The 144,179-nt window shown below is 39.9% G+C and overlaps 1 protein-coding gene across 1 annotated transcript; it reads left to right on the top strand.

Annotated features, from left to right (window-relative positions):
* Positions 1–15,583: 15,583 nt before the first annotated feature.
* LOC124719836 (zinc finger protein 493-like) lies at positions 15,584–108,146 on the top strand. The gene is made up of 6 exons (XM_047245023.1): positions 15,584–15,636; positions 31,240–31,302; positions 40,759–40,851; positions 41,777–41,857; positions 77,273–77,310; positions 105,821–108,146. The coding sequence occupies exons 2-6, from the start codon at positions 31,261–31,263 to the stop codon at positions 108,144–108,146; spliced, it is 2,580 nt and encodes an 859-aa protein (XP_047100979.1). The 5' UTR covers positions 15,584–15,636; positions 31,240–31,260.
* Positions 108,147–144,179: the final 36,033 nt, after the last annotated feature.

Genomic DNA, 144,179 nt, shown 5'->3' on the forward strand with positions numbered 1-144,179 from the left:
ATTATCACCCCAACTTGACTTTTTACTGTTGTACAGTGTAACATGAAGAAGAAAATATATTATTTCATCAGTTTCAGTGTAACATGAAGAAGAAAATATATTATTTCATCAGTTTCATAGCTGGCATGTTTCTCAATATTCAAGGTCAAAGGTCAAGGTCACTGACGTTAATTGTGTACATTCTTCAACTATGGCAATCTCACATATCATTGAAAAGCTTGTTTCAAGAACTTTCCAAAATTACCTGATTCACTCTTGTGTCTTTATTAGAATGGAAATTTCAGCTGTTTTTGTCAGCAGTACTTGTCGAATTATCAGCACATTTTTAGAGCTTCAAGTAGCCATTACTCCTGTCTTACTTGTGCTAAAATTCTGTAATTTGTTATTTTTCATTCTCTTGTCATAAGCAATGAACACACCAAATTTCATGAATATTGAAATAGATCAGGTTGAAAATTGTACTTTTCTGTGTTTATCTGACATGGAATGACTCGTTTTTATCTTTTTTCCTTTTAATCCTTTCCTTTTCACCTTTTGTATGAAGCAGAAAACTATCACCATAATCATGATACTAAGACCTTATAATAGGAGAGCAGGTTATACAGGGTGTTACAAAAAGGTATGGCCAAACTTTCAGGAAACAATCCTCACACACACATAAAGAAAAGATGTTATGTGGACATGTGTCCGGAAACACTTAATTTCCATGTTAGAGCTCATTTTAGTTTCGTCAGTATGTACTGTACTTCCTCAATTCACCGCCATGATTTCATATGGGACACTCTACCTGTGCTGCTAGAACATGTGCCTTTACAAGTACGACACAACATGTGGTTCATGCACGATGGAGCGCCTGCACATTTCAGTCGAAGTGTTCGTATGCTTCTTAACAACAGATTCGGTGATCGATGCATTGGTAGAGGTGGACCAATTCCATGGCCTCCACGCTCTCCTGACCTCAACCCTCTTGACTCTCATTTATGTGGGCATTTGAAAGGTCTTGTCTACGCAACCCCGGTACCAAATGTAGAGACTCTTCGTGCTTGTATTGTGGATGGCTGTGATGGAATACGCCATTCTCCAGGGCTGCATCAGCGCATCAGGGATTCCATGTGACGGAGGATGGATGCATGTATCCTTGCTAATGGAGGACATTTTGAACATTTCCTGTAACAAAGTGTTTGAAATCATGCTGGTACGTTCTGTTGCTGTGTGTTTCCATTCCATGATTAATGTGATTTGAAGAGAAGTAATACAATGAGCTCTAACATGGAAATTAAGCGTTTCTGGACACATGTCCACATAACATATTTTCTTCCTTTGTGTGTGAGGAATATTTCCTGAAAGTTCGGCCGTACCTTTTTGTAACACCCTGTATAATAACCATTTTGATTTTTCCAGCATAATTATTCATAGTTTTCTTATCAGGTTGCCTACTAGACTGAAAAACCATCATGACAATGTATCTAATTGACTGCCATTTCATATGAGATGCTATTTCTCAATAATGACATGCCTCGCTATTTCATTTTCATCACTGGCACCACAGCACGCACACAATGCATTAGGAACAGCATTGATGTGCCTGGTACATATGTCACTCCATATTTTGATCTACATAATATTGCTATCTCCAAAAACTGTATCAATCAATAGCTCACAGAGTAAATTTTATACATGAGATATTTCATCTACCTTTTTTCAATTACTGTAGAAGTAACATGGGGTCAAATTTCTGACACTACTCTGTTTGTTTTAGTGTAACTCAAACCATGTACACAAAATATGAATCATTCTGTATAGAAAGTGAACATTTCAGAAGTAATTTTCTGTTAATCAGTAATGTAACAAAACAAATCTGTAAGCATGCAAAACTCTGAAACCCTTAACATGGGATTATAAAAGAAAGAAGTTATTTTGAAATAACAAATGAATGGAGAGGTGAAACAATTAGTAATAGGGTAAAAGGAACTACTACTATCAATAAGTAAGATATTATGTAACAGACTACTGCACACAATGAAGTAGAGGAGTATATATGTAAAATAAGTTACAAATGTAAGACAGGACACAAGATAAGATAAAAAATACAACATTATAGCAAGGTTTATGATACATTAATAAATAATATAGAGAAAATTTATAACTGGTAGAAAATAAACTTTTTCTCGCTTGCATTGAAATTTCAATACAAAACTTTCCAAGAAGAGACTTAACTCTGTCAAAATTTTAGGTCTGGCACTAATTTTATATTAACCACAACAGAGCAGAAAGTAAAAAAGAAGTCCATAAATGGAAAAAAAGTCGTTAAGATTTGAGCGTGATGCTATGTCATCACTAAAAGCATGCACAGTATAAGTGCTATCTTACGTCAATTTCGCCTCAACTTTCCAAAGTATCTAAAGAATCAAGAGTTGTACTCTTATACAGAATGGGTAATGCTGAATATATAAACTTGTACTTAGGAAACTCGGGCAATAGCCTCAGACCACAGGGCACATACAGCTACTTCTGCATTTGATCACTTGGGCCTTAGAAACACAAATGTCTCTACAACTTCTTAAACAGTGACAACAAACTGCAGAACTCTGGGATCATGATCTAGGTTAGTGGCGTTGCAAAAGGAGTTAATTAAGACCAAATAATATGTAGAAAGGTTATCAGAAGCGTTGAAAAAATCCAGACCAAATGGAATTAAAATCATGCCGTATGTTTTATTACAGATGAAAAGAGTGGAAGTAAATACAAGTGTAGCCTTTGTAGCAAATAAGAAAATTAAAAATACTACAGGTATTAAAGGAAACACAAATACTATATTAAAACTGGTTTTAAAAATAAGAAAGAGATATACTGTGGCAATCACTTGAACCTATGGACCAACACTCAGATGCTGTTGAGGTATAACACCTCTACAAATATTTACAGTTATTTCAAGCAGAATGACCTCCTCCAAACCAACAAGCACGAATTCTGAAAACCTCCATCACACAACACCCCCTACACTTTTTTGTATTTATTTATTTGTTTTACTCCACATACCATCCTCAAAGACAAAGATTGAGGGAATAAGGTAGATGGAATATTTCCTGATTTATAAAAACAATTCGACTTAATACTGTACCAATGTTTATTATCAAAAGTATGGTGATATGGGTATCAGACAACATTTGTGGCTGGGTTGATGTTTTCTATGTAAACAGGGTACAGCATGTTTTATCTTAGATTGAGACTCTTCAACAAAAGTACTTTCTGGTGCACACAACACAACAGCAACACCAGAAATCCTGGAGCAGGTACATAAATACCACAGCCAACTGTTTTCCTATAGATCTTGCATGTCATTCTGACGGACAAAGACAAATTGAACCTGGAAAGAAGTATGGAAAAAGATGATGTCCATACCACCGTTAAGTCCAGCACAGCTGGAAAATCGCCAGGATACATGGGATTCCCATTTAATTCTACCATATGTACTGGGATATCATCAGGGACATCTTCACCAGTCATAAATGATGTGATTGGTGGTCAGAAAATACCAGAAGATTTCAAAAAGTAACACACTATCTTAATGCTGAAGAAAGCAGCATTGTGAAAAATGGAGGATTACAGACATATCACACTGACTACAATACAGCAGCACAATGCACGGCAGACAAATTAAAAGTGCTGATGAAGAAAATGATACACCCTCACCAGACATGTGCCATGCCCAGAAGGGCCACCTATGAGGCTTTAGCCGAATATAGAGAAGTCATAGGCATTACAGCAGTAAACAAATTCGACGCTGCGATTGTGCTGATGGACTTTGATAAGGCCTTCACTAGAGTGAACAACGGCTATCTTTACAAGATTCTAGAAAAACTATGCCTGGATACTCTTTCATCTGAATAATAACGAATATACTTAAGAGCACCACCTCCAGGCCATAAATAAACGGCCGTAACACAAAACTGATGGAAGTTCAGAGGTTGGTGAGACAAGGCTGCCCACTCTCAGTGGCATTATTTGCAATGGCCCTGGATCCCCTGCAGCGGAAAACCAACACCATCACTGGAATCAAGTTGCCCGGCACTACAGTGAAATGTAAAGCTTACACTGACAACATAGGATCCTTCATAAAGACAAGACAGACTTTTCAAGAATACAAGAACCCACCAAAATGTTGAAAAAGTGGCAAGGCCCAAAATAAATCCACACAAAACTTCACTCGTATTTATCGGAAACCACAAACTTAACAAAGGGAGCACATGGTACTTGAGACACACAAATGCCAGTGAAAATGGCAGCCAAAAGCTGGCAATCAGCTCTACACAAAATAAGAGAAATTGCAAGATCTACATCTACATCTATACTCCGCGAGCCACCTTACGGTGTGTGGCGGAGGGTACTTATTGTACCACTATCTGATCCCCCCTTCCCTGTTCCATTCACGAATTGTGCGTGGGAAGAACGACTGCTTGTAAGTCTCCGTATTTGCTCTAATTTCTCGGATCTTTTCGTTGTGATCATTACGCGAGATATATGTGGGCGGTAGTAATATGTTGCCCATCTCTTCCCGGAATGTGCTCTCTCGTAATTTCGATAATAAACCTCTCCGTATTGCGTAACGCCTTTCTTGAAGTGTCCGCCACTGGAGCTTGTTCAGCATCTCCGTAACGCTCTCGCGCTGACTAAATGTCCCCATGACGAATCGCGCTGCTTTTCGCTGGATCATGTCCATCTCTTCTATTAATCCAACCTGGTAAGGGTCCCATACTGATGAGCAATACTCAAGAATCGGACGAACAAGCGTTTTGTAAGCTACTTCTTTCGTCGATGAGTCACATTTTCTTAGAATTCTTCCTATGAATCTCAACCTGGCGCCTGCTTTTCCCACTATTTGTTTTATGTGATCATTCCACTTCAGATCGCTCCGGATAGTAACTCCTAAGTATTTTACGGTCGTTACCGCTTCCAATGATTTACCACCTATGGCATAATCGTACTGGAATGGATTTCTGCCCCTATGTATGCGCATTATATTACATTTATCTACGTTTAGGGAAAGCTGCCAGCTGTCGCACCATGCATTAATCCTCTGCAGGTCCTCCTGGAGTACGTACGAGTCTTCTGATGTTGCTACTTTCTTGTAGACAACCGTGTCATCTGCAAATAGCCTCACGGAGCTACCGATGTTGTCAACTAAGTCATTTATGTATATTGTAAACAATAAAGGTCCTATCACGCTTCCCTGCGGTACTCCCGAAATTACCTCTACATCTGCAGATTTTGAACCGTTAAGAATGACATGTTGTGTTCTTTCTTCTAGGAAATCCTGAATCCAATCACAAACCTGGTCCGATATTCCGTAAGCTCGTATTTTTTTCACTAAACGTAAGTGCGGAACCGTATCAAATGCCTTCCTGAAGTCCAGGAATACGGCATCAATCTGATCGCCAGTGTCTACGGCACTGTGAATTTCTTGGGCAAATAGGGCGAGCTGAGTTTCACATGATCTCTGTTTGCGGAATCCATGTTGGTTATGATGAAGGAGATTTGTATTATCTAAGAACGTCATAATACGAGAACACAAAACATGTTCCATTATTCTACAACAGATTGACGTAAGCGAAATAGGCCTATAATTATTCGCATCTGATTTATGACCCTTCTTGAAAATGGGAACGACCTGCGCTTTCTTCCAGTCGCTAGGTACTTTACGTTCTTCCAGCGATCTACGATAAATTGCTGATAGAAAGGGGGCAAGTTCTTTAGCATAATCACTGTAGAATCTTAAGGGTATCTCGTCTGGTCCGGATGCTTTTCCGCTACTAAGTGATAGCAGTTGTTTTTCAATTCCGATATCGTTTATTTCAATATTTTCCATTTTGGCGTCCGTGCGACGGCTGAAGTCAGGGACCGTGTTACGATTTTCCGCAGTGAAACAGTTTCGGAACACTGAATTCAGTATTTCTGCCTTTCTTCGGCCGTCCTCTGTTTCGGTGCCATCGTGGTCAACGAGTGACTGAATAGGGGATTTAGATCCGCTTACCGATTTTACATATGACCAAAACTTTTTAGGGTTCTTGTTTAGATTGTTTGCCAATGTTTTATGTTCGAATTCGTTGAATGCTTCTCTCATTGCTCTCTTTACGCTCTTTTTCGCTTCGTTCAGCTTTTCCTTATCAGCTATGATTCGACTACTCTTAAACCTATGATGAAGCTTTCTTTGTTTCCGTAGTACCTTTCGTACATGATTGTTATACCACGGTGGATCCTTCCCCTCGCTTTGGACCTTAGTCGGTACGAACTTATCTAAGGCGTACTGGACGATGTTCCTGAATTTTTTCCATTTTTGTTCCACATCCTCTTCCTCAGAAATGAACGTTTGATGGTGGTCACTCAGATATTCTGCGATTTGTGCCCTATCACTCTTGTTAAGCAAATATATTTTCCTTCCTTTCTTGGCATTTCTTATTACACTTGTAGTCATTGATGCAACCACTGACTTATGATCACTGATACCCTCTTCTACATTCACGGAGTCGAAAAGTTCCGGTCTATTTGTTGCTATGAGGTCTAAAACGTTAGCTTCACGAGTTGGTTCTCTAACTATCTGCTCGAAGTAATTTTCGGACAAGGCAGTCAGGATAATGTCACAAGAGTCTCTGTCCCTGGCTCCAGTTCTGATTGTGTGACTATCCCATTCTATACCTGCTAGATTGAAGTCTCCCCCTATTACAATAGTATGATCACGAAACTTCTTCACGACGTTCTGCAGGTTCTCTCTGAGGCGCTCAACTACTACGGTTGCTGATGCAGGTGGTCTATAGAAGCATCCGACTATCATATCTGACCCACCTTTGATACTTAACTTAACCCAGATTATTTCACATTCGCATTCGCTAATAACTTCACTGGATATTATTGAATTCTTTACTGCTATAAATACTCCTCCACCAATGGCGTTTATCCTATCCTTGCGGTATATATTCCATTCTGTGTCTAGGATTTCGTTACTGTTCACTTCCGGTTTTAACCAACTTTCCGTTCCTAATACTATACGCGCACTATTTCCTTCAATAAGAGATACTAATTCAGGAACCTTGCCCTGGATACTCCTGCAGTTTACCAATATTACGTTGACTTTTCCTGTTTTTGGTCTCTGAGGACGGACGTTCTTTATCAACGATGATAATGTCCTCTCTGGTAAGCCGTCAGGTATTTTATCGTTTCGCCCAAGGGGGGGGTCCCTCTAACCTAAAAAACCCCCGTGTGCACGCCACACGTACTCTGCTACCTTAGTAGCTGCTTCCGGTGTGTAGTGCACACCTGACCTGTCTAGGGGGGCCCTACAGTTCTCCACCCAATAACGGAGGTCGATGAATTTGCAACTATTATAGTCGCAGAGTCGTCTGAGCCTCTGGTTTAGACCCTCCACACGGCTCCAAACCAGAGGACCGCGATCGACTCTGGGCACTATGCTGCAGATATTAAGCACAGCTTGCACTCCGCGTGCGATGCTGGTTGTCTTCACCAAATCAGCCAGCCGCCGGAAGGAACCAAGGATGGCCTCAGAACCCAAGCGGCAGGCGTCATTCATTCCGACATGTGCTACTATCTGCAGCCGGTCACACCCAGTGCGTTCAATAGCTGCCGGAAGGGCCTCCTCCACATTACGGATGAGACCCCCCGGCAAGCACACCGAGTGCACACTGGCATTCTTCCCCGACCTACCCGCTATTTTCCTAAGGGGCTCCATAACCCGCCTAACGTTGGAGCTCCCTATAACTAATAGGCCCACCCTCTGTGACTGTCGGGACCTTGCCAGAGAATCGGCCACTGGCCCAACAGGCGAGGCATCCTGTGCTGGCTCGGAAACGATGTCATCACCACTAGGAAGCACCCCGTACCTGTTGGAAAGGGGTAAGGCAGCTGCCACGCGGCCAGATCCCACCTTCGCCTTTCGGCCAGGCACGCGCGATCCCACCACTGTCCGCCATTCACCCTGGAGTGATGGCTGACCGGTAAGATGCTCACTGCCGGAAGACGCAGCGACATCAGGGGTTCCATGTGATTCCAAGGCCACCGAAGTAGGCATAGGTCTCACCACAGTTGCCCCAACGCCACTACGAGCAGACGCCTGCGCCTCGAGCTCGATGAGCCTAACAGACAAAGCCTCCACCTGCCCCCGAAGAGTGGCCAATTCTCCTTGCGTCCGGTCACAACAACCACAGTCCCTACACATGACTATGTTTACCCTACTCTATACGGTGACAAATTCCCAAGATAATCTTCTGATGAGCTACTCTGATAATCAAGAAACACTCACTGAAATACGAGACGCGAAAACTACGCTAGGTTTTCCCAGAAAAACTATTTAAAAGCTAAGCGCAGCAAATAAGTACAAAAACGCTTTATACAAACAGTACTCGCTGCTGCTGGTGCTCTCGCTCTGGCTGTCACAAGACAACTGCTGATTCAAGTGACTAGTGGCTAACGGCCGCGAAACAAACAAAAGACGGTTTTAGGGCACTTTCTGTTCTAAACGATCAAGAAAACACTAAGAAATCTAACACGAAAACTACGTAAAGTTTTATCAAGAACTGTTAGTTACTACGCAGAGCAGATAAACACAAATAGAATCCCTTCCTTAGTGGAAGGTCGTAAACAAAATGCAAAATAAACGCTTTATACAAACAGTACTCGCTGCTGCTGGTGCTCTCGCTCTGGCTGTCAAACGGAAACAGACTGATGAACGTATTCCTGAACACAAGTCTCATCAGCGAACAACTACTCTCAAAAGTGTGGTTTCTGGCTGTCAAACTTCCTACTGCTACCGATTGGCACTTCCAAGATCAGCAAAACTGTAATGTCCTTCTTCTATGCCAAGGCAGAATTCTTCACTATGTGAAAGCGAGGCGACACAGAACTGTCTGATATAGCAGTCAATATTTGTTGATAATGTCCGCTCTTGGCACTTATGTGCGTCTGTATTTGGGGTTACAAAATTAAGTCACTTTAGCAAGCAAGCTTAAATTCAAATTATTACTATCAGCTAGTTGCATTGTTCAGTGGTTGCCACCAAAGTTGCTCATTAACAGATACTAGGTGGTCAATTCACATTTCAGAATGAATTGATATCATTGATTGGCATAGCACATGTACAATGAATTAATTAATTCCTTCGAATGACACAGGCTTCAGTTAACGCAGCATGATGTTTTGTCTGTTGAAAATTATTTCCTTTAATATTAATGTGGAATACTACATCATTATCATCATCTTTATTGTTATTCTTATTGTCCAGGGATAAGCCATACTTGGTTCACTTCTTGTGATGCTCGGTTCGAAAACGTAGGACACTACAGTTTTTCCTTGACTTGGTTTTTATTGGTGGTGGTCAGTGTGTAACGTCCCGTCGACAACGAGGTCATTAGAGACGGAGCGCAAGCTCGGGTTAGGGAAGGATTGGGAAGGAAATCGGCCGTGCCCTTTCAAAGGAACCATCCCGGCATTTGCCTGAAACGATTTAGGGAAATCATGGAAAACCTAAATCAGGATGGCTGGAGACGGGATCGAACCGTCGTCCTCCCGAATGCGAGTCCAGTGTGCTAACCACTGCGCCACCTCGCTCGGTGGTTTTTATTAACACAGTTTTTTTTTAATATGATTCACTACTATGAATGGACACATTTGTTTTTGGGCATGATGCAGTATGAAACTGACCAACTGAGCTATATACAAAATGACAATTTCAGGGCCTACCCTCCAAATAAATTTCTTGGCCAGCCACTGTCTCATCTGTCCTTAGTCCTTTAACTGTTGTTGTTGAGTGCTGTCTTCATGTTCTGCCGGTCACCAGGTACTTTTGACGAGTTTAAGCACAGCTTGTGGGTTTTCCTTGAGCGCTATTGATGAGTTAACTTATGCCATCCTGCTGCCCCCTGACCACTAATGACGAGTATAAATGTGCAACTTCGCAGGCAGCTGTGTACTGTTCATGTATTTAAGTGCACACTAGAGCTTTGAACCTATTTTTTTTAGCAGTTTCTCACAGTTCTGGCTACTAAGTTGGTAGTAGTACTGTGTCTACTACGATATTATTTCACTGCATTCAATTTTACTTCATCTTACTGTTCATCAAGATTAGAATAAAAATGTTTGGGATTACGGAAATGTCCGATTCCACCCGTATGCTTTGACCAATGACGTCACCAATATGGCGCCTATGCGGTCATTATGTAAACACGATTACAAAATCCATAAATATAATCAAACTAACGGAACCAGCGCGGGAAATTGGGGTTTTTTTGGGTGGGGACAATCTAAACACACACACACACACACACACACAAATAAAAATTTCCCCAATTCCACTACATTCACAATATTCACAGGAATCTGCCACTTCCCTTCATCTACATAGCTCAACCACAATTGCCGATACCACTAAAGAACAATTGACATCTAGAAAAATTCGAACACTGCGACTACACATACCATCAAAAATGGGAATCGGACCTATATAGGTCAACAGCAGCTCACAATACCAAAACACGTAGCTACGATGAGTCATTGGAATCGGACACTTCCCTTGACCTATATAACTCAAATACAACTGACGATACCAAAAAAATTGAAATAAAGTACTTCCCCTAAGATACATAAATCAACCACAAGTGCTGATAACAAAACACCAACCACCAACACATGCAGTAAATAACACTGACCCAACAACACACAAATACCCCACCAATCATCATAACATGCAAACAATAGATCCAAAAAAATGGCTACTTACCACAAAAAAGTTCCAGCGCTACATACTAGGTCAGCAACCCCAATCCCCCCACCTCCGCCAAACAAACAAACAAAAACACATCCAAAACAAACCAGCCCCCCCTCTCCCTCAACCTTAACCCAATTAAACTTGGAAAACATATCCATACCAAACAAAAGAAGCCACAAATTAAATTAAATGACTTACCACTCGACAAACAGCAAATGACACCACAATAACATAAACACAACACAAACTTAATTCTTAACTCACTGAAACCAATTTCTGTTCTTCTATAATAGTCATGACCAATAAATGCACACTTCAAGTAGTGATAACCAAATGAACCCACTACACCACATAATACGCGGACCATACACACGCCACTTGAGGACACCTCCAACTGCAACAAGACGACAGCTACAAACACAACACACTCATAAACTAAACTCCGCACCGTCATGACGTCACACACCACAACATCCTTACGTCACAGATCAAGGCCGACGGGTGGGATCGGACGCCTCTGTTGATCCAAATGTTTTTATCTTCAGCCCTTCTATTGAATATGTTGTTGTTGTTGTTGTTCCATTCCATTGAGGAAGACATTATGAAGATATGAAGCATGACAGTGGGGATGAATTAGTCGATGTTGATACAAGTGGTAGCTCCTCCACAGATTCTGACCATGACAGTCTTGAAGTCATGTACCTCAACAAGTGTAACATGTAGTCTTGTGTCTACAAGATGTAATTGATAGTCTGTCTGAGGAAGAAAGGGTGGTGACAAATTTGACTAGAAAAAAAATCATTTTAGTCAACTTAATCATGCATTTGAAGACTTGTCCTGAGGACACAGCAATCAGCCAGGGAATGATCCAAGCTCTCTGTCATTCTTCATGTTATTTTTCAGGAAGATACTGTACTGACTAATACACAAACAGGAGGTTTGGAGTCCCTTGATGTCTGTTTTACACGTGTGAAGTGCACAGGAGTGAAAGTACCGCATACACTGCATCAGACAGACAAAAATTATAAATGATCCTCTGTTTATGGTATTGAAATATTCATAAATCAATAAAGATATTTCATACACTTGGATTTACATTTCTTTGAAGATTTTATTGCACAATTGGGCATAAAACAGATCATTTTCTTTCATTTCATGAACTGATGGTTTTAAAGTTTCCTTGAGGTGTATGAGTCTCAGCTTTATCTTTAATAATGATAGAAGCTGAAGAAATTAACTAAAATTTGTATCACAGCCATGACTTGAACCTTTTTTCAACTTTATTCAAGTGACTGTATACATACAAATAGAGCACATTAATAAGAAATGACACATTATATTTAGTTTCAGATTTTCTTTTTAAAAATTTATCCTTTATTACATTTTTGTTGACTATCTTTTCAGTGTTGGGAGTTCATTTTGGTTTTACATTTAGGATATTTTTCCATGTGTGTGTTTTTGTAATGCTTTCAGTCTTTTTATGAAGTTTTTGAGTTAGCTTTGTTGACTTCTTTCCTCATTGATGATTAATGGCAGCAAATAAACAGTTTTATGTTACTAGTGTAGGTCGGCTCAGTGACAGAGAGCTGTGACATCTCTCCCCCGCCCCCTCCCCGCACATCTAGTACAGCAAAGGCTGCCCCAGGCACCCCATCCCCACCGCACCTCAAGGTGGCACTCTGGAGCCAGTTGACTGTCGCCAACAAACCTTTCAGCTGCATTTGGACTGTGGCTAACTCCTCCTGCATCCGCACACAACAGACACAGTCCCTATCCATCTAGCTAATATGTGATTTACTATAAGAAACTTAAGGAAACCTACTGCCACACAAGGTTAACAACTACACTCTAGGTGGCAGAAAGGACACTCAACAATGAAAAACAATAAAAATTTATGGTAGAAGCTAGATGTGGTGCTTATTTTGGTGCTAGGGGCTATCAGGTGGATACTACAGGAAAAAACAGTGCCCTACAGTATACTGCTAGAGGCTATATTGTGAATGTTAGTTATAAATGTTAAACAGTAACCAGCGGTAAACTACACCTACTGGTTATCCCTCGCATTTACAGTGTAATGAAACGTTTACGTACACGCGAAAATGACCTAATAAAACTATAAAAACGGCTACATTCAATGTATCGAGTCGAAATGACACAAATAAACGTAAATACTGAGTATTGTACACTGACAGATGCAGGTACAAAACAAAACCTTTAGCTAACAATAAGAGTTCAGAATGAAAAGCACAAATACGAGCTCTACTTTATAGGAACCCATAGGCTCACAGTACACGATCACTAATGCCCACAACAAACTAAGGAAAATAAGCAGACGGCGAGGAGAGTATTAGCTTTCTGCTAACTAAACCGTATGTAAGAAGGGCTCAGAAGTTTTAGTGTAACATTGATTTACTCAGACATTTTAGTGTAACACTAATTTACCACGTATTTTACGTCTACTTAACCGTTAACGCTCGCAGGTTGCGCTAGTCAAACGTATGCAAGTGGCGTTAGAGTTCACCGTCAGTATCACTTTTCCTAATAAAACGTATAAAAACTGCTACCTTCAATGTAACGAGCCTAAATGACACTAATATGCGTGAATACTGAGCATCCAACACTAACTTAAACTGATTAACCCTCGTATTTAGAATGTAAACAAACGTTCACGTACACGCGAAAAATGACCTAATAAAATGTATAAAAACTGCTATCTTCAACGTATCGAGTCTAAATGACACTAATAAACGTAAATACTGAGTATTGTGCACTACTTAATTGATGATCCCGCGCATTTAACAATGTAATTTAAGAATGTAAACAAACGTTTGGGTACACGCGAAGCTGTCCTTCGCTTTTCCTATTCAAACGCAAATAAAAACTGAAACCTTCAATTTATCAAGTCTATTTCACACTAATACACGCAAATACTACAGAAAATACAGAAAAAACTGTTAATTACATATCTCGTAACACTCACTGAAAAAGACGTAAAATTTTGCTGTTGGCCACACGAGCGACAAGATTCACACTGGTTTTGAATGCATCTGCTGGTTCTGCGATACTGTCACCCTTCGTGTACTGTGTTGTCAGCAGTAACCTCGTGGTGTCGTGGAAATTTGTGTGTGACATTCTCCAGGTAATTTATAAGCGTTTATAAACTGCAAACAAGAATAAGTGAAGAAATGTGTTTCGGAAGTAAATTAACATGGTACTTAATTTCTATCACAGTAACAGTTGAGTTTGATGAGCGTAATAGTTCGCGAATATCTTGTGATGACTCTGCTGTTTGAGGCTGCTGTCTTTTTTATGTTTTAATTTTTAATGTGTACATAAGGATGAGATTTTATTCTGTATTTAATTGTGATCACATCACCTATAGTGTCCTTGGTGACGGTGTGTGAACGTTGTAATTTTTCAGGTTATGTTCATAACAACTAAATACCTGAGTTGTTTGTGCTTGTTTTTGGCCTGACCGGTAAAATCGCTACGTGTATCTAAGTAAAAGAAACGGCTGAGTGTGTGACGTGCTGTCAGGAGCAGTTTGTCTACGAAGTAATCTCCTCATATACTTCGTGGCTAACGAGAAAAGGCGGACAGTGAAATTCAAAGGTTGTCCATGTTAGTACGGTTATTTTGACTTACTTAGCAGTAATAATGATTGTGATGATAATTTTCTGTGATGTGATGTAGACATATAGCGGCTCCAGATTTTAGGGCTAACGTAAGCATTTTTTAAAGTGCCCACAGTTACTACATCATTTCATGGTTTGAGGATGTTCGCATGAAAGGAAATGCTGCAATTCTGTTGCATTTTGTTAGTTTTCACTGTGCTTTGATTATTCGTGTCGTTAGTATTCGTGTAATGATATGTAAATACCAGTTTGTTGTAGTGTGTGGGTTTTAATGGAGTTCTGTGTAAGAGTACTGTAACATCATTTACGAACTGGCGAGATACAAGGTACAGATTAACTATAATCTGTCTAACATAAAGCATTACATGTCATCAGCACTCAATAGATCATTCATCATGTTTACAGTTAGTATGAAGTCGTTTAAGTAAATCAGTTTCGTTAGAAAATGCTAACCAATGTTTAATCTTGATGGTAATCAAGAATGAGAACTTCCGCATTGCAATGTGCAGTCTACAGTGCAGGTATTGGTTTCCTTTAATAGCAGGTAAAGATTCTAAAATGATGACGCTTCCTCTAAATTGAGCATACATCCGTGAATGAATACAGATGAAGTAAGTTTCAAGGTAATGCCTATGTTGAAAATGCATATTCACTGATAAACAATCCGTATGTCCGAATTTTCTTCATGTCCCTATCATACTGAAATTAACACAATGAACCAAGTATAGAATGAAATATTTGATGTTATTAAGTAATATCGCTGCAATCAATTGCCTGCTGTGATTGTTTGTAATGCTGAAGTTAATGCATGCACACAAAATTACACATCTTCTGTAATTGTCACAACAGGATGGTATCCATGAGCCAGTGTTACAAAGAAGCAGTAGCAACTTTAAATGCTCAGTTTCCATTGCATGTTATTTTATGATTGTTCTCACTCTTCATGACCTGCAAAATGTGAATGAGTTTATATCACTGAACACACTTTTCCTCAGCCACTTTGAATTTGTTTCCTGTGTAATCACCAGTTTACTGCACGCAATATATGAGTGAAAATACTGCTTTTGAGCTATACCTCATGGTAAAAACGGAAACTGAGTGGGCCAAAAACTTTTCTTATCTGATTGCTTTTTCTTTTCAGACTGTAGACCTGAAGCGATGGACCAGGAGCCAACTAAGTGGATAAAAAAAGATGAAACTCATGAAGTACAAACTGAGTTACACTTCATAGTAAGTGGCTTACTTGTATTTCTTAACAGGGTTTCATTAATTTCTGTGTGCAGTGTGATGCGTGAATACATACAATTGATGTCATATAGCTGGAAACATGAATAATTCGGTTTACTAAACTGATGAACTTACTGTCTTAAACATGACATTTTGCACAGTGCATTGAAATAAGCCTTGTATTAAACCTCACATAGAATTGGGCAAGAGTTTCAATTTAATGTTTAGTAAACATGGAAAACTTTTTTAATGCACAACCCAATTATACTGATAAACTGGTTGCCATAAAGTGGGTGTATTCTGCTCTGATACACCTCTTTTGAATGACAAAATTTTGAAGTGACATTCGGATGGTCACTGATCTGAGAAGTACATTTTATTTACTTTGAATATGTGAACCCTATGTAAGTAGAACTCTCAGCAGTAAAGTTAAATTTCTGACAAATATCACATGGAAGCATAAATTGTTACACAGCAGAATGAATTTGTATGTTGGCAGCAAAGTTTTGATGAAGCCATGGGGCTACACATCAAATATTGACAGGTTTGTTCATAACCACTTTCTGAATTTGCTGCACATTGTTATGCATATTGTTTGTGAAACTGCCACAATGTTACAGTTACTGATGTAAATAATCTTACATATACATGTCACTTGAAATCTGATGTAGTGCAACCGGTTGTAGGGTATTCACCTATCAGCAGCAAACAAATTCACTTGGTGCCACTAGTATTTTTATCCTGCAAATGAGAATTGAGCACACTGACACAATCACGCAAACTACTTGTGAACTATCTGTGCTGAAAAAATCTGTTTCAACATCCATCTTGAGTGCAACTGCAGAAGTACTGGGATAGCATTAATGCAGCATTTGCATTTGAATATATGTGAGTACTTCATTATAGATTATACAGACTATGTGAACAGCTTGCAATTCATTTGACAAGCATTATCACAACAGTAATCCTAAACAATCACTGTAAGGAAATGATAGGAAAATATATATACTAAATTTTATTAAATACAGTAAAAGAGCGGTTAGACCCGACACAGTTCAGGCTTTGGCTTTGACCCCTGATGTAATGATGGTTTGGCATTCAGGATGATGTGTATGCACAACACACATCATGTAAATGAAAAGCAGTTTGAAGATCCATTGACTTTGGACCTAAACTGGAGAACTATTCAAAGGCTACAAGGTTAAAATGTGGTTCTAGACCCACTCCCCCCCCTTGTAACATTAGTTGTAGTGGCAGTCTGATTCATAGTGCATCTCAAGGCTTAGCCTATGTTCAAAAGTGGCAGTGTGGCTGTGAGCTGACAAAGTCTAGAAATGTGAAAGCCAAGTAAAGGATATGGCAACAAATTGATCAGTAGCACAGCCTAATGTTAACCAAAACATCCAAATGGTGCCCATAACGTAACTTTTTACGTACAAGAAGTCTTCTCATACTCTGTGTGCTGTGTTAGTTGATGAACTGAACTTCCCTATGACCTTAACATTTTATCAGTTGAAAGCCACCTTCTTTGCCAAATTAATTAAATGTTAATTTTTAATTGGTGTATATTTTGGGCATGAGCACATGCTGGAAACTAATGACACAAAATTTCTATTCGGAAATTATTGAAGCATTTTAACTAAAACAAAATTAATATTTAACATATTTATTCTTCGTGTTTGTATATTTATTTCAAACATAGTCACCGTGGCACTGAACACCTTTCTCCCAGTGAGACACCAGGTTGTTGGTGTCGTCACTGTAGAATGCTTGATTTCGTTGGCAGACCCACAGCCTCACCTACGCTCGCACTAATTCATCACTATCAAAGTTGAGTCCCTGAAAGTGTTCTTTAAGTTTTGCAAACAGTTGAAAATTCATTGGCTCAAACCTGGTCAGTATTGAGGCTGATCAATAATAATGAATCAAAGGCGTCAGACTGTTGCCGGTGCAAAAAAAAAGTTGTGTATGGTCTGGCATTGTCATGCTGAAGGAGAGGGTGTTCCACATGTGGATGAACTATTTGAATTGATGCTCTGTTGTCTGACGGTTTTCTCACGTGCTGACACAGTTAAATCTCTCTCTCTCTCTCTCTCTCTCTCTCTCACTCACTCACTCACTCACACACACACACACACACACACACACACACACACACACACACACACACACATCCCCTGCAGTTCAGAACTGTTCATCAGGAGGGTGCTGCATACTGTGTCAGCAAAGTGGTAACATCAACAGTGTCATATGCATGACAACTGATATTAAGAACAGAATCAAAATTTTGGAGGCATTATTTTCTGGCACACTCTTGTAATAAATTGATGCATTTTACAATTGCCTCAAATGTTGCAGAATGGTTCCCTTGCCATTGCCCAGCATCCACTTGGAAGTCATAATACTAAATCCATATACACAGCAGCCAAAGCATTATGATCACTGATCTACTATCAGTATAAACTCATCCAGGCAATAGCATCTCACCTTGTCTTCTCGTCAGACACACACACGTTGCATGGAGTATCAGTGAGCATCTTGTCTTGTTGTAAAATAGGAAATGCGCACAATTTGAGTTTGACCAAGAGCAGATTTTGATGGCCTGAAGGCTTGGTATGAGCGTTTTGGAAGCTGCACAGCTTGCCAGGTGTTGAAGTAGTACTGTGGTAGTTGTCTTCAACACATGGTAAAACAAAGGTGAGACCATGGCCAGACATTATGGGGTTGGGCAAGTACTCCTCATCACAGACGGTAGACATCATAGGCTGGGCAGACTGGCAAAACAAGACAGGCAACAAACTGTGGTGTAACTAACATCAGACATTAATGCTGGGCAGAGTACAGTTGTGTCTGAATGCACAATGCTCCAAACACTCCTAATGATGAGTCTGTGCCGCTGATGACCCACGCCATGACATCGACAACAACTGAAATAGGTATGTAACTATTGGCGCTGGATGTTGGCACAATGGCCGAGCACTGCATGGTCTGATGAATCCTGATACCTTCATCGTGCCTTTGGGAGGGTTCATTTCCGTCACCCACAAGGGGAACAGCCTCTTGACTCCTGTACTGTTGGGGCCTCCATTATACTCTGGGAAACAACCACGTGGGCACCCATGGGTCCAGTGGAGCTCGTGTGAGGCACCGTGTCACAAAAGAAGTATTGTAAACTGGTTGCAAAGCACATCCACTCCTTCTGTTGTTGTTGTGCTCTTCAGTGGGAAGACTGGATTGATGCAGCTCTCCATGCTACTCTATCCTGTGCAAGCTTCTTCATCCCCGAGTAACTACTGCAACCCACATCCTCCTGAATCTGTTTAGTGTATTCATGTCTTGTTCTCCCTCTGATTTTCACCCTCCACCCTTCCCTCCAATACTAAATCGATGATCCCTTGATGGCTCAGAACCTGTCCTACCAACCAGTCCCTTCTTCTATAGGGTGGCACACAAAATGTGCTACCATTTGGTTTTTGAATATAAACTTTATTGTCAATACAATCTGAAAGGAACATACACTATAATGAAGAGCCGTCCATGGAGATTTGTTCTAACTCAGTACATGCTCAATATGCCCATCATTTCGTTCCCTAACTTTCTTCAAAGGAACGCTGAAGTTAGTGAGTACCCTACAGCACATGTCTTCCCTAATTTCACTGAAAGCTTAAAGAGTAAGTCTTCTGAGCTCCATTAAATCACGTGGACATTTCAGCAAATTTTTTTCCTTTAGGTACCTCCAAAGAAAAGAGTCACATGGATTGAGGTCTGGACTATTGGGGGGCCAATTTTGTCCATCATTGAAGCAACCTGGAAACCTGAGTGAAATGATCCGCATGTCGAAATGCTCGTGTAAAAACTCCAACACAGTGTTTGCAGTATGTGGCCTTGCTCCATCTTGCATGAATCACTGTGTGTTGAAGGGCAAGGCAGTAGCAAGAAGCTGTGGAATGAATCTATTGCGAAGCATGCTCAAATAATGTTCGCTGTTCAGTTTCTTCAAAGAAAAAGGGTCCAGTAAGTCCGTGACTGGAAATTGCTGCCCACGCTGTAATCCTCGGAGCATATTGTCGTTCATGAAGCACTTGTGGGTTATCAGTGGCCCAAAAGTGTACATTTTGTTTGTTAACCGCACCATCTAAATGAAAATGTGCCTCATCTGAAAAGCGAACGTTGTTGAGTGATTCTTCTCTATCCTCCACCCACTGAGCAAACAGTAGTCTCTGCTGCTTGTGTTCTTCAGTGAGCTTCTGTGCACAGGTCATCTTGTATGGGTACATGTGGAGGCCACTTTTAAGAATGCATTGAATGGAGCGACTGGATATTCCCAGTTGCACTGCTGCCTTTCTACACAATTTCCCGGGACTTCTCTGTACAGCAACTCGTACTGCTTAAATATTTTCCGGCGAACAAACAGGCTTAGGCCGAGGTCGCTTCGGATCCAATACTGTTCCTTCCTGTACAAATTTATCGTACAACCTGTGAATGGTCTTCTTGCAAGGGACCCATCGTGTGTTAAACTGTTGTCGAAAACACCTCTGAGTCACAACAAGGCTTTTCGTTTCATGAAAAAGTAACACAATTGCCGATCGTCGCTGTGTTGTCAGTCTTCTATTGTCAGCCATTGCTGGATACTAGTCTCCTAGTGACAGTATCGTGAATTACATGTCATTTTGTAACTCATTTGTTTTTCCAAGCTCTGCTGGTACTGCTGTAGAGATCCCACCGGAGTATCTAATGTGTGGTGTAAATTGTAAAAGAAACAATTGGTAACACATTTTGTACGCCACCCTATAGTTAAGTTGTGCCACAAATTCCTCTTCTCCCCAATTGTATTCAGTATCTTCTCATTAGTCACACAATCTACCCATCTAATCTTCAGCATTCTTCTGTAGCACCAAATTTCGAAAGCTTCTGTTCTCTTCTTGTCTAAACTATTTATCGTCCATGTTTCACTTCCATACATGGATACACTCAATGCAAATACTTTCTGAAAAGACTTCCTGACACTTAAATGTATGCTCAATGTGAACAAATTTCTCTTCTTCCGAAATGCTGTCCTTGGCACTGCCAGACTACATTTTATATTCTCTCTACTTCAACCTTCGTCAATTATTTTGCTCCCCAAATAGCAAAACTTATCTATTACCTTAATTGTCTTATTTCATAATGTAATTCTGTCATCATCACCCAATTTAATTCGACTACATTCCATTATCCTCGTTTTGCTTTTGTTGATGTTCGTCTTGTATCCCTCTTTGAATGCGCTGTCCATTCCGTTCAACTGATCTTCCAGGCCCTTTACTGTCTCTGACAGAATTACAATGTCATTGGCTAACCTCAAAGTTTTTATTTCTCCTCCCTGGATTTTAACTCCTACTCAAAATTTTTCATTTGTTCCCTATATTGCTTGCTCAATATGCAGACTGAGCGACACCAGGGATAGGCTAAAACCCTGTCTCACTCCCTTCCCAACCACTGCTTCCCTTTCGCTCCTCCATTTTTATAACTGCCATCTGGTTTCTGTACAAATTGCAAATAGCCTTTCACTCTCTGCATTTGACGACTGCCACCTTCAGAATTGAAAGAGAGTATGCCAGTCAACATTGTCGAAAGCGTCTTTAAGTTTACAAATACTAGAAATGTAGGTTTGCCTTTCCTTCATCAATCATCTAAGATAAATCATAAGGTCGGTATTGCCTCACGTGGTCCAACGTTTCTACGGAATCGAAACTAATCTTCCCTGAGGTCAGCACCTACCAGTTTCTCCATTCGACTGTAAAGAATTCATGTTAGTATTCTACAGCCATGACTTATTAAACTGATAGATCGGTAATTTTCACGCCTGTCAACATTTGCTTTCTTTGGGATTGCAATTATTATATTCTTCTTGAAGTCTGGGGGTATTTTGCCTGTCTCATACATTTTTCTGACCAGATGACAGAGTTTTTTCAAGGCTGGCTGTCCCAAGGCTATCAGTAGTTTTAATGGATGTTGTCTCCTCCCAGGGCCTTGTTTCAACTTATGTCTTTCAGCACTGTCAAATTCTTCACGCAGTATCGTATCTCCCATTTCATCCTCATCTACGTTCTCTTCCATTTTCAAAATATTGCCCGCAAGTGCATTGCTCTTGTATAGACCCTCATAGGTCTCTTCAGTATTCCAGTAGGCAGTGTCTGTCTTACCCCTGGTCATATATGCCTCTACATCCTTAAATTTGCCCTGTTACCATCCCTGCTGAGCCATTTTGCACTTCCTGTCGATCTCATTTTTGAGACGTTTGTATTCCTTTCAGCCTGCTTCATTTACTGCATTTTTATATTTTCACCATTCATCTATTAAATTCAGTATCTCCTCTGTTACCCAAGGATATCTACTAGCCTTGTCTTTTTACCTACTTGATCCTCTGCTACTTTCACTAGTAATCTCTCAAAGCTACCCTTCCTCTTCTGCTGTATCTCTTACCCATGTCCTTCGCAATGGTTCCCTAGTGCTTTCTGAAATACTCTACAATCTCTGACCCTTTCACTTTATCCAGATCCCATCTCTTACAATTCCTACCTTTTTGCAGTTCTTTCAGGTCTGGATAGATATCTGCCTATTACACATTACAACCTTCTCCAAATGTCGGCGGTATCTTTCAGTCAGCAGACAAGATTGGCCTGTATGCTTTTGTGCTGCATATGTCCCTTCATGCTTCCACTTCACTATCTCATCAGAAACAGTGGACGAAGGAATGTTCAGGAGTGTGGAAAGCTCGCATACAGACATGTGACACCAATGAAACCCTCTCACCTGACCACATTCAAAGTCAATGAGCTCCACGGAGCGCCCCATTTTGCTCTCTCATGATGTATAATGACTACTGAGGTCTCTGATATGGAGTAGGTGGCAGCACAATGCACCAAATATGAAAACGTAAGTTTTTGGGGGTGGCCTGATGCTTTTCAGCACATAGTGTATGATGAAGTTGTGCTCTGTGCAAACTTCTACCAGACGGCTTCCTCTTTCAGTCCTTACCCACATTCCATATTCACCTCCTACTTTTCCTTCTCTTCCTTTTCCTACTATTGAATTCCAATCCCCTATGTCTATTAAATTTTCATCTCCCTTCGTTATCTGAATAATTTCTTTTATCTCATCATACATTTCTTTAATCTCTTCATCATCTGGGGACCTAGTTGGCATATGAACTTGTACTACTGTGGTAAGTGTGGGCTTTGTGTCTATCTTGGCTACAATACTGCATTCACTATGCTGTTCATAGTAGCTTACCTGCAATCCTGTTTTTTATTCATTTTTAAACCTACTCCTCCATTACCCCTATATGATTTATAATCCTGTATTCATCTGACCAGAAGTCTTATTCCTCATGCCATCAAACTTAACCAATTCCCACCATATTTATCTTTACCCTATCCGTTTCCCTTTTTAAATTTTCTAACCTGCCTGCCTGATTAAAGGGTCTGACATTCCATGTTCCAATTTGTAGAACATAATTTTTCTGCCTCCTGATAACGATGTCATCCTGGAGATCTGAATGGGGGACTATTTGACTTCCGGAATATTTTAACCAAGAGGACACCATCATCATTTAATGAACAGTAAAGTTGCATCCCCTCGTGAAAAATTACAGCTATAGTTTTTTCTTGCTTTCATTCGTTTACAGTACCGGTACAGGAAGGCTGTTTCGGTTAATGTTACAAGACCAGATCATCATTCATCCTGACTGTCGCCCCTGAAACTACTGAAAAGACTGCTGCCCCTCTTAAGGGACCACATGTTTGTCTGGCCCCATAACAGATACCCCTCAGTTGGGGTTGCACCTACAGAACGACTATCTGTACCGCTGAGGCACGCAAGCCTCGCTACCAGTGCCACGGTCCATGGTTCATGTTAGGTCCACTCCTTCGTGACGATCATGTTTCCCATTGAGTATACATTTAAGTGTCAGGAAGTCTTTTCTGAAAGTATTTGCATTGAGTGTGGCATTTTTCATGAAAACAATGCACCATTTCACAAGGCCATGAGTGTGATAGAGTGGTTTCAGGAACACAGTGGTGAGTTCCAATTGATGTGTTGGCCACCCAACTCACGAGCCCTGAACCTGGTCGAACAGATCTGGGATGTGATTTAACATAACATCAGAGATCATCCCCCCTTCCAGAATTTACGGCAATGAGGTGGCCTGATTGTATAAATATGGTTCCAACTTCCTCCAGTGATCTATGAAGGCCTCATTGCTTCCGTGCCACTATGTCTCCCTACTGTTGTGTGTGCCAGAGGTGTACATACCAGCTTTTAGATGAGTGATGATAATCTTGGGCTGATCAGCCTATGGCAGTTACCATTATTGAAAGAAGATTGTTTTATTGTAATGATTGTGATGGTATAATGATACTGCCACATAAAGTTCGGCTAAACAGTACATGCTGCCCACGAGCCCTGCATGGTTCACCCTCCAGTCCAGCTTCAAGACACCGACTGCCTGTGAGATCCACTGCTGTTCCTCTACACCCATTGTTGCTCCACAATGCCCACTGGTGCCACGAGCTCTGAGCTGTGAGAAGTGACATCTGCCAGGCACATGGGGCTCGAATTCGAAGAGGGAGCCCACCGTGGTTCAGCCTCCTCCACCAAACCAAAATCCCCCTTCCCCACCATTAAGGAGCCCTTTACATATGCCTCTCCTTGATATGAATAATGTGCATGTGTGAGGCTTTACTCATCTATAAATTCAGAACCAGGAGGTTTGCTGAGCTGACCACCCTGACAATCTAACAGGGTCCCAACAACTGAGGAGCTATCTTGCTATCGAACCCTGACCACCCCTTTTCAGCAATATTAGGGTTTCGGACTAACACTGTGTCCCCAGCCTTTCCAATGTTCTTGAAGCAAATCATTGATTGCCTACAGGTTGACAAGAGGAAAATTGACTGGATGTGCTAACATAAGGGATACTGGAGCAGCCTCCAGGGACTTGGGTTGTGCAGTGTTAAAGATAAAATTGAGCCACATTGTCTGAGCCTTGTTGTGAAAGGTAAGCACAGCCTTCAACTTGCAGTTCACCTGGTCAGCAAAGTATGCTGGTAAAAGGATTTGTGGTCACATCTTTAATTCCATTGTCAAAGCAGAACCTCACAAATAGCTGGGAAACAGAAGCTATCAAGCATCCTCGGTGGCCTGGAAACAGAAAAAATTCATAACAAATGCTGGCCAGCTGCCAGGATGGTCATTTCTCTGCTCGGAATGTGTCAAAGAAACGAGAAAAGTCATCCATGATAACTAGTAGGTGCCTAACACACACACACTTGATGAAGTGGACCTATATAATCCATACAAAGTTAATCCATCAGGCATTCCTAACAGGTAGACTCTAAAAGCCACTTGAGGGAATTCAAGTTGGGATCAGCTCCCTTATGGCTCTCACACTCCTCCACCAACCTCTGGACAGCCTTATTCAGGGAGGACCAGGTGACATGTTGAGTGATGTTGACCCCACCAACCTCCAGGCTTGCTTATACAGGGAGTACCAGGTGATGTGTCATCTGATCTTGACAACAGTTTTATAAATGCCTAAGAGGGTAGTATGGAAATAATGAGCCAAAGCCTAACTAAGAGCTTGATTGTCAGTCTCTAAACAAAATTCCTTGTGTTCAAAATAAAATCTGAATTTCTTAAGGGCAAGCAGAACCGCCAAGGCTTCCCATTCATACATAGAATATTTCATCTCCACAGGTGAAAGTTCCCAAGGTGCATTGCTATAGGACATCAACATGCAACGCCTCCCCTGCCATTCTGTTCCTCCAGAAGAATTAGGTGTCCATCTGCAAGAAGAACACGAGCTCAAAATTGGGTATGGCTAATACTAGTGGGTTACTAAGTACCACCCTAATGGCTTCAGAAGATTCTGGATGACTTTCATCCCATATGAAATTTCTTAAATCGTTAAGGCACCCCACTAATTTAATAAAATTCGGCACAGACTTTCGAAAAAAAATTGTCATGCCTATGAACTGTGCCACAGCTTTCTTATTTCTAGGAGCTGGAAATTTTCGCAAATCACTAGTATGCTCCTGGTCAATTTCAATCCAATCAGTGAAACTAAGATGTCCCAAGGATGAAACCTATGTGCCAGTGTCATTTTAGATGGTTTTACAGTAAGTCCCACCTCCCTCTGGTAAACCAGAACTGCCTCAAGATGTTGCAGGTTTTCAGACAGACTAGAACTGTAAACAATCATGCCATCTAGGTAATTAGAGACACACTTGAATGTGAAATCACCAAAAACACAATCTAGAAGGCAAGACATAATGGTAACTCCCGTTGAAAAACCAAAGGACACCCTGTTAAAATTGTGGAGGTTCCAATCTGTACAGCAGGCAGTAATATACTTGGAATCCTCTTTTAACATGATCTGATAATATGCGAGATTGAGATCCAGGACAGCAAAATACTGAGCCTGACTGAACCAAGTAAAAGAAATATGCAGATTGGGAAGTGGCACAGATTCCAAAACTATGTTCTCATTAACTGCACAATTACCCACAACAGGATGAAACACCCCACTGCTGCCCATAGATACTGAGAATATGGTAGAAGCATAGGCTGAAGTTGAGGGCCTGATGACGGCATTGAACAACACATTATTAATCAAAGTACATATACATATCATCCTTGATGGAGAAAACCTCTCTGGAATGTCATTTGTAAGGCAAATCTTGTACTGGATTTTATCGGTGATGTCCAATCTGTTAGTTAAGATCTGTGGTAACCGATCAAAAACTTCCAGTACCAGCATCACCTCTACTGGATGAAGGTGACTGAGCTGAAATGGCAAACATTGCGGTAACACACTATGAATTCCTGTGGCAACCTGACAGGAGCACAATGTGAATGTTTCAGCTGGGTTAAATTTAAAATAAACAACCCTGCATTGACAAACTAGCACAAACCCACTACCACTTACAAAAACACACTGCAAAATTAAGTTCACTGAAAGATTTTTAGTTACTATCCACTTCACAGACCAAGAAAATTTTCCAATACTCAGTCTTGCCAACCAGAGGCAACATGTGCCCAGTGAGAGCTCAACATTGGAAGGACGGATGCAAACAAGGCAGTTCACAGGTATGGTGGAACTTCAAATGCCACAGATAATCTAAATGAGAAACTTAACTACCAGAGTTGAGGAGGGCACACATTCGTTCCTGGTTAAGTTGTACCCAAAGACAAGGCAGGGGTTTCCGTACCTCGGACTTGGCACAGATCCAGCCCTTAGGCAGTAGAACACTACCGTGCCTCTTCCATTCTGTGTGATGTCGGCTGTTTGATTCTCCTTCCATGTCACCAGACATCGCCATACAAAATGCCACTCTTTGTTACACTGGAAACACATCCTACACTTTTTCCTTATGGGTGGTCCCCTTTTAAATTGCTTGGAATCTCAATCCCCATCCTGATAATGACACTTAAACCCCCATCACTGCTGGTCTGTGAAACTCGGACTTCAATAGCGGACACCAAAGCCTCTAATTCAGTAAAAGATGTGCATTTATTAGTGAAGGTAATCCAAGAACAGTCCTGTGGCTGCATTTTCTGTAATATATTATTGAGTATTTGTATCTCTGTGACATGCAATTCCAGGGATGGAATGGTCATATGCATTCATCTATGAACCTAGGAAAAAGTTCATGAGGAAACTGCAATAGCCAAAAATGTTTATGCCTGAGTAGCCTCTTAATACGAGGTGACAATTTCAGGCCAATAATTAATAACTCCCTTGATGTTGCACTTTCATGTAAAATTTGATTGAAAACATGGCTTAACACAGGGGGTACAGCGTCTGAATGACAACATTGTCAGTGATGGCCAAAGTGTCAGCATGAAACATAAATTTGACCATGATCCATATGATGGATTTTACCTGTCTTTAAATTCTACATTGAAAGTTCCATTATAGCTTGCAGCAGTAACATTATTTGGTATGGTAATTTCCCAAATGAATTCTCCTGAGGTCCTTAAAGGTGTACGTAGCATTCCTACTACTTCCAGCAGTTATATGTCAGTGGGAGAATCTTGTTCACCACCTATTGCTCCTAATTTGTCTAAATAAAGGCAGCTGTCCCTGTAACTGCAGAACTAATGTACTCTGCTCAGAATAGAGATTACATTGTGCAATACCCCACAAGTGATTATCCCAATGGATCAATTGTGCCTGAATTATATGTATTTGCTTATGATGGGGCTGACTACTTTCTAAACACACTACATTCTGACACAAGATTGTCATGGCCAGAGCTCAGGCAGCTAGTGCAACATATACCTCCACGGTGCAGTTGGTACTAATCACCAAGGGGTCGTCCACAAGTTGGGCACACCGCCCTTACATGGAAGCTGACAAACTTTTAATTCATAGATAAACTGTTGATTTTTCAATGAGGACAAACTGGGACAGTTGTGAGACCCCATGTTCCACAGTGGATACCTGCAAACACACACCTCGTGGTGAGTGACAGTATGACACCTTTCCCCGTTACTTCCAGAAAAATAACCATACTCTGTTACCAACCAAACGTCCAGCAGGAAAAGGGGAAATTAAGTGGAAGGACTGGATGGATTGGGGCTCACATGGGTCTCCATTGTTTATTAAAATGTTTTTATTTAAGAAAAATAACTAAAGTCAGATACATTAGCAGGATTACAAACACCACTCTGAACTTTCAAATTTAAGACATTACACACCTTAGTTTAGTGACAATTTAAATAAGGCAATAGTTAATGACTAAAGCTGTGTCTGACACCAGTTCTTAGATTTTAGATTCAAAATTTCCATCTTCACAAACCGCAAATGAGAAAATGCTTCAACAAATGAACAAATAATTATCTGGAAACAGATGGCACTTTAAGACAACACAGAAGCATAACTCATCTCACAGGTTAAAACTGAATAGCTATACTGGAAGACAGAGCAATTTATAGCTGCCTCGGGACCCCTAGAAAAAGGAAATTCTTAAAATGCACCTCCAAGTGCATCTAGATAATTTAATAAAGTAAACAGGTGCACTGATTTCTAGAGCTACCTTCAGGCAGGCAGACAGAGCAAGTCTCTTGAAATCTTGCACCAGTGAGCAGTTAAGTAATTAACAAGAGAATGAGTGTGCACAGATCGATATAACTGGCTTCAGACACAGTGAAAATACTATTAAGGCATACTGAAGAAAATCCGTAAGTGATTCAGTATGTGAATGTGCATGCATAGCAGCTCAAGAACACCCTTTAAAAAGGAAAACGAGTAATTAGTAGTCAGAACCTACTTGTAGCAGTAAATAAATAACAGGTGAGAAAAGCTCACTTCGTGACAACTTTAAAATAACAAACACTTGAAGAATTAAATCTGGTAAGCAGTAACTCGCCCTGAGACGGAATAAATTTCTTTCACTCTCCACCTCACAAATGGCCAGTGAACGAACACGAAAAACATTCAGAGCTCAGTAACAGGCTATGTTTTCACAAGTCTGGATGACATCTGAATGTGACGTGTGATTCACATAGAGATGATCAGCATGTGACCATTCTAACAGTGCTTGACAGTATGTACAGCAAAGGCACTCGACCCAACAAACCCCCAAAAATCAAAATGTACAAAATTTTAGTACAATTTTCGAATAGTGATTTACATAACTTGAGTGAAGGCAGCCTATCGGTAGCTGGCAGTGGTGAATTCCCTGAGGCTGATATACAGAGGCAATGTTAACAGCCACAGCATGATAAGCATGCCCTGAGTCCAAGTCCAAAACAATCAAAGTGTGCCACAACAGTAGAAAACTGGAGCAGACTAAGGAGCATCTAAATTCCACTGTCATTCTCACTTAATACAATTGCACGGCCACGATAGTTGGATAGATCAATGGACTCGTCAGATGATTCTCATCAAAAACTCGGTCTAAGGCTAAACATGGTCACACTTAAAACAGTATTCAGGATTACCAAATCATCGAATACACTGCTGAACATGGGGAATTGAATAACAATAACAAGCTTGTCTAGTTGCTAGACACTACCCTAACCCCTTCCAAGGCAATGCCACAAGGTATTAAGTCATGCAACACAACTGAAATCGGGCAGTTTTTGAGATGAGAAAGCTTGTTGCATAATGTGACTTCCACAGAGAAGATCAAATAGCAAATACAGATAGCCAGGACCACACCAATGTACTGTCTTTCATTAACACCTGTACCTGCAATTATTAACCTGACAGAATTTTTGAAGGGCTATTAGTCACTCCATCCTGTCAATTGTGGCTGAATGGCAAATACTGTCGATGTACCCTGCATGGTTCTTATCGTGCCCCATGGCACCCCGAGCTCCAAGCCAAAGAAGTGACATCACCAGGTGCAGGATGGGAATTCAAAGAGGTAGCCCATCATGCCTCAGATAGTAATAATAATAAAATCATAATGATCATTATTTGTACTAGTATATTAGTATTATTGTAGGCAGTTAATTAATGCAAAGATCAATTAATAAGATGTTGCTGTATTCTTTCTATCTTTTGCCCAGCATCTCTCTTCAAGGCATCTTCTTTGCGTACACCATTTTGCTTCATTATTTTGTCGATATACTCTTTCTGAAAGTTAAGTGGTCTACTTTGTTTCTATCTGTACGATGATTTCCAATAAAAAATTATTTTTTGGCTGCTAATTATCCAATATCCTCAACAGATCCCAATATCAGTTTAATGATTTTCTTCCTATGCTATCACTGTTTCATTTGTTCTCATTCCAGCACTTCCTTTGACATTATGGGTTTTTCAGTCTTGATATGCTGGTGCTGTTCCATAAATAATCTTTCCAGAACTTTGTCTTCTTTTGAGATCAGCAAGTAAAACCCATAGTTCAGATCCACAGAATAGGACTGGTGTAGCCTTTAGCCTGCTCTCTCTTTTTGTTCTGTTGGAAACGTGCTTGTCCCACCAAAAGGAATTCATGAAGTTAGAATAGTATTAAGTAGTGTGCCAACGTAGGGTGTGTGTGCGTTTAATAATTTTATCATAAATAAGCATTCAGTGCAACAAGGTTTTGATGTAACTGTTCTAGACATTTTATTATTCTGATAATAAAAGTAGTATGAGTGATGTGGCACTTGACAGTCCAGTTTCTGCTCCCCCACACAGTTGGTGTAAACTGTATTGTAATTTGATATGAACAATATTGATTTTATGAACAACATTGAAGTCATTGTTTCAGGTAGTAACTGTGTTATATTACTTCATTACACTACCATTATATGCATATGTAGATAATGAAGCTAGAAAATATGATTGAAAACAATAGCATAGGGAGAAGGCTGAAATGAAAGATCATAATGAATTTTCAAAGGCGTTGTCATTAATCAGTCTTACAATTTTTTGCTGCCTCCCATTGAAGTATACCATAGTGAAATCTTCACTCAGAATTTTGAACTCAAAAGAGAACACTTAACAGTAACTACTATTTAGTTATAAAGTAGTGTGATGGTTGAGGTTTATTTGTGTGATACATTTTATATAATATGGGAGGACTGTGACTGCTTAAAAGTACTTATTACAGTTTGTTATTTTTGCCACAGGCCCAAGATTATGCATGCAGCATGAATGTAAAAGAAGAGTTGGAGGAGGGTGTGAATAAAGAGGTAATTTTAGAATTTATATGACTACATGGAAGTAATCTTGTTGAGCTGTGGTGAAAATAGTGAGATGGTAATCAATTGTGTGTGTATTCACTTTAGCAGTCCTGTTTTTACTTTTGGGTAAAGATAACAAGGGTTACAGTATTACAGTATGCTCCAGGTTGGAAATGAGGAAACCGGTAAAATAGAATATTTTGTTACACTTTACCCATATGGATTTAAACATTATCTTTGAGCAGGTGAAGTAGTTTAGCTTGTGAGTTTGTAGAATTGCTTCTTTACATTATAAGTACAAATAAAAATTAAATGAGATAGCATTGATGGAGTTATATGAAAATTGGTACCAAGTCCCAAGACTCAAGCTATGATTTCCTGTTTTAATGAGTAGTTCCCTTAATGGTTCCATGTATGTGAACTCCAGCATAGGATGTTTTTATTCGCCATGTGATACTGCTGTGACAGTTACAGAATCATTCAAGAAAAATCTACACTAAGTAGTGCAGAAAAAGTAGGTGATCCTAACCTACTGAGTAGAGACTAAGATGTCTGTGCATACATTGCAAGTGGTATGGACAGGCAGTCTTGTGAAGTACTTTAGAACAGTTTTCTGAAAGCTGTCGTAAGCTGCTAGTTTAACAGCCCGCACAAAATTGAAATAGTTGAAATACTGCAACTATAAACAGGCTTGTCCTTACAGATGGTATTAGTACAGAGAGGGGCTAGTGATCATGATGCCAGCACAGCAACAGTGGTAAATGAAACTTCCTGGCAGATTAAAACTGGGTGCCGGACTGAGACTTGAACTCGGGACCTTTGCCTTTCACGGGAAAGTACTCTACCATCTGAGCTACCCAAGCACGACTCATGCCCCATCCTCGCAGCTTTACTTCTGCAAGGTTCGCAGGAGAGCTTCTGTAAAGCTTGGAAGGTAGGAGATGAAGTACTGGCAGAAGTAAAGCTGTGAGGACAGGGCGTGAGTGGTGCTTGGGTAGTTCAGATAGTAGAGCACTTGCCCGCAAAAGGCAAAGGTCCTGAGTTCGAGTCTCGGTCCGGCACACAGTTTTAATTTGCCAGGAAGTTTTATATCAGTGCACACTCCGCTGCAGAGTGAAAATCTCTTTCTGGATGGTAAATGAAGTTAACGAATCCTTTAAGAGGGCTAGGTGAATAGATTTGCTAGAAAGAGCGGGTAAGTAGTTGTTAACATCTAATTTAAACAATGAGAATGTCATTTACTTCCAATATGGTATACATAGAGGAAGATGGACAAACACTAAATGGACTGTAAATCACGTGCTGAATAAGTATGTGGTGAGTAACTGGGTTACAGACAGGAAAGACCCACTGTGGTTTAATGTCAGAATTTGGTAAACACTGAGGAAGCAGACTGTTGTACACTCAGTTCAAAAAAGTATGCACACTGGTGACAGCCAAGTGCTAATGGAAATTCTTCTGTCTGTAAAAAGATCTATGCGTGAAGCATACAACTACCACCATCATACATGAGCAACAGATTTTACAGAGAACGTGAGACATTTCTGGTCAAAGACTTCTATCCAGGCAGTCATTGACCAGTCTGGTGTGACTTTGGAGGAAAGCAGAAGGTGGTCACTAACCCCTCTCTGTATTTAGTTATCAAGTTCGTGCAGGAGGATCATACCAGCATATTGTTGTTTCACTGTCACATAGGCTCCTGTATTAGGAACATGGTAATAGGATCCCTGGAATAGAGAAGCAACTGGAAGAGTTGAAAACATAATAGTTGCCATGTCCAAACAGAAACACAAATCATTTGTCCAGAGAGTACTCTACAGCATTTTCCTCATACTTAGCTTGCATTTATTGCAAATCTCTCACCTAGTGCAAAGACTCAGGCAGCTGGGAAAAAGTTCAGGTGGCTTCTGTATATAAGAGTGGTAAAAGAATGTACCTGCAAAATTACAGAACAATATCATAATGATAATTTGCTCCAGAGTTCCTGAACATATCCTCAGTTCAAATATAATTAATTTCTTTAAGACAGAAAAGTTTTTATCCACAAATCAGCATTGATTTTGTGCAATACTCATCTTGGTCTTCTATCAAATTATGTACTGTGAACCATGGATGATGGGCAACAGGCTAGATTCCACATTCCTATATTTCCAGAAAGCATTTGAACAGTGCACCACTACATACTGTAAATAGAGGTATGAGCATGTGGAATAGGTTCCCTGATATATGAATGGTGCAAAGACCTCTCAAGTAACAGAGGCCAGTACTTTGATCTCAACAGCAACTGTTTTTTCAGAGACAAGAGTATCATCAATAGTGCCACAGAGAATGGTGCCATATTTATATATGAAATGATCTGATGAGCAGCATTCTGTGCCTGTTTGCTAATGGCATTGTGTGTGCGGAAGGATCATCACTAAGTGACTACGAGGATACAAAATGACTTGGACAAACTTTTTATGTGGTGTGATGAATGGCAGATGCAGAAATATTCAAGTAACTGCAGATCAGTAGGAAAAACAATCCCATAATGTTGTATACAACATCAGTACTCTACAGATTGACAGTCTGGTCAATTAAATGTTTAGGTATAACATTGCAGGGGCCGGCCGGAATGGCTGAGCGGTTCTAGGCGCTACAGTCTGGAACCGTGCGACCACTACAGTTGCAGGTTCGAATCCTGCCTTGGGCATGGATGTGTGTGATGTCCTTGGGTTAGTTAGGTTTAAGTAGTTCTAAGTTCTAGGGGACTGATGACCTCAGAAGTTAAGTCCCATAGTGCTCAGAGCCATTTGAACCATAACATTGCAAAGTGATATGAAGTGGAACAAGCACATAAGGATGGTAGTAGGATGGGGAATGATCAACTTTTTTTGTATTTGGAAAACTGTGGTTCATTTGTAAGGGACACTACATATAGAACACCATAGAAGTGCCTAGTAGTAGTAATTGTTGTTGCTGTGGTAATAGATGCCATTCACGATGCACCGTTTGGTGGCTTGCACAGTTTTAATGCAAATGTACATGCACAGCAGCCAGAAAGAAGATAATCAAGCTGCAGATTCCATGTGAAATGCATTCTCAAGCTTTATAAGTTTGGAAAGCCCGTTTGTAAGGCTAATAAGTTGTTAACTGGCGTATGTGACAGAGCCAAGGATCAGTCATTTGCTTGTGTCATGAAGAGAATACATGACAGAAAGGTAAACATAAATATAAACTAGAGTTAAAGTTGTCATCAGCCTGGAGGTTTTAAACACCAGAGTTCTCTACTACACACAGTCCTACTGACTACCATGTGCTGTTACCCGCTTTCCACATCTGAACTGATTTACCCAGCTAGTTACAAAGTTTTGTGGCGGTGTTCGTAGCGACAAACAATTCGCTGTAGAAACGGCTTACGAAGTCACTGCCACACTTTTAATAGCGGGCCGACCGGTCCGCTGGAACAGTGAACAGAAAGATGAAAACCCAAACACTCTGATTAAATAAAAGTCGGTACTTATCTTTATTGATGAAGATATAGAAACACAATAGTGAACTCCGTGTCTACAGAGATCTGTCTAGTTCGAGTCGGAGCGGCTAGGTCAGCGTCGGCTGACGACAAACAACAACTCTGCTGCGATGAACACACAACTGACTAGCAAGTACACAATTCGGTGGCGAGTATACAACTGAGTGGCGAATACAGAACTCCTAGCGCTCGCGACTCCAGCGCTTAAGAAGCCAGAAGCCAGAGGTGGCGCGCGCAGACTAGCGGCGATTTCCTGTCTCGCTGGCGCTGCTTATGCGGACGGCGTCCGGACTTTGATGCTGCCAACCTTTTGGCAGTGGGCTCGGGTGGCATTACTGGCTAGGATATAACACAAAGTACCTGCTGTTCAATGATCAAGGACCTTTGGATTTGTAGTGTCACAATTACCCATTGAGCCACCAAGTACTAGAAAAAGGCAGAAGCATTTAGCAGTAAATTCCAGAGCTATAATCCTTATAATTCCATATGGAATGCACTCCAAAAGTAGATGATGAACACACCAGTGGTCACATGACCATAAAGTGTAGTTAGCAGATTCAGTTACACAAAAAAACGGTGCTGAACTGACACCTTTCTGCCATCTGAATTGTTCATTTATGGAACAGTGGTTTGCACATGTATAGAAACAGACAAAGGTCATTCCAGTTTGTAAGAAAAGTCACAGGAAATACATGCAAAACTACAGACATACCTAGTTGGTGCAAAAATCTTCTTGAATGATTTTGTGATCCTGTATGATGGCTCTTGAAAAAAAATCAATTCATCTGCAAGAATGGAAATGGATCCCATAATTACTGGTCATGTGAAACTGTTTAGTCTGCTTCTCCACAGTGCTGCCACAATGTAGTCAGCCTGTAAAATGAGACCATAGTTCTGAAGCAGTATCTGTGGGAAAGCTAGCAAAGTTGATGTGCCTTTCAATGACTTAGTACTTCTGCTATGCAGTTAGTCATTACTTTATGCCTTAAATTATGTGAAAACAGTAAGATACATTAGAACTGAATGGTACAAATGGATAGGTGTGATGTACCTGTCATTACCACATTGTAAACTATACAAGTACCTTCTCTTGTGATGGTGTCCAACAGTCATAGCTAATCCACAAAACATATGGAATGAAAATGAATGTTTGCATAACTGCCTACTTATTTGTGACAAAAAGTATTTTAAGTATAGTTATACATGTTGGCAATATAAGAATATTATTGAGTCTGAGAATCCTACTTTCACTACTGTTTGGGGGTTACCACCAATAGCATGCGCTTTCATTTATTGCAGAAGTTTCACCCATATTCATTCTTGCCCTTTGTCTCCCCTCCACTCTTCTGATGCTACCATCCCACAGGTGTGTCATCTGTCTCTTCAGTGTACATTCCATGGCTTGCTAAATATTTCAAGGGTTTCTGCTCAATGTTTCAGCCAGCTTTGGTCCAAGCGTATTTTGAACATGACAACTTTCTTGGAGGGCATTACATTCAGGAACTACAAATACATCAAGAATTTACTGTTAACATGTTGATGGTAGTATGGTCTTTACTTTGTATGCAGTCTGACTAGCGTGCATTCATCAGAGGACCTCAAACAACTGCCTAGCCTAAAAAACGCTTGCTTTGTGTAGTGCACCACTGACCCATCAAGTATTTCTACAATTCTCCACCTCATAATGCATTTCCGGCAGTCTGCAGTTTGGGCAGTCAGAGAATCAATGAAGCCTTTGGTTGAGACCCGCCACTCATGCCAAACCAAAGGACTTGAATCAATTCTGGGAATGCTGATACAAACTGTGTGTGCTGCATGCACTCATGTGTGACACAGGGGCTCTTCGCCATTTGTACTACCTCTGAATATAAACTGAAGGTAGCCTCAGAACCCAAACGATGGGTATCATTGGCACCAACATCAGCCACAACTTGTAGACAGCCACACCCTGTGTGTTTCTTAGCCACAGGCAGGATATTTTCCACATCTCAGATGAGGCTCCATGGCAGACATATTCAGTACACATAGGATTCATTTCCAGTCCTGGATGCCATTTCCCTAAGGAGCTCCATAATGCGTTTGACGTTGGAAGTCCTGGTTAACTAGAAAACTTCTCTCCACTTGGGCCTGTCTGGACCCTGTTGAATGAACACCTGCCAGTCCACTCACAGGGTCAATGGGTGAGGCAGCCTCCACATCACTCTCTGCCTCAAACAGTGCTAATTGTTACGACCCATCCCTCACCATTTGGTGAGCGCAACTCAGCCACATTGGGTACACCACAAGGTGTCTTGACAACAGAGCCAGTGGGCAAAATAGGTGGCACCTTAGGCATCCTATGTGATGAGCCAGATTCTCGGCCCCCACTACTACAATAGGCAGCAGCCTGAATGCTGCTGAATATGGCAAAACGCATCTTCAGCTGTTGGTGAACTGAGACCAGCTCCTCCATCTGCACACAGTGTGCACACATTATATCCATTCCAGTACTACTATTCAAGAATTAACAGTAAAACACACAGAGAAAGCCATATATGTAGCTTGCTATTGTTCTGATGTTTCACCAGTGGAGGCTAATGCATTATTGAACTGTGTAGCTTTTCATTCAAAAGAATTAAGATCTGTACAACAGACCATGAATACACTTTAAAGTTACTAAAATATAGGATTGCACCTCTTTACTACAAAAGTATGGAAGGAATGTAATGATAAAACGAGAGAGAGATCGAGAGAGAGAGAGAGAGAGCGAGAGCGAGAGCGAGATACATATGAAGGGCTTATTTCAATAGTGGTACAAGTCCATTACCTCCACTTTTCTGCCTATAATGCTTCTGAAATTAATGATCCAAACTAAGAGAAAGAAAGGTTCGTGTCTAGCAAGAAGTCATATGCTTGAATATATTTGTGGTATCTCAACTGCAGATTTTTCAGCACTCATTTAACTTTAGGACTCTGTATCTCAAGATGAACAAAAATGGACTTGTACCACTATTGAAATAAGCCCTTCATGTGTAACTTGATTCTGAAACAACCCTGATTAAATCAGGGTATTGTTAGCAGTCAAATAATGTACGGGCTTCACCTTTGTTTCAAGTAACGGTAACCTAATGCATACATGCTAATTGATTTTGAGTGCTATGGGTGTTATTTCAGGCAGAATTTGGCTGCTCAATAAAGCTACATTCAAGGAGCAGGGATTGTTGACTAAAGAAGGTCATGTAAGTTAGCCCGAGGTAAAGTTACATATTTTTGGTTAAACATAAATGGAAGGAATCACTATCACTGCAAAATAAATTTTTATTCATATCTAATCTCAACATGTCAAATATGCTTGTGTTGTCTGTTCTTTTGGACATGTCCAAGGGGACAGACAGCATTTTGATCCTGCAGCCACAATGACTCAGGGACAAAGGAAGTAGAGACATTAGTTGTCTGTGGGCATTAATTTACATCAATGAGGTTGGTTGAAAATTTGTGCTGGACCAGGAATTGAACCCAAGTCTCATGTGGACTGGGCAGTTGCAGTGACGACTATGCCATCTGGACACAGTGGTCATCACATCTGCATGGTCTACTCTAGCATGCTTCCTGTCAGACCCAAATTCTGAACTTACTCACCACTGATGCAGTGCTGATGCTCATGATCCTCGTTACACATGGTGTCTCACTGGTTCCTGTAAGAGGTAGTGTGTTGTGCATCTACACTGAAAGGATCATTGGCTGACATCACCTTAATTATATATGTGGTGTCCATTCTTTCGGATATGTTGATGTATCGTCACATCCTGTTCGAACAATCTGAACATGTTTTCCTTACTGCAATCATTTGTCCAGCGTTGTGGACATGAATGTGTGATATCAGCATTCCATGTTTGTGATCATTTCTTGGTAAAAACAATTGTCACAATATGGTATAATTTTGCTTGCTGGGATCAACCCACAACAATGGGGACAAACATTCAGCCAGTGTGATATTCCTCCTCTCACTGTGCCATTATGGTCAACACTCACTCATTGTGCAGCTTCATCAATGCATCTGAAAGGGGCAACAGTGCATACTGGGAGCATTAAGTGATTGACTACCGATACCATGTATTTCCTACTGGTTTGAATGAAATATGCTTACCTTTCAGTAGGTAATTATGCATCCCCTACTGTGCTCTGCTGGTGTCACATACTGCAGTTTGAGCCTCTGAGACAAGCAGTTGCTGGCCATTCAAAACAAACAAAAGACAACTCTGTAATAGACTGCACGAATCCATGCATTACAGTTTTGTAAATGTGAGATTACATCTCTGAAACTTACTCATTGTTGATACATAGGGACCCTACCATTTTCCAGAGAAAATGTAGTGGAGGTCACGAAACTAATGAAAGGTCTTATCTGAGTCTTATACTCTGCTCAAAATTAGGTGATAGTAGTTCATCCGCAGCTTGACTCTATAAATTAAAAGATGTTCTCTTGCCTCACTTACAAATGTTCATTGCTTCTTCAGCCAACAGCCAAAAAGTGAGCCTAGGATGCCCTCTGAGCCCAACCAACAGATTTTGTTGTTGCACGCGAGCCTCAGTTCACAGCTGGCCAATAGAACTTACACCATATCTCATATGAGACAGTGGCAGATGCAGAAAAACCTCAAGGAGGGCTCACTAAAAATATCTTGAGCTACCTTTACTTTTACTGTAATAAAAGCTAATCAAGTCATATGGAAAGTGTAAGAAAGTTTTATTTAAACTGATTATACACATATACATGATATAAAAAAGTTAGAGTTGTGGTTCTGTACTTTAAATGATGAATTCTATGCACCTACTCTTCCTGACAAATTGGTTAATTACATTGTCAGCACGACAAGCAATGTCAGGGTGAGTGTCCAACAGAGCTAAGCCATTAAGTCGATCCTCCTTCACTGTTGACCTCAGCCATGTCTTTGTACACTGCAGTGTTGAGAAACTTCTTTCTACTGCAGCAATAGATTCAGGTAGACAAATATTTTGTACAGCGTGTGCAAAGTAGGATGGTCAGATATAGGATAGAGAGACAATGCTTGCATAACAAAAACACAATCATTAAGGGCATTTATGATCATTGCTTGTATTGAGGAGACTGTCCCATTAGTCTCTTTTTAATCACAAAGTGTGAGTCGTCTTCAAAATACAGTAGTTCAGTTAAGCACTGATTTAGTTTGTGTGCAAGATCATTAGCATCATGTTCCAGTAATTGTGATGGGAAAAGGATGTTGAATTTAAAATGATAAATATTTTCTTCAGCAAAACGCTCTCTCATGCCAGTCGTAACATGGTCCAGTGTTGGAATAAAAAGTTACTTTCTAATATGTCATAGCATCATTATTATGATCGCATTATGATGAACGTCGAATCTAATTTTGCTTTTGCCATTGCCCAATGCCCAAGATACGGTCTTGTAAGATTTTGCTGACTGGATATGTTATGCGCATGTCACTTAGTGTAAATAGATTGATAAGGTACTCCCCTTTTCTCCCCCTTCTCTCCCCCCCACCCTCTCTCCCCCCCACCCTCTCTCCCCCCCACCCTCTCTCCCCCCCACCCTCTCTCCCCCCACCCTCTCTCCCCCCACCCTCTCTCCCCCCACCCTCTCTCCCCCCCACCCTCTCTCCCCCCCACCCTCTCTCCCTGCCCCTGCCCCCGCGCCCTGTCTCCCTGCCCCTGCCCCCGCGCCCTGTCTCCCTGCCCCTGCCCCCGCGCCCTGTCTCCCTGCCCTGCCCCGTCTCCCTGCCCCGCCACCCCGCCCCGTCTCCCTGCCCCGCCCCCGCAACCACGCCCCGTCTCCCTGCCCCGCCCCCATGCCCCGTCTCCCCGGCCCCGCCCCCGCCCCCAACACCCTGTCTCGCCCCCCTCTCTCCCCCTGTATGACAGTGCCATGTAGGAACAAGAGACAGATGCCCTGATACGTCACTTTCTTGGTTTTTCAGTTTCTTGAAGACCCATTAAAGGCTGGCGACCCTAGTGTTTGCGTAAAGCAAGACCCCGAACTGAAACACCGTGCTGCTGTATCTGAGCGTAATGTAAGTTTTCACACAAGCACTGTATTGTGCAGGAAGTGTAGTAAGAAACTCTAGTTATATGTGTTATTTGTAGGGTATTACCAATAGTACTTTAACAGCACTTGTAATAAGCATATCTTTATGAACCATTACTGTTGCATTAATTTTTTATTGTGATTCTATGTAATGAATGCCTTAAGTACATATTTGGTGTAAACGGAGCAAGGAAGACTTCCTCTTGGAAGTAATTGTTAATCTTGTTACATCTCTGTGTCACAGTGCTGTAACATATGTGGAACTATGACATGTGATGGGTGTATATTCTAGAGTTCCCAGTCACTATTCACTATAGTATTTACATCATTACTGAAATTCTGCTGTGGAATTCCTTATGATTTTCCTCCAGTACACATGACATAAATTTGCATTGTTCCCTAAAGAGCAGGCACTGAAATTACATGGTGATATGGCAAGAAGCTGTGTAAATAACATTAAATTTGGGTAATTTTGATGATAATGTGTGGAATGCCACATTCTTTTGATTAATGACCAAAAATTCCTCTTGTTTATGGGTTTACTGTTGGAAGATTATTTGCATCTTTATATTATCTGAGTTTAATTTTGAAATGTTGCCACACATGTATATCAGATTAGTATATGGGAGTACAACCATCCAATAGAGTAGGCCATAGTGCCTCTGAAATCAGAGTGGATTATGTGACAGGAATAGAAAGTGAAAGTATGCCAAATAAGTACTACACAATGGCTGATAGCAAAATCAGGGGCAATAGAACTGATTTGGATGCATTCTGACACACTCTCTTCCCAATTGATAAGAATCTCTGCAAAGTTGGATGATACTAATGAGAAAAGAATATTGAGAGCTGTCATATACGCACAGAAGATTGCAAGCAGTTATAATTCACAGATTGTGTTCTTCTTTCAGTCGGTTGAAGATCCATTGGGAATATCTTTGTCCACTGATTTTATCAAGGAGGATCCTGAATTAAATATAACTGAGAATACTGTAAGTATTTACATCTCTGATGTATTGCATGTATTCAAGTAGTAAGTCTTTTGTTAAGTGTGTAGAGTAAAAGATGCATTGCAGTGGAATTGTCACAGATTGTCAGTTCTCTGGAATTTGTTGCTGTTCGTAATTTTAGAGTATTCTTGTACTCCTGCACTTGACTTTCATATCACCTCTTACATTTTGACTGTTTTAAATAGACGTGGAAGGGGATTAGTGGCTGGTATAATCCTGTTCTCAGTAGCCCTTGTTGTTATCAACTACATTGTATAATGGTTGTCTGTGATGATCGCGAAATTCACATTTAGATGAAGTGTAAGTTCTAATAGTGTAGGTGATTTGAGAAATATTCCTACTTTCAACAACTTCTGATAAATAGAATTCAAAAGAACACTGGCTGTTCTTATCTTTTGTGTGAATCATAGTTATTCTTGAGTATGCCCTAAAATTTTTTTGGGATTTGAAAAACAGAGATGAAATTTGTGGGTTCTAGATCAGCCCCGATATGTTGGCCACAACCTGTACATATTGTGGCAGCTTCTGTGGTACCTGTTGTATTACTTATAAAATTTTCATTAATAGAAAAACTCTTATAGCTTTTAGTGAATGATTGTGCATAGCTGAAGCCATGTATGGCCTCACCATTCGAGTCCTGGCAGATCTGAAGAAGAAAGATTGTTTTTTAAATATGCTTTATGACCTTGCTAAGGGAAGGAGAAGCTCACATTGATAAACACGTCACAAGAATGAAATTAGACAAATATTGGGGAACATTCAACACACATTTGCGAAGGTAAGGTACTGGCTCACTCTTGATCTGATTGTTCATAAACAAACTTTCTGAAGTTATAAAGGATTTTTCAGGCACTGAAATGTTAGCTTCTTCAGACACTGGAATGTGTGGTGATTATACAAGCATACAGGTCTAGGATCCAAACTATCATGCTAGGAACAGCTCAGAGAGTATATAAAGGAGTGTAGGTGATTCACAGCTAACAGGCCAAGACTTAAATGTCACAGGGACTCATGTTATGCCATTTTAAACAAATGAAAGGGATGCATTGGCATCACAAGTAGACAGGACAGTAAGTGAAACAGTAGTAGTGTTGTTCCACAAGAAGGGTTTTACAGAAATGAGAATGCTGCACATAGTAGTCAGGGATGTGCATATGAGGAGTTTGGCTAAAACAGTGATCTGTAGGGTGTCCTAGGGCATAGCTGTAGTTGTCAAAGTGGCTGGATTGTAGTTGGTGACCACTTACCATGAAAATAGAAAAGGCCATACTGCCCTTCATATGCAACCCAAGAGATCACAGGTCAAACAAGATGTCTCCATGGCACCAGGGCCAGAGGTTCAGGGATAGTGTCCACTGCATGGAGTGCTCCTCCCATAGCAAGTGTGAAGAACAGTGTGTTGCTGATTGTGTGGTCTGGAATACCATGTCATGTGGTTGGCACTGAAATCACTGATGTTGTACCCCACTTGTTACTTTGAAAATACGTAACTTAAACAGTGGTAGACACCTGAGAGTTCTACGAATATGATGTGTGACCATAACAGTGATGCTGAGTAGTACATGCAGCTGTACAGTAAATATCTTAGCTGTGTCAGCTAGAGTGGACATGCAACCTTTGTGGTCTTAGGAGCATAAAATGCTAGAGCTTAATAATGATGCAGAAAAATAGGGCTGACCATTTTGATACTGGCACATGGCCAGAAAGATTCTGTAGTAATTGTGGAATTGGGAATTTTATTAGGTAATTGCATGAGAAGCTAGAGCAAGTTAGCAAGATAGCAAATTAATACTTTGTTGGAGAAGCAGTTCAGTGCCAGGCTGCTACATCTGTTACTGGTAGGTTCAAACAACACACAAGTGTAACGGAGATCCTTCAGAAACTCAAATGAGAATTCCCAGAGGGAAGGTGATGTTCTTTCTAGAAACACTATTGAGAAAATTTAGAGAACTGCCATTTGAAGCTGACTGGTGAACGATTTTGTTGTTTCCAACATACACAGCACATAAGGACTATGAAGGTGAAATTTGAGAACTCAGGGCTGATTGAGATACACATATACAGTCATTTTCACTCATATTTGTGAGTGTAATGAGAACGGAAATCACCAGCAGGGTTATGGGGTACCCTTTGCGATGTGCCATTAAGTGGATAGCGGAGTATAGATGTATGTGGATATTCTAGGTAAAATAAGTAGCTGACCAATGTAGTAGGAGCAACAATGATATTTTTCATAGTAGTAAATTTACATATACATACATACAAAATAATCTATTACTGGTTCCCTTAATTAGCCGTGCGAGTAGATTAGCACTAGTCACAAACAGCTGGTTGTCACTACACTTCACACAGATAAATCCCTGTGGGAGCTTCTGCCTTAAGATATGCAGTGTGGCTCACCCCACATGCATCCACGTCTTCATTTATGGAATGCAATGTGTAAATTAAAGAATGAATAAATGAATAACATTCACACCATATCTCTAGCCAGGGCAGAGATTACAGTGTTGAAAGCAAATTTAATTTTCTGAAAAACATCGTGAAACATTCAATAATAGGTGCAACCCATCAAGACAAATTAAGACCATCATATTTCACTGAAAGAAGTTATACCTGTATAAGCAATTCCTCAAGGATGTTTAAAATCATCAGATTTCACAAGACTATAACTTTATTTATTACAAAGGTACAGAATTGGGGTCAGATTTTTATTTCTATATGTGCCTGCAAAGCCTTTATTTCCAAAGGAACCATATGATTTTCATGTTGCTCACATTTTGTGTGTGTGTGCACATAAAACATTAAGGTACTTTTCACAGCTATGTTTAGGACCAAATTCGTCATTTACTGATCACAAATATCAAAATCCTTTTCTACACATTTAAGCATCCAGACAATAGACTTGATCCATGCATTTTCAAGCATGTCAGTTTAGGAAACTCAATGCTGTTCCCACGTAGCATCATAGTTCATCCAGTGTTATTGGTACACATAGGTGGAGCCTCTCACAAACACCCGCCAATAAAAAAGATACCATACTGTGAGATGAAGCAAATTTCACGGTCAGGTCTGCAGACCCTTTAGCTGATCAATGCTGGTTCCAATGCAGTGGTATACCATCCGTATGAACAATTGTATTTCTGGTAATTTCCCATCTCTTCGGTTTTTTGACCATCTATGTGTTTTCTAATATTGTCAACTTTCTTCAATTTGTTAAAGAATTTGCTCCTCTTCAGATTCAGTTCAGTGCTAATCTCATCAAACTGTTCATCACATTACTTACGTTTAGTAATAACCCCTGATCACTACCAACAAACTTCCTGCCCCATATTGCACAGCACTTTACCCTTATTAATGTTGCAGCTACCAGTTCAAGTCATCCCTTGAAGACTCATTTTATAAGATGGAAAAGCAATTAGAAATGGCCTGCTACTAGAAGAAGTAGACACTACTGGTCACACACTAAATGAGACATACTACATCCAATTCCTTGGTGTCTGCTTGGGTTTCAATTGAAATGGGGTCCACAAATTGGTAAAATTGTCAAGTTGATCCCCTCAGCATTACTCACCTAAAGGCAATTTCAATGGCATCTTTTGGAGTTTTCACTTGTTTTTGGAATTATCTTCTGGGAAAGCCAAATAGAAATAAATGAAATATTAATGTTATTTGTGAAAGGCAATAGGGAGTTCCATAGTGACATGTAGATGCAAAGTGTTCACATCACATTCCTACTACAAGCTTGTATAGGATAAATACTAATTTGTTCATTGCTGCCATGTCCTATAAGATTATCCTATAGGCCAGGACTGAGAGAAAGCGTGCTGGGAAGCATTTCTGCATGTAGACACTCTGGATGAACATTTATTAATTGCAGGGCAGAGAGAGATGAGTTTTTTGGTTATCTCATTCTCATGCTGGTGCCTCCTTAATTTATTATTGATCTGAATGCCTAAGAACTTAACTCTTGGAACCTCATCCAGTGTCTGTCATTGATATCTACTTGTATCAGTAAGTCATTTGAATTTGTTTGGAATTGCATGATGTATGTTCTTGTAAGTATAAAGGTTGAATTTTTGTGCTGTTGCCTGTAAACCAGTTGCAAGCATGTTCCATTATTCTCCTGGCTGTTTCTAGTATGAATGTGTTTGGCCATTATCAGTGTACTAATTATCGGCAAGCATTGCAGATTTTGAAGGCATCTCCAATGGCTTTAGCACAACATTTATGTAGGTCAGTCCTGTGGGACATCATATGTATTTTTCCCCGTTCTGTATTCAATTTTCCTCCCAAGGTATCATTTATCACTATGACCCAGTTTATTGTGCTAAGCTAAGATTCAGTTCTTGTAAGTGTAATTCATTTAACATGACAACACTTGTAGTTTCCCCGAGTAAAGGAAGATTAAGGTTTTAATGTGATGCCAATAAGTTTTCTCCACTTCTATGTGACTTGTACAGTTACAGAATGAAAAAGTCATCCCAGCATTGGGGGACTGCTGTAAATAATGAAGGAGTACATTTTGTTGATTATTTAAGACTCTTTATTTGTATCTGTTATATATTACAATTAGGTAAATATGCCGTAAACCATATACCAACCAAATAATTGCTGGAAATGGGTACATATGCCTTACCTTTTTTCATTTTATTGGTAAACTGTGTTTCCTTTCATCTCTGTCTAACCAGTATGTGTAATGTTCAAAACAACACTTGGTCTGTTAAGCCCAGTGTCTGAGTACAGATGTTGCAAACACGTATTGGTATTGTACATATCTTTTGCAACACAGTTAACTCAATGGATGTGTGCTAAGTCTTCAATGATTAATCATATTGTCTTTAGTTGTCAAGTTTATAAAGAATTTAATATTTTCTCAAAACAATTCTGATCTGCAAGTAAGGTTATGGCTGAGTAAATGTCAGAACATTCTTAATTTCTTGTCGTAAAATGATGTGGCTCTGTTGAGAGGTTAATGTAATCTGTCCACTATTGATTCTCATAATATTTGGGGAGTAGTGTTTGGGTCAGCTGTGTTGTGACAGTTAACCAACATAAAAGCTAATTACTCTTGTTGTGAAGTATCGGTTAAAGTAATTTTAATGAACAACCCATAGGGTACATTGAAATATTTTGCAGGTTATCAACTAAATTTGTTTACTTCATTGTAGAAATGACTGAACTACTAAATATCCACCAATTGGTGTTGGAAATAATTTGATTTTGTTGTATGATCAGTAGGCCTGGTAGTTGCAGTGGATAGAGATACAATTATTTCTTAATGGAATACAACAGTATAGTTACTCATTAAATGTTAGTTGAATCGAAAGTACAATTCAGCTGAGGAAAGAGTGATTCCAAGTTTTCTCTTCGGCAATCACATGTTTGAAAAGTGAGTTTCATTCATTGTTATAGTAACAGTTCCTTTTCTAAATGATTGATAATGGGTTCACACAATTGGCCGTGTGGAATTAAACATAGCTTCTGAAGGAATTTCTTAAAATTATGTTTAAATCAGAAATTATTTGAATTGCACCCTTCCTTTAAAATCCAAATACATAAGGAATATGTTAAATTAGGCATGCAATTATTGAATCTAAAACTTGAAATCTTGAAGATAAAAGTCAAAAACTAATTGCATTTGGGACACTATAGATTCTATACATAGCTCACACAAATAGCATTAGTCATAATGCAATTTTTGATACTCAAAAAAACTAAAACTATACATAAATCATATGATTTAAATACACGACTCTTTCGGTTCTTCATTATATTACATTTTTTTCTTAAAAAAAAATTTCATCTTGCAACACAGTCATAGGTCCCAATTCTAAAGACATAAGTAATATCTGATGCATTTTAAATGATCATTGGTTAATTTATTAATGTTCAAATTTGTTCAGTTCTAACAAAAAGTGCTGCCACTTTTGTATTTTGTGAAACAATTGTAGCCTTTGGAATGGGTTTCAAAAACATTACCATAGGTTCTGCATTTTCAGAGATGCTATAGAAATTGTTTTATACCTCTCTCATTTAAAATTTCTACAATGACAAACAGTCCAGGATTTATCAGATCAATATGCGTATTCTTGACAGCATCTGTTGCTATTGTGTCTTCGTCTGCAGCATTTGATCCCCACAAGAATCATTTTCCACCTCTGAATACCAAGCACATCTTTGGTGGGTTGCATCCTTAGTTACGAAAAGATGTTTGGTTTTTTCAAGCTTCAGGGTTGTTGTGACAACAATATTATGATAGCTTAAGGTAAAAAATAATAATAGTTTTGAATATGAGCAAAAACGTTTGACCTGAATGTGAGTTACACTCACTCAGTTGTCCAGAAACCATCTTCCAGTACCATAAAATATGGTTTTTACTTGAATCTGAGTTTGTGCCATTTATAAAAATCTGTAGCTCAGCCAGCATACCATTTTCTGTGTTTCATCTGGTTCCACACTCCTCTCCTCATTGTCCCACAAATAGTATCCATGCCGACTTTACCATGTCACGCAGCAAAGAATAACAGTCCATTTCCACATTAAATACTTTTGAACACAAACTGGATAATGTGTACTTTTTTTTTTCAAATATAGAAGAAGTACAGCCATCTCAACGAATTGTCAAATGTTTTTAGATGTGAGATCTTCTTATTTACATCAGGTATTATTTATATGAGAACACAGCAACAGAAACTGTTTCATGTGTTAGATCTCATTAGTGATGATGGCATGAAAAAAATGTTCCTGCAGCATCCAGGCACAACCTGCAAAGCCTGTACTTATTCGTGTTATGAATGAACACTTTGACTTTGGTCTTCGTTAATCATAGACACACTATCTACAAAGTCAGTCTGTAGATCTCCAGATTTGAGAAATCCATTTTGCACATATCCCCAATTCAGCAGATTGTGAGTTTTCTATGAAGCAGTGAAATATTAAATATAAAATTTCCTTATAAATTTGTGGCACTACGTCAGTGATGCTACCATTAACTTCTGCATATTTTTGTTGCCTGTCAACATCAATCCATTTTTTTCCATTTTACTTGTTTGTCAATCAACTTCATTCTTTAATGTGGAGTGAAGTTTAGGAGTTACAGTTTTTACACTTTATACATGAGTTCGTAGTACACATGAATTATCGATAGACTGCATGTTCCAGTAACTCCTTACCTCATAAAAAAATGCTCTTTTCAGTGCATTCACCAGATAATAAGAGTTGGCATGATACCTTCATACATATATTGAGGTGTATTCAAAACAAACAAAATGTGTAATAAATGAAAGTATTTTTTATTTGTCCTATTTCTGTATCTGCCTAAAATTGCTTATAAGCTCCCTGAGCTGAAAATACCATGTAGTGTTTTTTTGCAAAACTCTGTGCATCATTGTCTTCTGATCTTTCAATAATCTGTCAGGTGCTTGACAGATTGTCATCTCTGTTGTAAAAAAATTAAACTGTTTGCTTCTTTTTTTTCTGAAACCTTGTTATCCAGTTTGTGTTGTTAATGTGTGCTTAAACATTATGGAAGTTGTTCCACTGGAACAATTAATTTGTTTGTTACTGCATATTTCCATGTTGGGCTCTCTGGATGTAGTTATTTCAATCTTTTCACTGCTTTTCCTAAAGTTTATGGGGATTAGTATGAACGTAAATAGGGTTCTGATGGTTACACTCCGGTGACATGAGTGGTTGTGCATTTACATTACTTATACATACTCTTCACAACTCTTTTTCCTCTTTACCTTTATTTTAAATCTAGACATTTTCGAAGTTGTTCTCTTCCCTTTCTTCTGGAGTCTTGTGATATTTGCTTGTCTTTTTCTCTACACTGAACCAATTGTATTGATTTGCTTACAGTTTTGCAAACTTTCTCTCTCTCTCTCTCTCTCTCTCTCTCTCTCTCTCTCTCTCTCTCTCTCAAATTTACTATCCATTATCTTTAACAGAAAGCTAATAATAATAATGTGTAACAATGCACCAGCCTTCATATACAGATGTATTTCTATGTAAATTATTCAGTAAATGAAACTTTTATTGTTTCATCCACAAAATAATTCTGCCATAAATTCTTTGCTTTACAGCACATCTTTTTTAAATTGTTTAGGTTAAAGTTACCTAACAAAAAATTTAAACATTCTTCCTGACCTACCTTCTGTGTAGTAAGAATCCTTGATGTTAAATTCTTCTTTGGATATCACAACTTAATCAGTATTTTTAGTTCCATATCTGGCAGCAAACATGAAGAATTTAAACTTAAAATGCCTCTAACACTGTAGCCAAACAAAATGTATTTTGTTACATGGTCTACGCAGTTCAAATCAGCACACAGGAAGTGTCATACTGATCAGTACATCAGGTATGTAATGTGAAGACAAAGATTCTTCATATCATTGTAACCTCTACTTCTAACTTTCAAAAAATAGATGTGGGGAAATTATTTACATTTTTGCTCTTCAGACAGGAAAATAGATACTACAGATAAACCTTGATGCAAAAACACAGATAAGGTTCAGAAAATTATATTTTACTCTCGTTTTCACATTTTGGATTGGCTCAAAACAACAAATTTGTCAGACAAAATGGCTGGTCTTCACTTACCTTCAGGAGTTGAAATAGCTAGTACTGACAATACATGCACTCAAAGGTACAAGGAACTTCCCTAGCTTTTGGAATTATTATTTCCTTCATCTGGAAAGAGTTAGTAACAGATACAGGACGGTTAGGAAAGAAGGACAGGTCACTGAGACCTAAAGTGTGTCACTCACAAGGAAACATCACCAATTTGACTTTATATTTTATACAGAACAAAACCATACAATGTTTTATGGACAATGACACACTTTTTTCTTAAAAAAAATTCTTACATCATTCAGGTGTGTCTTATACTCAAAATTAATTTTAAAATGTCCAGTGTTTGCTTTAAAATTCCTGCCAGGCTTAAAGAAGGCCATATATTCAATGCTGTGGGAAACCTATAACTATCTGGCAACACGATTCAACTGGCAGCAGCAGTGCACCGATGCAATGAACATGAGCTGTAGAGCTTAACAAGCTTGTTAACACTGTCCCCCTCCTGCCCCGGCATCACAAACCTAGAACACTGTCAAGCCTATGGTGTATCACAGCAGTCTACAGTGCCAGTGAACTTGAACTGAAAGTGATTTGTATTATTGATAACAGAAGAGAATTTTCTTTAGTAGTTTATTAATGAAAAAAATAGGGGTTTCATATAATGTGGGCTATAAATTGAAGATAATAGCATATGCAGACCAATATGGAAACAGAGCAGCTGAGTGGCATTTTGGTCCTCCTCCAACAGAAAGAGCCATTCGTGATTGGCTTGCCAGTAAGGAAGAACTGAAAAAAAAAGAGTAAGACTACATGTGCCAATTGAGGACTGAATGCAAAATGGCCTAAACTAATCTTATATCCAGAATTAAAGCAACAAACTACTACTTCCCCATCTTGTGTTTCATTCACAATACGATCCTACAATCTGTAACCAGATGTCTGTATGATTGTGTTCTTCATGGAAGATGGCATTCCGGTGAACTGACAACTTTGCTAATGATGTCAGGGGACATATGAAACGAGGTAGTGTTTGTTGGGTAACCTCACATTCACAATCACCATGTACACAGCTACAGACAGTGCAGTTTGACACAGAGAAAATGCCTACTAGACTTGGCATTGGAGGGCCATAGAAAGAAAGGAATCAGGACAGTCAAAAATTGATGTGGCCTGATGGCTTAGTGTGAATTGTGCTGTTGTTTCTTGGATGTAACGACAGTTCATAGAGACTGAAACTGCATTCCAAAGTCCAGGGCAGGGTCGACCACATGTGGCCTCTGAAGAGAGGACTGTTATTTGGCTGTAAGGTCACAACAGACTGCCTTTGTACTGCATGGTAGCTGGCATATAAGCCTGCAGCATCTGCTGGATGTATTGTATCAAGGTAAACTGTGTGCAGATGGCTTTGGCAGAGTGGCCTTTATTGTTGGAGACCTGCTGTATGTCTACCTCTGACACATCTTCACAGAAGGCAATGTCAAGAGTGAGCAGGCAGCTTGCTTGTGACTAAGGGCAGCCTGCCCTGTCTTGTGTTTGAATGGTGGACACCATGCTGCATTCCAGGATGTCACTGTGGGTGTCACAGGTGTGTGGTGTTGCCTGTGATAGTGGGACAAGTATCATACGAACTGCTTAGTACTTCTACACTTCAGATTATGTTTGTTTAGTGTTTAAGGCATGTATTGTAAATACTAATCTGGTGGCAAGTGATGAAAAACTTCCGTCTTTCCACTAGCATGTTGCAGCATTGGCTGTTGCTATACTATGCCCAGTTGGCTCTGCTTTGCAAAGCAAGTTGGCCATGTTTTGCTTTTCAATACATAACACCGTCACCCATGTGCAGCTGGCTGTTCTTCTGCTCTAGCATATTTTTTGACCAATTATGGTCAATACGCTACATTGACCTTTTTGTCAAGACTCTGTCTCTCGGATTGACCAAACTATACTACCCATTAAACCAGAGTTACTGGCGACAAGTATTTCCGGCCTTATTTCGCCACTTATGTATCGTTCTAACAATTAGTTACCTTAACCCTTTCACTGAATCTTATAAATTTCCATAGGGCCCCTTGCCCTGCACCTTGACTCAGACGCCATGGTACTAATTTCATTACTGTGCTTCTTGCACAATTTTTTCCAACACTCTACGTCTCACTTAAAAGCGAAAATAAATCGATTATTCTTCATACTATATCACTGTGCATTCTGCTGCTTTTATGCTTGGGTTATCCAACGCAGTGGAACCTGAACTATGGCTGGGTCCGAACTCGGTCGTGTTCTTTGTCTTTTGTGTACCAGAAGAACACCAGGCTCAGCAGAACAAGTGCCGTTGCAGTGGTTGGTATGACAATGGTGAGTGTTGTCTCATTCTGGTGCTGATTTTCACAATATGAATTTACATGTTGCAATAACGTTTCCAGGGAGATTGGTCCCTCCTGCCGGTTCAGAAGTGTGTTTACAGATTACATTAGTTCTGGCCCTAGAGTTTGATTTAAGCTGGGTGGTTTGCGGCAGGTGGCACTTCCATGGGCTCTTCTGGCCAGTACAAATGTGGCTGGGAAATGCTCGGTGAGTTATCCCTGCAATCATGGCGGACAGGCAGAAAGTAGGCCCCATTAATTTGGACGCTGTTCCATTTAATAAGAAAGCATTCACCTTTCATTCTACCCCCGTTGCTGATGTACCCCTCCACTTCTTGTAACAACTAGCTGCTACTACCATCTTGACAAAGCCCATGTTCCTCGACATGCTGAAAGTACAATTCTGACTGGGCCACTTTTTAATAGTATTCTCTTTCCTCCTTTCTCCCATTATCAATTTCACTGCACAGGAATCCTGCCCCGCTCATATTACCATATGCAGACAGACTATGATTTTCTCTCTGTGGCATTTTTGTAACTTTGCTTCCTCCATTTCTACATATCTTCCTTCATCTTTTGCAGTTAATGACAGTCGCTGAGTTTTTACTCTTACAAATTTCTTCAGTGTTCCCCTTGTGGCGAGCTATGCATGAATTATGTAGCACTCATGATGTTCTTATTTCCCTGCTACTGTTACGGAAATGGAAATAGAAACTTTTCTTCCATCAATTCTCAATGATGCTGTGGCTACTCCAAATTAAAGGGCAAGCCTTTGTGCTCAGGTTCTGAAACCAACCTCAACTTCGGCGATAGTTCCTTCTGTACTTTACTTAGACCCTTTAAATACTTCCCTTCTTGCAACAAATTTACCCCTAGCTGGAACACTATCTTCTATGGACTGCAACCATTTTAATAACTACTTCCCTCTCTAAGACTTCTACTTGAATTTGTAGTTCTTCGATATTCTGAGTAATATGTAATACTGCTGGTTTTCTACTTCAGCTATCTGCATTCCCATGCTTCTTCTCAGTTTTATGAATAAGTTCAAAATCAAATTCGCTTAGCCTTGCTGCCCATCATGTCAACCTATTGGGAAGGATTCTTTAACCCCAACAACTATTTTAATGCTGTATGATCTGTTATTACTCTGAATGTTTTACTGTACAGATAAAATTTGAAGTATGAAAGTCCATAAATAAGGTTAACTTCCCATTCTCCATTGTGGAATAATTTCATTCTTCAGAATTCAGTTGCCTTGAGCATAAGCTACTGGATGTTCTACACATTCTACCTCTTCTGATGAGAGACAGGCTGGTGCATGAGTTTACGCATCACATAATAAAACAAATTCTGTATTAAAATCTGGAAATGCTACAGTTGGACTCAATGTTTAAGCTTCTGTTAGCTTCTCAAAAGCATGCTGGCACTGTTCTGACCACACAAATTTAGTACCCTTCTTCTAACAATTGTCAACCTTTTGGCAGTATCCACACATCCTTTTACGAACTGGTGGTAATAGTTCACAAGTCCAGAGTGACTGCAACTCTTTTACATATTGTGGTATGGGAAATTCCCATACAGCTCTAATCTTGGTCTGTGTTACATCCACCTTTTGATATGTCCTAGGTATGCTATCTATTCCATCAAAAAGTCACACTTTTTTGTACTCACTGTTAACTTCACTGCTTTTAACCTTAGGAATACTTCCCTTAAGCACTGCATATGCTGTCTGCTGTCACTTCCATAGACGATTATTCCATCAAGATACACAGCATTTCCATGGTTTCAAACTTCTGAGAATTGTGTCCAACAACCTCTGAAATGTTATACAGGTGCATTTTTTAATGAGGATGGCATCCTTCTGATTTGGTAGTGTCCCCATGGTTCCAGAAATGCTGTTTTGTGTCAGTCCTGTGATACAGGCTCTATCTGGTGATACTCATTCTGCAAATTCATTGTTGAAAAATATTAGGATAGCTCTAAATGATCCATAGTTTCTGTGATGTTTGGGAAACAGTAGGCATCCATTATGATTTTCTCATGTAGGTGTCTGTAATCAAACCAAACCTATATTTTTGGCACAAATATTCCTGCCCACTGTCGACATCACATTCTTCAAGTATTCCATCTTTCAGCTATTGATCGATTTACAACTTCAAAATTGGGTGAAAGTTGGTAGTTCTTCTGTATGGTTTGTGGTAGACTGATGACTCATTTCATATTGGTATGCAGTGTTGTGTAATATGCGTACCTGATAATGGTCCTTTTGGAAAAAATAAACCATTGAATTCCAAAAGTAGTTTTGTCATCTGTTTGCTCTTGCTTCCCTCTAGATGCTTCACTTTTGCTCCTCATACAGTTTCAGTGATGTCTGGCAATTCTCTGTGGCTGACACCCCATATGTTCCATTCGTCTTCCTCCAAGATATTCATATTGGAGATTAACAACTGGTGTGTTAATCATGTGCCCTCTGTGCTGAAATGGTACGTAGAAACAGGTATGGGCATGATATGTCTGTTAAATAAACAACCCACCTGATCTAATACTTAATTCTCTTCTAATGGTTCCATCACACAAAATTCCTGCCGGCAAGTGGGACTCAACACTGACCCAAAGAAATTTCCCAGTACTCTTAGATACATAATCAGGCGAATCGACTCTTAGTATAGTTTTCATGGTTTAATTGGTTCATCTTTCGCAATAGACTCTTCTTGCCACCTCTCTACCATGACCTAACCTAACTGAAGCATTTTTCTGCCATGTTCCACCCTATGTAGCTGGAAGTTGAGTATGGCACAATGCTGATAAGGAAATCTAATCCAGAATCATGTTGTACCCCTCAATTGAATGTGACACAATCTCTAATCATTGTTTAAATTAAGCCATATTCAGGTGGATGCCTGTGTCCACAGTCCTAATGGTGTGATGATGTCTTTATTCCCACTCCATGCAGTCTGTATTGTGGTGGGTCCAATTGCGTACATTTCACCAGATAACTACTGGTGAATGAAACATTCTCCCCTGTGTCCAATGATATCATGGAATCATTTTTGTTCCTATTCTTCTTATCCCATACAGATTTTATGGCATCCACATCTGCATACAATTTTGTATCTAGTCTTACTGGGAAGACCATAGGTGGGCCAGGGGTCCCAGCTAGTGTTCAATACCTTATTTCTACCTGCTCCTCTACTTTTAAAACTGTTACTTCTTCTTTCTTTATTCACATCACCCTGAGGCTGGCAACACTTCGTCCTTACATGGCCTGTTTGTCCAAACTTGAAATGTTTTATATTAGCTGCAAACAGTGTCCATTTGCCCTGTATTCCAGTAGACAAATTGATCTCCTCACACACTGTAGTTACCGCACTGCTGTGTGCAAATCTGTCAGACACCCTGTCCACACACATTCTGACATTTCTGCATGCAGCCCTCTTAAAAAAGCTTTGAAGACCCTCTGCTATGCTTCTTGCAAAATAATGTCATTAACTTCAACATTCTGCCCCGATGCACAGGTATGTCCATTGATTTTCCTTATCCTATCTGCAAATTCTTCCACAGTTTCTTTATTTCTCTTAGTTATCACTGCGAATTCTTCCCTATAGTGGCTGGCACTATTTTGATCCATATATCTTAGAATTAACCCTTCTTTAAATTCTTCGAATATTGTGGCTCCCTTCACAGCTCCTGTATACCCTAAATATGTTTTTACTTCCTTTGTTAGTATCAGTTTTGTAACAGTCAATAATACTTCATTAGACCAACCGTGCATCTGAGCCAGATATTGAACGTGAAGACATGCTCATTGTCGGTTGCTTTACCAGGACAAGGACCAATTAAACTTTTGTCTGACAAATCTACACTGTGTTGAATGATCGTGATCCTGTCAACCCACAAAGTTCCTTATTTTCTGCCGGTAATTCTGTTACCCTCTCGAACAATATGCATACTACTTCTGATTGTGGTACACCTTGTGTCTCTGGTTATATTCAAGCTTTGTCCTTGACAACACTCACTTCGATAACTAACATTCACAAGACAAGAAGACAAAATACATTAACTTAATTCTTACATGTAATTATGAACCATATTGTCTCCCAGCACTGCCTAGCCGTATGGCCCAAATGATTACATGTGTAACTTTTCCTAGAAGTGATTTCATAAATTGCACTTACGACCCTTGAGGTTACACTGTGCACATCTAACAGTCACTAACTAGTCATACCTTCCATTACCTCTAAGAGTAGAAAAATCCACTGGTTCTCTATTCGCAATAAAATCTACGTTATAAAATTCACGACTGTCAGATGGCTTTTCTATGACCAAAATATAAGGATTTTCTTTTTCTTTAATTCACTGTAACATAGGGTGTAGGTTCAAACATTGCTCTAAGAAGTGATGGCAAAGTTCTGACATCAATGTTGCATGACCCTTGGATTGTCACATGTGGAGGGTGAAATGAGGTGTCAGGGCGACTGTAGATATGTTTAATTACTTTCTGTTTTCCAGCCCTCAGCTGTAGTAAATCAGGAACAGCTTGGTAGAGGCTTCCAGTTGCCTCTTAAGTGAAATAGTAGACATCTGTCATTGCTGACAGGTCAAGGAGCAAGGCTGAATATGGGGTCACTCAGTGTTGCTGTCAGCAGTCACTCTGGCTGCGACAGCGATGCAACTGATGATGGCCGTAAACTTCCTCCAGTGAGCAGCCAGCTCCCTCATGCCTCATAGCAGGCTACCCTGTGTAGTGCTCAAACAGCTGACCCCATACTGCATTCTAGGATGTCGCTCTGGGTGTCACAGGCTTGTGGGTGTTGTTCACTCTGATATTGAGACAAGAATCATTTAGTACACAAATAGCTGAATGTTTATTCGTTCCAGACTATGTTCATTTAGGGCTTCAGGCAAATATTTTAAACACGACTGGTGGCAGGTGAGGAAAGGCTCCCGACCTTCTGTTAATGCACTCCAGCGTTGGCTGTTGCTATATCATGCCCAACTGACTCAGCTTCACAACACCAGTTGGTTGTGTATTGCTTTGCAGCATGTAATACTCCCACCCACCTGCAGCTGGCACTAATACTCCCACCCACCTGCAGCTGGCACTGTTGCAGCTCACTTCTGCTCTGGCGTATTTTCTGACCAAATTCAGTTGACATGCTACAGATGAAACCCAACAAGGACTTACACCAGAGAGAGCATTGAAAGGACCTACAATCACACCAGTGTGTCACTGGAAAAAAGTTGTTGTCTACTGTAAGAGAAGACATTTTGGTCAAATCTTTCAAGAAGTACTGCATAGGTAATGCTCTGGTGGGCAGTGAAGACCATCTCTTATATGAAGAAGACAGTCGTTATGAAGGAGAAGTTCAATTTTGATATTCAGGGGACTTTAGGTCAGCTGGGTTCTATACACAGAATTGTTGTTAGCCTGGCTTTGCAATCTAATATTGCAAATTGTAAAAATGTTCCTTTTTAAAAAGTGCTTAAGTATGAATGTGTACCCTATAGCCTGCAGCATCTTATAGTCTGTAAAATATACTGAGGACCCTCACTGATCGTAATTATCCTCCCAGCCTTGTACAAAAATAAATATATCATGCTTTGTCTTTCCAGTCTCACATTGTATGGCCACAGAGGATCATTCCCCATGTAACTCAGTACCACCCAGGACTGGAGCAACTGAATTACATTCTCCACCAGGGTTTTGACTACCTCTCGTCTTGCCCTGACGTGAGAAATGTTCTGCCCACTATCCTTCCGACACCTCCCCACAGTGGTATTCCACCATCCACCAAACCTACACAATCTACTCACCCACCCCTACACAACCCCTGCTTCCAACCCCGTACCTCATGGCTCATACCCCTGTAATAGATGTAGATGCATGACCTGTCCCATACATATTCCCACCACCATCACAAACATCACCTATCCCATCAAAGAAAGACAGGGCTATCTGTGAAACTAGTCATGTGATCTACAAGCTAAGCTGCAACCACTGTGCTGCATTCTATGTGGGCATGACACCCGACAAGCCATCTGTCTGCATGAATGGCCACCTGGTTGCTAAGAATGCTGCTATTCATGACATCCTTTGTTTCAGTGACTGCTTCAAAGTCTGTGCCATATGGATCCTTCACACCAACACCAGCTTTTCTGAATTGTGCAGGGAGAACTTCCCCTACATTCACGTAACCCTCTTGGCCTAAACCTTCATTAGTCATTGTCCTCACCCATTCAGCCTCCTGTTCCATTCCAGCACCATGCAGCCCTCATCATTCCACCATTGCACCCAGTCATTTTACTTCTCTCCTTTGCTGGTGCCCCCCTTCCCACCTCTCCTCTGCCCACTTTCTAATTGCCTGACAGCACGTAGCTGCCCTACCCTCATTTCACCTCATCCTTGCATGCTCCCCAGCAGCACTGCACTGTAAGTCACCCCTACCCAACTATCCCTCCCCACTCCAGCCTCCTCGTTACCCCTGCCCAGTCACCACTCTCATCATGCAGTGGTGCTGCTGCTCACAGTGTGGCTAAAGTTGCCGAGACTGCAGTCATGTGTGTGTGTATGTCATCTATTTTTGACAAAAGGCTTATGGGCCAAAAGTTTTATTTGTCACACTCTTTTTGCTGTTCCTATCTGCAACTTAACATTTCTGCAATATGACAAATGTCAACTTTGCTTCCCCCTGCAGGTCTGGGGGTTAGAATAGGCTTAAGGTATCCCTGCCTGTCGTAAGACGTGACTAAAAGGAGTCTCTCACTCTTCAAGCCTATAACGTCAGGTCCCATTTTATGGTTTGACCTGCCACTTTCCAAATTCTACAGAAGTGCGGGCCATATGGGGAAGGATGCCTTACGTGGTGCACGAGTTGTCCATAGTTCCCCTAGATTGGATGTCCTGAGCCTATTGTCGTGGCTTTGCATCTCCACCTGCAATTCAACTATTTGGATGAGCACACTTTGCGGGGTACGTCATCTTCTTCCATTTTCTCCTGTACTCTTTCACCCTCATGGCAGTTTGGATTTCTCTGCGCCCAATATCCAGCACGGTAGCCAGTACATTGTGGTGGGGCAATCATGCACCCATTTGGTGGTAGTCCCCTGACAACACAGGGATCGCACTGCTGATGCCTGAGCTGTAAACTCCCCATGTATGCCAAGGAGTAGATGCCTGTCTTCCTGGGGCATCAGGACTCCTGGCAATGGCCAGCATGCCATGTGGCCTTTGCTGTCGCTGGGTGGCACCCATGGGGAGAGCCCATGATCGGAATGGGTGGCATCAGGGCAGATGACCCACAATGAATGAAGTCATCCCTTGCTGGTGACTGTAAGACACCAGCTGTCTCCAAGAAGGCAAGATCGAGTACAAAGCTGACAGATATGATCCTAAATCTTTTCCCTCCCTTGCTACACCATGGGAGAAACATAGGGCTACAGAAAGATGATAGCCATATTCGCCTCGGTATTTAGTCTGTAGCAGAATGGACAGAGACTCTTTCTACCCATGAAGCCTCAGTTTTTTAATATCTTGAGGATAAGTTTGAGGAAGTGGCAGCACTGTCCAAGATGAGAAGCAGTGCAGTCTCGATTCAGACAGCATCTCCAGCCCAATCCCAGGCATTACTCACTTGTGACCATCTGGGCGATAATCCTGTTTCTGTCACTTCCCATAAAATCCTCAACACGTCCAGGGGATTATTTTGAATTGCGATCTCCTCTTGCAGTCTGACAAGCTCTGTGCCAATGTAAAATGGTGGGGTGTTTTTTTCATCTGGCACGTTTACAGGGGACCCAAAGACAACAGGTTCACTACTGGTGCTTTCATCTTGGCCTTTGAGGATGATTCATTGCCTGAGAAGGTCAACGTGATGATTTACCACTGTGATGTTAAACCAAATGTTCCTCCCCATATGCGGTGCTCTATGTGGTGGAAATTAGGGCACATGTCTTCTCGCTGCACTTCCAATGCCACATGTCAAGACTGCGGATGTCCACTGCATCCAGATACTCCCTGTGTGCCCCTTCTCACTTGTATCAGCTACGGAAAGCAGCACTCCTCCGGCTCGCCAGACTGCACAGTACTCCAAAAGGAGCAGAAAATCATGAAGTACAATACCCTGGACAGATTGACTTACCAAGAGGCTGAATGTAAATCTGAACGATTACAACCCATATGGTTGACGTCAACATTTGCTGCAGCTACATTACCATCATCATCACAAGTACCTAGTTTAGGAGCAACACCCCCCCCTCCCCCCCCCCCCCGCTCCTCCCCAAATGCAGGGGACATCAGTCCCCACCCACCAGCCAGAGAAGCAACAGCCTCCTCTGGCTCATCTCGTGTGGAAGCGGTCGCTTGGGACTCTCTCTCTCAAGGTCTCCACTAAGGTTACAGCAGACACTCGCCAGTGGCTAAAGAGCGAAAAGCTGCTGGTCAAAGAGAACTGCACGGTCTTCCTCCATGCCTGAAGCTACTTCAGAGAAGTCCTCCCAGCAAGCCCCTAAAGAGAAGTGAGAGGGCAAACAAAAAAAAAAGTAGTCTGCTAAGAAAAAGAACCCTCAGGTGGCCTCAACACGACTACTAGCTACCAGTTCTATACCTGTGGATGAGGTGGAGATCTCAGCATCTACTGAGGACCTGGATCTCACTTGATGCCCCATCCACAATAGGAACGGATACAAATACTCAATCGGTGGCAGCAGGTGACGCTGAAGTGTAACCTGCCTCCTTGCATGCTTCATGCCTTCCCAGCCTCCATCCTCCAGAGGAACAGCAGCGGCTTTTTCCACCACCCGGCTGAGCTACAGCAACTGTTTAGGTTTACAACTTCTTTCTGCATTGCCCTCCAGGAAATCTGGTTCCTGGCAATGCGGACCCCTGCTCTTCAAGGCTATAGGGGGTATTACAAGAACTGTAGCAACTATAATAGTGCGTCAGGTGGAGTTCTTGTCTATGGCCTGAACTCAGTATTCAGTTAACCTGTGCCCCTTCAAACCACTCTTGAAACTGTGGCTGTCAGGATAAGGACAAAGCAGGAAATAGCTGCCTGCAACATATATCATCATCTGGATGGTGCAGTACCCCTGAAAGCATTGGCTACACTGATTCATCAACTCCCTAAACCTTTCCTACTTATGGGAGATTTTATCGTCCATAATCCGTTGTGGGGTGGCACTATGCTTACTGGTCAAGTTAGAGATGTCGAAACTCGACCTCTGCCTCTTAAATACTAGGGGCCCCTACACGTTTCAGTGTGGCTCATGGCACTTACTCGGCCATTGCTTTATCCCTCTGCATCCCAGGACTTCTCCCATCTGTCCACTGGAGAGCCCGTGATGCCTTGTGTGGTAGTGACCACTTCCCCATCTTCCTGTCACTCCCCCAGCACCATTCCCCCCCAGATGTCTACCAAGATGGTCTTTAAACAATACAGACTGGAAGCTTTCACCTCTGATGTCACCATTGAAACTCCATCACATGGTACCATCAATGTGGTAGTTGAGCAGGTCACTAGAACGATCGTTTCTGTGACAGAATTAACGATCCCTTGTTCTTTATAGTGCTCCAGCGAAAACCTTGGTGGTCGCCAGAAATCGTTGAGGCCATTAAAGAGCATCGACAAGCTCTACAGTGACGTAAGTGACACTCTTCCCTAGCATAGTTAATAGCTTTGGAAGGGTTCATGCTCGCATTCTCCAGCTTATAAAAAGACGGAAACAGGCATGTTGGGAGAGGTACGTCTCGACCATTGGTGCCATACGTCACCTTCCTAAGTCTGGAAGAAGATCGGACATGTATGAGCATACCAGACTACGACAAGTGCTACTGGCACTAACATCAATTGTATGTTATCTACCGACACAAAGGCAATTGCTGAGCACTACTGTTGAGCCTCTGCACCCTCAAATGGCAGATGGAAAGGAAAGCACTCTAGTTCACTGAATGTCACATTGAACCCTATAATGCTCCGTTTACAGAGTGGGAGTTCCTCAGTGCCCTTGCACATTGCCCTGACACAGCTCCTGGGTCAGATCAGATCCACAGTCAGATGATCAAACATCTATTGTTTGACTAAAAGCACCATCTCGTTGTCATCTTTAACTGGATCTGGTGCGATGGCGTCTTTCCATCGCAATGGTGGGAGAGCACCATTATTCCAGTTCTCAAACGCGGTAAAAACCCACTTGATGTGTATAGCTATTGGCCCATCAGCCTCACCAACGTTCTTTTTAAGCTGTGAGAATGTATGGTAAGTCGACAGTTGTGTTGGGTCCTGGAGTCATGTGGCCTACTGGCTCCATGCCAGGGCACTTTCTGCCAGGGTCACTCTACCATTGATAATCTAGTTTCCCTTGAGTCTGCCATCTGAACAGCCTTTTCCAGACGCTAACACCTGGTTGCCGTCTTTTTTGATTTATGAAAAGCTTAAGACATGACCTGGCGAAATCATATCATTGCCACATTATATGAGTGGGGTCTCCAGAGCCCATGCCAGATTTTTATGCAAAATCTCCTATCGCTCTGTACTGTCCGTATCCAAGTTGGTGCCTCTCATAGTTTGCCCCACATTCAGGAGAATGGGGTCCTGCAGGGCTCTGTATTGAGTGTATCTCTATTTTTAGTGGCCATTAACTGCCTTGCAGCAACTGTCAGGCCATCGGTCTCGCCTTCTCTGTACGCAGATGACATGCATTTCATGCAGCTTCTCCAGTACTTGTGTTGCTGAGCAGTGCCTACAGGGAACCATTCACAAGGTGCAGTCATGGGGTCTAGCCCACAGGTTCTCGTTTTCAGCTGCGAAGTTGTGTGTCACGCCCTTCTGTCGGTGTCGTACCATTCATCTGGAGCCAGAACTTTACCTTAAGGATGATCCACTCACTGTAATGGAGACATATCAATTCTTACGACTGGATTTCAACATGTGGTTGACGTGGCTTTCTCATCTTGGTCAGCTGAAGTGGAACTGCTGGCAGCACTTCAATGCCCTCTGGTGCCTGAGCAACACCAACTGGGGTGCAGATCACACTAAGCTGCCGCAGCTCTATAGAGCCCTTGTTCAATCTCGTCTTGACTATGGGAAACTGGTTTATTGTTTGGTGGCGCCCTCAGCGATATGTTTACTCTACCCAGTTGACCGGTAACAGGAGGTTTCAGGACGAGTCCAGTGACCAGGTCGGAGTCCCTCCATTGAAGGTTAGACATGCACAACTGCTCGCCAGGTATTTTGCACACATTCATAGTTCTCCGGAGCATCCACATTACCATCTCCGTATCCCAAACACGGTATTTCATCTCCTGCATCGGAGGCCCAGGTCAGGGCTTATGACTGCAGTTCGCAACTGATCTTGTCTGTCTGAGGTGGAGTTCTTGCTTTTACCACCTATGCTCAAGGTCCATTCATGTACACCTCCATGGTGTACACCAAAGCTGAAGCTTTGCCTGGACCATTCACAGGGTGCTAATGGATGAGTTAACTCTGCAGCTCTCGGCTGTCACTTCCTCTCGATTCTTGACAAGTACCGGGACCGTGAAGTGGTTTACTCGGACTGCTCCATGGGTGATGGTCACATTGTCTTTGCATATGTTCATGGAGAACATACTGAACAGCACTCCTTGTCAGACGGCTGCAGTGTTTGGACTGCAAGGCTGGCAGCCATTTCTCGTGCTCTTGAGCACATCCAATGTGCGGTAGCAAGTCGTTTCTTCTCTATGCTGACTCCTTGAGCAGCCTACAAGCTATCGACCAGTGCTACCGGCACCATCGTTTTGTAGCGACCATCCAAGAATCCATCTATGCCCTGGAGCCGTCCAGTCATTCCGTGTTGTTTGTGTGGACCCCAGGCCACTGTTGTTTGTTTGGACCCCAGGCCACAATGGAACCCCAGGAAGTGAACTTTCTGACAGGCTGGCCAAATGGGCTAAACGGAAACCAGTTATGGAGGTCGGCATCCCTGTAACTGACCTGTGATCATTATTACACCACAAGGTTTTTCAGGTTTGGGAGACCGAACGGCATAATCTCAGTATGCACAACAAACTCTGTGCCCTTAAGGAGACTACAGATGTGTAAAAGACTCCATGCAAGCCTGTCGCAGGGACTCTGTGGTTCTCTGCTGGCTCTGCATTGGCCATATATGCCCTAAATCGCTCCAGGCAAATGCCGGGATGGTTCCTTTGAAAGGGCACGGCCAACTTCCTTCCCTAATCCTATGAGACTGATGGCCTTTGCTGTCTGGTCTCCTCCTCCAAAACAAACCAAACCAAACAAATGCCGGCCATACATGGCTAACACATGGCTACTTCCTCTGTCGTGAGGACCCACGTCGGTGTCACTGTGGCTCACATATGACTGTCATCCACATCTTGCTGGATTGCTGACTTTTAACCACTCTACGGCAGACTTTTAACCTTCCTAGAACCCCACCTTCGGTGTTGGGTAACAATGTTTCAAACTGCAGATTTAATTTTAGGTTTTATTTGTGAGGGGGTTTCGTCATACAATCCAAGGGTGGGCATTTAGCCTTCTCTCTGAGGTCGCCACCCTCCCTCCATTGTAATTCTGTCGCACTTTCTTTACATTTGTTTGTCTTCGTTGTCATCTTTTCCCTACATGTGCTCTTCTCGCCTTGTCTTTTTGATGTGGACGTTTTAATATGTTGCAGAGTGGCTGGCTCATCCTCATTTATTATTGTGATCAGCCAGCCCAGACTATATGCTCTATGGTTTTAATACCTTCTTCTGCTTTTCTTTGTGGCATATGTTTTCCCCTTTTTTTGTTCATTCCATTCATTTTCTTTTTAGGTGTGCTGCTGAATGTTTTTGTACCTTGAGCCTTGCTTCCGTCAGGAAAGAAAGAGTCTGATGACCCTGTAGTCTGGTCCCTTTATACTCAAAACCAACCACCCGATCAAGTTTGCTCTTTATAATATTGTTACATTCCTTCCCGGATTTTCCATTACTTGTTGTTGATCCAACATTGAAATTTGTCCCATAATTCTAAGACCATGAATAAAACTAACTGCAGTTCTGTCTTTATCAGTGATGAAAAAGTAGAAAACAAACTGCTATATTATTGAAAGAGAATGTGGAGTATGATAATTCAGTTGAATATTGGGTAGTAGTATTGACAGCATGATTCAGGACTATGTGTGCAACACAGAAGTTTGTTCAAAAGAAGGATTCTAGGATATAAATATGTAAATTAAGTTAAGGCTGTACAGAGAATACCATGCCTTGATGCACAATGAAAAGGCAATTTACTCGATAAACTCTACGTAAATAGGTGTGCCAGGCAGACGAAAGGAAGGTAAGACAGACAGTACTTCATTGAAACAGGCTGCTTTCAAGTATGAAGTCCAGTCAAGAGAAGTGTGTCAAAAAACATTGCTTCACATATTTTGCATCACCCATCAATGGAAACTCTCTCTCTTCAATGTAAACTGGAAAGTGGAGTGACCACTTCTGAAGATTGTTGAGGAAAATATTTGTGTAGGCCACATGTCATATGAAATGATGATAGGTCCCTGATTCAAGAACTCAGTTTGAGTTTCTCGAAGTAAGAATAAATCTTTGAAAGAATGTCTATACCACAATCTCAATCTGTGCAGAAATTAATGATTCTTTATGATCACAGCTTCAGATGAGATACAAATGCACAACATAGAACTTAGTCAGTTGTTATGCAAAAGCAGACTGAGCATACAAACTGCTAAAAAACAACACAGAAATGGCTACAAAGGAACAATATATATGTTACATGCGTGGACGTACAACACGTTCTACTTTGTCATAAATTGGCACATTCCATGGTATTCTGCCAGAGACAGTTGCCGTCATATAATATCATGGTTCATGACTTTGGTACTTAACTAACACGGTAAATTTAGGGGATGGATCTGGTGCAAGGTATGGTTCAGCCAAAATAGCTTCCTGTCTGATTAAATTTGTGATGCTTGAAAAAGGTATGGGACACAAACTAATTATATGGTCTGACCACCATGTTGGGCAGAACGATAACTGGAGAATTTTAGCACTTTATTTCTATCTGGTCAACTGCAAGTACTGTGTGGAAATACATAAAAAGTTTTTATGTTAGAGTGATAGTTTCCTGCCTTGTGACAGGAACTTTGCAGTGATTGAGGAAAGAAAGTGTCAAAAGTTATGGCTCCTTTAGAATGGAAGCATGTCATTGTTTAGGCCACTGTAGTACCTTCGAAGTTCACCATACAGGAGATGATGGAAGACAAGGGCATCGGATCTGTTGAGCTGGTTCTGAAAATGCCACCTACTTTGAAAATTACTGCTGTGCTTTGGTTGAAGCTATGCAGTGATGATCCTCAAGGCCTAATCGGTTTCATCCACGTGAAAGATATTGTATTGTGAAACATGTTTTTGAACATGAAGTAGAAGAAATTCTGTTGCATTTTGGTTTTTGGTTGCTCTACAATGGGGTACTGAAACTTGTAAGGAGAAGAAAGGTAATCTATTGGATGTGACGAAATACAGGGAATCAAAATCCAGGCATTTTATGAAAACATTCAGTGTGCCAACTGAGTGTAATGTGCCAGCTTTGGGCTCAATTTCATAACAAACTCATGTTCCATTACTTATTTAAGACCAAAGCAATCAGTTTACTATAAATATTAGTTTGTATCTTGTTCTAATTTTTTTTATTTAAAACTTTGAGACTCTAGGCAACCTTATAGTTCTAGTAGAGTGTGATATACAGCAATGCTGTATATCAGTTGCTATACACTGTTTTTTCATTTTAATAGTTATGTATTTTCTAAAACCTGTCCTTAGTGCAATTTTAAAAAGCACAACCAACTATTTTCAACAGTCTGCATCTGCAAACAATAAACATCTGCTATTACATTTTTATTAACAGTTTTTGTCGATTTCCTAAAATTTTGGAAATATACCATACAGCGTTATTCATGCTCATGCTTCATTTTGCTATGATTATGTGCATCTATCAGGTGACACTAATTGAGAATATGATTGATTGGTACCTTCTTCCAGCCACTAGGAAACTTCCATGGGCTCAGAGATGTTTGATATGCTGCTGTTAGAGAAGGAACAAGTTTAGTGTAATATGAGTGGTATTGTACAGCCATCTCATATTGCCCAGGTGCCTTTTCTCTATTAAGTGAGTACACAGTATAAAATCAACATAAATTGATCATCTCAGAATCTGTCATTATGATGTTTATGCCGGTACTGAAAGGAGGAACTCCATTATGATATTCCACAATGAAATAGATTTGAAAGAGAAAATTGAATATTTGGCCTTGTCTGTTATCTTCAGTTTGTGTGCCAATAGGGCAACTGATAGTGATTTCAGTCCAGCTACTGACACTGTGTGCTGATTGCTTACTGTGAAAATTCAATCAAGATGTGTAATGTTAATGCTTTGAAATTGGTCCTATGATGTACTGAGTTTCAGGGTAGTGAACAGAGCTGATTTCAGAATGTCTCTCTACAGTCCTATGCATGGGTCAAGGCCATCTACCACTGAGTATCTACCCTGTTAAAACCACCAGCTTCCTGTCAGTCAAGCAACATCTAAAAGTAAGAAGTTAGGCATATATTGTAATAGTTAATGTATACTTAAACAAGTTATTTAAACGAATTTAAATGCAGTGACAACTAAATAAGGAAATGTAAACACAGTGACAAAGTTAAGTTGGATGGTGTACTGTCAATGTAAGACACAAAAATAGAAATGGCCATCCTTAAAATCATTAAATTGAATTATATAGGATCACATAGCAAGGGTGAACACTTCAGATTGAAGATAATGCAGTTCAATTATGTGAATAATTGTGAATATTTGACAGATTCCCCAGTTACATAAGCTAATGTGAAATCGGAACTAAGTCCAGCTGGGTGTTAATCATCAGTGATGCCGTGTCACTGTCAATCAAAGTTCAGTACAAAACAGAACTATCAGTTGCGCAAAGTGAAAGTTCGTTAGTCACAAAAACATACAACAATTTAATGTAATGAGAAAATGCCAAAATCCTCATGTATTGCTCAAAATCTTATCATCCATACAATTTTAGAGAGCTGAAATGACACAACTGGTTGGCTGCCCAGAGACTTCGGTTCAACTACTGTCAAAACCTATGCAGACTTAACAGTAACAGTTCACCGGCCCAGACTATGTGAGAAACACACATACATTACCAAAGACTATGAGGCACAGCAGCACTGTTTATTTAAAACCTCAAGAAACCATACCATGCTAGTCATTTTCAAAACATCTTACAAAACTTAATTAAAATAAGTGATTGAAAGTACATTGTTCTTATTGAAACTAATCAACTTGAAATAAACACCTTCCCATACTGGTCACTTTGGAAGCTTACCAAAAATTCTAAGATAAATATTAACATTAAATATCAGTGAAAACATGATAAACAGCCACCATATGCAACTGTTAAAATAAGTCAATACAAGGAAATATTACTACAGAAACGAGTTTGTCGTATCAGATGAGATCATAATTTCCTGCTCATTTACATAGTGCTTAAGGTACTATGTAGCACATACCAAATTCGAAGTACAACCAGTTGAACTGGACCCATCTTGATCACACTGCATAATAGTTAATTTGTCAAAAATACCTGAACACAAATTCACTTAGGATGATGGATTTAATTTGATTTTGGCAGAGAAGCTAAGACAGCTTTGGTCTAACCTGGCACCGAAACAGTTTATTGTGCAGTATTGCTCGCTGTATATCTAGTAAAGCCAACCAATGCCCTTAGATAGTGCAAGGAGTCTCTCTACCCATCATTTGTTAGACACAATTTCTTCACTTCTAGTTGCACTGAAAATTCTGTCTCTTTGCTCTCCAATGTCATGCATTGGAAGATTAGGTGTGATGCAGTTTCTTCACTCTCATCACAGATTCTACATTTAGGGTCTTCTTCCATTATACCCATTGTATGTAGGTGTTTTTTTTTTAAATTCACATGACTGGTCATCAGTCCAAACATGAGGTTAATCTCTTTCCTCTTCGAGCCCAGGGTTACAGAGCATCTTTTAAAGCACAACTTTGGCATCGTTACCTTACCATGTTTTTGCTTGGTCTAGTATTCTAAGCCAGTTCCATAGTTCGTTTGATCATAGACTTGGTGATTATCAGAACAGGTACCGGTCCACTGAATGGAGTCTTTGCCCCCATCTTGGCCAATCTGTCAGCTTCTTTATTGCCACTGATCCCTGAGTGACCAAGGACCCATATTAAGTTTCCGCTATTGAATCCGCTAACTCCACCAAAGCCCTGTGATATTCTGCAATAATAATGTATTGTGCTGCAGGAGCTCCCAATAATTTCAGGGCTACCTTGCTGTCTGAATAGATGTAGATGCTACGGTCCTTGTAGCACCTATATGTATTCTCCTCCACACACGCCTTGATTGCAGTAATTTCAGCTTGGAATACCAAGGCCAGTTTTCCTAGAGAGATGATGCCCTCCAGTTTTGGCTGAACCCTGTACACCCCGCCCCCAGCGCCTTGGTCTGATTTTGACCCATCAGTAAACCAGACAGTGTCCTCTGCATGGTGTCAAACTGTTTTCCCACTGCTCCTTGCTTCCAATTATTGTATTGTAAGGCTTGTTGAAGCAGTTGGGAGTTGTTATATAGTCAGGCGGCATTTCTCAAGCCATTCCTATGTTTGCCTCACTATTTTAGTGTGTAAGTCTGGATATCCCAATGTGATCCAGTTTTTACCAGTTTTGAGTGTGTATGCACCAGCTGCTGCGTTCATCTTAACCCAAAGATGTAGTGGAGGCATGTCCAGCATGACTTACATCCCAGTGGTTGGTGTGCTACTAATTCTGCCTGTTGTGCCAAAGCAGGCCAGTTTGTGCACCTTAGCAAGCTCCTTAGCTGCAGCCTGCTGTTGTACATTCTTCCACGACACTACGGCCCCATAGGAGATCCTAAGTCTAACCACTGTTGTGTGTGTCCAGTGCATAAATCAGGATCTTAGGCCCCAGGTTTTGCCACAAGGCCTTTTGGTACTCACTAGAGTACAATTCGCCTTGGAGCAGATGCTCTTAATGTGAAGGGTCCATATTAGTTTCTCATCTAAGATTATCTCTAGATATTTCATTATGCCCTTCACAGATAGTGTTTCATCGAAAAGCTTTAGATGTGCTTCTTTGTGATTAGTACCACAACAGTCTTGTTAGGATTAACCTTTAGGTCCTATGTAATGTATCAGTCTTGCACAATGTCCAGTGCTCCTTGTGCTATATTCCTAACTGTGTCAGCAAATTTGCCGGGTATTACTATGACAAGGTCATCTGCGTATCCGTGGCAAAAGCATTGTCTGTAATTTAGTTCCCCAATCAGTTCATTCTCCAGTAGATTCCACAATAAAGTGGCCAACACTCCTTGTGGACAACCTCTAGTAGTGTTAATTACTATTTTTTCATTCATCATGTGGCCTCTACCCTCCTTCCACTAAGCATGGCCCTAGTCCACCTACATATAGTGGTCACTAGGTCATGCACCTCTGTTGACCTAACCATGGAATCAAAGGTTGTGTTACTAAAAGCCCCCTTGACACCCAGGAAGATGCAGAGGGCTGTTTCTTGAAAGGAAAGTGCTTTCTCCACCCTCCCAACAAATAGTTGGAGAGCTGTCTCACTTGATTTACCTGGTTATGTGTGTTAGTTTGAATGTAGAGGAGCCCTAGTTAGCCTCCTCTCCCCAGCATGTACATTAACTCGACTGATTGGTCTCATATCCTTGGCCTTCGTATGATCAGTTCTCCATGGCTTTGGAATAAAGAGAACCTTCATTGCCCTCCAGGCATTGGGAATGACTCCCACTGCTAAGCTAACCCTGAATAACATGCAGAGGACTCTTATAAGATTGTCTCCTATTTGTTTTAAGAGAGCTGGAAAGATTCCATCTGGACCAGGTGACTTGACTGATTAGAATGTTGCCACCGCCCATTGGATTTTACTGAAATTGACACACTCCTTGGCTGATTCCCAGTCCTCTCTTTGAGTGCCTGAGAACCATTGTCTTTCAGGGGTCGCATTCTGCTCTATGTTATCCGCCAGAGCATATTGAGGAAAATGAGTTTTGAGGAGCAGTTCCAGTGTCTCATGTGCTGTCTGTATTTTCCCCATCATCCTTCCTCAATTAACCTCCTGGATTAGTTGGTACTCTGGTGAGGATTTTGTGAAGCCTGGCTTGAGATAAGCACCTTCCCATGCTGGTCACTTTAGAACCTTACGAAACATTCTGAGATAAATATTACATTAATTATCAGTGAAAACATGATAAATTGCCATCATATGCAACTCTTACAGTAATTAAATACAAGGAAATATTTCTATACAAACAAACGTGTCATATCAGGTGAGATTGTAATTTCCTGCTGATTTACATGGTGCTTTAGGTTACTACGTAGCACTTACCAAGTTTGAATTACAACCAATTGAACTTGACACATCTTGATCACACTGCATAATAGTTAATTTGTCAAAAACGTTTCTAATACACATTTGATAAGGATAAGGGTGTAGTGTAAAATACGCTGTCTTTTGGTGTATGGAATTGTGGAGTACATTTAGCTCTGGTCAAATTAATTGAGTAGTTCTAATCTAATTGTAGATACCCTGGAGCCAGTTGAGTTCCAGTCAAACTATGTATTCACTGTACAGTTTGATGTATTGTTTATGCTTGTGGCAGTTTTGGCTTACATGTAGTACTATTTAGCATTATTGTAATCAGTGTTTATAAAATTAATTAATGAAAAACTATACAGGGCTCTATTTAACTCCTGAAGTTGGGCTGCACAGTTTGAAATAGTACTGTTGAATTCAATTTTAGTGATTTTCTATATAATATTTGTGAATAATATTTTATAGCTGGAAAGTGACAAATTTGCAATTGGCTATGCATCTGATTTTTTGAGAGATCAGTCAGCAGAGTTAGAATATTTGATTTGTTGCATCCTTTGTTTATTGCTGTCCCTCACTAATTTTGGCTGCATTCATCTTTTGTTTGTCAATGAGTTTATGATTATGTTTAAATGTGACAAAAATTCTACTTGCCATCATAGCACTGACCTTGGGAAAGTCATAAAATTGCTTAAAGATTCAAGTGCAAGAGTTACATGAATGTGAATTTAAATACTGCCTCACAGTTGTCAGCCTTTTCTCACAGGAAAGTAACCCCAATGGATAGTAGGTTATGGGCATTTCTCTTGACTTAGAAGGAACGTAGTTCACCAGAGCAAAATATTAAATGTATAGATTTTCATGTTTCAATGTTAAATGGGAAATGTTCAGTGTCAATCAATCCTGTGCATTTGATGGTAGATTCACATTACTATCTCACATATAATATTTGAAAGTTTGAATGCATGACAGATTTTCAGTTACCTTCATTACTTGTTCAAATTAATTTCCAGTGGTGCTTACAAAGACTTGATACCATATATTGCAGTTTATAAAATTCATTTGTTTCTTCAAAAAATTGCCTCCAAAATTGAGGTGTGTTATACTCAAATTTAATATAACAAGTCCAGTGTTCCAGTCAAAATTCCCGCTTGCCTTAAAAATGGCCATATATTTAATGCTGTAGGAAATCTATTTCTATCTAGTAACATTGGATTCAATTGGCAGAAGAAATGCACCAGTGCAACGAACATGTTACAGGGGTTCACAAGCTTTGTTGAGATGTTTCTCTTGGAACACCAGCTGATTGCGTACAAATCATTCTGTCCTTCCTCCTCTCTCTTCAGGGATGACCTGACCTTGGCTTATTGGTTACTGTTGTTTCATGATTTTGCTATTGACTGTGCACACTTGTTTGTGGTTGTGATATGCCATAGTCCCTAGAAGTACTCCCAATCTTGAAGGCATGCAAAACAGCTTGTCTCACATCAAGCGAGTGTTCTGTTTTGCTATACTTCTAGTTCTCTGCAAGTAAACAATCACTGAGTGAATACCTCAGTCATAGTAGTTACTGGATACTATACCATCAAGGCAAGTTACAAACTTTCGAGCTAAAGGAATACATACGTACATTGTTGTTGTATGATCTTCTTTGTTCACTAGATATGTAACCACAGCTGTGTGCAGCTCTTGATGGAGTGACACTTGAATGAATTGCTCTTTTGTGACTGCATGCAAGCAGTACTGACAGCATAACACCACCACTGCAAAATGTTTCTGATCACTGCTGTAGCCTAACAAAACACTCCAAATACTGTTATCTGCATATTTGCAGAGACTCTTTGAGCTGCTTGCTTCAACTTGCTTGCAGTACATATACGATCGCTGTGCTTTACTGAGAAGGTACTACAAATATGGAACAATTTTTTTTCCTGATCAATCTAAGGTTTTACATTTATTTATGCTACTCCTTCTTCTGTACACATTTTTCTTTCCATGCACCTGACGTTCAGTTTCTATCTTTTCTTTTTGTAACTGTTATGCTGTGGAGAATTTACCAACCCAACCCTGTTTCTGTATTTGGTTTGGTTTTAAATATCTTGCTAATTTATACAAGTTTCTTGTAGGTCTTTGTGCACTCGTGTAAGGGATTGAGATTTTTTAATGGTTTTAGTACTGCTACACAGTTTTTCTTCTCAGTATGCTAAGACTCATTAACCTTGTGTGCCAAATTTTGTCTCCAGTTATTTTCCTACATATTTATCTATACTTCTGTATTGTTTCTGAATTTAAATGTTTGTGATGGTATTCTGTTTCCTTATATCTTTTCTTTTTCGTAATTTTCACTATCTTTTGTTGATTCTAGAATTAGTATTTGTGATACAGATGCGTATTCTGTGTGATACAGATGTGTATTTTGGCCAGATGACTACCTTGCAAGTTGGAGGTTCTGCAATTTTGGAGAATGAATTTTTACTATAAACATCTTCTTTTAACTGAAATGCAGAGTCCATGTTTTATAGTCTTCCTCTTGTGGTTCCATTTTCCCCACCATTTGGCTACATGACTTCTCATAGATCCTTAAATCTGTCTTCCACTGACCCTCCCACACTTCGTATTTGATAGGGATGTTGCAGTCCTGTAGTTACCCATTACTGCTTCACTGCTGCTTATCAGAGGAGATGAGTAGTCATGCTTTTCCTACTGTTTTTCTTTCTTTCTGTTCTGTGGTTTCTCTACATTGTCAGCATTTTAAATTATCTACAAAAGTTGAACAAACAATTTTGAAATTATCAATTTTCTAACCAAGTAGTATTCAACTTCTGGTAGTAGATTCTGACAACTGCTCCATCTGTTCACTATTCACTTTTCTAGTATAGTCTGAAAGAAGAATGGAGTTAGTACATTGCCTTGGCTAAAGTCTGTTCTTATCTCAAATGAGGCTGTAGTTCTTTTAAGAAGACCCGTGTTGTCTTCTGTATTTCAGATTCTTTAAGAATTTTGTTATAAAGCAGTCTTGTTTGATAGTTTAAGCTTTCTAAAATGTTACAGATGTATTCCAATGATATTTTGCTCCTTTAGTCCTCTATCAATTTGGCCTGCACAGGACCATCCTGTCCTAAGCCATCTCTGATATATCTTGTATTTTAGAATTCTGCTGTTGTCTCCTTGAACTTTTCATGGAATTTCATTGAATCTTATGTGAACATGGTTATCAGTTATTCTAGGCCAGAAATCTTACTTTTATTATTCAGTGGTAATGGTCAATTTCAACAGATATCTGTGTCTGACTCCGGAATTCATCATCTTTTTGGAATTGTGCTTTGTTACTGGCACACAAGCTGTCTGATATTCTCAAATCATAGTCCTCGTATCTTTTTAGTGGTGTATGCTAAATGTCTTTTTCTTTGCAGTTTTCCTTTTTTCTTACATCTAGTCAGGCAGACATTCATAAATGAAAACATTGTCTAGCAGGACTGATATGGAATGTACTTATTCAAAATTAATTTGGCAGTTGTACAATTCTCAAGTGGTAGCTCAGTGTGATGTCTGAATCCTTTATAATTCCTTTTGAGGTAATACTTTTGAGGTAATACTTTTGAGGTAATACTTTTGAGGTAATACTTTTGTGTTAACCATGTTTACAAATTCCATTTTCTTTACAAGATGGGAGTCTTTGTAATCTGTATGCCTAGAAATTGGTAGTACTTCATGTACTAATTTCTATCAAAGTCATGTCATACTGCACATCTTAATATCCACTCCCCAAGCACTAGGCATGACATTTAATAACACTGACTTAGTTCATAGTAAGCTGTCACTTGAGAATGGCATAACAGTCAAAATTCCAGTTGTGAATAAATTCATTTAATAGCAGTTTGGGCAGATAATGTTCTCATCTCCATTCCGTGCCAGTCTGAGGATAAAAATTAAATGAAATCTGTATGTTTTCCTCTGGAACTTCATCAGATGCTTCTCAACGTTGTTCTGAGGACTGTTTTATCTTCTGCATTGTTATCCTGATCTATTGGTGCATGTGCATTAATTATTGTGTACCTCTCACCCAAATATTGAATTATTGCAGGGAGAGAGACTTCTGGAGGTAATGAAAAATTTGGATTTTGGATTGTTTGGGGGAAGAGGCAAAACAGTGAGGTCATTGGTCTAATCGGATTAGGAAAGGATGGGGAAGGAAGTTGGCCATGCCTTTTCAAAGGAACCATCCCGGCATTTGCCTGGAGTGATTTAGGAAAATCATGGAAAACCTAAATCCGGATGGTCGGGTGTGGGATTGAACCATTGTCCTCCCAAAAAATTTGGTACCGTTTGCAACATAATTGCCATTTATGAATGCAGAGCCTAGTTCTGTAGTAGTTTCACGAATTTCTTCCCTGTGTTCTCTGCGAAGAATCTACAGTTCTCTGATTGTGGTATTTCTTCATCTGTGAATGTGATATTTTGTAATGCCACTTTTAACTTGTCAATTTACAATGTGTGAAACTATTTGGAGGTTGCCAATATTTATTAATGTTTGTATATTTAATGGTCCAAGCCTGTATGTAGTTCTGGGGGTGAACTTAAGGTTGCAAGTTGGTCTGGGCTGCCCAGAGCACAAAGGTCCAAATGTGTCACTTACGATGATGGATTCATCTGTCATTGCATGGCAGTTTTCATAACGGGAAAAAAGTGAAAGAAAATTTTACACAAAGTGTAAGTGCATAACAGATTAAAGATGTTATTGGTCACTTTCCTTTGTGAAGTGTCTAGTAGGAAGAATGGCTACAACCAAATTACTGGCTTGCGTAGTTATTTACAGTACTGAAGACAGTGAGAAAATGGAGAATGAATTCTTACTAACATTCTGTTTCATGAACTGCAACAGTTTATCATGTCCTCTTTAATGATATTTTCAAGCCTAACTTACAGCATTTTGTGGACCAATCACATGTTGGTGGGCATTAATAGAATTCTATGTATTTACTGTCTCATCACTTGTAAATCACTGGCCATTTCTTCAAATATTTCAGGTGGAAACCTCAACAAGATGTGCATCTGATAGTGCAAGGTAAGTTTTCATAATTCACTGCAGAACTTTTTCAGAAATATAAACTTTTGTTTATTAATTGTGAGAGTTCTTCAGTTATAAAATGCACTACTGTAATGATTCATTAATACTATTCTTTGCAACAACAATTATGTGACTATTCCTAGATAAATAAGGCAAATGTCTGATATCCATACAGGAAAATAAAAGTTCAGGTGGCATATCAGCAGCTGTATTGTGTTTAATGCAGAATGACACATTAAATCACTTAAATTCAACAGATTCATCTTGATGGGCACAAGCTAATATCATACTGCAGTAGAACAAGTTAGAAGAAAGGGTGAATGGCTATATATCCAAAAATTGGAGCTGATTCCCAGCCTTTCAGATTAATGAATATAGTGTTGAACACCTCTTTCAATGCGGTGCCACAGTGGTGCTTAGGTAATGCACAAGCTTGTAGTGGTTTACAGGCCACCATCAAGAAGAAATATAAGTAGCCGGTGCCACTTTCAGTAAGGCTGTGAAGACTTAACTGGTGAATCCTAATTCTCTTTGTTTCTCCTTCGTCCTGATGTTTTCCTGAAGGCTGTCCCATTCGTTAGACACATTACAGGTGACAGGGTAATGCATAATTGGCAGCTCCAGGTCAACGGGTAGGGTTCTCATGTACCCTCTGATACAGGTCAGGCCCAGAAGGGTGAGTGCCTGAGCTGTCCCAAATGCCAATTGGTCCCTCTGTCAGGAGTTTGGGGGGATGTGACCTGAGGTGCGAACAATCATTTATGGTGGCTGAATCCGTCTCTGAGGGGTTTCCCAGTTCGAAAGAGCATGCCGTTGGAGATGTTGGCAATCATGGAGGATTCTTTTGCAATGTATCATCACCATCTTAGCGTGTGTCTACTAAACATAAACATAAACAGAATGAGGCTATAGATTTGAAGGCCCTCCCAAATGCACCTTGGTTCCTCATGGTATCACATACTGAAGAGGGTCATCTCTTTGCTGCAGTTAATGCATGCCTTATTCTGGAAGGTGTTGCAGTTGGAGACTGAAATTTTTCTCATTTACGAAAAAGATGGATGCAAACTTAATGCCCACATGCACTCAAAAAAAAGGTTCAAATGTCTCTGAGCACTATGGGACTTAACATCTATGGTCATCAGTCCCCTAGAACTTAGAACTACTTAAACCTAACTAACCTAAGGACAGCAGACAACACCCAGCGATCACGAGGCAGAGAAAATCGCTGACCCCGCCGGGAATCGAACCCAGGCGCGGGAAGCGAGAACACTACTGCACGACCATGAGCTGTGGACCCACATGCACTCATTTTCTACCATTTGCTCGAGTAGTTTTTGCCTCAAAGATTAAGGGAGGCTGTGAAGTAATCACAGTCCAACCATACATTCCAAACTAGATGCGTTTGTACAAGTGCCAACATTATAATAAAATGTGTATCCAGTCAAAACGTGGCCAAGTGTGTTACTTTTGGCAGAGATGCTCACGAGGGCAGCTGTTCGCCTCCTCTCTACTGTATCAATTGTAATCCCGTGAATGTCGCAAGTGTCTTAATGAGCAAGCATCCAGGAGATCTGATTGAAGGCCACCAAACCCCACCCTGTCACTTGCAATTGTTAGTCAAAATCCGTGCATTTTCCATCTGGCATTTACAGTACCATTTTTGCTATGCCATGCATAACGGAGGATATGCCCACCAAGACTTCCAACTTCAAGTCAGTGTTGCAGTAGTGAAATCACACAGGTCACAATAGCATCCCTGTCTCCTACTACAGCTACGCAACAAGCAATCAGATCTTTACATTTGGTGGCGAAATCACGTGCTACACTACTGTCAGGCTGAAAGGACGAAAAGATACTCCTGCAAAGACTTTCTACAGCTAAAAACATACTCTTCATCTGTCAACTAGAAAGTTATAGGAACTATAACAAAAACAAATGGTCTTCTCCTTCCCTGACTTGGAGATCCACTTCAGTGGTGTTGGCATATGTACCCTTACCTGGCTGACCATTTTGCTGGTGCCCACTGCCTACCGATTTTCTGCCGTGGAATTCAGACTGACCCAGGGAGAGTGCCAATATGTTTGTGGATCTCATGGAACAGGATTTTCCAGCCTCTTCCCCCTGTAACAGTGGATTTTTGAAGGCTGGCACTGAGAAGCCACCAAGGTGACTAATCTTCATTTGTTCCCTCTTCCCCAATCCCCATTATGACTTCTCCAATGGAAAATTCATGGCATTAGATCCCAGGAGGGATTACAGTTGCTCTTGGAATTGCAGTGTCCAATTGTTTTCTGCTTCCAAGAAAAAAAATTATCCTCACAACCCATTTGACCTTTCATGTTTCTTTCTGGTCCTCTGTGACCTTTACCTCCAAGGACAGCATTCCACCTCATGTGGGAGCCATGCTGGCCATCCATCTCATTTAACATGCGACTGCTAGCTGTTGCAGTCAGCTTTGCCCTTCCTCATTTCATCTTTTCTCTTTGCAACATCTACACCTCTCCATCATTTGCTGTTACCAAGTCGGACTTACTCTAGCTCATTGGTCAGCTCCCTCACTCCTTTTTGCTGCTTGGCAACTTCACTGCCTACCATCTGCTTTGGGGCTCTTAGAGAACCTGTCCAAGAGGTTCCCTCTTAGCTGACCTTCTGAATCATCTCTTACCACTAGAGCACCCACGTTCCTTTCAGATTCCATGCACATTTCTTACCATTTGGACTTCTCGTTCTGCACTGTCCAGCTCGCCTGTCATCTTTGGAATGTGTGTTCTTATAGGACAACTATCCAAGGATTTCCACCCAATAATCCCCAAACAGCTTTTGGAGTTTAGCCAAGAGACAAAATCCGATAATAAGTTAACTTGGCAATACAACTTAAGATCATTTACAAAAACCTTTAAGAATGATGACAGTTGGCACCATAAAATCGGAAAACATTAAGAGCAGCAATAAACTAAAAAACATTAATAATAATGAATGGCAACTTGGCACCATAAAATAAGAGAAATTTATTCTGCAAGAACAAATTACAATGGTGCTTCAAAAGATTTTACACCACAGACCAAGATCGAATAATAAGTTAACTTGGCATTACAATTTAAAATCATTTATATAAAAGAACTTTGAGAAAGATAATGGCACTTGGCACCATAAAATAAAAGAAGCCCAACACACAACCGATAAATATAATAACAAAAAATTAATTTGATACAACCAAAGGGCAAGGGCAACTCCAAACACAATCACAGACGATTGAGCTCTCACACTTCAGAGCCTTCCCACTAGAAATGGTCCCCGAAATAAATGCTGAGAGCTCCCCGACATGCCTTCCACAACTGCCCATCACTTACGCACCTTGGTTATGTTATGTAACACACGACAGATAATATCAACACAAGATAAAATTCAAAAATGAAATAACAATATAACATCCCGACACCACATGATAACCACAGCGCCGTTAACTCAGGCGCTCTTAACAGGTGCCTGAAGCCAACACACACAAATCTTAATAAACAAAACAATAAATGCCAAGCGCACATGAATAGTCAAACCACAGCCTTAGAAGTGCCATAACAACACCAAACGCGACTATTCCACCAAGTTAATAATAACACAGTGAGATAAAAATACGGAACATACCACTAAATACTGTGACACAAACCAAATTGACGGGATCATGTTGTTCAGGTCCCAGAAGACCAGATATACTAAGCAGAAGTAATTCACTATGTGTATACTGTCCAAAACCGCCTTCCTTAGGCAGACTTTACCTAACATGTCAAATGCCAAATATACCATACATGATCGCAACTCCGGGCAGGTAACAGGATCCACCTACATGAATTCCCTCAAAAAGGAACATACAGGCACCACCAAAGGTTACACTGAGCAGACCAGGTGGGTAACAACCCACTCAGCGGTATAAACAAAAGATACTCCAGTTGAGCAAATAAATTAGTACCAATGAATATTGTAATGTGCCACACACACACACACACACACACACACACACACAGCATAAACTTCCAATAACACCGTCCCACATCAGAATGAAGGTTAGAAACCGCAGCTGGAGCTTCCAGCGGAAATTCTGATGAGCCAACCGAGCTCACACCCTAACCTGGCAGACGACTCCAAAATTTAGCAACTAGTTGTCTCTGGGTCAGAGTATCACAGGACCCCACTGGACCTCCACATCGGACAGGCAGGCAGAACAAGCACACCGACGCCAATTAATCACCAACGCATGGCCAGCACAGCGGCGAGTTGATCTGCCCCAGACCACTCTGCTCATATTGCGAGGTACAACCACCTTAGTGCTAGTCACCAGCAGGTCAGGCAGAGCGAACTTCACGTTCTGTGCAATATCCAGAAACCGACTACCCTCTCACTTTCCACCAGCCACCACGAACACACACCAGCAATGTAATAGCATATCACCACAGGAGCACCACCCGCACTAGAACAGCAAACTATAATCGATTATAGCGTGCGCTCTAAACAAGATCACATGATAGCGGCGCGTGCCGTATCAACCTGGAATGACCCACTCTCTCTGACACATACTCAAGTGATCACTTCCTGTGTGCTATCCATGCGCCGACTCCTACCCCACCTGAGTGCAAATCCAATTGGCAAATTTCTACATCTACATTATACTCCGCAAGCCACCCAACGGTGTGTGGCAGTGGGCACTTTACGTGCCAATGTCATTACCTCCCTTTCCTGTTCCAGTTGCATATGGTTCAGAGGAAGGACTGCCGGAAAGCCTCCATGCGCACTCGAATATCTCTAATTTTACATTCGTGATCTCCTAGGGAGGTATAAGTAGGGGGAAGCAATAATATATTCTATACCTCATCCAGAAACGCACCCTCTCGAAACCTGGACAGCAAGCTACACTGTGATGCAGAGCAACCTCTCTTGCAGAGTCTGCCACTTGATTTTGCTGAACATCTCCGTAACGCTATCATGCTTTCCAAATAACCCTGTGATGAAACGCGCCACTCTTCTTTGGATGTTCTCTATCTCCTCTGTCAACCTGACCTGCTACGGATCCTACACTGATGAGCAATACTCGAGTATAGGTCGAACGAGTGTTTTGTAAGCCACCTCCTTTGTTGATGGACTACATTTTCTAAGGACTCTCCCAATGAATCTCAACCTGGCACCCACCTTACCAACAATTAATTTTATATGATCATTCCACTTCAAATCATTCCGTACACATACTCCCAGACATTGTACAGAAGTAACTGCTACCAGTGTTTTCCACTGCCAAAACCTTTTGTATGAATACTTGGCTGCGTAACGAGTTTCTTACACCATCTTTACATCTTGCACCTTTCGTTCTTCCATTCATTGAAACTAGAAAATTCCTGTTGCTAATATCTGATAGGAAACTTACTTGGTCCTCCCATGTATTCTTACCTGGCTGTACATGTTACCCAGTTCCTCAGTGTCCTACATCTCCTAAGTGGTACTTCCAGGGGAGTGGATCAGACCACCCTCCTCCAGTTTTTTTAAATACCATGTCCATTCATAACTAGACTGTGGGTGTTTAGTTCATTCCTCTGCACTTCTGTTCATCATTTGCTGTCTTAACACACTCCACCATCATGGAATATGTTTCACCACTGGTGGCTTTTACGCGAGCCAGGTTGAGAGTCTATGCAGAAGATGCTGAACAACTTGTCGTACTGGCATGATGTCCTCCTCAGTGGATAGGCATGCCGTTTCTCTTTCACACCTGACCACTCATCTTATTCCCTCTTATTCCATGACTCCCTTGCCTTCTAGTATGGGTCATGCCATTCATCTCAGTTACCTCGTGGAGTTCACTTTTGGCTTCTGCTTTGCAGCTTAACTTCACAGTACCTGCCACATTCCTGATGGTTGTGAACCCTTCGCCACCTTGGCTTCATGTAGCAGCCCATATTCATTGTGGACGTCATTTTCTTCACTTTTATAAGCAAGGCTCACTATAGGAAAAAATGCATAAATAATATGGAGTAATCTGTCGTCGAGGTACAAAATTCATTACAATATTACACTCTACATGAGTTGTACTGACTGGCAGTTGGTTCACCAGTTGATAACTCAAAAATTTTATCAGTATTATGTACCATCACTTGTCCCTCTGAGAAACCTAGTAGCCATCCTATTAAATATTTGTGACTGAAGTCCGCAATGTGTTTTGTTTCTATCTTTGATTTAAACATATTAACGTTTGCCTTCACCTCATACCTCAAATCCCTTAACAAAATGTTTCAAGTATACATATGAATTGTCAGTGTTGCAAGTGCCAAGAGGTATTGACACAACTTCCCAATTCTCTAGATGCAATTTATTATTAATTCAGTGACGTTAGCTATGCTTTCGTATGTTTCCAGCCAGTCAATGCTGTACATCGCTACCCCCTGCACATATATTGGAGGAAAATAGTTTGATTTCAATTTAAACCAATTAGGATTAGAGTGAGCATAATTACATCGCAGATTCAAATGACGTGGAGACTTGCATACTGCTTGTTTTTATGCAATTTTCAGGAAAAATATCATGCAGAAATATCCTCAGTGGTATGAACTGAAGTCATGGTAGCGTCGAACATTGTACATCAGCTGGTTCCTATTGGTGAAGTGACAACACAGTTCTTCAGGTGGCCTTAAATCACCAAGAGCTCCATACCCCAAACAACATCGAAATTGACAGTTCCATGTTTCTTGGATTTCCACATTGTCTTAGGCAATGTATCCTTTATAAACACGCTGTAAAATCTCGTGATTTTAAGTTTGCTGACGAGTTTAACCAGATCTGTGTTATTAATCCTTTTTTCCAGTATCATTGCTGTGGGCCTTTATGTACAACCAAAGCCATTTAAATATAGGCCTTTACCTATAGCAATGGCCTCCGTGGTCATATTATGCCTTTCAGCTGCTTGTAATTACTTTTTGCTTTTTCGGGCGTTCTGTACTGCTTGAATTATATCAGCTCTCCTAGCTAATGAAACCAGTAGCTGACAGCCCAGCAAATGCAGGTATCAGAAACAGAATTATTCCACCAGCTGTCTTTGATATTTGTAGGAATGTGGGCGTTTCACCACATCATTTCCTTCCTTCTTTCTGCCTAAAGGCACCTTTTGCACCTGTCACCAATTTTGTAAATATCCCATAGGCTTTTTTTCTTCTTTAGTATACAGTGAACTGAATTCAGTAATGCTTGAAAGTTAATCCAGTACCCAATTTAAGTTCAAGCAAACATTGCCTTATTAACCACATATTCAGAAATAGCTTGTGCTGCATGAATATCTGTTCCTTGACATACCTGTGTAGCCTTATCAATGAATATTTGCTCTGCAATACGGTGATCTTTGTCTGTAGTGTAGGCAATGATGTGCACTTTGTATTCATTGTCCAATGCATTAAAGCCCTTTTCACCATAAGCTAGGTGCTATTTTAGTTTTGTTCCAGCTCCACAGAAATTGTATCCAGAGATATACACTTCTGATGGCAGATTCTTGAGAATACCACCCCCAACTTTGTTGATACGTTTCGTAGCACTCATGTCACACTACTGTATGGTTTCAGCTTTGCTTTTCGAATTACATAGCAAATTGTGGGTGTTCACTCAGCTGTTGAGCTTTGATGAGAAACTAAGCCATTTCATAAATGCTCTGTTTCTGTGACATCATATGACCCGCTCTATGAGGAACATAATGGGTTCAAAGCTTTCCTGTAATTCCTCTGTGACTTCAATAGGTTTGCTCTTAATTCTGTGGTGAATAATGAGATTATACTCGTCAATGATTTTTGGCTGTATGTTCAGCCATTTCCACATACATTGAAGATTAAATTGCTTCCACATTCCATTTCTGATGGTCCCGTTCAACCATTTGGCAATACTAGTTTCCAAATATGAGAATGTTGAGTAGTGGTTTATCCCATTTCATTCGAATTCTGCTTTGAAATGTCTATCGTAAAATTCACTTCCATAATATGTCTTCAAGGTTGATGGACAGTCGATTTAGTCCTGTCTGCAACAACTGTTCAGAAACCTCTCAAACCTCCTTCTCTGTCTTTACATTCAAAGGTAAGGCCCAAGCGAAATTGGAATGAGTCTGTGGCTGCAAGAACATACTTGACGCCATTATTTGATTGTAAGTAGTTTTGCATATCCAAGAGATCAGCCTGCCATGCATAATCCATTCCTCATATTATTAGATATATTCTGCATGCAGGTCTGTAAAGCTCATGAACAACTCTCTCCACACTTACTCGACGATCCATGATTTTCGTAGCCCAGGTAAGATCGATAATATTTTGTTCATGTGATCTGCAATCTCTTCACCAGCTAAAGCTGTAAACAGTCGTAATCGATCTATGATTCCATTTAGTTACCATAATTTATATATTCTAGATGTAGATTGTTTAGTGTTTCAGGCTGAACTTCGACTATTTTATCTGCACTAGGTGGAGCTGCTAATGCTGGTTCAGTTAAAATCCTGTATTTGTCACTCTATGAGACTTCCATTCATCCTTTTGGCGTTTTACATGCGTTGGTCGTATGTGATATTGGACCACATGTTTTTATAGTTTCAGGGTATATTTTTAACAGTGACATTTTCAAAATTATTAACTGTAACAGCCTAGGCAATCTTTCAAATTCCTTGTTCTCAATTCTTATTGCCTTCTTGGTTAAACATTATTGAGTGCTTACCTAACAAATATGGTTTTGCCCTGATGACCCCATATGTTCTTTCTTATCTCAGCACTCCTTCTCCTCCTCCTCCTGTTTCTGGTTTCATCCATAGTCCATGACAGCTCTTTCAGCCTGTCAGTTACTGACTTAAATGTTGCTGAGGGACACTGATCTCGTTGCAGTTGACCTAACTTTCATGAAAGTAACTTCTGTCAAATTGTCTTCCACACCCCAGTTTTTAACATTACACTTCTTTGACAACATGCTGCTGCATACTAATCTATTTTTGAGACAGTTTACAACTTACGTATATTCTGAGACAGTCGGTGGTGATGGGCGTGAAGTGCCTTAGCTATCACATTCTTGTTCCACATATGCGTTAGTTTTACATTGACTCCTTTAATTTTCTCGTTGACACACAGGTCATATTGCTGAATTTGAGCAATCAACACCTCACCATTCATAGCACCTTCCTTGACAAGACATTCAGTTCCATTACTTTAGTGTTGATTACCTCCATTTTTTTGTCAAACGCACGTGCTTTTCATCCTCCGAATGAATTTGCAACACGTGTAAATTTGTACATGTGTACAATATACTGACAGGTGCGTTTTGGTGCATTGCCTTTTTGAAGAATCATTTTGAAGTTTTGACTCTCATTCAATTTAGTAGTTTCATCTGTAACCCGCAAGCTATACTGAGAGCTACTCCAGCAATCCTCACATATAACGAATTCATTGAGTGTCATGTCAGTTCCTACATGTACTTGGAAAATATGCTTTAAATTCAAATTGTCCTGTTCGATTGTTATAAGGTTGGTGTATCCCAGACCAACAGCTTTGGTATGCTTAAGTATGTCTCACTCAAATAAATTATATTCACTTGCATGTGGCGAGCTAAGCAGAAATGTCGGCGGATATCCTGATTTTCCACAGAGATGTTGCCAAAAATGAATATGCTGTTTGGTTTTACGTTTTCGGGTGGTGGAATATCACTGCATTTGCTGGTAGTTTAGTATGTTAGTACCTTAACTCCATGCAAAATCTCCTGCAGTAGCTGATATTTTGATTGAAACAGAATTTTTGAAAAAATATATACATGCTCTAAGTGGACTCCCACAGGATATGTCAACAGTGTAAAAAGTAATTATTTTCCGCAGCATGAAACCCCAATAACCAAATCACCTCTAATATCAGGAAGTAATGGTCCATTCGTCTCATTCTTCAGGTTTCTACCTTCATCACTGCAGGACCAGTCATTTAAAAACCCTTGTGGCGAGACTGTTTCGTCCACTTGGTTATATTGGTAACTGTTTATTTACATTGAAATGGAGGGTTTTTATAAACTCTTGCTTACAGATGGGTATATAAACAAACTTAAATTAGATCTTAATTCAGTGCCCACATCTGGTAATGATGATTCATACATTTGCACTTCCATCAATGCACAGAATGCATCATGGAGTCGAGCTATGGTAGTTTCCAATGAGTGGAGATTTTGGCAAGCTATCGACAGTAGAATATGTGACTGCCATCTTTGCCAACACTCTAGCTCATCCTGTACCGCATTTCATTAAAATGTTAAAAATCAGCTCCTGTAGATCTGTGCTCCCTCTGTTAAATATTTTAACTGTACCAACTCTATCCCCTACAGAGATGGTATGATCACCTGGTAACATCAGGGGAGAACAAACTTTTCTGTGGAACAAGGCTGACATCTGCTTTGAGACATTGCATTGTCAGTGTCATTGATGCGAAGCGAATATTACCTTTTCATCACTAAATCGATGGTTTTCAAGATATTCCACATACTAGAACTCCCTATTCGATATTACACTGACAGTAACATGCTTACACCCACTGGTATTCAAACATTAGGTTTGATTGAGCAGCATTATGTTGACACCAGATGTCTGCTGCTGCAACGACTTCACCTTTGCTGCAAGGAAAGCATATAGTGTTTGTTAGAAGCTTATTTGCTCATTTTCTCTGTTTGTCAGCATTAATACTTAAATTGGCTCACAATGGGGACTTTTGATGCATGACTTGACGTCCTTATCCTTTGATGTTTGTTACAAGTGAGCGAATTATTTATCAATTGCTCTAAGTATATTTTCGCTACATCTACTACTATTATAGTTGTAATGGTATTATTATTGTTATTTTGCTTCAAATCCCGTATTTTGTGCACATGTGTGTATTTATCAGGCACATTTATAAGCTTTATAAACTGTGTGGTCCATAGAACCACTGGCTGAATTGCATCACTCCTTTGTTTTGTGTTACTTGCAGCGCTTAGATCGCTCAATCCAGTGGAAGCTCTCATAGTAGCAGCAGTAGTACATCAGAGTACTGAGAGCTGACATGTTTTCATAAGAAGCGACTTATTTTAAATATTGTCTGTGTTCCTTACCTTCAACTTCTATACTTCGTATATGTCTGTTTATTTACCATGCCAACTCTGGTATGGACAGAGATAGTAATTTCTGTGTTCAGATGTGAATGAAGTTGGTGATTCTTCGCTCACAGCTCCAGGTAGTGTTGTCCACCAATTGGTCCACTGCTGCAGTCACCTTGGGTACTGCCTATACTGAGATTGACCTCTCACTTGGTCCGCAGCTCGTGGTCGTGCGGTAGCGTTCTCGCTTCCCGCGCCCGGATTCCCGGGTTCGATTCCCGGCGGGGTCAGAGATTTTCTCTGCCTCGTGATGACTGGGTGTTGTGTGCTGTCCTTAGGTTAGTTAGGTTTAAGTAGTTCTAAGTTCTAGGGGACTGATGACCATAGATGTTAAGTCCCATAGTGCTCAGAGCCATTTGAACCTCTCATTTGTGGTCGAGTGGGAAGTCATTCCAGTGTGTGGGTGGCAGTGAAAGAATTTCCATGTTGCTGATCGGAGAGCCTGCTCAGTTCGTCAGATGAACAATTTGATTTCTGTCTATGGCTGATGAAATCCATGAGCCAGATGAATTCGCTTGCCATGTTCCAGAGAAAGCCTCTCAGTGTGCAAGACAGGACAGGGGGTAGTATTACTGGTGATTGGAAGCTCCGGTGTTAGGTGTGTAATGGCACCATTTAGAGAAACGACTGTATAGGAGGGGAAGGAATCCAATGTGCATACTGGGCGGAGTCTTTACAGATAAGAAATGGGTGCTTCTGGATGCCATGAAAGACATGGATTAGCCAGCAGTAGGTGGTGGCTCACGTTGGTGCTAACAATATGTGCCACATTGGATTCGAAGAGGTTCTGTCAGGTTTCAGGTGACTGGCTAGTAAAGACTGCCAGTTTGTGTGCGAGATGAAGGCAGAGCTCACCATCTGAAGCATCATGGGCAGAACTGAAGGTGGTTCTTTTATACAGAGTGGAGTGAAGTCTGAATCAGAGTCCCAGACAGTTCTGCAGCTGTGTAGGTTGCAGATTCCCCAACTAGCGTCAGAAGGTGGTGGATTTACGGATTCAGCTAAATGGCTCAGGAGTCAACTACACAAAGGAAGCAGTTCCACGAGTATGCGGATGTGTAGAGGGGACTGGGCTTTTTTTTTTAAATTAGAGGGTCTCAGGTAAGTGCAGAAAGTGCTTCAGTTTCAAAGGCTGCAAGTAGAACACCGAAAGAGGGTAGATACAACACAGTAAGTATCGTAGCTGTAAATTGTCGTAGTTGCATTAGAAAAGAACGAGGGCTCAAAGTGCTAACAGAAAGCACTAAATCTCAAATCGTTATAGGTATTTAAATAAGTTCAGCTGAAATGCTGGCCAGAGTGGCCGAGCGGTTAAAGGCGCTACAGTCTGGAACCGCACGACCGCTACAGTCGCAGGTTTGAATCCTGCCTCGGGCATGGATGTGTGTGATGTCCTTAGGTTAGTTAGGTTTAAGTAGTTCTAAGTTCTAGGGGACTTATGACCACAGCAGTTGAGTCCCATAGTGCTCAGAGCCATTTGAACCATCAGCTGAAATTTTTGAAGAGACCTAAGCATGTTCACAAAGAATAGATGAAATACATTTGGTGGTGTAGTGTTCATTGCTGTTCGAAGTAGTTTACCTTGTAGTAAAATTTAAGTAGATAGCTCCTGTGAGGTAGTAAGGGTAGCGATCAATTAAAAGTTCTGATCTCAGATGTCATGGTCTATCCGTAAGACTACCTCTTCCTGACGTTTCGTTGCCTACTGCAGCCAACATCTTTGGAGGTGAGTAAATGATGGCTGCCAGGCCATGGATTTCCCGTTTATCTAGTGTGCGTAGAGGGCACCAACATACGTCACGTGGGGCAGACTATAAGTCTATCTCTGACTAACATCATTATTCTTGAATGAATGTAATCGATCGTCACATCATTGGAACAAAGTCGACCACAATATCCTGTCTAACTTTAAGCCGTCCCCTTTTGTGTTGAAGTCATTGTGATGTTCCAGAATTTCTATAGCTTTTCTATACATACGTGCATAATAATCGATGTTCTGGCTAAACGCTTGTCTCACTAAATTTTATTTCATGACCACCTTCCTTAAAAACATGTTTTGGTACAGCTGATTTGTCAGTACATCCCAGTCTACAGTTCCTTTTGTGTTCAGTTGGCCAAAACTTTCCCAATACAGTCCGTAATATTGTGAATAAATGGAAGAAAAACTCTTCCAGCTGACAGTTGTTGCTGCATGTTGTCACATACTTTGGATTAATACTATTCAGATATACCAAGAAACCGTACAGTTCCTCTCTACTGTGATTTCATATCACAAAAGTTCCATCCACGTACCGACACCACTTTCAAGGACTTTTTCTGCCCGACTGCAGTGCTTACTGTTCAAAAAATTCCATGAAAAGATTAGCAACAGCTGGATTCAGAGAGCTGCCCATGGCCACGCCTTCTGTTTGTTTGTGAAACTCATTATCATACTGGAAATATGTCATGGACGGCCGCCGGTGGCCGAGCGGTTCTAGGCGCTTCAGTCTGGAACCGCGCGACCGCTACGGTCGCAGGTTCGAATCCTGCGTTGGGCATGGATGTGTGTGATGTCCTTAGGTTAGTTAGGTTTACGTAGTTCTAAGTTCTAGCGGACTGATGACCTGAGATGTTAAGTCCCATAGTGCTCAGAGCCAAATAAATTGTGGACGGGCAATGTTGGGACCTCCATAGCCTGGCAGCCAGTCATTGACTCACTGCTGCCCGCAGTTGGTAACGAAACGTCAGGAAGTAGTAGTTTTACAGATTGACCATGGCCCCTCAGGCCATAAATTTTAACTAATGGGGATGCTGACTGTGAAAGCCTATACAGTATGATAAGTACGGGTGGAGCTTACACCTACTAACTGGAATAAATTAATAAGTTCCCTTCACCAATGCTCTGACTTGGATGAAACATACTGAACAGTTCAGAGAAAACTTGTCATTTGAAATAGGTATGCCACTCGTAGAATTAGAGTTGGTGGGTACTTTCGTCTACCCTCGATATATTGGCGAAAATACTGTCAGTGGTTGGCATAAAACGTCGCCGAAAACCAAACTGAATGGTGTGTCTGAAAATTATTTTGCACAGTGAGTTCAGAAACGCACTGAAAGTGTAAATGGTTAAGAAAACATCTTTGACATCTTAATAACCATGGCCAAACAGGGAGCGTAACAGGTACAGGGATTAGTAACCACAATGTTGTTGAGCCATGAAAAGTTCACAAGAGTGAATACTGTAACATCAAAACACACCAAAATAAACGCATAATACATGTCCTTGAAAAAGCAGATAAAAATTCACTTGACACATCCCAAAGAGAGAGTTTCCACCCCTTCAGATAAGTCTTTCTAAGCAGAGTCCAGATGTGGTTTAAAGTAAAATAAGTAACAACTGAGAGATACATATCAAATAAATTAATAAGTGGTACTGACACACAACAGGTCAGACCAGTGTTTCACAAGCAATGAAATACACATGCCAAATTTAAAAGAATGCAAAATCCACAGGATTGGCGAAGTTTTGCAGAAGCTCGCAATTTAGTGCAAACTTCAATGAGAGAGGCTTTTAATAGTTTCCAGAACGACACTGTGTCGAAATCTGGCAGAAAACGCAAAGAAATTCTGGTTGTATGTAAAGTATACAATTGACAAGGTGCATTAATACCTTCACTGCGCGATAACAGTGGTAAAGTTATTGGCGGCAGTGCTACTAAAGCGAGTTACTGAAGACGGATTTTATCAATTCCTTCACAGGAAAAGCAAAGTATTCCAGAATTCTAATTAAGAATAACTGCCTATATGAGTAACTTAGAAGTGGGTATCCTAAATGTGTTGGAGTAGCTTAACACTTAAGAAAGGCAATGCCTCTGGGGCAGACTGTACACCACCCAGGTTCCTTTCAGAAAATGCTGATACAATAGCTCCATTCTTAGCAATCATATGCAACTCTTCAACTGCAGAAAGATGAGTACTCAAAGGCAGGAAAGTAGCACAAATTAGACCGGAACCCAAGAAAGGAAATGGGAGTAATCCGATGAAATTCACACCCATACCATTAACGTCACTTTGCAGTAGGATTTTGGAAAATATGATCTGTTTGAACATTGTGAACGACCTTCAAGATATCATTTATGGACAAATATCCAACATATATTCAGAGAACATAATTCTTGTGAAACACAACAAGCTCTTCATTCTCGCAAAGTAATGACTGATTTGGGCAGATGACATTACATTGGTTCCATATATTTTGTTTTACAGAAAGCTTTTGACTCTGTTCCTCACAAGTGATTTTCGATTACGTTGTGTGCCCCTGGAGTATCATCCTAGCTGTTCGCACTTATTCGTGATTTTGTTCCAGGAAGGTAACAGTTCGTAATATCTGACAGAAAGTCATCGAAGTAATATCTGACGTTTCCCAAGTAAGTGCTATAGGCCCTCTCTTGTACCTGATCTATGTACACGATTTAAGAGACAATCTGAGAAGCTCTCTTTGATTGTTTGCAGATTATGCTGTCATTTACTTTATTGTAAAGTCATCAGATGATCAAAACGAATTGTGAAGTGATAAAGATGTCTTTAAGATGTGAAAAATGACATTTGACTGTAAATAATGGAAAGTATGATGTAAACCACATGAGTATTGAAATGAATGTGCTAAATTTCGTTACCATGATACATCATACAAACCTAAAAGCTGTGAACTCAACTAAATACATAGGGATTACACTTATGAGTAAATTAAATCATGACATTCATATAGATAATGCTCTGGAGGAAGCAAACCAAAGATTGGTTTTTTGGCAGACAACTTGGAAAATGTAACAAGTCTACTAAAGAAACTGCTTACACTGTGCTTGTCTGTCCTCTTGTGGAGTATTGTAGTGTGGTGTGGGACATCAAAGAAATTTAAAGGATAGCAGCTGTTTTTGTATTATCACGAAATCAGGGATGGAGTGCTATGGATACGATACATGAACTGGGATGGTGGTAATTAGAACAAAGGCGTTTGCGCTAGAGCCAGAGATTTTCGTGAAATTTCAAACACGAATTTTGTCGTCAGAGTTTGATAATATTTTGTTGGCGCCCATCTATGTAGGGAGAAATTATCATCATAGTAAAGTACGAGAAATCAGAGCTCACATGGAAATATGTAATCCTGCACGCAATGAGAGTGGAATGGTAGAGAAGTAAATTAAAAATTATGGTTCGATGCCCATCTGCCAGGCCCTTAATCGTGAATTGCAGAGTTATCATGTAGATATAGATCATCAGGCATCATCGTCATCTTATATATATATATATATGCTTTAGGGCTTAGGACGTTTAGGTGGTGTGACTGATAATTGTCTCAGAGCCACTTGCTCTTCACATATTTACTGACACTGTTCTCATTACATTTTCTGGAATACTTTAGCAACAACAGCAAATTGCGTCAATATCTTCATCATCAGCACTCCCGTTACAGTGTACCATGGACAAAAAGTTAATTAACTGAATATAGAAAATCGAATACTTAGCAGTGAGATTTCTTTTTTGTTTTTAATATGTACAGTCGATGTCTTAATCAGTCATTGTCAAGATGCAAATCCTGAGAGAGTGCTGTGCATAGATGTTTCAAAAAGAAAGTAGAACCTCCTACTGACACAATAGTAACAAAACATAATGAGAGTTACAGGTAGACCAGTTTCTAAACATTTCTTGTGTGGACAGGCATTTTAAACAATTCGAACATATGCAACACTTCATACATGTTAATTGCAGTAACGTCATACGACATAATGGGCGCAGAGGTGTGAGGTGCACGGGGCAAAGTGTGCTGCATGATAGTTGATGGAGCACTGGCCATGGGAGTGGAGGTGTTCATGGCTGGATGCTTATGCTCATAACAGTGATTATGCATTTGAACTGTACTGAAATCTTGGTCCTGTGCATGCAGAGCCGAGGGCACTTCGAACAGGAGCTGCTACATCTACAAGTAGCAGAAACACAGGGAGGAGACACAAGGGTCCTCTCATCCCTCTCCTTCTCCCCTCCCCTCCCATATCTCCTTTCCATCCTGTGCACCTCAGGCACTAGTTCCTTTCCTGTTTTCTCTCTAACTCTCCCACCCTCCTTTCCTCTCTCTGTCTCCCATGTATGTCCCCAGCCCGTATCTCCAGGTAGGTTGAGATTCCTAAACTGACAGAAAGTTCTATACAGGCTTATAAATCCATAACCATTCAATGTATTGATAAGGTTTACAGTTCGTATGAAAACAATACCGTCTTTTAACATGTAAATATGTACTTCCACCCAATAAAAAGTTTTTCACCTTAGGAAGCGCGTTTCTAGCTGGGAAATATGGAAATTTTTTCTTGTTTGTATATACACCCAGTTAAGAAGGTATCTCTTTCATATGAAATGAAGTGCCTATTGAGAAGAAATGCCGTGCACAGGTGGTACAGCTGTTTTACTGCATTGCAGGAATATCATTGAAATAAATGGCTGTGAAGAGGCCCCATGTCAATAAATGTGTTGAAGAATACAATCAAGGAATTTGAAGAAATAAGTGAATTGGGTGATGCAGCAGATTGCCATAGCGGTTGTTGAAGTTGCTGTTAGCTACACCTAATCATGCAGCAAATGCCTCAAATTCTGCAGTAAATGCTAGCGTTCTCACAGGATATCTCTCTCTCTCTCTCTCTCTCTCTCTCTCTCCCTCTCCCTCTCCCTCTCCCTCCCTCCCTCCCTCCCTCCCTCCCTCCCCCCTCCCTCCTTACCTCCTTCCCTACCTCCCTCCTTCCCTACCTCCCTCCCCCCTCTCTCCCCCACCCTCCCCCCTCCCCCTCCACACACATGCTACCTCTAACTGCCTCCCCCCCCCCCCCCAGTCAACAGTTAAACAGATTTGGTGACACATTTTACTCTAGTATCTCTAGAAGGCTCTTAATGTGCTGCTAAAGAAGTCCCAAGATAGGCTACAACACTTTCATTTTGCGTTTATTTTTGGCACACATGGAAATGAGCGACTTTTGGCTGGGGAATATTCTTTGGATGGACAAGGCATATTTTACTCTGCATGTGGCTGTGAATGCACAGAACTGTCACATATGGGGGTTTTCCTCCCAAATCTTGTGCAGGAACATCCACTGCTCCCAGCTTACTTGATAGTGTAGTGTGATTTCACAAGCCCCCTTCATTTTCTGTCAGTGTTCCTAGAAGATAATGACAAGTTATGCACCTCTTAGGAGTACAGTGACATCTGAACTTTATAAGGACCTTCTTATGCAGCGTGATTCCGGCATTTCATGAAAACACATGTACCATTATTTTGATGGTATGTCATTTGTCGAGTGAACCATTGGTTGCATGTAAACTTCAGTATCATCTGTATCATATCTAGACAGTTTCAAGATATGTGGCCTTCGAGATCCTCTGATATAAATTCATATGACATGTGGATGTTGGGATATGTGAAAGATTTATTGGGGATGTATCCAGATACCCCTGATCAGTAAGTTATCATATGATGACAGTCAGTCTGATTACACTGTATATGATGTAGACAACTATTAACTATGTTATGTCATGGATACATCAAGTTGCAGAGGCAGTAGACCATTTTGAATATGTAACTTCTGATCATATGCTAACAAAGGTACCAGAACCACCATTATCATTGGTCTGATCATTCTTCTCTTTTCCTGCCTGATACCTCATTCTCACTGCTTATAGCACCATATTTTCACCTGGTGGCAGAAAGTGAAAAATTACTTTTCAGCATGCTCGTTGAGGTCACCAGTTAGTATACATCCTACAATGTTACAGCATCCTGCAAAGTATAGAGCCCACACTGCAGCACCCGGAACACTCTCAGTTTAATTAAAATCAGTTAAAACGCCTCGGATCGATTTCTTGTTATGAAAACAGGGTGCTTTTCAGACAATTTCACGCTCAGTAAATTCCTAATAAAGTTGCTATGACGTCTAGCAGATACCACACTCGTTCTATGATTGCCACTCAGCAGGGGTTTTTATCAACAGCTTGTGTTTATTGTTATTACAGTATAATAACTATGGTGACCTCTGTCAGTGTCTCTTACAATATGCAGTGTGCCCCATGTCTCCCTAACCATTCAAACCAGTCGGATCAGACTTCTTATTCTCCATGAGTTCTGTCCACAGCTCGTGATCTAGTAGCTAACATTGCTGCTTCTGGATCATGGGATCCTTGATTCGATTCCTGGCTGAGTTGGGGACCTTCTCTGCCTAATGACTGGGTGTTTGCATTGTCCTCATCATTTGATCATCATCATTCGTGACAGTGGCTACATTGGACTGTGTAAAAAAGACTGTAAAAATTGGGACTGATGACTGTGCAGTTGAGTGACCCACAAACCAATCATCATCATACATGACTTCTGAGAGTAAGAGAACTGTACTTCAACGTATATTTCGGTAAATGATTTATGAAGTTGTGGATGACACTAATATTCATCAAGATTAAATGATGGAAATTGGTGATACAAATTCAGAAAATGGCTTGTCGGTGGTGGTGGTAGTAGTGGTTGTTGTGAAAATAACAGAGGACATACTCATATCACCATGACTCCTTCTTTTATTGTAGGGGAAACTCAAATGGAGACATGCACAATCCAAGCAATGTTTATTCTAGACAATATAACAGTGCTTTGCAGATTCCTGCCCTGTGACTTAGTGGTAATGCGTTGGGCAGGAACCGAGTCATTGAACTAGAAATCAGGTGTACTTTTCCCTGAAGATATTTTAGATATTCAGCAGTGATGAAACAAAATCTTGATAATATAAAAATGTTCAAAAGAACATACCTTCTTTGCGTGATATTAATGTTTCCGAGATAAGATTTAATATGCTTGCTTGTATTCACAACAGTCTCCAACCAAGTGCACTGACTATCTTTCCTTAGTAGGTGGAACCAGATATAATAGTTTCACGGTGATGTAAGAAACGACCCACCAGGGTAGCCGAGAGCACTAACACACTGCTTCCTGGACTCCTGTAGGCGTGCTGACTCCGGATCGAATCCATCTGGCAGATTAACGACGAAGGGCCAGTGTGCCGGCCAGCCTGGATGTGGTTTTTAGGTGGTTTTCTACACCCTGCTAGGTGAATGGCAGGCTGGTCCCCACATTCCACTTCAGTTACACAGCTTGCAGACATTCGCATTTTCCCATGGATTACACTGGATGGAAACAGTTGGGGTACACTAATTATGTCCCGGAATGGGGGGAGGGACATTGAGAATGGCGACCCCATCGTAATACTAGCCTGTATAATATGTAATGGCACTTTGCAATCAGCCTCGGCCAAAAGACTGAGTAAAGGTTGCGAAGTCCCATTGATCCCCCAACCCAACTAGTTGTTGGGTAGAGGAGTACTGGCGTAGATAAATCGAATGTAAGAAACTGTTTTTGTTCATAATGACAGCCCTTTGGTTGAAAAATTGAGAGAACAAAGGAAGGAATAAAATAGAGGTAACAGCTATCATGCCAAAATTTTTAACAAATGTGGTGTAAACCATCAGCAGTGTTACAGTCCAGGCTGTAGTACGTGTGTTGATAAAATACATGTGCACTTCCATCGTCACTGCACCCATCAAAAAGAAACGCAAAGTATATCTATTTAAAAAAGCTGATAAGAATGCTCTTAACGCCCTCTTAAGAGACAGTCTTCACTCCTTCCGATCTGATCATGTAAGTGTAGAAAAGTTGTGGTATGTTTTCAAAGAGATAATAGCGACAGCAATTGAGAGATAAATACCACATAAATTAGTAAGTGATGGCACTCATCCCCCATGGTACACTAGGTGGGTCAGATCATTGTTGCAGAAGCAACGAAAAAAGCATGCCAAATTTAAAAGAGCACAAAATCCTCAAGATTGGCAAAGTTTTACAGAAGTTCGAAATATGGCGCGTACTTCAATGCGAGATGCTTTCGATAATTTCCACAACGAAATTCTGTCTTGAAATCTGGGAGAAAACCAAAAGAGATTCTGGTCATACAAAAGGCACACCAGTGGCAACACACAATACCTTCACTGTGCGATACCAACGGTGAAGTCACTGAAGGTAGTGCCACTAAAGCAGATTTATTAAACACGGTTTTCCGGAACTCCTTCACCAAAGATGATGAAGTAAAAATTCCTGAATTCCAATCAAGAACAACTGCCAAGATGAGAAACATAGAAGTAGATATCCTCGGAGTAACAAAGCAGCTTAAATCACTTAATAATGGCAAAGCCTCCGATACAGACTGTATACCAGTCAGGTTCCTCTCAGAGTATGCTGATAAAATAGCTCCATATTTAGCAATAATACACGACAACTCGCTCACCGAAAGATCCGTACCTAAAGACTGGAAAATTGCTCAAGTCACACAAATACCCAAAAAGGGAAGTAGGAGTAATTCGCTAAATTACAGGCCTATATCACTAACGTCAATTTGCAGTAGGGTTTTGGAACATACACTGTATTCAAACATTATGAAGTACCTCGAAGAAAGCGATTTATTGACACAGTCAGCATGGTTTCAGAAAATTTCGTTCTTGTGAGACACAACTGACTCTTTATACTCTGAAGTAATAAGTGTTATCGACAAGGAATGTCAAATTAATTCCATATTTTTAGATTTACAGAAGGCTTTCGACACTGTTCCTCACAGGCGTCTTCTAACCAAACTGTGTGCCTATGGAGTGTCGCCTCGGTTGTGCGACTGGATTCGTGATTTCATGTCATAAAGGTCACAGTTCGTACTAACTGACGGAAAGTCATCGAGTAAAACAAGTAATATCCGGCGTTCCCCGCTATTGTTCCTGATCTATATTAACAACATAGGAGACAATCTGGGTAGCCGTCTTAAGTTGTTTGCAGATGATTCTGTCATTTACCGTCTTGTAAAGTCATCACATGATAAAAACGACTTACAAAGTGATTTACATAAGATATCTGTATGGTGCAAAAAGTGGCAACTGACCCTGAATAAGGGAAAGTATGAAGTTATTCGCATGAGTCCTAAAAGAAGTGTGCTAAATTACAATTACACGATAAGTCACACAAAACTGAAGGCTGTAAATTCAACTAAATACTTAGGGATTACAAATAACCTAAAGCCAAACGATCACATAGATAATATTGTGGGTAGAGAAAAAGGGAGAGAAGGAAACATAGTAGGTGAATATGGATAGGGGGTAAGAAATGAAAGAGGAAGCCGTCTGGTAGAATTTTACACAGAGCATAACTTAATCGTAGCTAACACTTAGTAAAAGAATCATAAAAGAAGGTTGTACACATGGAAGAATCCTGGAGATACTAAAAGGGATCAGATAGATTATATAATGGTAAGACAGAGACTTATGAACCAGGTTTTAAATTGTAAGACATTTCCAGGGGCAGATGTGGACTCTGACCACAATCTATTGGTTATTAACTGTATATTAAAACTGAAGAAACTGCAATGTGAATTTAAAAAGATGGGACCTGGATAAACAGACTAAATCAGAGGTCGTACAGAGTTTCAGGGAGAGGATAATGGAACAATTGTCACGAATGGGGGAAAGAAATACAGTAGAAGAAGAATATGTAGCTTTGAGGAATGAAATAGTGAAGGCAGCTGAGGAACAAGTAGGTAAAAAGACGAGGGCTAGTAGAAATCCTTGGGTAACAGAAGTAATATTGAATTTAATTGATGAAAGGAGAAAATATTAAAATGCAGTAAATGAAGCAGGCAAAAAGGAATACAAACGTCTCAAAAATGAGATTGACAGGAAGTGCAAAATGGCTAATCTGGGACAAATGTAAGGCTGTAAAGGGTTATCTCACGAGGGGTAAGATAGATACTGCCTACAGGAAAATTAAAGAGACCTTTGGAGAAAAGAGAGCCACTTGTATGAATATCAAGAGCTCAGATGGAAACCCAGTTCTAAGCAAAGAGGGGAAAGCAGAAAGGTGGAAGGAGTATACAGGGTGTTACAAAAAGGTACAGCCAAACTTTCAGGAAACATTCCACACACAAAGAAAGAAAATATGTTATGTGGACATATGTCCAGAAACGCTTACTTTCCATGTTAGAGCTCATTTTATTACTTCTCTTCAAATCACTTTAATCATGGAATGGAAACACACAGCAACATAACATACCAGTGTGACTTCAAACACTTCGTTTCAGGAAATGTTCAAAATGTCCTTCGTTAGTGAGGATACATGCATCCACCCTCCGTCACATGGAATCCCTTATGCGCTGATGCATCCCTGGAGAATGGCATATTGTATCACAGCCGTCCACAATACGAGCATGAAGAGTCTCTACATTTGGAACCGGGGTTGCGTAGACAAGAGCTTTCAAATGCCCCCATAAATGAGAGTCAAGAGGGTTGATGTCAGGAGAGGGTGGAAGCCATGGAATTGGTCTGCCTCTACCCATCCATCGCTCACCGAATCTGTTGTTGAGAAGTGTACAAACACTTCGACTGAAATGTGCAAGTGCTCCATCGTACATGAACCACATGTTGTGTCATACTTGTAAAGGCACATGCTCTAGCAGCACAGGTAGAGTATCCCGTATCAAATCATGATAACGTGCTCCATTGAGCGTTGGTGGAAGAACATGGGGCCCAATCAAGACATCACCAACAATGCCTGCTCAAATGTTCACAGAAAATCTGTGTTGATGAAGTGATTTCACAATTCCGTGCGGATTCTCGTCAGCCCACACATGTTGATTGAGAAAATTTGCAATTTGCTCACGTTGAAATGAAGCCTCATCCGTAAAAGAGAACATTTGCACTGACATGAGGATTGACACATTGTTGGATGAACCATTCACAGAAGTGTACCCGTGGAGGCCAATCAGCTGCTGATAGTGCCTGCACATGCTGTACGTGGTACGGAAACAACTAGTTCTACCTTAGCGCTCTCCATTCAGTGACGTGGTCAACGTTACCTTGTACAGCAGCAACGTCTCTGTCGCTGACATTACAGTTATCGTCACCTGCACAAAGAATTGCCTCATCCATTCTCCTTATCGTTCTAGGTCTTCCCCAGTCGCGAGTCATAGGCTGGAATGTTTCGTGCTCCCTAAGACGCCGATCCATTGCTTCGAACGTCTTCTGTCGGGACACCTTTGTTCTGGAAATCTGTCTCGATACAAACGTACCACGCCACGGCTATTGCCCCATGCTAATCCATACATCAAATGGGCATCTGCGAACTCCACATTTGTAAACATTGCACTGACTGCAAAACCACGTTCGTGATGAACACTAACCTGTTCATGCTACGTACTGATGTGCTTGATGCTAGTACTGTAGAGCAATGAGTCGCATGTCAACACAAGCAACGAAGTCAGCATTACCTTCCTTCAATTGGGCCAAATGGCAGTGAATCGAGGAAGTACAGTACATACTGACGAAACTAAAATGAGCTCTAACATGGAAATTAAGCATTTCCGGACACATGTCCACATAACACCTTTCCTTTATTTGTGTGAGAGGAATGTTTCCTGAAAGTTTGGCCATACCTTTTTGTAACACCTTGTATAGAGGGTCTATACAAGGGCGATGTGCTTGAGGACAATATAATGGAAATGGAAGAGGATTTAGATGAAGATGAAATGGGAGATACTATACTGCATAAAGAGTTTGACAGAGCACTGAAAGACCTGAGTCGAAACAAGGCCCCGGGAGTGGACAACATTCCATTAGAACTACTGATGGCCTTGGAAGAGCCAGTCCTGACAAAACTCTACCATCTGGTGAGCAAGATGTATGAGACAGGCGAAGTACCCTCAGACTTCAAGAATAATATAATAATTCCAAGCCCAAAGAAAGCAAGTGTTGACAGATGAGAAAATTACCGAACTATCAGTTTAATAAGTCACAACTGCAAAATACTAATGCGAATTCTTTATAGATGAATGGAAAAACTGGTACAGTTCGGCCTCTGAGAAGATCAGTTTGGATTCCATAGAAATATTGGAACACGTGAGGAATACTGACTCTACGACTTATCTTAGAAGAAAGATTAAGAAAAGGCAAACCTATGTTTCTAGCATTTGTAGACTTTGAGAAATATTTTGACAATGTTGACTGGAATACTCTTTCAAATTCTAAAGGTGGCAGGGGTAAAATACAGGGAGTTGAAGGCTATTTACATTTGTACAGAAATCAGATAGCAATTAAGAGGAGAGGGGCATGAAAGGTAAGCAGTGATTGGAAAGGGAGTGAGACAGGGTTGTAGCCACTCCCCAATGTTATTTAATCTGTATATTGAGCGAGCAGTAAAGGAAGCAAAAGAAAAAATCGGAGTAGGTATTAAAATCCATGGAGAAGAAAGAAAAACTTTCAGGCTCACCGATGACATTGTAATTCTGTTGGAGACAGCAACGGACTGGGAAGAGCAGCTGAACAGAATGGACAGTGTCTTGAAAGGAGGATATAAGATGAACATCAACAAAAGTAAAACTAGGATAATGGAATGTAGTCGGGTGGTGCTGAGGGAATTAGATTAGCTAATGAGCCACTTAAAGTAGTAGGTGATTTTTGCTATTTGGGGGGAAAAATAACTGACGATGGGCGAAGTAGATAGGATATAAAATGTAGACTGCCAATGGCAAGGAAAGCGTTTCTGGAGAAGAGAGATGTATGAAAATCGAGTATAGATTTAAGTGTCAGGAAGTCGTTTCTGAAAGTATTTTACGGAGTGTAGCCATGTATGGAAGTGAAACATGGAGGATAAATAGTTTGGACAAAAAGAGAATAGAAGCTTTCGAAATGTGGTGCTACAGAAGAATTATGAAGATTAGATGGGTAGATCACATAACTAATGAGGAGGTATTGACTAGAATTGGGGAGAAGAGAAGTTTGTGGCACAACTTGACAAGAAGAAGGACCGGTTGGTAGGACATGTTCTGAGGCATCAAGGGATCACAAATTTAGCATTGGAAGGCTGCGTGGAGGGTAAAAATCGTAGAGGGAGACCAAGAGATGAATACACTAGCAGATTCAGAAGGATGTAGGTTGCAGTAGTTACTGGGAGATGAAGAAGCTTGCACAGGATAGAGTAGCATGGAGAGCTGCATCAAACCAGTCTCAGAACTGAAGAAAACAACAACAACAAACCAAAGACTGCAATTCATTGCCAGAACACTTAGAAGGTGCAACAGGTCTGCTAAAGAGACTGCTTACACCACGCTTGTCCACCCTTTTCTGGAGTGCTGCTGTGTGGTGTGGGATCTGCGTCAGGTGGGACTGACGAATGACACTGAAAAAGTACAAAAAACGGCAGCTCGTTTTGTATTATCGCGAAATAGGGGACATAGTGTCAGAGACATGGTATGTGAATTGGAGTGGCAATCATGAAAACAAAGGCGTTTTTCGTTGCGACAGGATCTTCTCATGAAATTTCAATCACCAGTTTTCTCCTCCGATTGGGAAAACATTCTGTTGGCACCCACTTACATAGGGAGAAATGATCATCACGATAAAATAAGAGAAATCAGGGCTCGCACAGAAAAATTTAAGTGCTCGTTTTTCCTGCGTGCCATTCGACAGTGGAATGGTAGAGAGTGAACTTGAAAGTGCTTCATTGAACCATCTGCAAGGCACTTTATTGTGAATAGCAGAGTAATCGTGTAGACGTAGATGAATACTTTATCAGTGTACCTGCCACACGAAATGCTGTGCAGTAAAGATTAGGGATATGACAGAAGCACCCAGTATCTACACAATGCTTTCATGGTGGTCTCTAAAACAAGTGATAAATAAAAACCTCAAAATTTATTTATTGCTAAAGCTTTCCAGAAATTCTTTTTCTTATTCTGGTTGGTTTATGGTTGACTGGCATATTGTAAAATTTTAATTATAAGTTTTATTTCTAGTACTTTGACAAACAGAAAGGTAATTGTTTGAAATCTTATTTGCATATTTTTCTGATGTGTTTTATCATTATTAGTGTTCAGTTACTTCACTTACATGTGTATGAAAATACAAGTTGTAAATTATTGAATTATATAAGTTACAAAATTTAGTGATTCAGTTGTCAACTTCTAGAATCTGACACACCATGATACCAGTTACATTTTAAAAAATCGTGTGATCCAATTAATTGTTCAAAAACACTCGAAATTTACCAGATACCATGCCAAACTTAACTATGTACTCAACACAATGCAAAAAAGTGAAAAGGTACCGTCAGAACAAAAGAAAACTCTGGAGCCTGCACACCTTCAGTAGTTTGTAATCTTTCATATCGCCCTATGTACATACTGGGGACCTGAAAAGCATTACAGTTCTTTTCTGTGGGAAAGGGTTTAACTGCAGGTTTAATAATGAAACCCAGATACTACAGGTGTAGCTCATGCATCAGCTGTTATCACTGCCACTCAGTGTGTAGTGTTACCCTTCAGTATTTAATGGGTGATGATGTGACCATTTGTGTTTGTGTCCTTCAGTCAATGGTGTTCTGCAATGGCAGGAGACCAGATGTTGGGAAGATGTAAAAATTTTCAACAAGGCTCACTCCAGGTGTACTGGAAAATTTACAAGCATTTCCATCTGTTTAGACAATATTTCCATTTGTGGAAGGCTTCATATAAGTTGCAGTGCCAAAAACAGTTTTAGATTAAAACCATCTGCAAGTGTGTCATTCACATTCATTCATCAGTATGCAAATTTATTCCCGTGATTGATGTCACCTTGATTCTTGTTCATGAACAGTCATTGTCCAGCTGATCAACATCCGTTGTAGATAACGAATGAAAATATTGATGCTTGCACTAGTAATTGATTTATTTGGAATCAAACAAAAAAAATTGTTTACCAGGTGAAATAAATTTACCATTCGTAGAGGTGAAAGTGTTGGCGAAACCAGGAGAATGCACTTACAGGGCTAACATAATCGAAGAGGAACATTTAGAAATTATTTCTCTTAAATAAATCTGAAATACCTTGAACTTAAAAATTTTGAATTAAAACATGTAACTGATTAATTTTTTGATACATTTCATAAATTGTTGTAGACTATTGACTTGTAGCACTGTATTTTAAAAAGATTGTAACATGTGAAAGTGAAGTATTTTAGTTCTAATCTAAAAATTTCAGATCAAATCAACAGTGACTCAGAATAATCATTATTGAATTTCCTCTGGTTATTTTCCTTTTTAAACCACTTTTACCTCATCAGTTCCTTACCTCTGGTGGAATATTATAATTTTAAATCAGTAACAGTTACTGAATATGTCAATTCTTATGCACTTTTATGACTTGTGACCTATAGTACTGGATTTATGGTCACTCAAATATTGTTTCTTTGTTGTATATCTCAATATTTAACGTTATCCTCCTCACTCTTCAGATTTACTCAGACTACTGGTGGGAGTTGCAGCATATCATGTGAAGAAACTTGTCACCATAGACTGGTCCAGGATGAGTTGATGATAGACATGGAGAAGTCAACACAAGGGTTCAGTACCAATACAGAAGATGTGACTATTGATAAGGAATGCTCAGTTGCCACCCAATATGACTGTAGTACGAGGGAAAAGGAATTACATGTATATAGCTGTAATTTCTGCCAACAGAGCTTTTCTTCAAAATACAGACTCATAATGCATGTGTTTATGCACATTGATGGAACGCAACCACCTTCGTATGTTTGTAAGTGGTGTGGTGAGGTATTTCACAGTAATGTTGGCTTGAAAAAGCATATGACAATGAGTGAGAATTGTCAAGTTTTAACTGCTGACAGTCATGAAAAATATGCACATAGTGATGAGCATCAAACCACTACCTCGTTGGATAGCGAGGCAGAAGTTTCTGTCACAGAACACAATGACCAGTCTTCATGTAAGGAAACTTGGAAAGATTCAAAGAAGCCCTCTAATGACATATGTAACACACATATGACAAATGATAGAGAGAAAACAAGTAATTATGGAACTTTGTCTATAGCTGTTAATGTCAGCGTCCAGGCTGATCTACTTACTGCCAACAGAACCGACAGATGTGGTATTTGTGGCAAATTGTTTGCTAGGTCAGGTGATCTCGAGAGACATGTTTCCATTCATACTGGGAAAAGACTTCACAAATGTGATATTTGTGAGAAATGGTTTGCCCAGTCACGTTATCTAAAGGCTCACAAATTAATTCACACTGGAAAGAAACCTTACATGTGCGAGATTTGTGGGAAACCTTTTACTATGTTAGGTGGTCTTAAGAAACATTCATTACTTCACACTGGAAATAAACCTCACAAATGCGAGATTTGTGGGAAATCATTTACTATATTAGGCAATCTTAACAAACATATATTAATTCACACTGGCGAGAAACCTCACAAATGTGAGATGTGTGGGAAAGCTTTTGTGTTTTCAAGCTACCTGAAGGCACACTCATTAATTCACAATGGAAGGAAACCTCACAAATGTGAGATTTGTGGGAAATCTTTTACTATATTAGGTAATCTCAAGAAACGTCTATTAATTCACACTGGAAATAAACCCCACAAATGTGAGATTTGTGGGAAATCTTTTGCTAGGGCAGATCATTGCAAGACACACACATTATTTCACACTGGAAATAAACGTCACAAATGTGACATTTGTGGGAAATCTTTTACTATATTAGCCAATCTTAACAAACACTTATTAATTCACACTGGAAAGAAACCTCACAAATGTGAGATTTGTGGGAAATCTTTTGCTGCGTCAGGCTATCTCAAGAATCATGTTTTAATTCACAGTGGAAAGAAACCGCACAAATGTGAGATTTGTGGGAAATCTTTCACTATGTCAAGCCATCTCAAGAAACACGTATTAATTCACACTGGAAAGAAACCCTACATGTGTGAGATTTGTGGAAAATCTTTTACTATGTTAGGTGATCTCAACAAACATGTATTAATTCACACTGGAAAGAAACCTCACAAATGTGAGATTTGTGGGAAATCTTTTACTGTATTAGGCAATCTTAACAAACATGTATTAATTCACAATGGAGAGAAACCTCACAAGTGTGAGATTTGTGGGAAATCTTTTACTATGTTAGGTGATCTCAAGAAACACTCATTAATTCATACTGGAAATAAACCTCACAAATGTGAGACTTGTGGGAAATCTTTTACTAGGGCAGACAATTGCAAGACACACTCACTATTTCACACTGGAAGTAAACGTCACAAATGTGAGATTTGTGGGAAATCTTTTACTATATTAGGCAATCTTAACAAACATTTATTAATTCACACTGGAAAGAAACCCCACAAATGTGAGATTTGTGGGAAATCTTTTACTATGTTAGGTGATCTCAAGAAACATGTATTAATTCACACTGGAAAGAAACCTCATAAATGTGAGATTTGTGGGAAATCTTTTACTATAGTAGGCAATCTTAACAAACACGTATTAATTCACACTGGAGAGAAACCTCACAAATGTGAGATATGTGGGAAAGCATTTGCGTTGTCATCCTATCTGAAGGAACACACATTAATTCACACTGGAAAGAAACCTTACATGTGCGAGATTTGTGGGAAATCTTTTAGTATGTTAGGTAATCTCAAGAAACATTCATTAATTCACACTGGAAAGAAACCTCTCAAATGTGAGATCTGTGACAAAAGTTTCACTTACTTGGATACTCTCAAGACACATGCATTACTTCACGTTAGAAAGAAAATGTAATTATGTGTTAGTTTACACAAATAGGTTTTCGTGGTTGGTGCCCTGAAGGCCTATAAAATAATGTATGTACCAGGGGACAATAAATTGTACTTTCGGTGAAATAACTTTAAAATCTAGTAGAATTGTGAAAAAACTTGTAATGATGTGTACTATAGAGTGCTAACAGATAATGTGACAAAAAATTCATATATGTAGCTTCAGATGCCAAGAAATCGTATTACCAAATACTCAAGAAACATCAATCAAATATGTTTTTGTCATTAGCACTGCTGCTTTTTCCTATTACCTTGTGACAAGAAGATTGTGAATTGTGATAAATCCTTACATTTGTCAGTAATCATAAGTATCTTGCAATATTCAGTATAAGGCCAAGGAAATGTGATGACTTGCTGCTTAATATTCCAAACAAAGTCATCATGTAGTACATGTAACTCTGTATTTTAGAAACAGTGACTGTAAAAAGCACTTGCTTCATTGAGGCTAGTAAACTCAATACTGGAGAAACATGATTATAACAATTATTTTACTCAGATATGTTTTCTCAAGAGACTTGGTGTGTCATTAATAGTGTGTACATTTGTGTTCTGTTGGTACTAATCCTGCATTAGTAAACGTAACAACAAATATAAGAACCTGCTTAATAGCATATTTGGCCACCTTTGGAATACAGTACTTTGACAATTCTACATGATATGGACTTGACACATCATTTACATGTTTCTGGGTGTATGTTGCACCAGTTGTATTCCACACGTTTAGATTAGCTACATGGTATGGTCAAGACATCAGTGTTAGTTACCATGCTACTCAGTCCATGCACATGTGACATGGACAATTATCCTGCTGAAAGATGCCTCCACTATGGGAGACCACACCAGGAATGAAGGAATCCATGCAGTTGCAATAAATGTCACGTAGTCTGCAACTGTCATGATGCCTTCTGTTGCTAACAGGTGTCCCACAGGAGCCAAAATGACTGCCCCCATAGCATAATGGGCCCTCTATTTGGTGCCATTCATTTAGATGATAGCATATCTGGATGTGCAACTGACCTGGTGTAACAGGAAATGTCACCCATCCTGACAGTTAACATTTGAATTGACCCTCACTCCAGCCTCAATGATCCCTTGCCCATTGCAGTTGCAAGTGAACATTTCGGTGGAATCGGTATAGAAACATACAGTGACCATATGTTCCAGAGCCACACGTTCCACAATGTACATTGAACTGTGAGTTCCAAAACGTGTATGGCTGCCCCAGCGTTTTTTTCTGTCATTAGATATGTCACATGTTGCCACATATCCAGCTTTACAGAGCAGGCAAGCTTCTGACCTCCATACTTTGTGAAGAAGTATAGATGTATTACATCTTATCATAATGTTATGGACTTATTACCTTTCAGCCAATTTCCTCAGATGTTCACAACACTAGCATAGATCCATTGTACCAACTTTTGAGGTGCTAGTTCCCAACTGCAATGCCACTTTAACTTGCCCTTTGCTAAAGTCATTTACATCATTAAATTTACATGTTTGCAGCTCATCTTACTGATAGAACAAAAAGTGTAAATATCTGGTCTGCTTATATACTTGTAAACTGCTTATCGCATCATGTGCATACAACATGGTGTTCATTCTTCTCATGAACAGTGTTTTGACATTTTTGCCCATCAGTGCATCTTCATTTACATGGGTCAGATGCGGAAATGTGTAATCTAAGAAATTCATCATGCTTGGTTGCCATTTACACTAGTGCACAATAGCTATATTTTTTTGTGAAATATTTTTGTTTCGCAAAGCTCTGTACATAATTCAGAGATAATATAGGTAAGTGTTATCCACCAAAGCTCTTAATTACTTGTTCAGCATCTAATACTGCGTAAGTTCTACAAAAAAAAAAGAAAAGAAATAGGTAAACAAACATTAGGTGTTATGATTTGATTCCAGTTTTTTTATACACAAGAACAACACTTGGGAGAGCTCAGAACGTGAGTACTAAATATTTCTTGTATTATATTCAAAGATGATTCCATTTTGGATATTTTTCTTAATTTGTGGTAAATATACATGAGGTTTTTGGAAAATTGTACTTATGCTTCAGTTTCAATTTCAGAACGATTGTTTTTAATTTTGATTTCCTACCTATTTGTTATTGTTGAAAGTGGTTTAGTATGTTTCATCATATGTGTAACAATGGGAGATAGTTATAATTAAGTGATTGGCACTGTTCTGTGTTGCTACACTTCAGCTGTGACACTTTGTAGTGATATGATTACATTGTATTTCATCTTTCCCATGATAGTACATCCACAACTGCTGTATTGGTTATTCATAATAGACAACATCCACATTCATTTGTATTAAATATTATTTTCCAATAAAAGGAAAGAAAAACCGGGTTTCTGGACCATAGCCTTATATTCCAATGAATCTGAAAATGTACTACAAAGTGTGGCGACTATACATATTATGAATCTCTAAGAAACAGTAAAATTTGTAGTAACATGTTAAAAAAAGGTACACAATATGGACTGAATATCTGTAGGCGTCAGCTAAGGATGGGTCATATGGTGTTTCTCTGGTACACGAGATGTACTCAGAAAATAAACATATTCAGTGGTTGTGTGGAAAACCACCCAAAGAACTGAGTCTACATAAACACTGTACATAGCAACAAATTAAAGAGTGTAACTGCACCTATTAAAATAATAACCTAAGCTAATCACTACAGAATAAACTGTTGTATAAGAATTGTCAAGGACAAGTCAGTTGTAGGTTGTGGATCCAGGAGTAAGGGTAATCAAGCATATTGTTTAAAAAAAACAACAATGAGGAGTACTTTAAAACAACTAACTGGTATTTACATCAGAACTTTACTTCTTAGGCCACTAACAGACTGAGGGGCATAGTGCTGGAGAATGGGATAGAAGCACACCTCTGATCAGACTGAAAGCTGGTTGCCAATAGTGAGCCAAATTTATCCCGGCTATGCCCTATGGCCCCATGTGGCCATTAACAGCGGTATCATTGGTTGCTGGATGGTTTTCTAGGTTTTCCTCACTAAGGATGCTTCCCGGAAGTGTCTCCCCATCAGTATCCTCACTGTCAGAATTGTATGAATGTGAACAAGGCATATACAACGGTAACTGATACAGAACTAGCCCCTGACTAGCCACAGCTCTGAAGTGAAACGTATTTCATAAAGTGTTCCCCACTCGGTCTATCAATCTACCACACACACTTCACTCCCCCTCCATAGCAGCAGGCTAATTATTTCAAAATTACAAAAGTAGTAGTTTGATGTTTGAAAGTGCTCCTTTGGACCGGTGGCTCTTGCTGAAGGATGCAACGTTATAATAGGGGAAACAAATAATTTCCAAAATGCAGTAAAAAAAGTGGACATGAATAGAAAACTAAAAGTATTTAAGAAGTGAGAAATAATACTACAATAATTTAGATTTCGAATTGGCCAATTTTGGCTATTGTAGAAATAATTTTGGCTATTGTAGAAATATACGCAGCCAACTAAAATGATGCACTGATACAGTGGTGTGGTGGTGCCGAGGCAACAGGTGTGCTGACTTTGTACTGAGCCAATAGGGACAGCATGAGGGCTGCCAAGATACATCAGCTGGGCAGTGGCTAAGCTGGTGCAATGGTGATGCCATTGGACAGTGATTGAGTATTGTGGTTCAGAATGACAGCATTGGGGCCAGCAAATGTTGTTACCAGTTGTGAAGGTCTAGCCTCACAGATCATGAAAGGCTGCAACACTGCATCACATGGGTGCATCATCGAAGGTTGGCTGGTTATTTCCATACAAAAGGAGGTCTAGCTCAATAATATTAATAAGATTTATTACTTTTCCTATAATCTCTGCAGTTTGTAGTATAAAAGTTAAAATTACAAAGTTATTGAAGGATACATTACAAACTGATTATATATCCATAATAAACTAATCTCATTAAGACAACTGTAACACTTTCATTGTTTTAGTAAATCTTATTTCATGTACTTAGGTTGACAGCCCTGTAGCCAGGCATATGTGCGTGTATGAAGCTCTCACTAAGTTAAGCGATTAATATTGAAATAAGAGCTAATTTAGTTAATATTACATTTTAGACTAGTGCATTTACTTCTCATCTAATCTATGTATTGAAGGTTTTGCTTTTCTAAACGTAATTACATCGAAAAGGAAATATTTTGTAAAGCCCGGCAGTTGCGTTGTTGTTTACATATTTTGGCGTAAATTTCGTATGAGTGTAGATATTTGTTTTTGACTAGACTTAGCTCTTCAAAGTTAAATTAATTCGTGTCTCTCATCCAGAATTTGTGTAGTTGATTAAAAGTTTCTGAGCCAAGTTTATAACTTTGTTTACATTAGTGTTCAGTTGCATACTGGGACAGGTTAAAACCTATTGTGCTGTTGAAGTTATTTTCTGCTTTTGTGTCATGTTTTACTATCAAACCATGTATGACAAGTGTGGTGGTTGCCGTATAAATTTGAAAGAGGGAGTGTTCTGTATAGACTGTAGGTTGTGGTTTCATTGGGGAGAGTGTAGCGGAGAGGAAACAAGGATAGATAATGAGGCTCTTCCATGGCAGCGTAGGTTACATAGAAAGGATAGAAAAATCGTGGAACTGGCGGCAAAGATTTGTGCCCTTAAGGCTGAATTAGAAATCGCGAATTCGGAATTATGTAAGCTAAGGGAGGAAAAGAACTCTGGGCGCTGGTAAAAGGTAGCAAGCAAAGGGCAGAAAAGGGAAACGGTTGATAAAACTTATAAAATTTAGTTAGGAAATCAGTTTGGCTTGCTATCTGAAGTAGTGGAGGAAGGGCCTCATCCAGATTTAGTTGAATGTAGGTTGAAGCAGAATATTAGCTTAAAGAAAAAAGACAGGTCGGGATCAAACCAGAATAGGAAAAGAAAAATTCTGCTTATAGGTGGCAGTCATGGGAGGGGTGTGGGCCAACAGCTACAGGAGAAATTAGGGAAAGAGTACCAGGTCACAAGTTTTGTGAAACCAAGTGCTAGCCTTAGCCAGGTGACAGAAAACTTATGTCAGCTATGCAAGGACTTTGAGAAGGAAAATCAGGTAATTATAGTTGGGGGAGCAGTAAGCAGCCTGGCTATGAATCCAGGGTATAGTATTAGGAGTCACCTGGATAAAATAGGAGCAGAAACTGGGCACACGAATGTTGGGTTTTTGGAGGTATTTCAGCGCTATGATCAGCCCTGGGTATCGCGTTTTAACACTGAACTGAACAGGATGCTCCAGAGACCGGCAAAGTCTCACATGAGTGTTGGTCCAGTTGATGCTATTGGTAGGTGGGGCTACACTACACATGGCCTGCACCTTATTAGGAAAGGGGAAGATAAATTAGCTTCTCTATTAGCAGATACTGTAAGGGGGGCCACAGTCACACAAGGGGTGATCCCTGTGGTTATTGCGACCAAGGCAGACAGGTTCTTTTAGATTAAAGTCAATTTCCAGACAGACAACAACCAAGGAAAATAGAAGAAAAGAAACTTCATGCACAGCAAACAAGGATAAATGTAAGGATGATATCAACTTCACTAAAATATCAGAGGAATAAAAAAAAGTAGGTGAGCTGATAATGTATGTAGATGATCTTGAAAATAAGAATGAGATTCATATACTTTGTCTGTCTGAGCACCATGTAACTGTGGGGATGGAAAATGTCAGTATAAATGGGTATCATTTAGCAATTTACACTTGTAGTTCTAGTATGGATAAAGAAGGAGTTGCCATTTTCATAAAACAAAGGTATAAATATAGAACTGTTGAAGTGAGCAAATTTTGTGTTGATCAGCACTTTGAGGTTTGTGCATGTTAACTTCAGCTAGATAATGTTGATATTAGCAACAGTGTACAGGTTTCCACTAGGAGATTGGGAGCTATTCATAAAAAAGTTTGACTCCCTATTATGCAATTTTAGTTATTAATCTGGGGTGATTTCAGTGTTAACTTTTCAAGCAATTCTGATAGGAAAAGTGAACTAGAAGTGTTGTTAACAACATATAACTTAGAATCAGTAATCAGTATCCCTACACGTATAGCTCAAGACAGTAGTACTCTAATAGATAATGTATTTGTACAGCAAGAGGATGTAGAACAAACACATGCCTTCCCTGTGGTACATGGATTATCTGACCATGATGCACAACTGATTAACTTACAAAACATAACAGGATGTACACTTCAGAAACCATTAAGTAAAAGTGTTCAACCTGGTATCTATAGATCACTTCAGAGAAAGTTTAGGAAATGTAAACTGGGAAGATATATATAATGATCCAAATGCTAATGATAAATGCAGCATATTTCCTAATAAATTTATATCCCTTTTTGAACATTGTTTTCCAAAGAAAATTACTAAATGTAACACCACAATATTTTTAAAGAAACCTTGGATTATTGTAGGTATTAATGTGCCTTCAGAAAGAAAAAGAAAACTGTATGAGACAGCGAGAAGTAGTTTTACACTACAAAAATTATTGTAACACACTGAGAATAGTTGTAAGGAAATCAAGAAATATATATGTTAGAGAACAAATTAACAACTCCAGCAATATAATCAAATCAATATGGAATGTTGTTAGGAGGGAGACAGGAAAACCAACCAGGGGGGTAGGTAGTATTACTGATAAAGAGAATGAGACCATATTAACCAACATTACACAGGTAGCCAATGTGTTTAACAATGACTTCTTAAGTGTAGGAGAAAAAATTGGTGAGAATAGTTCAAAAGAAAAAGCCAGGCAGCACATGGAAAAGTCAGTTTTGAAAAATTTTAGTCGGATTAGGTTTCATCTAACAAACTCTTGTGAAATAAGGAAAATTAGTAAATCATTGAAAAATAAATGTTCTTTAAGAGTAGACGACATCAAAATAATTTGGAGCAATTACAGTTGATATTTTGAGTCACATATGTAATGCATCACTGACTCAGGGAATTTTTCCAGACTGGTTAAAATATATCCATTGTGAGGCCTCTCTACAAAAGGGGGAAACCACAGATGCCAATAATTACCGGCCAGTATCCTAGCTTACAGCATTTTCAAAAATGTTTGAGAAAGTAATGTACTCAAGAGTGGGTAGCTATCTCAACAGTAATGGGATACTTAGTAAATCACAGTTTGGATTTCAGAAATGCTGTTCCACTGAGACAGCAATATGCAATTTCACTGTCTACATAATAGAGTGTTTAAATAGTAAAATGTCACGAGTAGGAATATTCTGTGACTTATCCAAAGCATTTGATTGTGTGAACCATGACATTATGTTAGAGAAATTACAATCCTAAGGTATAAATGGAAAAGCATATGAGTGGTTTAAGTCATATCTACAGAACAGGAAGGAAAAAGTCTCCTTGTAAGCTTCTAGTGATTTTAAGGAGTTTGCCACTTCATCTAACTGGAATGAAATTACATTAGGTGTTCCACAAGGTTTGATCATGGGTCTCCTCCTGTTCTTGATGTATGTGAATGACGTCCCTTCTTATGTGAAACAAGATGTTGAACTGACACTGTTTGCTGGTGATACAAGCATAATTATTAATCGAGTAAAGGAAAGTCCAATAGAAAATGATACAAATAAGGTCTTTTGAAAAGTTATTAATTGGTATTCTGTGAATGGGTTTCCTCTGAACTTCGAAAATACACAGTACATCCAATTTTCTGCTGCGAAAAGTTTAATTTCTTCAATAAACATAACACATCAAATGAAGTCTGTAGCCAGGCTAGAGCATACTAAGTTTTTGGGTGTACATATATATGATAATCTTAATTGGAAAATTCGTGTTTTGGATCTCCTAAAGCGACTAGGTTCAGCAACTTTTGCAATCAGAATAATTGCCAATTTTGAGTATGTAGAAATTAGTAAGCTAACATACTTTGCATACTTCCACTCTCTGATGTCATACAGAATAATATTCTGGGGCAACTCAACACTTAGGCAAAAGGTATTCATTGGTCAAAAGAAAGTAGTTAAAATAATGTGTGGGGTTCATAGTCGCACATCTTGTAGGCATCTGTTTAAAAGGTTAGGAATTCTTACAACTGCTTCACAGTACATTTACTCAGTAATGAAATTTTTTCTCAACAACATGGACCAGTTTAAAATGAACAGTGACATTCATGATTACAATACCAGAAAAAAGAAAGACCTACACTATCCTTTACTTAACCTATTTTTGGCACAGAAAGGGGTAAAATATGCTGCTATAAAACTTTTCGATAAATTACCAGATGAAATAAAATGTCTGACAGACGGCAGTAATAGTTTCAAAAACAAATTGAAATCATAACTCCTTGACAACTCCTTCTATACCATAGATGAATTCTTGAATATGAGTAAATAAATCTGGAGATATAATATATGCATTTTGTGCCATTTAAGAGGCTGAGGTAGGTAATAGAAATATTTAGGTAATGTAAACACTATAATGTAAATAAAAAAAGCAACTTGTTTCCTGTGCGCATTTCTTGTGCATTTGACACATTCCACCTCATAATAGTTTTTCCGTGCCATTGATCAATGGAACACGTAACTAACTCAATAACTAACTTAATTGATATTGGTTATTAAATCCTATATCATTTGTTTGGTCCTTAACTAAGTGGAATTTAATGCTCGCCCATGTTGGAAAATACGCTAAATAACAAAATTATACAATGGAAACTACCTAATACATATTAGCATCCCATCTCCTAATGCTTAGTCATAAACGAGAGTCGTGACTGAATTGCACCAGGATCCAAAATCCACTTAAGTATAAAATTACCCAACAGCTGCTGCTTGTGCACCACTGGTTTGGTGATCTGAATAGTTCACAGTATCCTGGATTACATATGATCCATATAACCATTCTGAGGACAACTACAGTGATTGGAAGATACATGACACCGGTGCAACCACTCTATGTAGGAATTCCAGCTTACTCCACTCAGTGATGTGTGCAATGCCGTGGTCAATGGTAACTTGCAATTTTCCCAAGCTAGTATTCATCAATGGTTTGCAGAAGGTGAGTCTTTGATTTTTTTAGATTAGTGTAGGCAGGCTGTCGATTGGGTGCAAGCACAAAAGGTGTTTCAGGAAAATTAGAAGAAAAATTTAAATGCTATTCTGTGTGTAAGTTAAATGAGCAAATAACCTAATGGTGGGTGTGATACATCTTAATAAGAACATTGAATAACAGTCTACCGTTAGAGAAACTCGAGAAGTCTGGATTGTAAATGCATGGTCACAGCAGAGAACTGCTATTATAGTTGACTGTACTACCAAATACAGTAATCTGTTCCGAGTGGGCATAAATAAAGATTTGTGCATTGCAACAACAATGTGAGAGCAAGAGAATTCTGTAGTTTTCCCTAAAAGCAATGCAATTTCACAATGCACTAATGTAGAGTTATAAGGTACGAGGCTTGTAATAATTAGTGTGAATGCACAGTTGAAACTCGAACTACATGGCAGAGTGATGGACAACCCTTGGAAACAATCAGGATGCCCGTTTGCCAAACATTGCGTTCATAGGCAGCCACACAGGCGACAGAGAAAGAGAAGGTGATAACACTCAAATTTGCGACTGGTGCAAGTTATGGGCAGGGATATCTGCACATTTAAAACATATGTAGATCATAACAGTTGTACAATAGCAGCAGTGCAATAATACAGCAAGGTTGATTCCTAGATGGAGTAGATCATTTGCATGTGTACTGATGCATGAAATGAATTATTAGTTATGGTTTGCTGGAAGGTTTCAGCTGGCACTAAGTTAGGGCTGAGGCTCTGTTGCAGTCTTGACTGAATGGTAGTGTGCAGGGTGTTAACATGCAACTGTTGCGTGGGTGTTACACAACAAGATCTGTAAGGCTTTGGTTACTTCCAAAGTAGCAGTCAGTTTGCACAGTTCCCTGTGTGGAGTTATTAAGTCACGCTGGATCGCGTTTTTAAGTTCTTCGTATTTCAGTATTAGCACAGAGGCTATATTATGGATTTGTCAGTTGGTAACCATAAGTTGTCTTCAATGTGATTGAGCTGCACATGCCAGGATACTAGGATTTCATGATACTGCGTAACAAAGAACGAAGCTCGCTGGGGAGCTTTACCACATTGGTCATCATCAGTCTGATCAGGGGTACCAAATTTGTTTTCAGCACAGCTGCACTTCTATTAAACCAAACTTGCATAGCAATGCGGAGTGGTACTGTGACTGTTTGTTCACAGAATGAACAGTGTTTGTAATGCAGTGAAGGAGAATTAAATCTGTGAAAAGACAGAGATGGTAGTACACATTGTCTGGTCGTTTCTGCTTGCATGCTGCAAGAGATAGCACTCGTGTAGAGGCAATAGCAACAGGGTACCAAGGTTCGACGGCATCGCAATCAAGATGATTGATCGGTAGTATTTATAGAGTGTTCACAGGTGCTAGTTGTCTTTAAACTTTGCAAAAGTTTAAAAGATCATTATTCTTTTGAAAAAATACTGATGAAGTATGTTGAGCAGGGCTGAATTTTGAGGGGACTGAATTCACAGCCAGTTGTTTTTGGCATGCTTTTAGAAAGAACAGAAGACTTTTTTAGCCTGGCATATTGCAGAATTTGGTCAACAGTTGGCTAATGTGTATGATTTACTGTAGTGTGCTAATTCTATACTTTGTTGAAAAAATAAATGTGAGTTTATATCACCACTTTTCTGAAAATTAATGAGAATGAAACCACATTTTCGAAGCGTCCATTATGTAAACTGGCATGAATATGGAAATGTTAAATTTAGGACAAGGATGTCAAAATGGGAGCCAGTAGACATACCCAATAGTGATAACTTCCTTGGTGAGCTATGAGAAAGAATAGAGGGCTTGGCTGTTAGGAAAATGGCCAAACCAGCTTCAGTTATCTGTAACGAAATTAAAATTGAGAGTATTGGTTACATTTATAATTGTAATTCATTAAAATATAATGGGTGGTGCAATGAGAGTGGGAGGTGAACTAGGAAGGGAATCATGATTAACTGTCCAAACTCATGATGGCTAGGACTGTAGTCTTGTGACTGTTGAGGGACCTAACTGGTTGATGCCAGTCCTAATTAAATTAGGTGATAAAAACAGATCACAGAACATGACAATATGAACTGGAAAACAGAACTACATTAACAGGAAAAGAGGTGACATCATGCACTACAGTTACTGCAACTTAATCATAAGGGGAAGCTAAAGGATTGGCAGGAGCTCGTTTCTAGATGAATCAGACGTTTTTCGTCATCTCATCAGGCTATCAAGGTGTAATGAACTTACAAGTGGTAGGAATCGAAAAGAGTGTGCTGCTTCCATACAAGATTTGTGTCATGAAGCCATAGAATTTTATTCTGCTGCTATAAAAGTATGTCAAAGCTAAATATGGTAAAGGAATGTGAAATGAGCAGAAACGACTGTAGATACGTGAGTTAAGTAAATGAGTTAAAAGAGTCAAAGCATTTAAGGTTTTTCTCAGTGATGTAGTGCTGACAAGTAGTACATTAACTTTGTAGGTGTGTAAGGCTCTGGGGTGTATCCAATTGTGTAGTTACTTATAATGTACTACATGTGAATGCATAATGTGGTACGTATCAGTGGATATGAAAGGTTCGCTAAAGAAACCTGTTTCAGTAATGTATGAATATCCACTGCTCTCTTGGTTAGTGAGAGACGGGGAAGCACAGAGAATTTGAACAGATTGCATGAAGCATTCTAAATCTTCCTATAAACGGAATGGTGGGCAGCAGATGCGTTCGCATTCAGGTCATCAAAATAGCAGAGCCTAACTGGCAGGTAAAACACGTCACTAGAGGGACAGATGCACAAAATTGTGGGTTAGTGAGTATTTAATTAATGATTGTAACTGATAACATTGGTGGCGACCACATTGGAAAAAGACTTCATTATTCATATTTCTTCTTGAAGGAGTGAGCAAGGCTGAAATTGGTGTGGTGCCAGGTGCATCAGCCAGGAACTGCTTGATAAATGTGATTTTGTACTGATGAATGCCACATTTTATTCAATAGAGGATGTAGATAATTGAAGTCCGCTTTTGCACAATGACGACGAGTAATGTAGAACAGCTGGCCGCTGTGACCGTGCGGTTCCAGGCGCTTCAGTACGGAACCGCGCGACTGCTATGGTCGCAGGTTCGAATCTTGCCTCGGGCATGGCTGTGTGTGATGTCCTTAGGTTAGTTAGGTTTAAGTAGTTCTAAGTTCTAGGGGACTGATGACCACAGCAGTTCTAGGGGACTGATGACCTCAGATGCTCCCATAGTGCTCAGAGCCATTTGAAACATTTTGAATGGCATGCCTGTTTTTAGAGTAACTGTCACAGTGACAAGAGCAGTTAGTCCATCACTGTGTAATTACAACAATCAATGCATTTACCCTTCTTTGCAGAACCGCATGTAATTCTTATTCGTCCACATGACAGTGAAGATGCTACTGTTGTTTGAAAATTGTTTGTCTCTTAACTTCATATAGAATGGGGCATAAGTACACATTACCTTTCACAAACCATTGCTGTGAAACTACATTTGACACCTTCTGTGTCTTTAGTGCCTTTCAGGTATCATTGTTTGGTAATGAAGTTAAGTCATTTGTGATACAGAAGTAGTATATAATTCAACTTATCTATGTTTTTGTTCTCCTGACCTACCCTTGATATCCTATATTTTTGTCATGCTGGATCTATGGTCTCGACATGTAGCAGTGTCTTCTGACAATGCACATAACTGTGATGTTCAGGATTTCATGTCTGAAGTCTATTGTAAATTAGGTGGAGAATGGAGGAAAGTATAGTTTTTAAAGGCGTAATACATTTCCTATAATGGCATATGGCAAAATTCGTAACCATAAATCGCTTGTTTCACCAGATCAATCCACATGAGGTACTATACATTCTACCACAAATTACGAAGGCCAGGGCTTATTTTTGTTGTGTTATCCTTCACATAGAAAGAATATAGATCATCTGATGTCCAAAAGTCCTGCCAAACAGTAACTTATGCTGCTGTATATGCATGAGTTGGCCTGACTGCTAGTAATATCTTGCAGTGTGAGTTATTCTTTGTTTACAAAATGCTAACACAACTTCGAGATAATACCGTCTTATACGAGAGCAGTTCAATAAGTAATGCAACACATTTTTTTTCTCGGACAATTTTGGTTAAAAAACCGGAAATTTCTTGTGGAATATTTTCAAACATTCCCGCTTCGTCTCGTATAGTTTCATTGACTTCCGACAGGTGGCAGCGCTGTACGGAGCTGTTAAAATGGCGTCTGTAACGGATGTGCATTGCAAACAATGGGCAGTGATCGAGTTTCTTTTGGCGGAAAACCAGGGCATCTCAGATATTCATAGGCGCTTGCAGAATGTCTACGGTGATCTGGCAGTGGACAAAAGCACGGTGAGTCGTTGGGCAAAGCGTGTGTCATCATCGCCGCAAGGTCAAGCAAGACTGTCTGATGTCCCGCGTGCGGGCCGGCTGTGCACAGCTGTGACTCCTGCAATGGCGGAGCGTGCGAACACACTCGTTCGAGATGATCGACGGATCACCATCAAACAACTCAGTGCTCAACTTGACATCTCTGTTGGTAGTGCTGTCACAACAAAGGTTTGTTCCTGCTGGATCCCTCATTGTCTAACCGAACACCATAAAGAGCAAAGGAGAACCATCTGTGCGGAATTGCTTGCTCGTCGTGTAGCTGTGGGTGACAATTTCTTGTCAAAGATTGTTACAGGCGATGAAACATGGGTTCATCACTTCGAACCTGAAACAAAACGGCAATCAATGGAGTGGCGTCACGCCCACTCCCCTACCAAGAAAAAGTTTAAAGCCATACCCTCAGCCAGTAAAGTCATGGTTACAGTCTTCTGGGACGCTGAAGAGGTTATTCTGTTCGATGTCCTTCCCCATGGTCAAACGATCAACTCTGAAGTGTATTGTGCTACTCTTCAGAAATTGAAGAAACGACCTCAGCGTGTTCATAGGCACAAAAATCTGAACGAACTTCTCCTTCTTCATGACAACGCAAGACCTCACACAAGTCTTCGCACCCGAGAGGAGCTCACAAAACTTCTGTGGACCGTTCTTCCTCATGCACCCTACAGCCCCGATCTCGCACCGTCGGATTTCCATATGTTTGGCCCAATGAAGGACGCAATCCGTGGGAGGCACTATGCGGATGATGAAGAAGTTATTGATGCAGTACGACGTTGGCTCCGACATCGATCAGTGGAATGGTACCGTGCAGGCATACAGGCCCTCATTTCAAGGTGGCGTAAGGCCGTAGCATTGAATGGAGATTACGTTGAAAAATAGTGTTGTGTAGCTAAAAGATTGGGGAATAACCTGGTGTATTTCGATGCTGAATAAAACAACCCCTGTTTCAGAAAAAAATGTGTTGCATTACTTATTGAACTGCCCTCGTACATTATAACTTCCCACTAGTGTATACTTTGAGAGTCTTGGGTAATTTCATAGCTGTGGTTTGCAGATTTTAGGCGAGTGTAAGTACATGATCTCTGTAGGGTACTCATTGCATGCATTAGTCTTTAGTATTAACTCAAAGCACTTGATATAGAGGTCGCCTGGTTGTTGCAGATTTGGTTCTTAACTGTTATATAAATGAATGCACTTATCTCTTGTCTCTTCATGTATTAAATTAAGGAGTTTACTTGCCTATTGTGGACAATATAACTGTGAATTCTAAAGTAAATTTTGATAGTAAAGTGGAAATAGCATGACATCTGATAATAAGTGAAAATTTGTTGTATGTGTTTTTCGTACGAAACTCGGCAAAAGAAAAATATGTATTGTTGTAAAGAAACCATTCGATCAATATCAGCTACTGGAAAGAGACTTCGTTACTTAACGTCTCCAATTATCTATTTCACTTCAATGCTGCTTACGAGTTGGTTAAGTAAAACATCGTTCTACCTCAAAACTGTAATTCTCATCTTATAACAATTTAGTACTGAGTAAACCTCGTTTTGAATAGTGTAAATGCGTTCGTAAAAAGTCCATTTCACATGATGTAAAGTCTCTCGTGCACATAATGTAAAACTAACAGTTATTTCATGTATCACCACAGTATGGTTCTCACATATAGGAAGGTTTACAGCTTTACTGAGTAACATAGTAATCTCCTGATGATGTTGAATTGTAGCCCCTCACATCCTCTTTTACTGGTACCTGATTATTATAAAACAACTGATCTCTCTAAACTCGTGTCCACTGTATAAGCAATTACTTCCGGTCACACTTTAATCATTTACATTATCACTTCTCTCGTTACTTTGCTGTTAATATACAGTAACTTATAATACAGCAAGGCACACTCTTACTTTAGAAAGCAATTTTGGCAGCATCTTGCATTAAAAACTGCAAAAGAAAGATGGCCAACTAGCCTCAACTGGAGACTGGTTCTATAGTGTAGCACAATTCGTTTGCACTAGCCAGTCAAAATGACTGACTGAATGACAGAATTATTACTCAAAACAGCATCAATAAAATGAATTTGTTCCTATAGTGAAATCACTCCTACACATAATAAAATACCACATAAAACTCGTTCGAACAAACGATACCTCATTACCATGACCTCAAGGCATAAGGGTGCTTATTTCTCAAGGCTTACAGAGGATGAGCTGACAGCAACTTGTCCTTTTTTCCTGCATTTCTGCATGATAGTACCTCTGCCTTGTCATAAATAATTTTGAACTGAAGTAAGTGACAGTGCAGAGGGTGGCAGAGCTTTACCATGGTACAGCTGTAACCAGTCAGAATATACTACCACTGTATGCTCAGAAAATGAATATCTGCATAAACAGAAGTTACTTGTGTGATGGCATAAGGCATTTCGTATTGAGACATGAATTTCTTAGTCTTCCCTTTCTTAATCATGGGGTTACAAATCAAAAGTAGGTCCCCAAGTTTACACTGAGGAAGCACAGTCCCTTTGTTACTTCGTTCATCTTGTTTCTGGGTAGCTTATATTTATTTTGCTTTATCTGCCTACAGATAGCCTTTAGGTGACAACTTCTGCCAGATCCACGGCAGATGGGTGTTTATCATCTTCAAATGGGGAGCTCATAGGCCATCCATTTACTTCCTCATAGGATGTATACCTAGTTGATTCATGTATATGACTATTTTATGCAGAAGTTACATAGGCAACCTACCTGTCCCAGTCGTTGAGTGGTTTATGTAGTAAGACAAAATCCGAACTGCTGTTTGATGAACACATTGAAGGTGGCTATTAGCTTTTGGATGATAAGGAGTGTTTCTCTATTCTTGGGTTCATAGTAATTTGTACACTTGTAGAAACAGGATGTACATTAAATTAGTCCTCTGTTCAGTCAAAATATCATCATGGCCTCCGAATGATAAAAATTAAGTATTTACAAAGGCACTCATTACTATTCCTATAGTCATACCTGGAACTTGTACTAGACTTAGATATCTAGATCAGTGGTATATAGGATATACTAATAATTCTGTGTGGTCTGTGGGAACGGTCTGACACTGTCTAAGGCAACATTCTGAAATGGATTTGTAGCGTCTATAAGTGTTTGCAAGGCAATTTAATCCATTGTGGGACTGAACTCTTACCACAAGGCAAGTAGTTTTGTATATACTTATGAACATCAGTCTGTCTACCTTCTCATCAATACTGTGTGTCTATTCTGGCATTCATGGCTTTTTGTCCATTATGAAATGCCCGCAAACTGTCATGATACTGAGCTATTATACATGCTTGCGAATCTCTCTGCAATTATGACTTTGTTGCTCAGCGGAATTTATGTGGCATACAATACAATCAACTGTGACAAAATGTTGAAGAGAATTGTACCAGCTACATTGTACATCTCTCAATTCTTCTATTAAAACATTGTCAGTATGAATCATTTTGACCTTACGGCCCAGTGCATCAACATTCAGGTATGAACAGCCTGGTTTGTGGCATGTGTCATAATCCTATTTTGATAGTTTTAATGCCCAACGAGTCAAATGACTACTATGGTCCTTTAAACTGCGCCTCTACAAAAGAGCAGTATAATCAGAGACCACAGCGAATTTTCTTCTGTAGAAATAACATCTACAATAGTTGACTCCGAATTTAAGTGCTAGCAATTATTCCTGACAAAGAACGGCGCTTATAGCATATTCGAGGTGTCTGTTCAAAGGATAAAAAGCTTTTCAGAATCAGTATATTAATAATGTGAACCTGTCAAATCATATTTAAGTTTCCTCATAGTCTATTCATATCCTTCTGTCCGCTCAAGCACTGCACCTTACTTTAACAAATTAGTTAATCGTTTGGCTGTCATAGCAAAATCCTTTACCAAAGACGATAATAATTAATGGAGGCAAGAAAAGTTGCATTTCCTTATCGTTAGTGGGCCTGGAAGAGCCTCAACTGCTTTGGTTAGCTGTGGATCTGTCTTAACTTCATCTTAACTGATAATATGTCCCAGGTACTTAACCTTTGATTGTGCAGAAAAAAAAACTTTTAAATTCAAATGTGTATGCTTTAACCTTGATAAAACGTACCTCAATCTCACCAAATGTTCCTCAGTACTCCTTGAGAATGTCATGTCATCCAAATACACAAAAGATGTTGTAGGCTTCAGTCATCTTATTAACAAGTCATCGAGTCTTTGGAAAGTGACAGGCGCATTTCTAAGGCTGAAAGGCATGTGTAAAACCTCATACAACCCTCAAGGAACCACAAATGCGGTATTTTAGGTATTCTGGTGCAATCAGAATTTGGTGGTAATTAGAATACATGTAAAATGTAGTAAAATACCTACAGTTTCCCAATCTCTCCAATGTTTCGTCGATATGGGGTAGAGGGTAGGTATACTGATAGGTATACTGATATATACTGCTGTTCCTCGAACAACCAAGCATATTCATTTACTACCGAGTACAAAAGATTTCACTTACACTGGCAATTGTGCTAACTTCTCATAGGCCTGATTTTTAAGTAAGGTCGCTACTGTGCAAATTCTCCTTCTGTCAGCTGCTTCTTGCTCTTACACTTTAACTTATTTTCACACTGAAATTCTTCAACTTCCTGAGCACTATCAAGTATTGTTCCATGTGTAATCTCTATATCTTCTTACCGAAAATCATCAGTAAATACTGGAGCACAAAACTTCTGTACCAGTGTCTCTATTTTATTTGTACTTCTTCTCACACGAATCAACAACCTGTAGAGAACGTTGTTTAGACCGAGTGTATCAACGAGAAATTCTAATCTAGGCAACATCTGGATTGTGAAGTCGGTCCTGTGCCACCTCTGATTGTTACCAGTTGTGTAAGTTTCAAATGCCCATGTATGTGATTCTGTTGGAGGTTGTGGAAGAGGCCTCATTCCACAAATTCCTAGTGATTGAGGGTCGCGAATTTCGCCGAAATAGTTGCCTCACTGAATCTAACAATATGCGCCGCATAATCTACCACCACCCAGTACTGATGTAGGATATCCTTCTGTAGAATGACACTGAAATCCCTTCTGCGTCTTCTCCCAACTTACCTATCAAAACCATAATTCTTACCATCCATCTGCAGGTTTAAAAAACATTTTCCTGTGGGCAGTATTACTTCTTCTCTTAATCCACTAATGTTATAGCGAAACGATTTAAGTGCACTCTTATCATTAAGAGAAACAAATAATGCTCTAATTTGAGCCCCTGTATCTACTGACACTTTGGCAACTCTTCCTCTCATATTGTCCGTTAAACATATGTAAGTCACCTAATTTACACTTCTGTCTTGGTCTGGATACATTACCCACGTTACGTTGAGGATGGGTGGTGGGGCCTGATCCCCCTACGTGTATATCAGCGTTTGGAATTCGTGTCGTCTACAAAAACGTGGCGCAGCTTATTGCTTTGTGACAGAGATGAACCTTGCAGCCTTCTTGCAAAAATGTGTCAGTCTTACTGCCTCATGCAGTGAAGTATGTGAGGCCACCTTTACTCCACTACATATCTGCAGATCTATTCCACGTATGAAGACGTCAATTCTTCTGGCTCTAGGTAGCTCAATTAACATGTCATTACATGTGGCATCCCACCCTAACACATATGTACCGCCTGACGCAGCTCGTATTTGATCAACAAAATCTTAATTCAGCTTGTGCCTTAACATTGATAAATGGTCTCTGTAGTAGCTGACTTCTTATTTGTCGGAATAGTGCTCTGCTAAATCGTATGCCAGGGCTTCAGAGAAAAGTAATTAAAAAGATTACCAAGGACTGTCCTCAAAGTTACGTAAGTGGTCCACTGGTTTGGGATCTTAGTATTGACCCTGTTACATCTGGGGCAGATACTATTGAAAGTGTTGTCGCATATGCAGGTGACATCCTAGTAGGTGTGTCTGCAGACTCCAGGGCGGGACTTAAGGCAAAGACGAGCGATGGGCTTGCTCAGTTGCAACGTTGGTGCAAGAGCAACAAACTGACTACATCTGTTCATAAAACCACATACATACTTTTGAAGGGAAGATTTTCTCTTAGTCGGAATCCTTCCCTGAGGCTTGACAGAATACCTGCAAAATGCAGCTCTGCTAGTATATATTTAAGCTTTATTCTAGGCGAGAAAAGAAACTGTCTAGAACACTAAAAATCTGTTACTCAGAAATCGGCCAAAATTATGCATAATATTACCTGTGCTGACTATAAATTACCATTTCATGTGGTGTGGTCATATCACGAAGCTAACTTCGACATCATTATGGACTTCACTGCCAGCATCTTGACACATCATCTTAGACTGGTCAGCAACAAAACAATACTGCGACGAACTCTGTGGAGCATACTTCTGCAGGTCCCTGTGACTTTCGCACTACACCTGTAAAGGGTTAATTGGTGATAGTCGGGCTATGTCTGATGAATGTCGTGGTATGTTAGAGGGCAGGGCTGTTTTGGTCAGGGTGAGAGCCATATGATCATGTGTATGAGATCACAAGAATGCATATTAGTGATAAAATACATTTATGAGCCTGTGAGTGTCACCATTATTAACCAATATGTACGACCTGTTTGGAGTTTCCAGAAAAGAGATATAAGATTCGTAGTAATAAACTAAATTGAATTGAACTGAACTGCTTGAGATTTTATTGCGTTTTATAATGCATCAACATATTAAACGTACTTACGTCTGTCATCTGGCAACTTTGACCTCACTATGTTTAGTAATATTCCATTCGGCCAAGTCCAAAAATGCCCCAGATCGCGAACATTCTGTAAGAAAGTGGTGACACCTCCATTCGGCTTTCCCAAAAATGTAGGTATAAAAGAGACAGCAGAGGAGCTGTTTGGAATGATTGCTACAGATGCTGCAGAACTAGCTGGAGGGGTTCCTGAAAAACTTGCAGCTATCTGACAAGCTTTGTGCTCAGTTTCATCCCTTTGCACCAATTCTTCACACTATTCCTGTAACACTAACTTCTGACAGGTATGTATATTAATTTGTTCAGCTGACGTATCTGTCAACTGGACTAACACCATTAGAAGTAATAGGTAAACCCTTTATAGGTGAATCACTTATTAAATTTGTACGTGGCCTGAACAACATACTACTGATGTCCAACTGAATCAAACGACAGTTGCTAAGAACTTAATTAAGAGAGCCCATCAACTAGTAAGCAAACATAACGAGAAGGCTGTTGTTGTGGTCTTCAGTCCTGAGACTGGTTTGATGCAGCTCTCCATGATACTCTATCCCGTGCAAGCTTCTTCATCTCCCAGTACCTACTGCAACCTACATCTTTCTGAATCTGCTTAGCGTATTCATCTCTTGGTCTCCTTCTACGATTTTTACCCTCCACGCTGCCCTCCAATACTAAATTCGTGAGCCCTTGATGGCTCAGAACATGTCCTACCAACCGATCCCTTCTTCTAGTCAAGTTGTGCCACAAACTTCTCTTCTCCCCAATCCTATTCAATACTTCCTCATTAGTTATGTGATCTACCCATCTAATCTTCAGCATTCTTCTGTAGCACCACATTTCAAAAGCTTCTATTCTCTTCTTGTCCAAATTATTTATCGTCCATGTTTCACTTCCATACATGGCTACAATCCATACACTTTCACAAATGACTTCCTGACACTTAAATCTATACTCGATGTTAACAAATTTCTCTTCTTCAGAAACGCTTTCCTTGCCATTTCTAGTCTACATTTTATATCCTCTCTATTTCGACCATCATCAGTTATTTTGCTACCCAAATAACAAAACTCCTTTACTACTTCAAGAGTCTCATTTCCTAATCTAATTCCCTCAGCATCACCCGACTTAATTCGACTACATTCCATTATCCTCGTTTTTCTTTTGTTGATGTTCATCTTGCCTTTCAAGACACTATCCATTCCGTTCAACTGTTCTTCCAAGTCCTTTGCTGTCTCTGACAGAATTACAATGTCATCGGCGAACCTCAAGGTTTTTATTTCTTCTCCATGGATTTTAATACCTACTCCGAATTTTTCTTTTGTTTCCTTTACCGCTTGCTCAATATACAGATTGAATAGCATCGGGAAGAGACTACAACCCTGTCTCACTCCCATCCCAACCACAGCTTCCCTTTCATGTCCCTCAGCTCTTACAACTGCCGTCAGGTTTCTGTACAAATTGTAAATAGCCTTTCGCTCCCTGTATTTTACCCCTGCCACCTTCAGAATTTGAAAGAGAGTATTCCAGTCAACATTGTCAAAAGCTTTCTCTAAGTCTACAAATGCTAGAAACGTAGGTTTGCCTTTTCTTAATCTTTCTTCTAAGATAAGTCGTAAGGTTAGCATTGCCTCACGTGTTCCAACATTTCTATGGAATCCAAACTGATCTTCCCCGAGGTTGGCTTCTACTAGTTTTTCCATTTGTCTGTAAGGAATTCGCGTTAGTATTTTGCAGCTGTGACTTATTAAACTGATAGTTCGGTAATTTTCACATCTGTCAACACCTGCTTTCTTTGGGATTGGAATTATTATATTCTTCTTTAAGTCTGAGGGTATTTCGCCTCTTTCATACATCTTGCTCATCAGATGGTAGAGTTTTGTCAGGACTGGCTCTTCCAAGGCCGTCAGTAGTTCTAATGGAATGTTGTCTACTCCAGGGGCCTTGTTTCGACTCAGGTATTTCAGTGCTCTGTCAAACTCTTCATGCAGTATCGTATCTTCCATTTCATCTTCATCTACATCCTCCTCCATTTCCATAATATTGTCCTCAAGTACATCGCCCTTGTATAGACCCTCTATATACTCCTTCCACCTTTGTGCTTTCCCTTCTTTGCTTAGAACTGGGTTTCCATCTGAGCTCTTGATACTCATGCAAGTGGTTCTCTTATCTCCAAAGGTCTCTTTAATTTTCCTGTAGGCAGTATCTATCTTACCCCTAGTGAGATAAGCCTCTACATCCTTACATTTGTCCTCTAGCCATCCCTGCTTAGCCATTTTGCACTTCCTGTCGATCTCATTTTTGAGACGTCTATATTCCTTTTTGCCTGCTTCATTTACTGCATTCTTATATTTTCTCCTTTCATCAATTAAATACAATATTTCTTCTGTTGCCCAAGGATTTCTATTAGCCCTCGTCTTTTTACCTACTTGATCCTCTGCTGCCTTCACTACTTCATCCCTCAAAGCTACCCATTCTTCTTCTACTGTATTTCTTTCCCCCATTCCTGTCAATTGTTCTCTTATGCTCTCCCTGAAACTCTGTACAACCTCTGGTTTAGTCAGTTTATCCAGGTCCCATCTCCTTAAATTCCCATCTTTTTGCAGTTTCTTCAGTTTTAATCTACAGGTCATAACCAATAGATTGTGGTCAGAGTCCACATCTGCCCCTGGAAATGTCTTACAATTTTAAACCTGGTTCCTAAATCTCTGTCTTACCATTATATAATCTATCTGAAACCATTTAGTATCCCCAGGCTTCTTCCATGTATACAGCCTTCTTTTATGATTCTTGAACTAAGTGTTAGCTATGATTAAGTCGTGCTCTGTGCAAAATTCTTCCAGGCGGCTTCCTCTTTCATTCCTGAGCCCCAATCCATATTCACCTATTACGTTCCCTTCTCTCCCTTTTCCTACTACCGAATTCCATTCACCCATGACTATTAAATTTTCGTCACCCTTCACTATCTGAATAATTTCTTTTATTTCATCATACATTACTTCAATTTCTTCGTCATCTGCGGAGCTAGTTGACATATAAACTTATACTACTGTAGTAGACGTGGGCTTCGTATCTATCTTGGCCACAATAATGCGTTCACTGTGCTGTTTGTAGTAGCTTACCCGCTTTCCTATTTTCCTATTCATTATTAAACCTACTCCTGCATTACCCCTATTTGATTTTGTGTTTATAACCCTGTAGTCATCTGACCAGAAGTATTGTTCCTCCTGCCACCGAACTTCACTAATTCCCATTATATGTAACTTTAACCTATTCATTTCCCTTTTTAAATTTTCTAACCTACCTACCCGATTAAGGGATATGACATTCCATGCTCCGATCCATAGAACGCCAGTTTTCTTTCTCCTGATAACGACATCCTCTTGAGTAGTCCCCGCCCGGAGATCTGAATGAGGGACTATTTTACCTCCGTAATATTTTATCCAAGAGGACACCATCATCATTTAACCATACAGTAAAGCTGTATGTCCTCGGGAAAAATTACGGCTGTAGTTTCCCCTTGCTTTCAGCCATTCGCAGTACCAGCACGGCAAGGCCGTTTTGGTTAGTGTTACAAGGCCATATCAGTCAATCATACAGACTGTTGTCCTTGCAACTACTGAAAAGCCTGCTGCCCCTCTTCAGGAACCACACGTTTGTCTGGCCGCTCAGCAGATACCCCTCCATTGTGGTTTCACCTACGGTACGGCTATCTGTATCGTTGAGGCACGCAAGCCTCCCCACCAATGGCAAGGTCCATGGTTCATGGGGGGAGGAACGAGAATGCTATAGAACCTCAATATAAGTTAGATGATCTAGTCTTAGTAAAACTACATCTTCAGAGCTCTTCCTTGAAGGGAGAAACGCATAAATTTTTTCAAAAGTGTGTGGAGCCTTACCGAGTACAATGGGTAATCCACCCAAAAACCATGTTCTTAGTGAATCATACAAGTGGAGAAGAAAAAGGAAAATATAATGTTAAAGATATAAAGTGGTGTATTCCCCAGGAACGTTAACATTCTGTGTTAACGGGGGAGTGACGAGCATCGATTCCTGAGTTGGGTGCAGTGTTACTTTCACAATTAGTTTTCCTACACTGAATTCCCTTCAAATCTTTGACAATTCTGTAATCTATTTATAACCTCATAAGTACTAAAATGATAGGATAGTTTAAGTGACTGATTGTGACTGCACCGTTATGACTACTTCAAGGAGTCACAGTAAACAGTAGCATCTAAGCATGAGGTAAAACTAACAGAATAACATTCTAGAAGAAGATATAATATGATGGTACTGTATGATACCTAGATGAATAAAGTGAACAGGGTATCTTATGTGTGTATAAGATATAATGTGAAGTGACTAACTGGTAAAATAACTATTTGACTTTAGTGTATAATTTTCTATTTTTATAGAGTATTTTATACCTTTTGGCGAGATAGCATATGAATGGGGAGGGATTGTACCAATTTTGAAAGGGGGTTGTCAGTGTAGGTACACAACGTTAACGCTACACACACACACCACACCTTTCACACAACCCTCGCAGACAAGTGTGACTGATTCTTCACCATTTGCTATTCCATAGGAGTTGCTAAGATCTTTCTTCGGGTACTTCAAAGGTGAAGGTGAGAATGTCCATTCCTTAGGTGACGTTTAACATCATACATTCTCCGGCTCCTCACTTAAGTATCGGTGAAGTGGGGATCCTGGGGAAGGGTGGTGGGAAGGGTTTCCCGTCTTTAGGGCTATCTTCTTTCCCTTCTTTGGTCTTAGCAACTGTTTCCATTTCTCCCTTTCTTACTTATCTTCTGAGTACCGGTCCATCTTTCCCTCTTTCCATATGCATACACTTCTGTTGCTGAAGTCCTTCTTACTTTCTGTGGTTTCCTATATCCTTCAACTTATTTAAAATAAGTAGGCCGAAGAACCAGGCTGCATGAAAACATATCGACATACACACAAAATTAAACTTAGACACAAACATCAAAATTACGAATTAGAAAGCTAAAAGCGATGGCAGACCCACCAAGACATGTAGAGGAATATAGATATATGTCCATCTCAATCGATGCTCATATTACATTGTTGATATGTGATGGTACTGCATCGTTAATTTTGTAGCTCTAACATATATTTACATGTGCCATTGGAGGAAAGTTAGTAAATACACATAGACATAGCATCTACTAGGTGTGTGCATGATCTCTATTTATATAGTAAAAGTGAGAAGTGAAAGAGGACTCTAGGGTGTAAGATGATGCATTAGAAAATGGAATATAGGTGTAAGAGAATATTTAAGAATAGTATACATAAAGATGTATGCTAGGGCAATGAACCAGGAGGCCTAATCAGGAAGGAGAAGGAGGGCGCACCCAGCATTTATTGGATCGTAAGGCGCAGATAGGCAGACCCAAGAGAGGCTGACCTATACTGTGCAGCAGGTGCACCAAGATGGGGATGACCTGTGTACCGTAGATTAGGAATTAAAAAGGGGTGTACCTACCCAAACGGAAGTAGAAAGGGTACTCCTAGGATCAACTCATGTGAAATATCGGTACTGTTCCAAAAGGGAAAAACGGGCAGTATCGTGACAGAAGTCACATGTGTATAGAGATTATTGTGGTAAGTTCGAATTCTCTATTCCACTAGCCTTGTCAGGTTTACAAATATCCAAGAAGGGAACACTTTTATTCTACCCAGAGTTTCTCCAGATTACAGTAAGTTATAATTAAGTACATACTTAGAAAAAAGAGTAGTACGGGAAGTAAGAATAAAGCAAAAGAATGTTCATGAATCATGTGCACCTGGAATTTACGATTGGAAGAGGAACAAAAAACAGAGATAACTCCAACCTGGATTGAAAAGTTCACAGTTTGTAATTGTGGTATCATCTTGTGTAATATTTATATATAGAATGCATGTGTGTAAAATGTTGCACGTTCGATCTAAAGGGAGGGATATATAGTGCTTCGAGAATTTCGGGGTAAATTCTAAAAACACTTGGCTGTCCACCATTTCGAACACCCGGTATTTTAACGACGAAGGTGGGAGAGCCTTTTTACTGCGCCACACGTATTTGTGTGCGCAGGTAGGACAGCTGTCACGAGAAGCCTGGAGCGGCGTCAGACGAGCGGCCCTGACAAGTGGGGGCCGCGTACACCTTGGAAGCCGTATGTCCGGTCCAAGGAGTAATCAAGGGACATTCTTTGACAGTGAAATAGTAATCCTTTTTGGAACAAATGAAATATATTTTTATCTAGAGACTCTAGATACTCTGTTGTTTGACTTACTAGGGGCAAGAACTGTTTTAAAAGAGGTTATTAAAACCAAAAGAGTCTGTAGTGTTATATATTAAGTAGTAATGTTTTCCAGACAGGGTTAATTTGCGAGAAATGGAAAAGAATGTGAAACTTGTGTATTTGTTATATTGCGAAGAGGAAAATACAGACAAGATAATATGAAAGTATTCTGAGAGTAAGAGATCATTTCCAAAGTAGAGAAGTAGTTCAGTATAATTCCCGCAACCAGTACGAAATCGTCGGAGAAGAAGCATTGTGGAGATCGACGCATCCGTCTGCCTTGAGAAGAAGATCGGCTGCGCACAATACGTAAGTCAACCGCGGGAGACGTGCGAGTCTTGCACACCAGTACCACACAGTCTGCGGTCGTCAGGAAAGCAGTAGAAACTCCGGTGGTAATTCCTTCTGTACTTTAATTAGACCCTTTAAATACTGCTCTGCCGACAGCGAATTTGCACCTAACTGATCCCTTACAGCCTGCTACATAGCTTCCTATAGTTCTCTCACTTTCCCTTGTGCTTCACAAACACTAACATACACCAACTGCAACCACTTTGTCATTACTACTTCCCTGCCTAAGACTTCCACTTCAGTTTGTAGTTCCCTGGTATTCTGATCAAGTGCTTCTTCTGCAACTCGCCGCTTTACTTCTCAGGTGAGTTGTAGTAGTCGTATGTTATTCAATACGTCCTTCTCTAAACCTCACCTATCCGCAGGAGTACCTATTACTACCCTCCCCCTTTAATTCTTTGCTGCCCCACAGCTGCTTACACTAAATGTAAACATAACTAAAAATATATTAATGTCCATTTCCTAGGCATTAATCCATATGGGTTCCTCATTACTGTTTCTTTCACAACTTATTTTTTCCTCTTCTAATACCTTTCGCCTCACTCTCACTTTCTGGTTCACATTCCTATCCCTGGAATTACTTCCGTACTCCCTTGAAAAGCTTTCAACCGCCCTACACGCACAATTATCGGTCTCCTCGACAATTTAATCTTGACATTTACTGGTGACATAGTGTCTACCACTTGGTATGGCCCCTGATACTTCCCAAAAAACTTTTTTATCTTTCCATTAGGCGTACACAAAGTTGGCAGCATCGCCACTGATCAACCTTATACTGTGGCATTCTTACTGTATGGTACACTGCTTCTTCCTGTTTCTCCAGTGCGTGTATTTGCATTCTGTACTGTGTTACAAATTTCCCTAATCGCTCTGGCAAATTCCTTAACAGACTCTCTAGTCTTCCCGTTATTCACTTTCAATATGGTCGTAAGACGACATCACCATTTGACATATTGAAAGTGACGAAAGGGAAGACTAGAGAGTCTGATAAGGAATTTGCTATTTCATATAGCCATAATCCTGGATTTGTATGCTGCTTTAAGTCGAAGGTGGAGATGATATAGTTCAAATAGACATTCTGGTTGGTTTGATGTGAGTCATTGCAGTATCCAAGCATGTCCCTGACTGTCCTGTGCGCTCTTTCATTTCTTCCATTGGCTTGTCGATGGAGAGAGTTCATTCTTAACTTCTTCACATTCAGCAACGTACACAAGTTCTTGAATAGATCTGACATGGAATTCGTTCCCTGGTCTATCGTTATTGTTTCAGGCAATAAAAAATCAGTATCCAATTATTCAAAAGAGCTTTTGCCACTGTTTCTGCCTGTTAGTTTGACATTGTGACAATTTCTAAGTATCATGAAAAATGATTTATGATTGTATGTAGTTATTCCCTTCAGGTGTTTTTTTGAATGGGCCTAAACATCACTCCCCAGTAAAACCTTATGCTTCAGGTAAACCTGCAATGGTACTCTCATTGGACACAAATCCGCTCTCTGTGTGCACTGTATGCAGTTCCACGCATACTGGTTTACGTCTGTCTGCCTGTTCCTCTATCAATACCTTTTCACTACTCTTCTGTTGGTAGATCTGCAACCTCCATGACCCACTAATATGTGATTTTGAGCTTGTTGTAGCACGCTACTCCTTAGCTTCACCTGTGGCCCCAACTTGGTTTCTTTATATACCAACCCATCCTCCATACAAAACTATGACTGCTTAAAATACTGCTTAATGCTTCATTTACTTTTTGTGCAGCTTGCCATGCTTATGCTTATTACCCCCAACATGTAATACTGCTACTTTTCTACTTAACCTGCCCATATTTCTGTGATTCTTCCCACATTTATGCATAACTTCAAAATCAATTTCACTCAGTCTTACTGCACAACGTGACAACCTATTGGAAGTATTCTTTAATCCCAACAACCATTTTAATGCTGCATAATCTGTTACAACTCTAACCTTTTTACAGTACAGATAACATTTGAAATATGTTGTTCCTTAAATAAATCTTAACATCTCTTTCTACGTTGTGGAATAATTTCTTTCCAGAGAATTTAGTTGCCCTAATACATAGGCTACTAGCTAGTTACAGTATATGATGTAGCTTCATTCAGTAATTCAAAACTACCCTCCAAAGTTGTGCATACAATTAATGACTCAACAATTAGAAATTTCGGGGAAGATCTTCAGCAGTTAGACAGGGATGAGGTGTACAAGGAACCCAATGCTAATTTAAAATATAACTTTCATGATACACGTGTAAGATAATTTGAAAACTGTTTCCCCAAGAAATTAGTTAAATCTAATTATAAGAAACCATGCATAAAACCTTGGCTTACTAAAGGAATAAAAATATCTCGCAACCACAAAAGGGAACTGTATCTAACAACAAGAAAGAGTAATGAAACAGAAACAGCCAAAATTATAAAAACTACTGTGCTACATTAAGAAAGGCTATTACAAAGTCCAGAAGCATGTGCATCATATCTGAGATTAATACCTCTGATAGCAAAATCAAAACAATTTGGAATATTATTGCAAGAGAGACAGGGCAACCAAGAGTACAATATTACGGCATTACCATCAAAGCGAATGGAAACTTGACAAACAACAAACCGGAAGTCGAAAACCTTTTGAATAATCATTTTTTAAATGTTGTAGAGAAAATAGGATCTAAATGTTTATTAGAGGAAGCAAGACAGTTAAAGGAAGAGGCCTTACCCACACAATTTGATACAACTGAAATTCCACCCACCTCTCCTTCTGAAATTAATAAGATAATAAACTCTCTCAAGAATAAGAGCTCACATGGAATTGATGGTATTTCCAGCAGGATAATAAAAGCTTGTTCCCAAGAGATAAGTGGGATTCCTAGCCACATATGTAATAGCCCCCTCAAGCAGGGTGTTTTCCCAGATAGGCTGAAGTATGCCATTGTTAAACCACTGCATAAAAAAGGGGATATGTCTGATGTCAACAACTACCGCCCATTCTCCCTTGTGACTGCCTTATCCAAAATTCTTGGAAAAATAATGTATTGTACAGTAGCTTCACACCTTTGTAAAAATAAAGTTTTAACAAAATGTCAGTTTGGTTTTCAGAAAGGTTTTTCGATGGAAAATGCTATATATACTTTCACTAATGAAATAATAAATGCTGAAGTCACCCGTTGGGATTTTTTGTGATATCTCAAAGGCTTTTGATTGTGTATATCATGGAATACTCCTAGATGAGCTCAAGTACTGTGGTATGAATGGTACAGCGCTCAAATGGTTTAAATCATACCTAACTGGAAGAGTGCAGAAAGTTGAAATAAGCAGTTCACATAATATGCAAAAAACTGGCGGTATCCCAAACTGGGGAACAATCAAGAATGGAGTGGCACAATGTCCGGTCTTGGGTCCTCTGCTGTTCTTAATATATATTAATGACTTGCCATTCTATATTCACGAAGATGCAAAGCTGGTACTTTTTGCTGATGATACAAGTATAGCTATCACCCCTAACAGACAAGAATTAACTGATGAAATTGTAAATGATGATTTTCAGAAAAACATTAAGTGGTTCTCTGCAAATGGGCTCTCATTAAAATTTGGCAAAACATGGTATATATAGTTCCACACACTAAATGCAGAGACACCATTAATAAATATAGACTTCGATCAGAAATCGGTAGCTATGGTAGAATATTCAAAATTTCTAGGTGTATGCATTGATGAGCGGTTGAACTGGAAAAAACACACTGAAGATCTGCTGAGACGTTTGAACTCAGCCACTTATGCTATTAGGGTCACTGCAAATTTTGGCAATATGCATCTCAGTAAATTAGCTTACCACGCCTATTTTCGTTCTCTGCTTTCGTATGGCATCATATTCTGGGGTAACTCATCAGTGAGTAAAAGAGTGTTCATTGCACAAAAGCGTGTAATCAGAATAAGTTCTGGAGCTCATCCAAGATCATCCTGCAGACACTTATTTAAAGAGCTAGGGATCTTCACTGTAGCCTCACAATATATACATTACTTACGAAATTTGTTATTAACAATCTGAACGAATTCAAAAGTAATAGCAGTGTACATGGCTACAAAACTAGGAGAAAGGATCATCTTCACTACTTAAGGTTAAATCTAACTTTGGCTCAGAAGGGGGTAAATTATGCTGCCACAAAAGTCTTTGGTCACTTACCTAATAGCATCAAAGTCTGACAGATAGCCATATAGCATTTAAAAGGAAATTAAAAGAATTTCTTAATGGTAACTCCTTCAACTCATTAGATGAATTTTTGGATACACTAAGTCAGTAATTTTCCCACCCCTTACCCAAAAAAAATTAAGTGTCATGTAATATTTTGTGTAATTTAACATCTTGGATAGACACCTTTTATTAGCCTGATACGTTTCACATCATTACGAAGTGTCGTATTCATGATCTATGGAACAAGTACTAATCTAATCAAATGTCTAAACGACTTCTACCTCTTTTACAATACACAGTCTAGTGTATGGTTTCATACATCACATGATAAAAGAAATTCTCTATTAAAATCCGGAAATACCAATATCGGGCTCGATGTTAAAGCTTCTTTTAACTCATCCAAAGCACGCTGGCACTCTTCTGACCACAAAAATTTAGTACCCGTTTTTAACAACTGAACTGTGTCAATGGTATGATAGTATCCACAAACCCTTTTCTGAACAACCGGTAATAGTATGCTAGTGCCAAGAACGATTACAGCTCCTTTACAGATTTTGGTACAGGAAATTCACATACAGCTCTAATGTTGGGTATGCCATAAAATCGTTTTTACTTATGATGTGACATAAGTATGCTATCTGTTCCATCACAAAGCTGCGCTTTGATGTACTCAGTGTTAAGTATGCTAAATATGCTAAATTTAACCTTAGGAAAACTTCCTTTAATTGATGCATATGCTGTCCCATATGACTCCCATAGACGATTGTGTCATCAAGATACACTAACAACTGCCATGGTTTCAAACCTCTGAGTACTCGGTCCAACAACCTCTGAAATGCTGCAGGTGCATTTTTTAATCCGTATGGTATTCTTCTGAATTGGTACTGTCCACACTATGCTGAATAAGCTCATTTATGTCGATCCAGGTGTGAAGCTTCTATCTGGTGAAAATCGCTCTTCAAATACATTGTTGAAAAAATTTGCATTACACTAAGTGATCCAAGGTTCTGTAATAATTGGTAACGGGTAGACGTCTATTATAGTTTTCGCATTTAGGTGTCTGTAATCAAAGAAGAACCTGTGTTTCTGCGACCCATTGAATGATTTTTTTGACATGGCGACTGTTCCTGACCCCCATGGACTATTACTTTCTTCAATTATTCCATCTTTCAGCTGTTGATGGATAAATTCCTCCAAAACTGGCTGCAAGTACCTCGGTATTCTGAATGATTTGCGCTAGAAAGGTGATTTATTTCCAGTTGGTATGCAGTGGTGTGTAATATGCATAAGTGCTAATGATTCTTTTGGAAAAAATAAATCCTTTAATTCCAAAAGAAATTTTTCCATTTATTCTGCATAGCTGCTCTTTAGGTGCTTCATTATGCAGTTTCAATGACACCCCTCATATCCCATTCTTCTTGCTCCATACTAGCGATTAGCAACCTCTTTGTTAATCCTATGTCCTCTGCGCTAAAATTATCTATAGAAACAGATACTTCTCTTCATGCCTTATTTTTTGAATTTATACAATACCTCTTTTAACTAAGCAGCACACCTGACCTAATACTTCATTTTTCTAAGGGTTCCACCACTCACAAAAGTCCTTCTGGCAAGCTAGATTCAGTAATCACCCAAAGCGGTTTCGCAATACCCTTAGGTAAACAATCGTCTGAATCAAGCTTTAGTTTAGTCGGTTTGTCTTTGATGACAGAATTCCGTCGCAACATCGCTACGCTGACTATGGCTTCTCCTATCTAAAAATGTTTCGATCAAGTTCCACTCTATGTAGCTGGTACAATACTGATTTAAGAAATCAAATGCCAGGATCCTGTCATAGCCCTTACTCAGGTGTAGCACAATCTCTACACATTGTTTAACTGTACTGTATCCAGGCAGAAGTCTGTGTCCACCGATTCTAATACTGTCACTTCTTCTCCCCCCTTTCCACTCAGTCTGTACTGTGTTGCTTACATTTCACCAGATCACTACTGGCGACCAACACATGCGTCCCTGTGTCCATCAATTTCCTGCGACCTGTCATCCAATCTTACTGGGATGGATCGTAGGTGGGCCTGGCGCTATTCCTGCCTGATCCTCTACTTCTAAAACTATTACTTTCTCTTACTTTATTCACATCATGTCAGTTTGGTTTTCAGAAAGGTTTTTCGATGGAAAATGCTATATATACTTTCACTAATGAAATAATAAATGCTGAAGTCACCCGTTGGGATTTTTTGTGATATCTCAAAGGCTTTTGATTGTGTATATCATGGAATACTCCTAGATGAGCTCAAGTACTGTGGTATGAATGGTACAGCGCTCAAATGGTTTAAATCATACCTAACTGGAAGAGTGCAGAAAGTTGAAATAAGCAGTTCACATAATATGCAAAAAACTGGCGGTATCCCAAACTGGGGAACAATCAAGAATGGAGTGGCACAATGTCCGGTCTTGGGTCCTCTGCTGTTCTTAATATATATTAATGACTTGCCATTCTATATTCACGAAGATGCAAAGCTGGTACTTTTTGCTGATGATACAAGTATAGCTATCACCCCTAACAGACAAGAATTAACTGATGAAATTGTAAATGATGATTTTCAGAAAAACATTAAGTGGTTCTCTGCAAATGGGCTCTCATTAAAATTTGGCAAAACATGGTATATATAGTTCCACACACTAAATGCAGAGACACCATTAATAAATATAGACTTCGATCAGAAATCGGTAGCTATGGTAGAATATTCAAAATTTCTAGGTGTATGCATTGATGAGCGGTTGAACTGGAAAAAACACACTGAAGATCTGCTGAGACGTTTGAACTCAGCCACTTATGCTATTAGGGTCACTGCAAATTTTGGCAATATGCATCTCAGTAAATTAGCTTACCACGCCTATTTTCGTTCTCTGCTTTCGTATGGCATCATATTCTGGGGTAACTCATCAGTGAGTAAAAGAGTGTTCATTGCACAAAAGCGTGTAATCAGAATAAGTTCTGGAGCTCATCCAAGATCATCCTGCAGACACTTATTTAAAGAGCTAGGGATCTTCACTGTAGCCTCACAATATATACATTACTTACGAAATTTGTTATTAACAATCTGAACGAATTCAAAAGTAATAGCAGTGTACATGGCTACAAAACTAGGAGAAAGGATCATCTTCACTACTTAAGGTTAAATCTAACTTTGGCTCAGAAGGGGGTAAATTATGCTGCCACAAAAGTCTTTGGTCACTTACCTAATAGCATCAAAGTCTGACAGATAGCCATATAGCATTTAAAAGGAAATTAAAAGAATTTCTTAATGGTAACTCCTTCAACTCATTAGATGAATTTTTGGATACACTAAGTCAGTAATTTTCCCACCCCTTACCCAAAAAAAATTAAGTGTCATGTAATATTTTGTGTAATTTAACATCTTGGATAGACACCTTTTATTAGCCTGATACGTTTCACATCATTACGAAGTGTCGTATTCATGATCTATGGAACAAGTACTAATCTAATCAAATGTCTAAACGACTTCTACCTCTTTTACAATACACAGTCTAGTGTATGGTTTCATACATCACATGATAAAAGAAATTCTCTATTAAAATCCGGAAATACCAATATCGGGCTCGATGTTAAAGCTTCTTTTAACTCATCCAAAGCACGCTGGCACTCTTCTGACCACAAAAATTTAGTACCCGTTTTTAACAACTGAACTGTGTCAATGGTATGATAGTATCCACAAACCCTTTTCTGAACAACCGGTAATAGTATGCTAGTGCCAAGAACGATTACAGCTCCTTTACAGATTTTGGTACAGGAAATTCACATACAGCTCTAATGTTGGGTATGCCATAAAATCGTTTTTACTTATGATGTGACATAAGTATGCTATCTGTTCCATCACAAAGCTGCGCTTTGATGTACTCAGTGTTAAGTATGCTAAATATGCTAAATTTAACCTTAGGAAAACTTCCTTTAATTGATGCATATGCTGTCCCATATGACTCCCATAGACGATTGTGTCATCAAGATACACTAACAACTGCCATGGTTTCAAACCTCTGAGTACTCGGTCCAACAACCTCTGAAATGCTGCAGGTGCATTTTTTAATCCGTATGGTATTCTTCTGAATTGGTACTGTCCACACTATGCTGAATAAGCTCATTTATGTCGATCCAGGTGTGAAGCTTCTATCTGGTGAAAATCGCTCTTCAAATACATTGTTGAAAAAATTTGCATTACACTAAGTGATCCAAGGTTCTGTAATAATTGGTAACGGGTAGACGTCTATTATAGTTTTCGCATTTAGGTGTCTGTAATCAAAGAAGAACCTGTGTTTCTGCGACCCATTGAATGATTTTTTTGACATGACGACTGTTCCTGACCCCCATGGACTATTACTTTCTTCAATTATTCCATCTTTCAGCTGTTGATGGATAAATTCCTCCAAAACTGGCTGCAAGTACCTCGGTATTCTGAATGATTTGCGCTAGAAAGGTGATTTATTTCCAGTTGGTATGCAGTGGTGTGTAATATGCATAAGTGCTAATGATTCTTTTGGAAAAAATAAATCCTTTAATTCCAAAAGAAATTTTTCCATTTATTCTGCATAGCTGCTCTTTAGGTGCTTCATTATGCAGTTTCAATGACACCCCTCATATCCCATTCTTCTTGCTCCATACTAGCGATTAGCAACCTCTTTGTTAATCCTATGTCCTCTGCGCTAAAATTATCTATAGAAACAGATACTTCTCTTCATGCCTTATTTTTTGAATTTATACAATACCTCTTTTAACTAAGCAGCACACCTGACCTAATACTTCATTTTTCTAAGGGTTCCACCACTCACAAAAGTCCTTCTGGCAAGCTAGATTCAGTAATCACCCAAAGCGGTTTCGCAATACCCTTAGGTAAACAATCGTCTGAATCAAGCTTTAGTTTAGTCGGTTTGTCTTTGATGA

This window comes from Schistocerca piceifrons, chromosome 11, assembly GCF_021461385.2.
Source record: "Schistocerca piceifrons isolate TAMUIC-IGC-003096 chromosome 11, iqSchPice1.1, whole genome shotgun sequence".
NCBI classification, from domain to species: Eukaryota; Metazoa; Arthropoda; class Insecta; order Orthoptera; family Acrididae; genus Schistocerca; species Schistocerca piceifrons.

What these genes read in the sequence shown, in the direction of transcription:
- LOC124719836 (XM_047245023.1), top strand. Translation starts at nt 31,261, where the DNA reads ATGAATGTAAAAGAAGAGTTGGAGGAGGGTGTGAATAAAGAG. An exon ending in AGGAGGGTGTGAATAAAGAG is followed by an intron (nt 31,303 to 40,758) that starts GTAATTTTAGAA and finishes TTGGTTTTTCAG; the next exon opens with TTTCTTGAAGACCCATTAAA. An exon ending in TGTGCATCTGATAGTGCAAG is followed by an intron (nt 77,311 to 105,820) that starts GTAAGTTTTCAT and finishes CTCACTCTTCAG; the next exon opens with ATTTACTCAGACTACTGGTG.